At 52.6% G+C, this 139,020-nt stretch overlaps 6 protein-coding genes, 2 long non-coding RNA genes and 2 pseudogenes across 11 annotated transcripts; 5 read left to right on the top strand and 5 right to left on the bottom strand.

Moving 5' to 3' along the window:
* Positions 1-25,032: 25,032 nt before the first annotated feature.
* LOC128074164 (amphiphysin-like) lies at positions 25,033-38,925 on the bottom strand. 3 transcript variants are annotated; one of them, XR_008203011.1, is made up of 6 exons: positions 38,418-38,925; positions 35,784-35,938; positions 35,261-35,317; positions 30,450-31,828; positions 26,479-28,801; positions 25,033-26,150 (listed from the first exon to the last, which is right to left on the bottom strand). XR_008203011.1 is itself a non-coding variant. In XM_052669753.1 (3 exons), exons 1-3 carry the CDS (start codon positions 30,669-30,671, stop codon positions 26,139-26,141), a joined length of 336 nt encoding a protein of 111 aa, XP_052525713.1. In that variant the 5' UTR covers positions 30,672-30,705; the 3' UTR covers positions 25,033-26,138. The 3 variants fall into 3 exon arrangements, 1 of the variants encoding a protein (XP_052525713.1); XR_008203010.1 differs by lacking the exon at positions 38,418-38,925 and having other exon boundaries at positions 35,784-37,764; XM_052669753.1 differs by lacking the exons at positions 35,261-35,317; positions 35,784-35,938; positions 38,418-38,925 and having other exon boundaries at positions 28,700-28,801; positions 30,450-30,705.
* A 5,737-nt stretch (positions 38,926-44,662) lies between these two features.
* On the bottom strand, positions 44,663-54,696 carry LOC128074156 (uncharacterized). The gene is made up of 5 exons (XM_052669747.1): positions 54,602-54,696; positions 54,169-54,272; positions 49,575-49,606; positions 45,282-46,193; positions 44,663-45,104 (listed from the first exon to the last, which is right to left on the bottom strand). Exons 1-5 carry the CDS (start codon positions 54,694-54,696, stop codon positions 45,051-45,053), a joined length of 1,197 nt encoding a protein of 398 aa, XP_052525707.1. The 3' UTR covers positions 44,663-45,050.
* A 615-nt stretch (positions 54,697-55,311) lies between these two features.
* On the top strand, positions 55,312-57,621 carry LOC128074157 (protein enabled homolog). The gene is made up of 6 exons (XM_052669748.1): positions 55,312-55,502; positions 55,669-55,731; positions 55,980-56,054; positions 56,300-56,368; positions 56,465-57,132; positions 57,196-57,621. Exons 1-6 carry the CDS (start codon positions 55,391-55,393, stop codon positions 57,619-57,621), a joined length of 1,413 nt encoding a protein of 470 aa, XP_052525708.1. The 5' UTR covers positions 55,312-55,390.
* Positions 57,622-58,306: 685 nt separating this feature from the next.
* Positions 58,307-60,713, bottom strand: LOC128074165 (uncharacterized). Of its 2 annotated transcripts, XR_008203013.1 has the most exons (4): positions 60,539-60,713; positions 60,147-60,449; positions 59,802-59,911; positions 58,307-59,175 (listed from the first exon to the last, which is right to left on the bottom strand). It is a non-coding gene; the product is annotated as an uncharacterized LOC128074165 (long non-coding RNA). The 2 variants fall into 2 exon arrangements; XR_008203012.1 differs by having other exon boundaries at positions 60,147-60,713.
* A 12,751-nt stretch (positions 60,714-73,464) lies between these two features.
* Positions 73,465-113,959, bottom strand: LOC128074159 (uncharacterized). The gene is made up of 7 exons (XM_052669749.1): positions 113,865-113,959; positions 113,469-113,572; positions 106,161-106,332; positions 105,827-105,842; positions 104,569-105,480; positions 104,042-104,391; positions 73,465-73,638 (listed from the first exon to the last, which is right to left on the bottom strand). The coding sequence occupies exons 1-6, from the start codon at positions 113,957-113,959 to the stop codon at positions 104,338-104,340; spliced, it is 1,353 nt and encodes a 450-aa protein (XP_052525709.1). The 3' UTR covers positions 73,465-73,638; positions 104,042-104,337.
* LOC128074163 (uncharacterized) lies at positions 86,243-89,072 on the top strand. The gene is made up of 5 exons (XM_052669751.1): positions 86,243-86,428; positions 86,595-86,657; positions 86,906-86,980; positions 87,226-87,294; positions 87,391-89,072. The coding sequence occupies exons 1-5, from the start codon at positions 86,317-86,319 to the stop codon at positions 88,545-88,547; spliced, it is 1,476 nt and encodes a 491-aa protein (XP_052525711.1). The 5' UTR covers positions 86,243-86,316; the 3' UTR covers positions 88,548-89,072.
* Positions 99,621-100,943, top strand: LOC128074158 (AT-rich interactive domain-containing protein 5A-like; annotated as a pseudogene).
* Positions 113,960-114,574: 615 nt separating the features above from the next.
* LOC128074161 (protein enabled homolog) lies at positions 114,575-116,884 on the top strand. The gene is made up of 6 exons (XM_052669750.1): positions 114,575-114,765; positions 114,932-114,994; positions 115,243-115,317; positions 115,563-115,631; positions 115,728-116,395; positions 116,459-116,884. The coding sequence occupies exons 1-6, from the start codon at positions 114,654-114,656 to the stop codon at positions 116,882-116,884; spliced, it is 1,413 nt and encodes a 470-aa protein (XP_052525710.1). The 5' UTR covers positions 114,575-114,653.
* A 685-nt stretch (positions 116,885-117,569) lies between these two features.
* LOC128074166 (uncharacterized) lies at positions 117,570-121,497 on the bottom strand. The gene is made up of 2 exons (XR_008203014.1): positions 119,065-121,497; positions 117,570-118,438 (listed from the first exon to the last, which is right to left on the bottom strand). It is a non-coding gene; the product is annotated as an uncharacterized LOC128074166 (long non-coding RNA).
* An 8,230-nt stretch (positions 121,498-129,727) lies between these two features.
* Positions 129,728-131,050, top strand: LOC128074162 (AT-rich interactive domain-containing protein 5A-like; annotated as a pseudogene).
* The last annotated feature ends 7,970 nt before the right edge of the window (positions 131,051-139,020 follow it).

Raw genomic sequence — 139,020 nt, forward strand, 5'->3', positions numbered from 1 at the left:
ACCACCACCAAAAAAAAATGACCGGCCCTCAGCCCACCACCACCACCACCAAAAAAAAATGACCGGCCCTCAGCCCACCACCACCACCACCAAAAAAAAAACGATCCTCAGTCCACCACCACCACCACCAAAAACAATGTCCGGACCTCAGCCCACCACCACCACCACCAAAAAAAAATGACCGGCCCTCAGCCCACCACCACCTCCACCAAAAAAAAAAAAGGCCACGAGCCCACCTACCACCACCACCAAAAACAATGTCCGGACCTCAGCCCACCACCACCACCACCAAAAAAAAATGACCGGCCCTCAGCCCACCACCACCACCACCAAAAAAAAAAACGGCCTCAGCCCACCACCACCACCACCAAAAAAAAATGTCCGGCCCTCAGCCCACCACCACCACCACCAAAAAAAAATGACCGGCCCTCAGCCCACCACCACCACCACCAAAAAAATATGACCGGCCCTCAGCCCACCACCACCACCACCAAAAAAAAAAACGGCCATGAGCCCACCACCACCACCACAGAAAACAATGTCCGGCCCTCAGCCCACCACCACCACCACCAAAAAAAAATGGCCGGCCATCAGCCCACCACCACCACACCTCAAAAAAAAAAAAAGGCCGAATCAGCACCTCCACCACCTAAAAAAAAAAACGGCCCTAAGCCCACCACCACCACCACCGAAAAACAATGTCCGGACCTCAGCCCACCACCACTCCACCACCAAAAAAATGTCCGGCCCTGAGCCCACAACCACCACCACCAAAAAAAAATGACCGGCCCTCAGCCCACCACCACCACCACCAAAAAAAAATGACCGGCCCTCAGCCCACCACCACCTCCACCAAAAAAAAAAAAGGCCATCAGCCCACCACCACCACCACCAAAAACAATGTCCGGACCTCAGCCCACCACCACTCCACCACCAAAAAAAAATGTCCGGCCCTGAGCCCACCACCACCACCACCAAAAACAATGTCCGGCGATCAGCCCACCACCACCACCACCAAAAAAAAATGACCGGCCCTCAGCCCACCACCACCACCACCAAAAAAAAAACGATCCTCAGCCCACCACCACCACCACCAAAAACAATGTCCGGACCTCAGCCCACCACCACTCCACCACCAAAAAAATGTCCGGCCCTCAGCCCACCACCGCCACCTCCATAAAACAATGCCCGGCGCTCAGCCCACCACCACCACCACCACAAAAAAAAAAAAAGGCCGAATCAGCACCTCCACCACCAAAAAAAAAAAAACGGCCCTCAGCCCACCACCACCACCTCCAAAAAAAAAAATGACCGGCCCTGAGCCCACCACCACCTCCACCAAAAAAAAAACGGCCATGAGCCCACCACCACCACCACCAAAAAGAATGTCCGGCGCTCAGCCCACCACCACCACCACCAAAAAAAAATGACCGGCCCTCAGCCCACCACCACCAACACCAAAAAAAAATGACCGGCCCTGAGCCCACCACCACCTCCACAAAAAAAAAAATGGCCATGAGCCCACCACCACCACCACAAAAAACAATGTCCGGCCCTCAGCCCACCACCACCACCACCAAAAAAAAATGGCCGGCCAACAGCCCACCACCACCACAAAAAAAAAAAAAAAGGCCGAATCAGCACCTCCACCACCAAAAAAAAAAAACGGCCCTCAGCCCACCACCACCACCACCAAAAAAAAAACGATCCTCAGCCCACCACCACCACCACCAAAAACAATGTCCGGACCTCAGCCCACCACCACTCCACCACCAAAAAAATGTCCGGCCCTGAGCCCACCACCACCACCACCTAAAACAATGTCCGGCGATCAGCCCACCACCACCACCACCAAAAAAAAATGACCGGCCCTCAGCCCACCACCACCACCACCAAAAAAAAATGACCGGCCCTCAGCCCACCACCACCACCACCAAAAAAAAAACGATCCTCAGCCCACCACCACCACCACCAAAAACAATGTCCGGACCTCAGCCCACCACCACCACCACCAAAAAAAAATGACCGGCCCTCAGCCCACCACCACCTCCACCAAAAAAAAAAAAGGCCTCAGCCCACCACCACCACCACCAAAAACAATGTCCGGCCCTCAGCCCACCACCACCACCACCAAAAAAAAATGACCGGCCCTCAGCCCACCACCACCACCACCAAAAAAAAATACCGGCCAGCCCACCACCACCACCACCAAAAAAAAATGTCCGGCCCTCAGCCCACCACCACCACCACCAAAAAAAAATGTCCGGCCCTCAGCCCACCACCACCACCACCAAAAAAAAATGACCGGCCCTCAGCCCACCACCACCTCCACCAAAAAAAAAAACGGCCATGAGCCCACCACCACCACCACAGAAAAACAATGTCCGGCCCTCAGCCCACCACCACCACCACCAAAAAAAAATGGCCGGCCCTCAGCCCACCACCACCACCACCTCAAAAAAAAAAAAAGGCCGAATCAGAACCTCCACCACCTAAAAAAAAAAACGGCCCTAAGCCCACCACCACCACCACCGAAAAAAAAAAATGTCCGGACCTCAGCCCACCACCACTCCACCACCAAAAAAATGTCCGGCCCTGAGCCCACCACCACCACCACCAAAAAAAAATGACCGGCCCTCAGCCCACCACCACCACCACCAAAAAAAAATGACCGGCCCTCAGCCCACCACCACCTCCACCAAAAAAAAAAAAGGCCATCAGCCCACCACCACCTCCACCAAAAACAATGTCCGGACCTCAGCCCACCACCACTCCACCACCAAAAAAATGTCCGGCCCTGAGCCCACCACCACCACCACCTAAAACAATGTCCGGCGATCAGCCCACCACCACCACCACCAAAAAAAAATGACCGGCCCTCAGCCCACCACCACCACCACCAAAAAAAAATGACCGGCCCTCAGCCCACCACCACCACCACCAAAAAAAAAACGATCCTCAGCCCACCACCACCACCACCAAAAACAATGTCCGGACCTCAGCCCACCACCACTCCACCACCAAAAAAATGTCCGGCCCTCAGCCCACCACCGCCACCTCCATAAAACAATGCCCGGCGCTCAGCCCACCACCACCACCACCACAAAAAAAAAAAAAGGCCGAATCAGCACCTCCACCACCAAAAAAAAAAAACGGCCCTCAGCCCACCACCACCACCTCCAAAAAAAAAAATGACCGGCCCTGAGCCCACCACCACCTCCACCAAAAAAAAAAACGGACATGAGCCCACCACCACCACCACCAAAAAGAATGTCCGGCGCTCAGCCCACCACCACCACCACCAAAAAAAAAATGACCGGCCCTCAGCCCACCACCACCAACACCAAAAAAAAATGACCGGCCCTGAGCCCACCACCACCACCACCAAAAAAAAAATGGCCATGAGCCCACCACCACCACCACAAAAAACAATGTCCGGCCCTCAGCCCACCACCACCACCACCAAAAAAAAATGGCCGGCCAACAGCCCACCACCACCACCAAAAAAAAAAAAAAAGGCCGAATCAGCACCTCCACCACCAAAAAAAAAAAACGGCCCTCAGCCCACCACCACCACCACCAAAAAAAAAACGATCCTCAGCCCACCACCACCACCACCAAAAACAATGTCCGGACCTCAGCCCACCACCACTCCACCACCAAAAAAATGTCCGGCCCTGAGCCCACCACCACCACCACCTAAAACAATGTCCGGCGATCAGCCCACCACCACCACCAAAAAAAAAGTGACCGGCCCTCAGCCCACCACCACCACCACCAAAAAAAAATGACCGGCCCTCAGCCCACCACCACCACCACCAAAAAAAAAACGATCCTCAGCCCACCACCACCACCACCAAAAACAATGTCCGGACCTCAGCCCACCACCACCACCACCAAAAAAAAATGTCCGGCCCTCAGCCCACCACCACCTCCACCAAAAAAAAAAACGCCCTGAGCCCACCACCACCACCACCAAAAACAATGTCCGGACCTCAGCCCACCACCACCACCACCAAAAAAATGACCGGCCCTCAGCCCACCACCACCACCACCAAAAAAAAATACCGGCGGTCAGCCCACCACCACCACCACCAAAAAAAAATGTCCGGCCCTCAGCCCACCACCACCACCACCAAAAAAAAATGACCGGCCCTGAGCCCACCACCACCTCCACCAAAAAAAAAAATGGCCATGAGCCCACCACCACCACCACAAAAAACAATGTCCGGCCCTCAGCCCACCACCACCACCACCAAAAAAAAATGACCGGCCCTGAGCCCACCACCACCTCCACCAAAAAAAAAAAAGGCCATGAGCCCACCACCACCACCACCAAAAAGAATGTCCGGCCCTCAGCCCACCACCACCACCACCAAAAAAAAATGACCGGCCCTCAGCCCACCACCACCACCACCAAAAAAAAATGACCGGCCCTGAGCCCACCACCACCACCACCAAAAAAGAAAACGGCCCTGAGCCCACCACCACCACCACCAAAAACAATGTCCGGACCTCAGCCCACCACCACCACCACCAAAAAAAAATGACCGGCCCTCAGCCCACCACCACCACCACCAAAAAAAAATGACCGGCCCTCAGCCCACCACCACCACCACCAAAAAAAAAACGATCCTCAGCCCACCACCACCACCACCAAAAACAATGTCCGGACCTCAGCCCACCACCACTCCACCACCAAAAAAATGTCCGGCCCTGAGCCCACCACCACCACCACCTAAAACAATGTCCGGCGATCAGCCCACCACCACCACCACCAAAAAAAAATGACCGGCCCTCAGCCCACCACCACCACCACCAAAAAAAAAACGATCCTCAGTCCACCACCACCACCACCAAAAACAATGTCCGGACCTCAGCCCACCACCACCACCACCAAAAAAAAATGACCGGCCCTCAGCCCACCACCACCTCCACCAAAAAAAAAAAAGGCCATGAGCCCACCACCACCTCCACCAAAAACAATGTCCGGACCTCAGCCCACCACCACTCCACCACCAAAAAAATGTCCGGCCCTGAGCCCACCACCACCACCACCAAAAAAAAATGACCGGCCCTCAGCCCACCACCACCACCACCAAAAAAAAATGACCGGCCCTCAGCCCACCACCACCACCACCAAAAAAAAAACGGCCTCAGCCCACCACCACCACCACCAAAAACAATGTCCGGACCTCAGCCCACCACCACTCCACCACCAAAAAAATGTCCGGCCCTGAGCCCACCACCACCACCACCAAAAAAAAATGACCGGCCCTCAGCCCACCACCACCACCACCAAAAAAAAATGACCGGCCCTCAGCCCTCAGCCCACCACCACCACCACCAAAAAAAAAACGATCCTCAGCCCACCACCACCACCACCAAAAACAATGTCCGGACCTCAGCCCACCACCACCACCACCAAAAAAAAATGACCGGCCCTCAGCCCACCACCACCTCCACCAAAAAAAAAAAAGGCCATGAGCCCACCACCACCACCACCAAAAACAATGTCCGGACCTCAGCCCACCACCACCACCACCAAAAAAAAATGTCCGGCCCTCAGCCCACCACCACCACCACCAAAAAAAAATGACCGGCCCTCAGCCCACCACCACCTCCACCAAAAAAAAAAAAGGCCATGAGCCCACCACCACCACCACCAAAAACAATGTCCGGACCTCAGCCCACCACCACCACCACCAAAAAAAAATGTCCGGCCCTCAGCCCACCACCACCACCACCAAAAAAAATGACCGGCCCTGAGCCCACCACCACCTCCACCAAAAAAAAAAATGGCCATGAGCCCACCACCACCACCACAAAAAACAATGTCCGGCCCTGAGCCCACCACCACCACCACCAAAAAAAAATGGCCGGCCAACAGCCCACCACCACCACCACCACAAAAAAAAAAAAGGCCGAATCAGCACCTCCACCACCAAAAAAAAAAAACGGCCCTCAGCCCACCACCACCACCACCAAAAAAAAAACGATCCTCAGCCCACCACCACCACCACCAAAAACAATGTCCGGCTCAGCCCACCACCACCACCACCAAAAAAAAATGACCGGCCCTCAGCCCACCACCACCACCACCAAAAAAAAAACGATCCTCAGCCCACCACCACCACCACCAAAAACAATGTCCGGACCTCAGCCCACCACCACCACCACCAAAAAAAAATGACAGGCCCTCAGCCCACCACCACCTCCACCAAAAAAAAAAAAGGCCATCAGCCCACCACCACCACCACCAAAAACAATGTCCGGACCTCAGCCCACCACCACTCCACCACCAAAAAAATATCCGGCCCTGAGCCCACCACCACCACCACCTAAAACAATGTCCGGCGATCAGCCCACCACCACCACCACCAAAAAAAAATGACCGGCCCTCAGCCCACCACCACCACCACCAAAAAAAAATGACCGGCCCTCAGCCCACCACCACCACCACCAAAAAAAAAAAATGACCGGCCCTCAGCCCACCACCACCACCACCAAAAAAAAAACGATCCTCAGCCCACCACCACCACCACCAAAAACAATGTCCGGACCTCAGCCCACCACCACTCCACCACCAAAAAAATGTCCGGCCCTGAGCCCACCACCACCACCACCAAAAACAATGTCCGGCGCTCAGCCCACCACCACCACCACCAAAAAAAAATGACCGGCCCTCAGCCCACCACCACCACCACCAAAAAAAAATGACCGGCCCTCAGCCCACCACCACCACCACCAAAAAAAAAACGATCCTCAGCCCACCACCACCACCACCAAAAACAATGTCCGGACCTCAGCCCACCACCACTCCACCACCAAAAAAATGTCCGGCCCTCAGCCCACCACCACCACCACCAAAAACAATGTCCGGACCTCAGCCCACCACCACCACCACCAAAAAAATAAATGACCGGCCCTCAGCCCACCACCACCTCCACCAAAAAAAAAATGGCACTGAGCCCACCACCACCACCACCAAAAACAATGTCCGGACCTCAGCCCACCACCACCACCACCAAAAAAATAAATGACCGGCCCTGAGCCCACCACCACCTCCACCAAAAAAGAAAACGGCCCTGAGCCCACCACCACCACCACCAAAAACAATGTCCGGACCTCAGCCCACCACCACCACCACCAAAAAAAAATGACCGGCCCTCAGCCCACCACCACCACCACCAAAAAAAAAACGATCCTCAGCCCACCACCACCACCACCAAAAACAATGTCCGGACCTCAGCCCACCACCACCACCACCAAAAAAAAATGACCGGCCCTCAGCCCACCACCACCACCACCAAAAAAAAATGACCGGCCCTCAGCCCACCACCACCACCACCAAAAAAAAAACGATCCTCAGCCCACCACCACCACCACCAAAAACAATGTCCGGACCTCAGCCCACCACCACTCCACCACCAAAAAAATGTCCGGCCCTCAGCCCACCACCACCACCACCAAAAAAAAATGTCCGGCCCTCAGCCCACCACCACCACCACCAAAAAAAAATGACCGGCCCTGAGCCCACCACCACCTCCACCAAAAAAAAAACGGCCATGAGCCCACCACCACCACCACCAAAAACAATGTCCGGCGCTCAGCCCACCACCACCACCACCAAAAAAAAATGACCGGCCCTCAGCCCACCACCACCACCACCAAAAAAAATGACCGGCCCTCAGCCCACCACCACCACCACCAAAAAAAAAACGGCCTCAGCCCACCACCACCTCCACCAAAAAAAAAAAACAAGGCCGAATCAGCCCACCTCCACCACCACCAAAAAAAAAACGGCCATGAGCCCACCACCACCACCACCAAAAAAAAAATGGCCGGCCAACAGCCCACCACCACCACCACCACAAAAAAAAAAAAGGCCGAATCAGCACCTCCACCACCAAAAAAAAAAAAACGGCCCTCAGCCCACCACCACCACCACCAAAAAAAATGTCCGGACCTCAGCCCACCACCACTCCACCACCAAAAAAATGTCCGGCCCTGAGCCCACCACCACCACCACCAAAAACAATGTCCGGACCTCAGCCCACCACCACCACCACCAAAAAAAAATGACCGGCCCTCAGCCCACCACCACCACTAAATAAAAAAATGGCCGAATCACCACCAAAACCAACACCAAAAAAAAAAGTCCGAATCATCACCACCACCACCAAAAAAGAAATGTCCGTCCGTCAGCCCACCACCACCACCACCAAAAAGAAGCCCAGGCCACAGCCCACCACCACCACCACCAAACAAAAAAGGTCAGCTACAGCGCACCACCACCACCAAAGAAAAAGGCCGAATGACCACCACCTCCACCAAAAAAATAATGGACGGCCCTGAGCCCACCGCCACCTCCCCCCCAAAAAAATGCCGAATCAGCACCACCACCACCAAAAAAAAATGTCCGGACCTCATCCCACCACCACCACCACCAACAAAAAAATAGCGGCCCTGAGTCCTCCACCACCACCTCCACCAAAGAAAAATATCCGGCCCTCAGCCCACCACTGTCACCACCAAAACAATAAGCCCGGCCCTCAGTCCACCACCACCAAAAACAATCCGGCCCTAAACACACCACCACCTCCACCAAAAAAAAAAAAAGGCCAAATCACCACCGCCACCACCAAAAAAAAATGGACGGCCCACAGCCCACCACCACCACCACCAAAAAAAAAAACGGCCCACAGCCCACCACCACTCCACCAAAAAAAAAAGCCCGGCCCACAGCCCACCACCACCACAACTTGCAAAAGTGCGCCCGGCCCTCAGCCCACCACAAGCACCTACAAAAAAAAAAACTTGGTATACACACGAGAGAAACTTTGGGGGAGTCTCCTGCTTTCTGCGAAGAGGAAGACTCCGAGGAAGTCCAGGCTGAGCCGCATAGGGAGACGATGAACCTGTCGGCCAACACACCTTCGGCACCAGGAGCTGCTCCCGGACGTTGGCGGCCACTGCTTCCTAGACGTCGACTCGCTCTGGAGGGCAAAGGAAAAGCAGGTCACACTCTGATCTGCCTCTTCCTGGCACCGCCACTGCTGCCAGGTGGGAGCGAGGCAGCAGATGGAAAGGGTCGCCTCCATGCCAGGGGTGGCTTCAGCACCACTCCTGTGTCGGCCGTGGCCCCGTGTACCTTTGGTGTCGCTGCATGTCGGACTGCAGGCGCGCCCCGCTGCGGGGCCGACCTCGCTCCTCCCGTTCCACCTGGTGCCGGCAGGTTGCTCCTTGTTGGCGCCAGCCATGCCGGAGCTCATCCTTCAGATGTGTCTGCTCTCTCCCAGATGCTCCTTCAGGATGTGGGACCCACCGCGGGACACGGGACCTGTGTCACAAATGGCGCCATGGCGATGCGATGACTGCGTGGCTGGTGCTGGCTGCTGCCCATTGTGATGCTGGCACCGGCAGCTGCTGCCCAGCCCGGCTGGGAGTGCTGACCCCTCTCTGCTTTCTCTCTCTTCTCTCCTTTGCTCTCAGTGTGCTAGGACTCGTTCTCCTTCAGCGGCCGTTGCCTGTGTCGATCTTCAAGCAGGCGATACGGAAACAAGCACTGTTTCGAAGTGCTCTGCCCGGAACATTGATGACCTGTTGTCAGGAAGTAGCTCAGTTTTGCATGCTGTGGAAACATAATTGCTGAATTATGTGAATAAGTCTTTCCTGCAAACCTGCAATAGCTGTTAAATGTTCCAAGCAATGTGGGAATAGTGTTAGGGATTAGCATCATAGAATCATAGAATCATAGAATTGCAAAGTTGGAAACGACCTGCAAGAACATCCAGTCCAACCACCCTCCCATTCCCAGTACCACAAACATAGCAAACATCTCGTAGGGTTGTTCTGTTAGGATAAGCAACTGCCAGCTAAAGAAAACAGATTGAACAAGCGTCAAAGAAGCCATGGCCTCTACACAAGGCCGGACTGTCTGACTCCGTGAGAAGGTTGGGGTGTGACAGGCAGGCATTGAGGTGCTCCCCTCTGTCCTCCTTATGATTTTGTCTCTATGTAAGGGAGGCCAGGCAGATGTCCAGAAACAAGGACCAAGTGTGGAGGGAGGGTCAGAAGTTCATTAATTAATTGGAAGTTTACGCTTAGCCAGCAGAGATCTCTGTTTGCCCAGTGTTTGACCTCATGGTCTATTGCTGATGGGAAGAGAGCAGATGTTCAGGGGGCATGGAAAATCCTGTGGTGATCACCATCAAAGAAGAGATTTAAACAAAAGAGAGTTATCATAACCTAGTATGGATCATTCAGTGCAGAGATGGAGGGACATCATGGCTAATCTGTACAGGGACAGTCTGGGTTGTTACTGGCAGTGTGCAAGTCAAAATAGATGAGGGTTTTTGTTGTTTTGGTGGTTTGTTTGTTTTGAGGCTGTAGGTGTGAAAGATGTTATGTAATGTCCATAAGGAAGTTTGTCCACACCGTAGAAGAGCAAACCTCATTAGGAGACGCCTGGGATGAATGCTGACTGCAACGTGCTGCCTGAATTTGCCTTTAATAGCAGAGAAAACATCCATAAATAAATAGACTCGTTAAATGTACTTTGGGCTCTTCCTCTTTAAGCGCACTCCTGATAGCTCTCCAGTTATCTGTACAGGTTCTGAAGGCTTGAGGAAGATGTCAGGACGGCGCAAGGCACTTGAGGGCTCTCTGGGTTGTGCTGGTCTCCTTGGGGTATCTGGTGCTGAGTCCATACCCCAAAAGCACAATTAGCATCTGTCCACAGAGTGAAGGTTCTTGTCAAGGCAGTTATTTCAGCCGAGTGGAAGTCCCCACAGGTAATGGCTTTGTGTCATGTACCTTGTCAGCAGCAGTTACTGCATGTGTTGCCTCACAGTTTCCTTGTCTCACAAAACTGCTTCCGTCGATGGACCCAGGAATCCTCAGCGTCGCCAAACGGTTCCTCCTGTAGCTCTGAGCAGCTGGCACAGTAGGCCAGAGCTGGTGTGAAGTTCTGACACAAGTCAGAGACCGCGGCTGATGGTCAGCAGGGGATTTCCCATCTCAAGTATGTTGCCCATGCCACAGGAAGGAACTGGGAAGGTTAAACACGGGCCACCGCAGAGTCACGGTCCCATCCTCAGTCCGGACGTCTTTGCTTGATTTATCACCTGTGACTCCTTTGCATATCGTATTGCCTTACATTATCACAGAATCACAGAATCACAGAATTGTAGGGGTTGGAAGGGACTTCCAGAGATCATCGAGTCCAACCCCCTGCCAAAGCAGGTTCCCTACAGCAGGTCGCACAGGTCGGCATCCAGGCAGGTCTTGAACATCTCCAGAGAAGGAGACTCCCCCACCTCCCTGGGCAGCCTGTTCCAGTGCTCTGTCACCTCACTGTAAAGAAGTTCTTGTGCACATTGGTGCAGAACTTCCTGTGCTGCAGTTTCTGGCCGTTTCCCCTTATCCTGTCTCCATTCACCACTGAAAAGAGTCCGGCCTCGCCATTCTGCCCCCCGCACCTCAGATACTGATAGACCTGGATCAGGTCCCCTCTCAGCCTTCTTTTCTCAAGGCTGAACAGACCCAGTTCACTCAGCCGTTCTCCATAGCAGAGATGCTCCAGGCCCCTCATCATCTTTGTGGCCCTCCGCCGGACTCTTTCCAAGAGATCCCTGTCTGTTTTGTACTGGGGAGCCCAGAACTGGACGCAGAGCTCCAGATGAGGCCTCAGCAGGGCAGAGCAGAGGAGGAGGATCACCTCCCTCAACCTGCTGTCCACGCTCTGTGCAATGCACCCCACTTGGCCTTGGCCACAAGGGCACACTGCGGGCTCATGGCCGACCTGTCGTCCACCAGGACACCCAGGTCCCTCCGCAGAGCTCATCTCCAGCAGCTCATCCCCCAGCCTGTACCGGTATCTGGTACAGTAGTAGGTAGCAGCATCTTGTGCAGTGAGTCTGCCCACTGTCAGGGTGCACTGGGATTTGGCGAGGTCCTTCTCGATGCTGAATTTCCCCTCATCGGACTCATTCTCAAGGAGCAGCCTGGTTGCCATGTAGGCAGTGCTCTTGGGAGCTGCCCCAGGCCTCCTGCAGTACCAGTCAATGAACAAAACAATATCCAAGGGAGTCTCTAGAGCAAAGTCTAGATCCCAGGACAACAGCTGATCGTTTTCTGATGAAGTGCTCGCCATCCATAACCTTCAGATTTTTATTAACCTTGCTGTTGGTTTCCTGTCTTAATGGCAAAACAATCAGAAGTGAAAGCCTAGTTCTGTTGGAAAAAATGCACGTGGTTTGGTGGAGGGGGGAAATATGTAAGTTGAATTTGTAGCTGTCCAATGAGCTGGAAGATGAGCAGGAGTGCTGTGCTGGCCTCAGTCCTGCCCAGTGCTGCGTCAGGGCATCCAGGCACCAGGAGCTTGGAGGAAGTTGGACTGCTGCAGTGCGGGTTCAGGTTTTCCTGCTCTGTCTGCAAGCTGGGTGGCGAGCAACTGCTTGTGCATCACTTGTTATATGCATTTGTATGCATATAGTCATAACTATAATTCTTTGTATACATGTAGTCACAACTATAACTCTTTTCTCTATCTTAGTAAATAGTTTCATCTCAAGCCACAAGTTCTAGTTTGTGGTTGTGTTTTTTTTTCCAGTTCTCTCCCTCATCCCACTGGGAAGGGGTGGTGCTTAGCCACAGGCTGTGTTAAACCACTGTGCCGTGTTTGGAAAGTGACGGGGGAGAGAAGTGGTGAGGACACAGCAACTAGAGACCCTGTGCTTGGACATCAGTGCCCCGCTGGGTCTGGAAGCCTGATGTTCCTCTGCTGCTGCTGCTCCTCAGGAGACAGAAGCAGTGCTCCCAGCAATAAGTGCTCTGGGACTGAAAGAGCAAGAGGAGGCAGGTTCCCAAGGCCTCTGATACAACCATGAGATTTACCAGCTGCTGATGCTTCAGGCCTCTTTGAAGGTTTCAGGTTTTGACAGCGAGAGAAAGGGGACACACAGGCACACACAGGTGCTGAGAGGGGCACGACATGCCGTGTCATCATGGCACGAAACCTAAGGAGTCCATGAAACCTACATAAGCACATCCCTACACCCACCTTTACCTCCTTTTCTGTTTTGAGGACACTCACAGGGACTGGCTTGTTGGCTGCAGGCATTCAGCGTGAAAAGGCTGCTAACGCTCATTTAGTTCTGGTGTTCTAGCTGAAAGTCAAATACCACAGCACTGTGAATGCAGGGCAACAGCACTTATCCCAGTGAGGCCAGAGCTAAGCACAGGTAAGTGAACAGAGAGAGATGGAGGCAGAGGATCATAGAATCACAGAAAGGTTGAAAGGGACCTCGAGGATCATCAAGCTCCAGCCCCCCTGCCACAGGCATGGCCAGCAACCTCCATATCTCATACTAGACCAGGCTGCAAACAGGAGCAGATATGTAACAAAATTGTCAGGGATGTTGGCTTAATAGGATCAAAGTAGTGCCAAGGAGCTAGAGCATGAGACCACTTAAAGGTTTTTAAATCTTCTCATTTTTAGCAGTTTGTTTATTTAAACAAGATGAACTAGAAAGTTGTTTTAAACAGAGGTAGCATGGAGAATTACTTTCTTTCTTAACACTGTCTTTTTGAATTGAAGTAACCAAATATCTCATTACATGGTACAGATTTTCCAAGAGCAGCTGCTCGAGTTTGATCCATATTGTAAGTTTTAACACGCGTGAAACACAGAGATGTGTTGCAGCAGTGAGTTAGAGAACAGCTTGGTAATGAGCTGCTCTGTCTTCATTTGCCAGCATGCTGAAGTAGCCAGTTGCTGTGTACATAAGACTCATTTCATTTGCCCTGTGTGTCTGCAGCTGTGAGCCAGCTTTAGATACTGAGAGGTCATTGCAAAAAAAATCGTATCTGAAGAGTGAATCGGATGCTATCTCCAATCCCATGAACACAAATTCCAGTGTCTGCCACCCTCTGCTGGAGAAAAGGAGTAAACTTTTTGAGCAGCTGTGTAAGGAGTGCGGGCAGATGAGCCCTGGGCTATTAGGACCAGCAGTGCCCAGCAGTGTAGATGCGTGCCTTGCTTGAGCGCACGGCAGATGCTGGCCTTGCACAATGGTGCTTCAGCACACACCCACCAGGATGGAGCAGCTTGATGCTCTCTGGCACACATGAGCCTCTGCCTCCTGCAGGCCGTATTTCCGATGGCTGCACGCTGCTTTGCTCTGCTCTGTATTCATTGCCTGTGGCTGGGCAGAAGTCCTGTCTGTGCATGGAGTGGTACTTCCATTATTTTCTAAGCATTTCCTCTCAGCAAAATTTCTGTTAACTGCTTCTGAGCACACTGTGCTACGAAGCACAGTCCCCTTTGGACTAGCAGCTTTGCTAGAATAATGTTAATTATGAAGTCTTCCTGTCGATTGACAGGAGGAAAGTTTGGGAAGTGCTGTGGTTTTCCCCATGTGGTGCTGATGGGTCAGAGTGAAGACATCATGCAAGAGTAACACAGGTGTGTCTGAAATGTTGCTGGAGGCAGCTGCATGCAAAGACAGCATCAGAGCTGAAATCAGTGGGTGCAGATCTGAGAGAGGAATGCTTGAGAAGTGGCTATCTGATCATGTATCTGTGCATTTGGTTTGAAACCATTGCCCACTTTGTATTCTCTGATTCTAGACATGGACTGAGACCACATTACCTCCAATTCCTCCCCCTGAAAGACGAACAAGCTTTGCTCTCACAAAGCAGCTGGCTTCAGCCCCACGGGCTGCCTGCAATCTCCGATCTGCAGCAAACATTCTGCTGCCAGAGGACACAGCAGAGCCAGCTCTACTCATTGCAGCAGATAGAAAAACATCTCCGCGCTCTTTTGCACTGTTTTCAGAAATGTTAGCTAGCCTAACTACTTTTTGTAGACAGGAATTGGCTTATCCAATGGTGAGTCATCACCTGTGACTGTTTCAAATAAAGAAGATCTTTTAGATCTATTTTGCAAACTGACAATAAAATCCTATTTGAGCTTTTGTACAGTGGAATGGCTGCTTGTGCTCTGCCTGCCCAGTCCCGCAAACTGCACCTACACCCACCACCTCATCCACTTACCTTACCATCATAGCAACATTGTTCAGTGTTTCTTCCTCCAGTCAGAAAGGTACTTCAACACGTTCATTAAGCAGGAGCTTAACGAGACTGTGATTTACTTTGTGTTCTCCTGGTGCTAGGGCATCAGTAAGCAGAGCACCGTGCAAACAAATCCCCCACAGTTCGAGCAGGATGGCGCCCACAGCAGCTTTGTCTCCTGGAGGCAGGGACAGATGCATCCAGGTGTGAGGTAGGGGAGGGGTGGAACAAGGGGCGGGGGGAGGGAGAGGAGGAGGAGGACTGGGACAAACGTGCCATTCATCTTGCACACCTTCCATTATTCGTGAAAGGTTGTGAGCTGGAGAGACAAGCTGCAGGTACACAATTGATCAGTTTGCTCTCATGAAACGCTCCTCCATCTTCAGTTACTCTGTCTCACTTCCACGGTGTCTCGCTCCAATTTATAGGAGGGAGAGGAGGTTCTTTTATTATCTATATACCCGGTGTGAGATTAAGAAGCAACGGTTCAAATGTTGGTCCAACCAGTTTATTACAAATCTTAATCAGGAAAAATGGGGAAGGGAGAACGGACACTATTATGAATTAGGGTAATGGGGGAAGGGAAGGGGGGGCGATAGAAAAGATAGGAAAGAGGAAGCAAGGGGTCTTTATAGGCAGCAATAGGGAGATAGTCACCACCATGGATCCAGCGAGGTTCGTAGCTTAGTCTTTGATCTTCAGTAGCGGTGGGTCGTCAGGTATTGTTGTCCTGTTGCCAACGACGACGACGACCATAGTGATGATGGCTCTTTTTCAATACTTCAAAGTGTGAGTCAGCTGTTTTTGGAGTGACAGCTCAGATCCAAAGTGGTCGAATCAGCTCTCCTTTGAGTGACAGATCAAACCCAAGGTGGTTGAGTCAGTTCTCCTTGCGGTGACAGCTTCTGGCTCTGGGATCTCAGCAGGAACCTCCTTTGTTCTTATCTTTCTGGCCTTGCCAGCAGATAAGAGGAAGCAGGGAGGCACCAACTTGCATCTTGCCTTCGCAAGATACAATGGTATCATCCCCCAGCCTTCCATACTTAGCTGGAGCGGTTTGGCCACAGGCCAGATCTTCCGCCAGTGAACACTGCTGAGCACTCTCTTCCGCTCTTCTACAGAGCAAGCAGCTCTGGGGGAATGGGCTTGCAAATGTTCCCAAAGCGATATCGATTATCACACGGTTAGCACCCATCAGTTGCCTCCTTGGCAAGTCACTCAGAGTCTTATCACAAGGAAAACCTCAGGAAGCAAGCTTTGAGCCAAAAAAAAACTAAGAAGGATTCTCACACCACCCCGTGGCTCAAAGATTGCTTGAAATGAAGCATAAGTGACCCTCCACGGTGGTGAGGAAAAGGCAGAAAATAAAAAGACAGCAAAGAAGCAAGAGGGAAAGAGGAGGGGGAGAAGGGGAAGATAATTGCTACACAATTACTACAGTAGATTTCTTGGGCTTGGTTACAAATGTTGCCCTGATCTGTTGGACTTGTCCATCATCAGTTGAAGTAGTTACAAAATACATGGAAGATACAACACGTTGTATAAGTTGAATAAAACATGGAATCATACAAGGTACAAACATAAGAGTTGCAACAACACACAGCAGATAAAATAGGATACGTTTGACCCATGGCCCACCTGGAAGCCAGGAAAAGAGATCAACATCCAGGCTTTTCCAGGTTTGGACAGGAACATGGGCTCTCTTCCGTATACCCTGGGCAATTTGTTTAACAACTTTACCATTATCATCAATCTTTAGACAACAATTAGAATCATTCAGTTTTCCACAAACACCCCCCTCTTCAGCCAGTAAATAATCAAGAACCATGCGATGTTGGAGTATTGCCGCTCGCATTTGTGTAGCTTGATCTGCAAGGAGATCAAGGGCGTAAGCTGTTTCATTAGTAATGATTTCCAGGACTGCTTGTAGCCTGATAATACGATTCAGGTTATAGATGGGTTCTCGAGCACCACTAATTAATTCCCTGGGGTTCCAGGTAGCTGGCCCATAGTGTTTTATTATACGCTGGGGAGGCCAGTCATCTTTGCCCCAAGTCTGGCCACTACCACTAGTTATGGAAGTATCTATGGACCTTCGTTGTCGTTTGAGGTCATCATATACCTTGATACCTAATTCATTACCATTATCCCCTGGGAGCAGAAAGAACATTGGGCGGATTACTCCAACATAACATACCCCAGTCCAATTTGCTGGCAATAGTTTGTACGCGTAATTACCACAGATCCAGTAATGTCCCTTTAGTGCTACTGACCCATTCTCAAATGGTCCATCCCATTCATCAGCTAGTTTATTTACATGTTCCTTAGCTTGAAAGTATGTGGTATTGAGAGGTCCAAAAGGATGTCCTGCCACATTACAGTTCCAGCCATGGCCAGTATCACTTTCATTCCTGCACCACTTACACCTCCAAGCACCAGCATCAGCCCTCCAGGTACATTTCATCCCTCCTGCTTCAGTAAACAGGGTATTGTTGGTAGAGGACCAAAAGTGAGAAAACCCTTGTCCCAGTCCTGACTGATTGTACCACCCCCATTGATACACAACAGGGCTTCCCGGTTGGGGTCCTGTTTCATAAGCCATTTTACGATAAACCCAGGTACAACTGCTTGTACCAACATAAATGCCACCTGGCTGAGTGCGATTCAGACAATAAATCCCTGTGGCAGGATATTGGATTGGCCACGGAGATGTATCCTTAACTTCCCAGTGGGTACTGCGGTCAATTTGGCTATAGTTGCTTGCTAGCCATTTAGGGGAAATGGGAGTTGAAACCCAGGGCCAAGTTTCAAGACCCATAGGTCCTCCACAGACCCAACAGTTAGTCAGGTTATAGACATTTGCTACTTGTTCAGCCAGTTGGAAAAAGGAATTTTTTATACCACCTCCCCCATTTCCAGAGTCTCGGGGAGGATAACTGATTGTTATAGGAGTTACAACACATACTGTATACCAGAATAACAAAAATGACATCTTGCTTAAGTGATGCAAGACAATCACCAAAACACCGATGAATAAGAGTCAGTTGTTGGACAGTCTATATTCCATCAAGGTCCCTCGGGGGTCTTCTGTAAAAAAGAAAACAAGACATCGACTTGCCCCTTTGGGCTCTGTTAATATGGTCAAAATGAGGGAATAATCCAGCGAGTGTTGATTTTGTATTCCTTTTCTCGGGCATCCTTAGCCTTCCAAGTATATCTGTTAAGAGATTCCATTAAGGTTAGGGGAACTGGCCCAACATTAGGCAAGTCAACTAATACAGGTTGACCAGGGAAATAAGAGGGTTCTCCTAGCTTATTTGCATCTGGATCGAGTGTAATGGGTAAGAGAGGTGGAGCCTTGGGACAGAAGGCATTAAATCGAGGACAGCCATTAATTCCCCAGCGATCATTAACTCTTCTGACTGCATCAGAAGTGCGGGAGCTCCAATTGGGTTTTTCTGGTTTCAGAAATTTTTTAAGGAGGCCATTGGATCTTTCCACAATGCCATTAGCTTGGGGGTAATAGGGAGTATGAAAGATCCAGTGAATGCCTTCCTCTCTGGCCCATTCTTGTACTACCCCTGATGTGAAATGGGAACCATTGTCTGATTGGATGGAATTGGGTTTTGGAAGAATGCTAAACCATTTTTTTAGAGCCTTTATAGTGTTTTCCCCTGTTGCTCGAGGGAAAGATTCAGCTTGTAATAGGCCAGAGACTACCTCTACCCCTACCAACACATACTGTTTGCTTTCAGATCTGCGGAAAGGGCCAATATAGTCAATTTGCCATGTTTCCCACATGTGCTTTCCCTCCCTTAAGTGGAGAGGGGCGTCCTGTAAAGGGTGTCTATCCAAGCGTGTGCAGCATAGGTCACAAGCAGAAATGCAAGTGCGGCATTGTTCCCTAGTAACAGGCCAGCCACGAGCTTGGGCCTCACGGTAGAGATCAAGGGTACCAGTATGCCCTCTTTTTGAGTGTAACCATTCTAGAAGTCTCTCCCAGTTGTCACTGTCTGGTTCTCCCTGTCGTAATGGAGCAATCCTGGCTAGTTCATCTGCTTTATTGTTCCACTGACTTGCAGGAGTCCCATCTTCTTGGTGGGATGCAACCCATGCAACAGAAAATTGGCCTCGTTTGGCAATAGCAAGAATCTCCTGCCACTTGTCTTTTTGCCAGATTGGGATACGATTAACTTCCCAACCGTTTTGCTCCCAGAAAGGAAGCCATTCTGTACAACCTTTAAAGACTGCATATGAGTCAGTGTAGATATGCACACGAACAGTGGACTGTGATTCATGCTGGAATACACTCCATACTGCTACCAATTCCCCAACCTGGGCACTCCCTTCCCCCTCAGTAACAATAGTGAAATTGGTCCCAATCTGTAAGGCCACAGCCCGATATTTCCATACTTTTCCTTCACGTTTGGCTGAGGCATCTGTGAACCAAACATTCTGTACTTGGTTTGAGAATGGGGGAGCAACCTGGATGACAGGAGGAAGATCAGCATCAGTGGCAGAGGGAGTATTGTCCTGAATGGAAAGTGTTTTTGGAGCACCTTCTGAGACTGTAAAGGTATTACAATAATGTTCAATTTGGGCGTACCATTTTCGGACAGAAGCACGCTGTGCCACCCCGTCAGGAGGGGGAATGCCAGACATTACAGACTTGATAACCTTGAATGGGCCTCTCAGTATTATAGGCTGCTGTCGTATTGTCCGTTCAGCTTCCCTCAGGGCCAGGCTAACAACAAACAACCCCTTCTCTAGCTGAGAGTATCGTTTCTCTGCATCTTTGAAACTACGAGAGTAAAATCCAATAGGTCTAATAGGACCCTCTGGACCCTTCTGCCAGAGATGTATGGTCAATCCTGACTGAGCAAATCCCCATTCTATCTGCACAGGGTCAGAGGGATGAATAGGACCTAAGGCCTGGTGAGTGACAGCTTCAAAAATTAGAAGCTGCAGAGCTTCTTCATGAACTGGAGTCCATTCCCATGATACTCCCTTCCGCAATAAGTCATACAATGGACGGGCAATGATAGAAAAATCTGGGATGTGTTTTCTCCAAAATACCAAAAGTCCGAGAGCATGCTGCAATTCCTTTTTGTTTTCTGGCATCTTAAGTTTGTCCAAGGCTGAGAGGATGTCTTGTGGAATACAGGCCATACCGCCCTTCCACCAGATACCCAAAAATTTTACCTCAGCCGCTGGAGACTGAATTTTATCTGGTGGAATAGTCAAACCCAGTCCTTCTAAGTGCTTTATTATTCTATCATGGGTTGTCTTAACAGCTATCAGCTGATCACCTCCTATGAGGATATCATCAATGTATTGATAAATTTTAACTCCTTCTTCTAGGGGAATCTGCTCAAGTTCTTGTGCCAATGCATGGTGAGCCAAAGTTGGAGAGTGTTTATACCCCTGAGGGAGGCGGGTAAATGTATATTGCTGGCCCTCCCATGTAAAAGCAAAACGCAGCTGATCATCTGGATGCAGGGGAACCATAAAAAACATGTCCTTAACGTCAATAGAGGCCATGATAGGGTGAGCTTGCTCCTGGATGGCTGCTATCAATTCAGAGAGATTAGGTACAGCTGCAGTTAGTGGCGCTGTGTTAGCATTGAGCCTGCGATAGTCAATAGTTAACCTCCATTTGCCATTTGGTTTTCTGACAGGCCACACAGGAGAGTTAAAAGGGGAGTGAGTGGGTATTACAATTCCCTGTTCCTTTAATTCTGCCAACACGGGGCTAATACCACTACGTGCCCCCAGGGGTAAAGGATAAGGTTTAACTGTAGTCAAGTGGGAGGGGGGAAGCGGGGGCGCGACCTGCAACAGGCGAATGTCTAGAGTGGGGGCGCCGAACACCCAGCTCCCTCCCTGGTCGTCTATCCAGCTTCTACCTTTCAAGACGTCTAGTCCTAATAAGTTAAGGGGATATTTTCCCACAACCATGGAGATTTCTTGCGCTATTTCCTCTCCAGGTATTCGCAGCCTCACTGTTGCTATGGTTTGAGAGTGCACGCCGCCCATCGCATCTGCTACAAATATTTTCTTGCGGGATAGGGTCACACCAGCACTATCAGCATCCTCTGTTTTAATGGCAGAAATTTGTGCCCCGGTATCTACCAGGAAAGTTACTGGGATCAATTTAGGTTCAACAATGCATGTGATTAACAGATCGTTACCTTTTGTTGTGAGCTTTCTAATGTGCATCCAACCTCCGCCCCCCCGCTCACTTGAGAGGAGCGAAGGCACTAGTTTTCCTGAGGTCCTACCGCCTGTGCTGATTCCAAAGGGGGGGCACTAGGGGATGGAGTGTCACTCTTTTCGAACTTTTGTTTTGGCCACCAATTTACTAATTTCTCTAGCCTGTCTGTAGATAATCCATCCATAAGCTCTCGCGGAATGCCCTTCTGCCAGCCCAGCGTCCAGAAACCATTACGTTTATGATCTATATTTCTCCCACTTGGCTTTACTGAAAATGAAGCCCCTTTAAATCCGTTGTGAACTAGGTTGGATGGGAGAGGGGTCGGATTAACCACTGCACGCCTCACTCCCTTAGCCTCTGGTCTAACGGTGAGGGTAGTCACAGGACCGTACCTTCGGCCGTAGTTTATTAACTCTTGAGCGACCTCCCCCCATGTCCACACTTTGTATGCCGTCTGGAGATTGTTGGGGGTTATAGTTCCTTCTAACGCTGCCCGGGCCCTCTCTCCTTGAGGCATTGCCTGTATTTTTCCTTGCAGTTGAATACCTATAGGTTTTAATGACTCTGGAAGCCCCCTAATTAGAGGGGTCATTCTTTCAGGATCGACAGGCATCATCATAGGTGATTCATGGTGCGGCTGCAGCTTTCTATCATACATCATTTGGAGACAAGCAGCCTTTTGAACACTCTCTACTAACTGATCAACTGTTCCAGTAATGGCAAGAGGGTCTCCCCTTTCTAAAGGGTTGAGACCACCTGCCCAATAGGCAGCTCTTTGTGTTAAGGACCAGGGAGCACGACTGTTGCCAGTAGTTAAAAATACTCCTGGTCCCCAGTAACCTTCCGCCTCCTTTTCTGTTAGCAGAATCTGGTCGCCACCAGTGAGACTAACCCTCCATACATATTCTGTTTCTGATTCCTTTGGAGAGCGGCTGAAATCTTTCTTCAATTTCGCCAGTTCAGTGGCTGAGAAGGGAATTTCCTTAACATTCATTTGAGGATCTAGATCCTCACTGTTATCAAATGTATATTCAGTTTTTATCAAAGGACGCATCTGGGCTGGAGAGGCCTCCAATTTGTCTAACCTTGCCTTCATTTCTTTCAATCCTTCTAGAGGATAGATTTTTTCTTGAGGCAAACTATGAGCGATAATATCGCTATTATCTTTGTACCTTAACTGCTCCTTCAGAGCCTCTAGTAAGAGAGCTGAATCATGCTTTTCATTTTCTAATTGCCTTTTTAGTTCCTCTGTTTGTTTCTGCAGAGTCTTGACCAGTTCCTGCAGCGACTCTATAGTTTGGGTTTCTGCCTTAAGTTGCTGGTCTCGGAATTCTGTAGCTGCAACCAGAGCAGAACCTAGTACTGCACAGATAAACGACTTTCCTTTTCCAGCTCGAGTACGAGCATTCTTTTGCAGGATACTAATACGGTCCGAAACACTCTGCAAGTTATACCAGTTCTGTCGTGCCCAATCCATACCTGATAAAGAGGGTCGAGCACCATGTTTTTCTAAAAGATCAAATAATACATCTTCACTTTTCATGTTGGCAATGCTGTCGCTCATTTTTTCAATACAATGAAAGGCCTACACTAAGGGAGGTGTACGTATTCAAGAGCTCAAGTGACTCGTTATCTCTCCTCCCAGGGAGATACAGCACACCTAAACAAATGCAAATGCTCCAATCACTCCCCCCTTTCTTTGGGGGAGCACAAAAAAAATGAGACGCTAAAGCAAAACTTTCTAGGTTTCAATGGAGTAAATAAAATTTCTTGGAGAGGCACACACGTTTAAGTAACAAAATATCACTTCCTTTCTTCCCCAAGAGGTGCGTGCATGCAGACACACACACACGCAAAAAGGTTCAAGTTTCGCACTTCAGTTACCAAATAACCAGAGAGGTCTTCCCGAGGAGGCACACACGTATTAAACAAAATGCAAGTATTCAAAATACGTCCCCGAGAGGTACACACATAAAAGGTAAAGTTTCAGAATATGGAGCGGTCTTCCTGGAGAAGGACTCACGTCTAAATTTTCAAAACTATCGCTCCTTGCAACTCCAGGAGGTGCACACAGAGAAAAAAGTTTCAAACAGTATCTGGAAGGACAACACTCTCACAGCGGGTATCCTGCAACGACTACGCCATTAAATAAATGTCTCGCTCCAATTTATAGGAGGGAGAGGAGGTTCTTTTATTATCTATATACCCGGTGTGAGATTAAGAAGCAACGGTTCAAATGTTGGTCCAACCAGTTTATTACAAATCTTAATCAGGAAAAATGGGGAAGGGAGAACGGACACTATTATGAATTAGGGTAATGGGGGAAGGGAAGGGGGGGCGATAGAAAAGATAGGAAAGAGGAAGCAAGGGGTCTTTATAGGCAGCAATAGGGAGATAGTCACCACCATGGATCCAGCGAGGTTCGTAGCTTAGTCTTTGATCTTCAGTAGCGGTGGGTCGTCAGGTATTGTTGTCCTGTTGCCAACGACGACGACGACCATGGTGATGATGGCTCTTTTTCAATACTTCAAAGTGTGAGTCAGCTGTTTTTGGAGTGACAGCTCAGATCCAAAGTGGTCGAATCAGCTCTCCTTTGAGTGACAGATCAAACCCAAGGTGGTTGAGTCAGTTCTCCTTGCGGTGACAGCTTCTGGCTCTGGGATCTCAGCAGGAACCTCCTTTGTTCTTATCTTTCTGGCCTTGCCAGCAGATAAGAGGAAGCAGGGAGGCACCAACTTGCATCTTGCCTTCGCAAGATACAATGGTATCATCCCCCAGCCTTCCATACTTAGCTGGAGCGGTTTGGCCACAGGCCAGATCTTCCGCCAGTGAACACTGCTGAGCACTCTCTTCCGCTCTTCTACAGAGCAAGCAGCTCTGGGGGAATGGGCTTGCAAATGTTCCCAAAGCGATATCGATTATCACACGGTTAGCACCCATCAGTTGCCTCCTTGGCAAGTCACTCAGAGTCTTATCACAAGGAAAACCTCAGGAAGCAAGCTTTGAGCCAAAAAAAAACTAAGAAGGATTCTCACACACGGCCACAGCATCCATAGCCCAGAGGATCGGGACATCGGGGCCCTAAATACTCTGAGTGTTCATTCAGTGCAGAAATAGAAATGATAGCTGCTGTAGGTTAGCAGTGTGTGCTGCCCTAGGCAGAAATAAGTCTCTAGAGAAATCAAGACACAACGGCTATTGCTTCACAATCAACTGGAAAGCATAAAATCTGGTAATTCACCAAGTGCAGTATAGTGTGTTAAACAGAGAAGTGCAGGAGTGGGAAACAGTTCTGGGCTGATCCAGCTCTGGGGAGGAGGGCATCACTTGAACGTAACAGCAACAAACCAACAAACAAAAGAATAAAATACAAAAATTTGCCTTGCTTGCAAACAGAACGGAGCAGAGCGATGGAGAATTTTCTTTTCACACAAGATCAATGGACGAGCAAGAGACAAATAAGAGGCAGCAGCCTGAGTGACAGCTGGGCACAGACAAGTTCCCCTGCTGCTGCTGGTGGCCAGAGCCCATTTCCAGGAGGCGCAGCCAGGAGATGTGCTGAGCTGGGAGTCAGACCTGCTGGAACCTGGGGGTTGAAAGCAAGAGTTGAGATGGTGCCCCAGCTGTGCTGTGCTTCTCTGGGAAAAGAGGCATGAAATTAAAGTTAGGTTCCCCAGTAGAACACAGGAAGCACGTGAAATTCATTGCAACACAACTTCAAAAGCATCACAGATGAAACGTCTGTGGATCACAGGTTTATTTTTAATGACACAGCACTGGAAAACAGAAGTTACAGGTGACTTTTTGATACAGCATACATTATGTACCTTAATTTAAAAGGATCTGTAAGGTGCGCTGCATAAATATTATTGTGAAAAGATGTTTATTTCTCAGAGATTAACTTTGTCGTGTTTTTTTTTATTCAGCCAACTAAATAAAAAAGTATAGATGAGCATCATAACAGTTCCCCTTCCAGATTACCTCACTGTAACTACTGCAGCCGGAAGAGGAAACCGAGCCATGCCTTCTCAAAGGTTCAGCAGCTTTGAAAACGATGCCATTCATCATCTCAGAATGAAAACCTCACCTCACTCACACGGACGCTGTGCAGTGCTTTGGCAATGGAGCAGCTGGTTCTGCTTTGGAACAAAACTGTTGTCTGGAATGCCAGACAGTGGGAGAGCAATGCATGCCCTGATGGCACTGCACAGCCACAGCACTGCATGACATTGCTGAGATGCACACATACCCACATGCACCTGCAGACACACATCCAAGTAACACTGGAAAACATTGCAGCAGTTAATGATATTTTTTAAACAAGTGAAACTTGTAATAGTTTGACCTCATTACTACAGGATTACTAATTAAGTTTTCTGCAGTGCAACTCAATACGATGCACTGAGTGCAGACAAGTTCAGGTTTTGCTACCAAGGAGGCTAATTTTGGATTTCATGGGAAAGGACCAAACACAGGATCACCACAGCTCTGGCAAAGCACAAACAAACCTGTTGCCACGTGCATGTGAACAAATGAGGACATTTCTGTTTGTATTTGATTTTTTTTCACACACTGCTTCAGAAATGGCTAGCTTAACTGCTTGCACTCATGCTCATTTTGATACGCTTCAACAAGCAACCAATCTGTAAACCATTAACAGCCTGAACTACAAAAAAAGGGGGCTCCTGTGTTTCAAGGAGGTGAAGAACCCACTGACTGAGCTTCAAACCACATTCGTGTGCCTGTGAGAAGAACTGTTCCAGATGGCGTGTGAAGTTCTCTGGGAAAAGTCCTTTATAACCATTTGCATCTCTGTGCTGAAGCCACTCAGATTCCTTAATGCCTGTCAAGCAGCCTCCTGAAAGAGAAAAGACAGAGCATCTTCAGGGTCAGCTCTCTCCCATTCCTTTCTGCTGACTCCAGGCCCAGAGAAGTTTTAAAGGCTAAAAGCAGTGGTGATTTGTTACACAGCATACTCTGATTTTGCACAGACTGTTTTCTCTGTTCTGCCATGGTTTGGTGAGACTGTGAGCACATTAGATGGCCTTTATCCCACCTAACCTCCAACTGAACTGAACATTGGATGATCAGCCGCTGGAGTCATCCAGTGTCACAGCAAACCTGCATTTGTGCAAATGCACATGGAGATGTTTTCAAAGTTCTCACAGCAATATTGGGATACTGACGCAGGAAGAGCACAGCAGTGTGCTAGAATCATTATAGAATGCCACAGATGAGGGGGAAAAATCCATGTTTTCATCTGATTATTTTTTTCTGAGAGTTCTTTTCTCTCATCCCTGTATTGACAGTCAGAAGAAATAACAGTTCTTGTTTTCTCTGCCATCACAATCGCTAGAAACTAAAAGTCAGTTGATACTCAACAACCTTTTCCAGAAATTCCTGGAAGCTTCAGCCTAAGCCAGATCTTGGCATGCAATGCTGCAATCCAAATCCATCAATCCAAAGGAAGATTTCTTACTGGAAAGTGCTGGTTCTCCTAGGTGCTATCCATTTCACCTGGAATAAAACCCATGCAGTATTTTTGCAGTGATCAGCCTATTTTCATCTCACCACATGGCTAACTCTGTGCTTTGTTCCTTTTAAGAACAGGAGTCAGAGTAAAGTGATGATTAGCAGGCAATTTCTAATGCTGATTCATTATTATTCTACAGAAAGTATGAAGAGAGATGGAGTAACTGGCAGCACGTTTTTGAAGTCACCTTTTGGAAAACCTGAGGTGGGGGAACTGAAGTTTTCTACCATGGACAGAGTAGATTCTGCTCAGGACTGAAGCTGTAATGGATGATGACTTCAACTCAATAATTACGGATAAAAGTTGGAGTCACTGGCTGGGATGAGTTGACTTTGCACAGGGAGCACAGGCTGACAGCACCAGCTATCTCAGAATGATGGTCTTAGATCAATTTTGCAGGAGAAGAAAGAACCAAGATCAAATACTCTCTGAAATCAACAAATTATCTGGTAAGAGAGAAAAATTGAGTTCTAGGTGATGTGAAACACAAAGGGCAAATATGCACTGAGTAATAAAGATATGAGCAGAACGATCTCAGCAACACGAATACATGGGGCTTCATTTTCTCCATCACTGCACACGATTCACTCCAATGAACGCTAATGGGATTTGGATGCACACCACAAGAGAAAAACAATCAATGGATTCACCAAGGGAAGGTTATATAGATTTAATACAAAACATGATAAGAAAAAATAACTGAGGACAGCCTATTTTTATATCCTTAGAGTAGATCCTGCAAATACTGACAATGAACTCAGCTGAACAGCCCAAGAGGTGAGACGCAGCACAGTTTGAGTAAGCATAAGAGGATCTGTCCCTACAAAATAACAAAGTGTCCCAGTGAAAAGGAAAATAAAATAATCTTTTATTCAGAAACAACAATAAAAAAGAATCAAAAACCAAAGCAATTACTCGTCTCTTGTATTAAGAGAGAGTTCAGCTTAGATAACAAACAGTCTCTGGCTCTCCAAACACGCGCTGACAGCATTTGGGCATGTTTGAAGAACTGCTCTTCATTCGGAGCAGAGACCTGGCTGTCTCACTGTGCAGGTCCAGAGCCCAACCTCCCAGCTCCCAGTTCAATGGGATGCTTTTCATCAACGCTTTCTGCCACTGCAGCCACAAAGTGGCTCGTACGAATTGTACAAGATGGGCTGCTCTTAAAGAGGAGGTAAAAAATTCATTCACTTGACTGCAAATCAACATAACGTGTGGAATCAAATCGTTTAAAAATTAACCTGAAACACACTGTTAAAACAAAATAAAGCATCTTAAATGACACTGAACTGTTGAGTTCTTGCACCAAAGACAAAGCGATTGCTGGTGCAGCTCAGGAGCACAGCTGTGAGGCTCAGGTCCCAAGAGGCACACAGGACATGCAGGAACACCTCTGTGCCATTGGGCTGCAGGACAGAACTGTTGGTGTGCAGTCTCAGTGCTCTCTCCGGGCAAACGCATATTTCTCCTGATCTCCATGTAAAACTCTGAACGTGTGGGGAAATACAGTCAGTTCTGACCCAGTGTTACAACAACATGATAGCAGGATGCACAATTTGTAAGCCGTCTTCTGTATTCAGCCTGTGCCTGTATGTAAGCCTGTATAAAATTCACTACAAAGCAACATAAAAGTGCCCTAGAAAAATGGACTGAAGTTGGATCCTGCTGGCAGTACATACCTGGGACTTCAGCTTAGTTAGCTGTGCTGCTTGGTCACAAATCAAACCAAGTAGAAGGGCAAAATAAGAATGCTGGTGTTTTCTAACAGTAAAGATGTTTTGAACCAACATTTCAAATTAACTCTAAAGAGTGAGAAGGAAACTGAGACAAAAGGAAACATTAGCAAAAGAAATAAGTAATCATGTTGTTGTTACCTGATCAGCTGTGGTCTCAGAAGGAATTACTAGTGCAATATCCCCTCCATTCAAATTAAGCTGGTCACCGTTAGCTGCCTCAAAATCATGCAGAACTTCAACCTAAAGGAAATACCAAATGTACAGAAATGATCAAAACAGAGACACTGTGAAAAAAGAAAAATGTACTCTTTCACTTCTTTCTTTATGGAAATATATGGCCATAGACACGTACATTCAAGCTGTTCATGTCCACATCAAAGTTTCTAATCACAGTTTATATAACAGGTACAGCTTCAGTAAATCTTCCTGAAACTACTGAAAGAAACCAAACCTCCTTTCCCAAGGTTGCAGAATCCCACAGGTGCTGCCTCTTGGACAAGTCCTGTTACATTATTCCTACCGTGCAAGGAACTTGCCTTCATTTCCCACTATCATGCCTAGACCTGAGGAGAGGGATGGCAGGATTTTGCCAATAAGCTTGGAGAAGAATCTCCAAGGTAAGGGTCTCCAAAGTAAGGGTCACTTCAGACCCTTCCTTATGCTGTCTGCTGGATACTGTGATTGATGGAAACATCCCTGGAAATTAGAGGGAGAGGTACAGCACCAGTTTCAGTACAAGACAAAAGAAGTGAGTAATGGGAACCACAGCTCCTGTTTGTCCTGGAAAGAACTCCCATTCACTGGCAGATAGGAATGCCAAAAACATCTCTCTGTCAAAGAGGTGATCATTAAAACATTTGTGGGGTTAGCACACTGTCCTGAACAGACCATTGTAACTAAATAGCTCTTCCTCCTGAAGAGAGGCACTATCCTAGTTTTCTCAAAGCACAGACAGTTCCGTGGTCACTGCAATAATGAAACAATACAGCATCGAGAACCAGATGGCAGTCATGTATTCTGCTGCTCCTTACTTACGTTTGACTCAAGGAAGCGTGACAAAAAACAAAAGATGAACAACAGATGAGCAGGTCTGCACCAAAACTGCACAATACCGGTCACTCTAACCTTAATGCCATTCTCACTGTTTGCTGAAAATCTTGACCAGTGACCTTGGATCAGAAGGAATGGCATATTTATGGAGTGCTATGGGACTAACTAGTCTGAAGTATGCAAACGATAGCAGGAAGCACATAAAGTTCATCTAGCCTCAAGGAGCGTTTCTCCTGCTCACTGATTCTGAAGTGAAGGAACCTTGTGAACCAGGAATCTCTGTGGCTCTTACCAGCCAAGGAGAGGATTTCCCTGCAGCTTCATTAAGCTCTTCTGTCTGAATACCCTAACAGTTCGTAGGGACAGCAATACTAAGGACATGAAAGGACACTTCAACTTCATTACAGTGAATTGTTCAAGTCCCACAGATTTCAATAGGGCTGGAACTTCCTCTACAAATTCTCAGGCCAGAAAAACGCCTTTTTGGTACTGTTAGCAAACGATCCTATGGTACTGCTGACTAAATCCCTGGCAGTGGAATTTTACTTAAAAGATTCACTGTCTGTACTGATTTGGCAAGATGAAAGGAGACCTCTAATGATTCTTACAGCTACAGAGGGATATAACCAACAAAATCCAAGTGCAGAAAATGTTTCTCAAAATTCACGTATGGAGATGAAACAACCAAAGGCTGGGTGAGTGCATGTGCATGCAAGCATGTGGCTGTGAAACCAGGCATCCTTTGGCCTCAGTAAACCATCGTAATGACTCAATTTTCAGACACATCCACAGAAGCTAGATGTGAAAAGATGTCTAAAAGAACAACAAACCGGCAGACCTTAAAGAGAAAGCCCAGTGGCATGTCAGAAGCTGTGCCTCCTGCTGACGCAGGCTGATCTTGAGAAGGTCTGCATTTCTTCAGTTGGTTCCTGCTCACTTCCAACTTGGCAAGTTTCACCATCAGTGCCTGAGTGCCCATCTCTGCTGCAGCATCTTCGGACTCATTCATCATGACATCATGTTCTTCTCCTTCCCCTGCGTTGTTCGATGCTGGCTCCATTACTACCGAAGGGTAGTAATTTCATTTCTTTCCTAGAAAAGAAATAAAATACAACAAAAGCACCACAAGAGTATCTCCCGCTTTATTTCAAGTTGAAAAACATGTTTCTTTACTTCTGCTGCAGGTGGGATTCTTACCTCAAGATAGAGAACAATAATTGTGCAGAAAAGTAAAAGTTCTAAGAGCTTAGAGGAACACAAGGTGAAAAGCAGAAGTGACCTGGACCTCTTTCAGGGCTGTCCCAGTGTCTGTGTGAAATCCATCACACAGCAGAGCACCTTCAGGACTGAGGGAGGTTGTTGCCAAGAGCCATGGGACATATTACTGTACAAGACTTACTATGGGATGCTTAAGGGAGAAACCAAAAGCAGTGGGTGGGTTGAGGCGATCTGGGGAGGAACAAGTGTGGGACAACAAAGGCACAGGTAACAGCAGAAATGGACTGCTTGCACGTAAGCATGGACAGTTCAGATGTTATCTGGCCACGTCCTGCACCTGATGAGTGTGGTCTGTCCTATCTTCTCATCAAGTTGCTGGCTAACTCCTCTCCAGGGTGAGGGCTGTCTGTTGTTCTTGCTCGTGTGTGCATTAGGCTCAGACCGTGGATTGGAAGGCCTGTGTGCCCATCTGCCAGCTGCAGGAGAGATCCAGGTGCCAGCCACTGGAGACACTCAGGTGAGTGGACTTGAGTGACAACAGCATGTACATACGAATACATGTATTCTCACTAGTAGAGCTCTACCTACTCAGCCAGAGGTGAACGCGATGAGGCCTCCGGTAATGCTTGTGTTTGTGTGAGTACCCCGTGTGCCTGCCTTTGATTCCCATGGCTGTCTGTGTGTGTACAAATATGTCTGTGTGCTCTGTGTGTGCACTGACTGAGAATACATGCTCATCCTCACTGCTTGTTGGACCCTGGGGCATGGAGCTGCATCAGCCTCGCCTGTGCTGAAGCTGCTGGATCTGGCTGGATTCCTCTAATGCTCCCCACACAACAACATGAGGTACCTGGGAAACATCTATCTCCTTTTCTTCTCCCTGAGGTTTGTCACCTCCAGCAGCAGCCTCCTGTTCTGTGGGAGCAGCACCCTCACCAGCTCCTGATCCCACCACCACACTGTCTTCCACTCCAGTGGCCCATCTGCAGCACTCACCACCTGCAAGATAAAAGGAGAAACCTTTCAGGACACGAGCTGTGCATATCAGCTGGAGATATCCTGCACTCTGCCATCTCCTTAGGTGCTGCCGGCCCCTGGCTTTGGTTTCACTGGGGTTTCTCCTGACCCAAGGGAGAAAGCAGCACTGGAGGCTGCCATCCTATACCTGAAGCACCATGTAGGGAGCACAGGGGTAGGCTTACATGACAAAGCTGATTTACAGGCAGGAGAGGGACATTTACAAAACCTTCCTGTCAACATGCAGTAGAGTTTCAGATGGGTATTGCTAGTGTAGGAAACATTTCTCAAGGCTCATGTGTTCTCACTGCCTCTTCTTCCTCACACCTATACAACAACCTCCTTCCACTGCTCTCTGAAACACTCATGGGACTGCATTCTCAGGGCTGATTTGCCTCCAAGCTGTGTGGTGTGAGAAATGCCCTGCAGGTTCAAGGTGAGTTGAAGCTTGGCAAACTGCCCGGAGGTCCCCTGTGCTACTGAAAGTCTGCTCTAGGGAACAGGCTGCAAGCCTGCTCCAGCTGCTGTCTGCCATCTCTAGACCTGGACTGACTTCAAGAGCATTAGTTAGACTCCTTTTGAACAGAGATGTGCAACTTGGGCTATGTTAGCTGAAGCAAATATATTCTACAGCTAGATGAAGGTTAGAAATATTCAGATATCATCAGGTATCAGAAAATGTTAGCCTATAGCTAGGCTGATTTTAAAAAAGAAAGAAACATAAATAAAGACCCAAGTAGATTTTATATGACTGAATCATTCGTCATTAGTCTGTGTTGAAAAGTCAGCATGCATTTCATTTCAGTTATTGAAAGGTGGATAGAAAAGTACCTTCCTGAAGGCCATTGTTAAATCCTTCCTCCAGCATAGGTAATTTATGTATCACCCCAACATTTGTGTTGGTACACACTGGTATTTGTTTACAGTAATACACTTGAATTAAGTTTATTGGAGATTCATCTTGATGGTGAAGGTAAATAAAAAAACACATTCTGTCAATTCAATTGGCTTCAGGAAGTTGTTAACACTAAAGAAAAGCTGTTTTCTAGGTACCAGCGTCAAGCTAAGTTCAGCAGAAATTCAGTTCACAGCCTGATGCTCTGCTTCCTCAGTTTGATTTTCCACCCATGAATGAGACCAATGCAGCTCTCTGAGCTCAACCTGAACTGCCTGCATTTGTTCACAATCATTCTTCAGTCACTGTTGTTCAGCTCTATCTACCCCTACTGGCTGACATTAACTGATGTGGTAAATAAATTCTTCTGCAGTCCTTGAAAGCAGGAAATACTCCAGTGCTTTGCAGAAACCACTGGAGAAGTTTTAGCTTCAACTGAAAATTCTGCTAGGGAAGGATGCTCTGCCACAAACAGAAGTATTATCAAAAGATATGGACAGATGTTGACATCTTCTCCTGTGACTTGTAAGGCACGCAAACCTGTCTCACAGAGTATTACCAATTTAGCAGTCTTGACCCAGGCTAGTATTCAAATAAATGGTGGTTGTAAAAGCCTTGGAAGAGACCAGTATGAAAGGAGGGGAACAGAATGCCTATCAGATTGATTTCACCACATGTGCTTCTAACAGCATGCTGCACACACTGATCCTGCTGCCTGCTGTGATTAGGATCAACGTTTATTTTCTATTTACTGCATTTGTACAGCCAATTTTCTTCTACAGTGGAGGAGAATTTTAATTGACATGAGTCAGCTCGCAAACAGTCAGCACTGAAAGGGTGATGCTCTCAACAGCTGTAGTTGTAACTCACTGAATGCACAGCACGTTCACATATGCAGAACTGGGTATTTCCCGTGCCTTAGAATACAGAACCAAAGCAAGATAGATAATTAAAAAATGGCTTTTACAAAAGCATGTGTGCTAGTGCTGAATGAACCTCACTATTAGTATCAAATGCCTTTGATAAAGAAAAAAACAAAACTAAACTAAAAAGAGGGAGACTCAATTCCACTGAAATCAGAACAAGAATCCCACACCCAGCTGCAATGGGCCACGTACTTCGTTTTGAGAACCAACTCTACAAACCTGTTTTCCATAACAATACACAGACTAAGAGTATCCTAAACCAGCTATCTGCAGAAGGGTTACTGAAATCTGCACAGCCACACAGGAGAAAAAACAAGGGCCATCCAATGTAATGAAGGCTGTGATAACAGAGCCACGTGGCTTTGAGTTGCAGAAACAGTGAATGCTTCTTTACCCAGGCTGCAGCTGGCTGCATTATCCTCTCATAGAACTGTCAGCTCAGTGCAGTGCTCAGATTCAGCAGCAGCAAGAATGAGGCCATGAAGAGGAGGAGAGCAGCCGAGTCTGCAGCTGGGGGCCTGGGAGGAGCTCACTGTCCGTGCTCTCCCCATTTTCCAGAGCTGAAGATCTGGCTCCACGGCTTGATTTAGAAAAGGACTGGGTAATTTTTAGGACAGTTAGTCATAATTACAGCTCAGCCGTCTCATATAAGATCAAGAACTAATTATCATGCTTTAGTGAGCACACCAACTGCTTGCAAAGTCTTGGAAGGCTTTTGGAGTAATACTGCAGAACTGGTTATGAAAGTTGCCTCAGAAGGACAGTCCTCCACTGGAGCCAGGATATCAGCTTAGCAAACAGCCTGATCCCTGACAGCATCTCTTCTGCATTCAGTAATACTGCTCCTCTAAGCAGGTTTAGCTGACCAGATAGAAGTTACTTTACAAGGGCACCTAGTTTGGAACAGAGGAAAGATGCATTTCAAAGGCTTAGCCTTTGTGCTCAGGGCAGAGCAAGGCATTTCTTGGCCCAGACTTGGCAGTGATAAGACAATGCTAGACAAGCAGTGCAACTCTCATTTGCAGCGCATCAGCACCTGTAGCTATAGAAACTGGGTTTGATCTACCTCAACATGCCCACCTAAAGAGAAATTATGTCCCCGAATTTTTCAGTTGCTTTGTAAGTTACCTAATTCAGTGCCACATTTGTATTTTAGAAAATGAACTTTTGGCATGATTATTTTCAGCTGTGCAAGGAAAAACAAATGATGAATCAAAATTCCATTTCCTTTTTAAAGCTGTTTAGAGGAAGGCTAGACAAACAAATTCAAGGGAAATGTAAAAGCTACTGTGAATCTATGCAGCATATTCTCTCTTCACCACAAATGTCAATAGAAACAGCATTACGCCACTTTCTGTTCATGGATCTGATTGTTTTCTGCCCCAAAATATTTATCAGTCTGTACTGCTGCAACAGGCAGTTTCTAAGGTAGGTCTTGCATTGAATGAGAAATGTTCTGGTACCACAGCTGGGTCACAGTCATATTGTATTCTCTGCACACTGATTACATGCAGATGACATACATATATTTTTGCCACACTCCTCTTGAAGATATTAAAGCACAACCACATTCCTGAGGCTGCTCATACGTACCTCGCTCTCTTTCTCAGCAATTCCAGTTGTCTCCTTATCCCCTGCCCCGATACTCTCCTGTATAAAGAGGAAATATGGTCACCATCTTACTCATGCTGAGGGAATGACTGCAGAGAAACTGGCATTAATCAAGCTCAGTGGAAGAATGGCACGTATGGGATGCGATGAAATGAATGGTGGGAACTAAACGGGACAGCATACAGGGAGTGGAAAGATTCTTGCTGCTATATATCTGAAATAAAGGTGGCTATAAGATAAAAACAGAACAAAACAAGAACACAGCAAAAAACCACGAGAAATAAAGCCTGTTAATTACATAATGATCACCACACTAGAAGTGCTAATGTCAATTTTATGTACTTTTGCTATCAGTATTTCCATAGTAGCACCATACTGGATGAATGTTTTATTAAGCAACAGCCCAGAACATTGCTGACCTTACAGTTTTCCAGCTACCTCCAATTTCTCCCACCCAAGACTCAGAATGTTCCCATCATAACCTGCTGCTGCCCCTGTAACTCACCAGTTTGCAGGAAAACTTCCTGGAACACTTCTTCCACACGCGTTGGGCTGAAACACACGGCAGGGGATTGTTCAAAGAGGTGGGTCACAAAGCTCATCAGTGCTGCAGAATCACTTTCCTCCAGGTCCACACTCAGCTGTACATGCAGTGGGTGCCTGACATTTCAAACAGCAGACGTGTGTCAGTGGCTCTAAATGTGGCACCCATGAAGATGTCCAAGGAATCAATTGCTCTCAACAGTGATGCTCTCCACCCCAAACAATACTTCTCACAGCACAGATGGGATCTAACACAAGGTCCTTTACTACAGAAGCTGTAAAACTGCACAAGTTCCAGGTTTGGAAGAGGAAAAAACGTACAATTTCCTAAACTCTGTGGGACAGTTGTGCTCCTGCTGGCTTCCAATTCCACTGTAGCATTTTGGGATTCAGTCAGCAACATCCCTTCTGCTTGAGTTTAGATTCAGTTCTGGCTATTGCTCAGCCTGGATCAAGAGGTTCAGGTCCAGATTAGGTCAACAAACAGTCAAGATGGCTGTAGTTCATGTCTCATTTGGAACACTTGGAAGTGCTTTTCTCTTCTGCTCAGTCTTGGCTTCCTGCAGATTGCAGGATATTTCTAAAGATGCTTTTCAGAGGAAAAGTAAATCTAAGCCCCCTTATAGAAATCTCTTTCACTAATAAATGTTGAGGTTGCTCAGCAAACATACATATGTCAGATTTTTCAAAAGCCCTGTAAGGGTGAAGACAAGTCGTGCAGATCTGTGTGAGTGCAGGCAGAGCAGATCACCATCTTTAGCACTTGTGATCAGACCTCAGTGCTCAGCCTCCAGCTCACTGCCTCCACACACCTGCCACACCAAAACTCCTGCACGTTTCATCTGAAATGCTTGCATGTTATCTTGTTTAATAAAAGGATGCTGCGTTATATCCAAACTTCACTTCACTCATGTGTTTTCTAAGCTCATCTTCCTGCAGTCACCTCATAAGACCCAGACCTGTCCAGACGCCAGGGCAAGGCAGCTGCTGACAGCAGCGTTACCATGCAAACCCCTCACAGCTTTATCCTGCTAAAACTGCAGTGTGACATCACCTTTTCTATTATACATACAGGATTAATTCTTCTTTCAAGCTGCCAAACCATGCTGCGAAGACCTGATTTTTACATTAATTTTAAAACAGACTGTATAGGGTTTTAAAAAGAAAAAAAATCCCACAAGCTTCAACTGCAAAATATAATTATTTCTTACTCCAGCAAAGCATGCATGCTTGCTACAGCATGTCGCTTAATTTTTATTTATTTATTTTTTTAAACAGGAGAGGTAAACAAATATTTCCATTGCCTCATAAAAGCCATGCGTCTGATGGCAATGGCAAGTTGGTACAGAAACACTTTTCTGACTCGTACTATTAAAAAGTGCTGAATTTCTTAATAAGCTGTACTTAAAAGCCAATTTGCCTTCAGAAATGAGCACTGCTCTATGTCAGGAATGTGTTTGTCCCTACCCTTCTCCTATCAGTAACCTGGAAACTCTTTCCCATAAGAATTCCATCAACCAAGCTTACAGCTTGGGCCTCATTCAAAATTTGATGCATTCATACATATACTTTTAAATGAGGGCTCGTTTCAAGCATAACTGGAAGCAGATTTTTTGGGAAAGAGAAAGGTAAGGAGAGTTGCCCTTACTTCTTAAGGACTATTTTGTACTGGTAAAGTTAGCAGCACTGATCTTTTGATTAGTTAGGAGTCGGGATGGTAAGGATGACTGAGTTTTAGCAGGGAAGCACGGCAGTGCAATGTTTATTTTTATGCCACGCCAGGCGTAAACGTCTAGTAAATAGGATTACTGAAACAGTGCCTAAGTAATGCTGCAGTTCCATAAACAGAGTGCAATCTGCCTCTGCTGACTTAGAACAGAAGAACACTGTTCTACATCAGTTCTCCCCCATTTTTGAAAGAAATGTTTTACCTTTAAATGGCCTCATACATGGCTCTATCTGTACTTGGCTCCACGCTCAGCTTTCAGACACAGTTGACCACTCTTCTTTGCACTGCTCTCCCAGATCATACAGTCTGCAGTTTGGGTGCCACGAGTTGTACCTACAGTGGGATTCAGCCATCATTAGACATCTCTAAGCTGAAGGCTCTTTCTTGGCCTCTGTCACTGCTCAGTGTCTGAGAGAGCTTCCAGCTGGCAGTTTCATATGTGACCACACAAAGCTTTGAAAATCACTGTGTTTAGCTGAGTGTCTGACTGATGGAATGAGAGAATATTAAAGGCCAGGCAAGCATCAGACCCAAAGCACAAAAAGGCTCTTTCCGAACCAAGGAGCATCTGGAAGTCAAAATAGCTGATCTCTGAGTAGTGCTGTGAACTCTGTGTGCAGCATTTCACAGATAGGACAACAAAATAACAAGACTTGCTACGATTTCTCTTTGTCCTGTACATTTGTCATCTTTGCCTGACTTTGAAAAATTGATGTGGTGAGAGGGATATTATTATTTGAAACTGAAATCAATCAGTGGTTAATAAACTATATATTTTAGACTGTATCCTTTGGATTTTACACACTACGGAAAGAAGAAACAAAACAGTTTCTGTGGGCAAAAGTCCACGCAAGAAGGACTTCTTACCATTCGCTTCAGCTCTTCTGCAGCACGTGGTGATTCTGTCCCTGTAACTGTGAAAAATTTTGTTCCCTGCAACCAAAATAAGAATTCAAAGGTCGCCAGCACCTAACAGAAATTTATTTGTTCTGTGGCACCGATGGATCACAACAAGGACATGTAGTAAGATCCCATGCAGCAATTAAGATGAGCTCTGGGAATGAAGTGTTTGGCAATGCACTTCAGGCTGATTATGAAACTGTAAGTAACAGAACCCAAAACTCCTGAGCAGGGAATTGTACCCTGTTCTCTGCACTACCCCTCCTAGTTTAAATGAGAGCCCTACCAGAAAATTTACTCAAAGCTCTTGCAACAACTAATGACTGCCATACATTCTACCAATTAACGTGGCTTGGCAGTAAATTCATCACAGAGAAATTGTGCTGATGAGGGGCTGTCACCGCAAACTTGCAATTACTAAAATCAATAAAAGATTCCTATCAGAAAGATATTATTAATATTTTATCACTCCACTTTTAAATAACTCATCACTCAAAGTGAATGAACGCTGAGCTGCTACTGAGAAATGACATGCTTTCATATTCTGCATCTCAGTGAAATGTCCTCAGCTTTGATCACGGTTGCTATTAATCCTGATGTTCAAGACTCTCCTTCGCAAGTCCTGGAAAGCAATTCCTGGAATCATTGCCCCTCAGAGCCAAATGAATAATTCTACTTCTGAATTTTTAAGACATCAACACGGAGCTCATTTTCCTAGACATCTCTTCCAAATTGGTAAAGACAACTTTGCATTCTAAAGGTAACAGAAAATGAAAATAAATCCAGTCAGGACTGTCTGACTTCTATTTAATACCTATGACATCCTCCTGGATTGCCACTCACTTGCCCCTCTCTCACTGTCTTCCTCTCCAACAGCTCTGCAGCCATTTGGAGCATGAAAGAACACGGACTGAGAATGCCTCAGTGATGGTGAGGCAGCAAAACAGGTCACAGGACAGGGCCAGTGAACGGATGAGTGGTGCTGCACCCCAGCCTGCCATCTAATTAGCACTCAGGTAATGAAGGTTTTGGAGCTTTGTCTTCTACCGTTACGATGCTGCTCTCACAGGTAGGAATCCAGAGCAAATAGGAAGGATTAGACAGGGATCATCCTCCCTCTCTCTCAAAGTTCTCCAGAACAGCACGCAGAAAACTGTCCCCATTTCCATCTACAACAAATTCTTTTTACCCTGCTAGGAAGATAGGAGCAAGGGAGAGATGATAACCAGGCACGTGCTGCAACTAAAGCTCAGCCTGCCTTTTCATTTCATGCACATTTGATACCAGTTTTTAATCCAGTGACGCAGTTGCAACTATCCAGGCAAAATCATCTCTCTGTCCTTGAGAAGTCCTTTAAACTACAGCTGTACTCCAGAGCCTTCTGCTGCACACAGTTTGCGTGGTATCATGAGTGGCTTCTGCAGTGGTCCAACACCACCAGCACACAACCAACCTGACACTGGTTGAGTAGAGCTTCAGACTATTTCCAAGCCACTCTTCACTTCTGTTTGTACGCTTTCCTAACGCTGTTCCCCTATGTTAATAAATGTCACAATCAGGCTTGCAGTGCCTGAGCCATTGCCCCCAGTAGGAATGTGAAACACAATCAGCTCCACAGAAAGATCCATGCAAGGCTAGAGTATCTGCATACCTGAAAACCTTTTGTTGATGCTCTGCACTGACCTCTGACTGCCTGTAAGACCATGCAGGTGAACTTCCAGCTAAAATGCCAGTCTTAAAAGGAATGACATTTTGGGACCAACAGGAGCAAACGTTGCTGGAGAGGCATGCTGTGACACAGCTGGACGCTGACAAAACCAGCCATGATGAGGAACGGAGGGGATGGCTGAAATACAGCAGGCACACTCACTGTGATGAGAGATGGCCCAGATGAGGCTGGGAGATGGGGGACAGATCACTCAGCGCAGCCTGCTCTGTTGGCTCATCTGGCTCAGCAGGGATGGCCTCCTTTCCCACAGCAGCAGCAGCAGGGGTTTCATCCACCTTGACTTCCCCAGGTGGAGCTTCTTCAGCCTCAGTCTTTTCTTTTACGGATTTCTAAGTAAACAGTGGAAAATTTGTTGAGGAGCACATGATGGTGGGGAAGGAAGAAGGGAATGGGAGCTCTGCCTGGCACTGCAGTGCTGCTTCACTCCTAGCAGACTCAGTGCCAATGGCTTTGCCAGGAAGAGGACAGCCTTACATTACTAATGATCATCTACGGAGCATCTTCATTCTCAGCATCCTGCACAGAAACTGAGTCAGTCCTACATCCCTCCCTTGCCAGGAAAGAGAGTGCTAGCTTCCTGAGCTATTGAAAGCAGCAGCAGAAATGGGGGAGAAGTACTCAGTTTGCTCAGAAATGCTCTAGAAAGTGAGGGCAAAGTGAGGAGTGTCCCAAAGTATGATTTCAAACAGGATTTTTTTTTTAAAATTATCCCCTATCCCCCTAATCCCACTGGTTCTCAGACAAAAAGATCCCTTCTCTGTTGAAAGCAAGAAACATGCTGCAGACATGTTTTCACATAGGCAAGTACTAACTGCATGAATTCTGACACTGAACATCGTAGAATGGCTTGAATTAGAAGGGACCTAAAGACCATTCAGTTCCAATCCCCCTGCTACAGGCCACCCATTCGATCAGGATGATCAGGACCAGAGGCACCCAGAGCTTCTCCGGGCAGCCTGTTCCAGTACCTCACCACCTTCTGAGTAAAAAAAAGTCATCCCTAGTTTCTTTTAATGCTTATTGCATCCTGAGACCTCAATCACCTACAAAGCTTCCGTTTATGGGCCATGCTTCTTCTGCAATTCTTACCCTCTAAAATTCTGGCCTATCCTTATTCTTTAGGAAGCGTATCTGGTAAACATCACCAGTCCTGCAAGATGTTTGGTCCTGCAGCAAAACAGCTCCCAGCAAAAGTGCTGTTTCTGCTGGGGACAAAGCCTTGCAAACACACACAGCTAAAGGAGGGAGCTGCAAGCTGTGCTCAGCATATTCCAGCTATAAAGATGGCTGACTCAGCCAGATTAAATAACCCCAGTAGATCAATTTGCCATGAACACATTGCTCAGCATAATATGAACCTCAAAAGCTATCCAGCTGCTTTGCTGTTGATAAGATGCAGCTGCTCAGAAGGCCTTCTGTCATGAAGAGACATCTCTGAAATTCTTCAAAATACGAAAATCTGCTCCCTGACGTTTTTCAGAAAACAACAACAAAACAAAACCAAACAGAAAAAACCACCACCACAACAAAACATGTCCTTTCAATTCCTTCCTCATCTATTCCTTTAGCAGGCTTATTTTTAATGAGGTATAGAGAAATCTGCCTAAGCAACACCTTCAGGATTTGGCAAAGAAGAAAGAAACATTCATTCTATTACACCACACTGTGCAGAAGTCTGTCCTGTGTGATAATACCAGATCCAAGGAGTTTCACAAAGAAAAAACAAGACTGTAATGAGAAACAAAAGGCAGATTTGTCCCAGGTCAGATGGCTAATGAGTTTCCTGGGCCTTAATACTGGAAGGAACTTTCAGGCTTACAATCAGAGGTAATGTGTTCCAATGCAGATGGCACTGATGTGCTCTCAGTCACTTGTGCACAAGCAGTCTTTAGGCTACTTGCCACCTGAACTACACACACAAATACTCAGAATGCTCTCACGGTGCTCAGTGACCAAAGGCACATCAACAGACAGAATCACTCTTCTGCTCTCAGTAACGGCAGCGTTCACCCAGCAATGCTGCCACTCCATATCCTTCATTCAGGCTAACTGGAGGCAGCAAGAGGAACCCAGAAACCACCAAAGTATGATCGCTTTCAACAATATTCCCCCCCTTAAAAGATGCTACATACTAAAATGAGGAAGACAGATAAAGCTGCAGTAATATTAGAGGTATGAGTACCGACAGCACACCTGAGCACTTCCTTGCTGTACATTGGACCAAAGCACTCATTCTTGCTTTTCTTACATGCAATAAATAAGTGAACTGACTGTACCTTCAAAAATTAAAAGTATCTAGGCATCCTGCTTTTCTTTTTGTCATTTATAAATGACAAAAAAAATGAGGTCAGGGAGGGCTGGAACCAGGCTCCACCCCTTTGCCAGACAAGTGAATTGCTCCCACCTGCTCTCCACAGCAGAACAAGGTCTAATGGAGATAAAAGACCAGTTGGCCCAGGGGGGTCCTGCCAGGACCTCAATAGGCCCGTTGGCTGGGGGGGGGGGTGATCCCCAACTCTGTTCCTTTGTGTGGTTTCCTGCCTGTAAGAAGGCTTGAAAACAAACCTGCCTGTCGTAAGGCACAACAATGATTTGCAGAGCACTTCAGATAAATATAAGAGCAAGGCCACCCAGGGCTCCTCATTGCTTCTGGGAAGAAAAGCACATTCAGGATATGAGAACCCAGATGTTGTGAGCTTGGACAGCAGAGCATGCCAAAGAAATTGCATTTAACACCAGATACATCATGGAGCTGAGACAGCACAGGTCTGCAGCAAGCCCACCACCAAGGTCTGCAGCACACTTGAATCTCACTGCCATTTTAAACAAAAGGTATCGCGTGCCAATCTCCTGCTCACCACCCCCACTTAGCACACAGCTAAACCAATGACCTCATTTTGTCATTTATGCATTGTTTTGTACGTTTCACTATTAAACGTTCTGCGTTCCCTTTGCTACACCTCTGCCTGCAGTCGTTCATGCAGCACCAAAGCCCCCCAGGCCCCCGTGCCCATCTCTGGGGATGCTGGGGTGGCTGCAGGCTGCCAAGAGCTGCCGCTCCTCCAGCTCCTCCAGGCTGAACATCTCCATCGGGGGCACCGACTTTGCACAAGGAGAGTTGAGGCAACGCCGAGAGGCAATGGGAGCTGACTGGGGAACGGCAATGAGCACCAGGTTCTCCAACATCTCACCCAAGGAATTCAATAGGCCCTTTACTCCAATGGAGGCAGACTCTCTCCTTGCGGATGACCTTCCCCCCCCACCTCCCCAGGCTGTCTCCGTCTCCCCCCTGGGCGCTGTGTTCCACACATTCCCAGCCTGATGCTGGCAGTTTAAGTCCTTAGACACGGGCAAAGCACGGTTTTGGATGGTGACGACTGGCAATTGCTTGCACAGGATATCCTGAGTGGGAGGGGAAACCATCCGTGGGGTGAGAAGGCAATGCAGGGATGGCAAATCCCTACTGGGATGGGCAGACCCTTGGGAAGGAAGGGCACTGGGCTGCAAAAAGCCCATCCATACAGTCACTGATCCTGGGGATGGGAAACGACGGGGATGGGAAGGATGTCTGGGTACGAAAAGGCAAAGCACGGCAAGCCGGGGGGAAAGGGGCTGAGCCCAACGGTCACAGAGCCCCCGTGGGGGGAGGGGCTCCCCCAACTGCCACTCTCCAGCTGTCATGGCAGGTAAGGCAGCAGCTCCCCCTGCTCTGACGCTCCAGCTGACCCCAGCGCCCCACATCTCACCCCTGTGAGCCCACATCTCAGCCCAGAGCTGCAGAAAACACCCCTGTGACCCAGATCACACCCCAGCACCCAGATCCCACTCCTGTGACCCGGATCCCATCCCAATGCCCCGGGTCTCAGCCCAGCGCCCCGTCTGGCATTTCCCCACAGAGAGATTCCCTCGAGCGCTGACGGTGCCTCTGACACCCGACGCCACTTTCTTTGACGCGACTGTGCCGCCACCGGACCCCGCCTGGATGCAGCCCACCGTCCGCGGACCGATGCCGGTACCCCCCCAACCCTTCCCTGTCCCCACTGCCACCCACCTGGCACCTCAGGCCTCTGTCTGGCCCGGGCTACCAGGTGCCTGGGGACAGGCAGCGCAGCTCCCACCCGGGGGGCCGACCCCAGTCCTGGCTCAGCTGCCACCTGTGGGCCTGACCTCAACTGCAGGGCTGCACTCACCGGTGCTGCTGCTCCTACCTGGGGGGCTGCACCCAGCTACGGCTCCCCCCCCCGCCCCTGCTCCCTGCTCAGGACGTCCCCTGTCTGCAGGGACGCTGCCAGCCCAGCGGCCGATGGGGCTGTGGCCTGGGGCCGTGCCCCTCCACGCGGAGCCCCCGCAGCCCACAGGCACCTACCTGCCACAGGCCCCCGGGCGCCCCGGCCCCTCCCCAGCTCTTTTGCAGGTACCCTCCCTGCAGGAGCAGGTGCTCCCCGGGCCCTGCACCCTGCCCGCCACCTGGGAGCCACCGATGGAGACCTTCCAAGATGCCGTGCTGCTCTCGGAGGAACAGGGGCACCCAGCGCCCACCGACGTGTGCCCCCACCCTGCCACGGCTCCGCTCACCTGCAGCACTGCCTCGCTGCAATCAGGCCGTGAGTTCAGGGGCTGCAGGGCAGGCGGCAGGCTGTCTACTCCACGGGGCTGTGGGAAAGCTGGCACCGCCCCACTGGGGATGCTCTTGCTTTTCCAGCAGCCACAACGAGCGCAGACACCCCGGAGGAAATCGCCGAGGACATCGCTGAGCTCCTGACGTGGATCAACCAGGGTGAGTCTGGGGGCAGCAGAGCTGGCGGGGGGGTGCTCGCACCCAGTGGGCGCGGGAAAGCCGGCAGTGCCCCACGGGGGATTTTCTTGCTTCTTCAGAAGTGACAGCCAACCCAGGCATCCTGCACGACACCGCAGACATGGACGATCTGCTCACGTGGATCAACAGCGGTGAGTTTGGGAGCAGCACAGCTGCTGGGGGCTGTCTGCTCTGAGTGGCTGGGGGAAAGCTGGCATTGCCCCACTGGGCATTTCTTCCATTGCCCAGAAGACAGACCCAGCACCAACAGTCTTGCCGGCCATGTGGAAATCGACCGTTTGCTCACCTGGCTTGATGGTGAGTTTGTGGTCTGCACAGATGACCGGTGGGTGTCTGCACCAAGCGGGGGTGGGAAGGCTGCCATCATCGTTCCGGGGGATGTTCTGCTATTCCAGAAGCTGTGAGTGCTCTGGACAGCTGCAAAAGGGAAGAGCTGACGCAGCGCACCACTGCCACAGAACCACCGAGCGCACGTGCCTCCAGCAGCCTCAACTCCTCTTCCATCACAGAGCTGCCTCACTCCCCCAGGGCCAGCCGGGAGCTCAGCAGCGACACAGATGCTGAACCTGGGCTCCTCAACAACCCACTTGGGCACCAGGCAGCATCCCCTCAGCTGCCCGTGCCAAGCGCCCTGGCTGCTCCCACACCGCCATCGCCAAACCATGCACACCTGATGGAAGAGGTGCTGCGAAGGCAGCCCCGGGTGATTCTCACCCGCCTGGCACTGCCCAGCCCACTGCCTTCCCCCACACCTCCATCGCCCAGCACTGCACACCCGATGGGAGAGGTGCAGCAGAGGCAGCCCCGGGTGGTTCTCCCCCGACTGGCACTGCCACGCGGCTGCATCTCCTGCCGGCTGGCAGACCAGCACCACGGGGACAGCACCGAGCCAGCCAAGCGCCCCGTGCCTCCTCTGCTGCGCACTGGGCGGCTCGTGGAAGAGGCGCCGCACAAACAGCCCCACGTGCTGCTCAGGCACCTCGCACTGCCAGCCGGATGCATCTCCTGCCGGCTGGCAGACCAGCACCACGGGGACAGCACCGCGCCGCCCACCAGCCCAACGCCCGCCTGCTCCACCACCAGAGGCCAGAGCACCGCGCACAGGCAGCACGCTGGCAGCATCCCAGCCACAGACAGGAAGCTGCCACGCTGCCACCGTGCGCCACGCCACAAACGCCGGCGCTAGGCCAAGCTGCCGCTGTCAGCACGGCAGCCAGCACGAGGACTCGGGACGCTTTCTGGGCACAGTGCAAACCAGCAACAACCCTGCCAGCAGCAGCAGCAACACCAACAAACCAAGGAAAAGAATGAACCGCCAGGGCAAAGCACAGATGCCCACCCAGTCTGGAGCAGGCCAGAATCTTAGCATCCGTGCCTGGGAGGAGGAAAGGGTAGCTACTGGGTGTGCTGCTTCCTCCAGCACAGATGCAATTGCAGGGTCGCCAGCCCAGAAGGAGCCTGAGGCTGCCAGTCAGAGCAAAGCATCTCTCTGGAGGAAGCCAAAGCACTTGCAGTCATGCCAAGGAGGAGGGAAGGGTAGCTACCGGGCACGGATCTCGCCTGCCACCAGAGGGGGAAGGAATTTTGTGGGGTGGCAATTCTGGGTCAGAAATTGAACTCTGATAATATTGTACTCCAAAATTGCTGGAATTGGGAGGAAGGAATTGCTGGTGTGGGATTTTAGGGAGGCTGGGAAGTTTTTTGGAGGGGGAAGAAAATATTGGTGGGAGGGAGCAGGGGGGGCTGTTAGGGGCCCCTGTTGTTAGGGGTGGGAAATGGTCGGGAATATTGTCATTTATGCACTGTTTTGTACATTCCACTATTAAATGTTCTGCGTTCCCTTTGCTACACCTCTGCCTGCAGTCGTTCATGCAGCACCAAAGCCCCCCCAGGTCCCCGTGCCCATCTCTGGGGATGCTGGGGTGGCTGCAGGCAGCCAAGAGCTGCCGCTCCTCCAGCTCCTCCAGGCTGAACATCTCCATCGGGGGCACCGACTTTGCACAAGGAGAGTCGAGGCAACGCCAAGAGGCAACGGGAGCTGACTGGGGAACTGCAAAGAGCACCAGGGGGCGTGGAGAGCTTTGCTCAGCACTTGTGGGGTTGGGGGGCTCAAACGGTACCCAGGTGGCACATTTTCACCTCACTGACTTCCTGTTCTCCAACATCTCACCCAAGGCATTCAACAGGCCCTTTTTTCCAATGGGGGCAGACTTTCTCCTTGCGGCTGACCTTCCCCCCCACCTCCCCAGGCTGCCCATCTCCCCCCTGGGCGCTGTGTTCCCCGCATTCCCACCCTGAAGCTGTCGCTCAGTGACACCTTTGTCACCCACACACTCTCCGTGGGTCCTGAGGAGGGCTGGGTGGTGTCCCGTGAAAGCAACCCCAGGGACAGCTCTGCTCCCAAGCCCTGGAAGTCACAGCTCCTGGAAAAACACCTTCAATGCTGCTTCATCTCATCACCTTGCCACTCCACCGGGGCGCTGGGTGGAAGCCAGCTGCTTCCCCTGCTGTCTCCACACTGGGCTCGCCTCTCTCCCTGCTCCTCACCCAACATCCAGGACTGCTTTTTACCATGCCCTTGCTCAAGAGCACACAAGCTACGCAAGCACACCGCTCGCCCTAGGAAAAACATGGCTCCTAGGCACCTGCACTGCAAACCGATAAACAGGCGTTCAAGTCTCACAGGAATCACAAAAACTTAAAACATACCCCAGGCCCCTGTTTAGCAGTAATGCTTTGCTGAATTTGGGCCCACACTATGATTCCAACTCGTCACCTTCCTGCCTTCCAACTGCCTGCACTGTGCTCTGAAGCCACGATCCAATGCCTTAATGCCCTTATGTAACAGCATCCACTTCATCAAACACAGAGGAAGGAACGTCTCAGGAATGTACATCACACACCAGCCAGGCTGCTAAGGACCGGCAACTCTTCTGGGACAGCTTCATCAAACCTTTCTGGATCAGCCTTGCTATCACACACAACTCGTCCCATTCCTGCTTTGAGGGCTCAGAGCCTGAACTCCACTAAAAGGCCACCTGTCATCACAAAATCAGGCACACCTGATACAACCACACCACTAAGGCTGCTCTGCTCAACTCCACTGGTTCCCAGTGCTCGCTTAAAAAATAAAATCCACCCAGAGCATCAAACACCAACACGGTTCAGTGGCACAGCCCAGCACAGAGCTGCGATCCCAAAGCCATTATAAGGTTTTATAACAGTGCTGTGGGGGACATTCAACTGCTTCAAGCTCAAACATGATGCAAGTGGTTGATTAATCCGTACATCTCAGTGACCTCCAAACCTGATGTCTTGGAAAAAATGAACAGAACAGACCATCTCAAAGAGCAGATATTCAATCTACACAACTTAATCCAGCAGGCAGTCCTGTGGACAAATTCTGTGCTGGCAGCAGAGTCTTTTTACGACCATTGGGAACATTCCCAGTAACAGAGCTACCACAACTTGGGCACTAAATACACAGACCCACCTGGGACAACAGCAAGTAAAGAAGCAACTTACCCTCCTCCCCTTATCCAACTTCACTCTCACATTTACAAGTGAAACTGCAACGTTAACTGCCATGAAAACATGAGGGGATAAAAAGTCATCTGGTATTTTCCAGGTAAGCCACCAAGATCACAGAAACCCAAGTTGTAAGCGTCCACAAGGATCACCAAGTCCAACCTGATGCTCCAGGAAGGACAACCCAAACGCAGATGGTCTTTCAGCTGCAGCAGCTCAGGACCAGGCCCACAGCCCTGGGGAGCCTGGCCACAACCACTGGTACCAGATGCAGCAAGCAAAGAGCAGGCAGGTAGGCACAGCAAGCAGCAAAGACCAACCTGAGAGGGGGCCTGCTTACAGAAATCAACCCGGGGCCTGCCTACACAAAGCACACACCTTGCACTCCAGTAAAGCTCCACCATTTGGACAGCCAAAGCACAAACTGCCATTTCACTTCTCATGGCTCTTCCCTGAACTCCCAAACAAACAGTTACTTCACGTCCCCTATCGCACTGCAACTGCTCATAATCAATCATCAAGATCATATCTTTCACCAACCACATAAGCAGCTCACTTCTGCTTGGTGGCACTCACACTCCATTCCCACTGCATCCCTTCATGGGAGGAAAATCACAGCCGGCTTTCTGACAGCCTCCTGCGTGATTCCCCCAAAAGCACCCAGCACTTCTTCGGAAGAGGGAAAGAAAGGAAGGTTCATGGAAACAGGCACACAAGGATTGCAAGAGATGCACTGCTCCAGATCACAGACAGGACCACCAAAGCGCCAAAACACAGTTTATCACTAAAGGAAACATTTCAGAGCGTAGTCACAATTTCCGCACAAGCTGTCATGATTCAGCATGTGCAGTTTTCTGATCGTTCAGTAGCAGAAGGCAGATGCTCGCACACATCAATCAGCAAGCACTTGGATGAGCCAGCCCTCCGGTTTTCACAAGGACACACATGGTTACTGCCGGCTCTGACAGCTTACCAGGAGAGGCTGCAGTTCATCAACGTGGACCTCATTCCTCCTATCAGCAGCTACTCCTGAACTGACCTTCATTCATACAGTGACACCACCAACTTCCAGCACCAGCTCACCTGCAAAACACAGAAAAGAAAGTGGGACAACAGCCAAAACAGACAAAATATGTTTTAACATTCACTAACAAAAAAAGCAACGACAATACAGATGGGCAGCTGCAGCAACACTGCAGTATGTAAAGAAACAGAAACCTGGCTTGGAGGCGACAGGCCCCCCCCCTTTGGAACAGAGCTGACAGCACCCCCCCTCACCCCCCTCTTGGCCCAGAGCCGACAGCTCCACCCCCTTCGCACCCCTCCCCCCCCCCCCCTTGGGCCCAGAATGGCCCAGAGCCGACAGCCCATCCCCCTCTTAGGCCCAGAGCAGACAGCAACCCCCCCCCCCCCACCCCCTCCTTTGGAACAGAGCCGACAGCACACCCCTCCCCCCCATCTTGGCCCAGAGCAGCCCAGAGCCGACGGCTCCCCCCCTCCACCTCACCCCCCCCCCCCCAACCCGTTTGGCCCAGAATGGCCCAGAGCTGACAGTTTCCCCTACCTCCCACTCGGCCCCCCCCCCCGGACCTCCTCCCCCCCCCTTCGGCCCAGAGCCAACAGCTCCACCCACTCCACCCCTCCACCTCGGCCCCCTCATCGAGCACCCCCCCCCCCCCCCCCCCCCCCTTTGGCCCACAGCCGACGGCCCACCCCCCCCCGCCCGTGTGTGACAGAAGGCACAACACAAAAAGCAAATTAGAAAGAAAGCCATCACACACGTAGCAGCAGAAGCACCAGAGCAACAGCAATACATTACAGAGGCACACAAAGCACTGCTCACCATCTCCAAGGATTCACCCACACAACAAACTCCACAGCACAGAACCTTCCAGAAACAAACCCTTCCCCCTGGCCACTCAGCCCCTAAAGGAGCTCCAGGAGGGGCAGCCAGGCTCCGCCCCTTCCAGCCACGGAGCTCCATTGCCTTCAGCTGTGCTCCCAGGGCTCACCGGCTCCTTTCCTCAGCTGCTCCCTCGGTGCTTCAGGCTGGGATTCAACACTTCTTCGACAGCAGAGCAAAGGAAAAAATCGCAAAGCAAAGCTAGAGACAAAATCCAAACAACAAAGAAAGCTTGCAGGATGCTAGGAAATAACAGAAAAGCACAGGCAGAAGGCAGAAGGCAGGGTTATGTCTGCGTGTCTGTCTGCAGGAAACAGCTGCAGATGTTCAGTGCTGCTCCATGCACCCATCGCAGACAGCTGCACACAACAGGGCTCCAGCAGCACTCACAGCTCCTGTCAGCTGCACTATTAAAGCCATCTGACAAACTTCCAATTCCGTGTTGCAAGTGCTTTAAAGAGAGAAGCACTGAAGCTGGCAAACGCACGATGGCTCCAGATAACAAACACCAAGTCCAATGGCACTTCAGGCAATCAGCATCCTTACATTACGCCACCTCTTTTAGTTTACCCAGAGAGGCTTCTAGCTCCTTTACAGCTTCTTCTCATTTTTGGGGTTGGAAAAACCAAGGGAAAAATGTTGAAATGGTGCCCAAACCCGTTCAATTTTCACTTCATCCCGACTTTGCCCTGCAGGTGGGGTTTTGTTTTCCTTTTTGGTGTTGCACAACAGGTGACTGAAGTGACTGATGCAGCTTTGAAGTTGAATCGTTCCATCAAACATGCTGCTTTTCTTGGAAATCTCTCCCTGAAATCCATTAATTTGTACCTACACTGTAGGAGGGATTTTACGAGCCCAAGCCGACTCGAGGTTTGGATTCAGCTGTCACTCCTTTCTCCCCCTGAGGAGCACAAGATCTGCGCCTCGCTGCCAGTGTCAGAACAGACCTGGGGCACAGGGAAAGGAGCCAGAGAGTGTTTCCTCTGCTGCACGTTGTTTGAATCATGCTGTTTTTCATGGGAGATGTGCCAGAATGTCTCTGATGGACTATTTGCTGTGCCTTTCTACCACCAGAAATGCTACTCATGTGATAGTAGTTCAGAAAGACTGTGCTGTGGATTTGTCTCCTGGACTCACGTGAGAAGGATGGCTGTGGTCTTGGGGCAGGAGCTGTTAGAAGCTTTTGAGAGTGGCCTACGTGTGTTAGGAGTGATTGTGGTACCACTGCTCGGTCAGTTGGAGTGCATGAAACAAGTCTGAAGTCTTCTTGTAATGGAGCAATGGGAAAGGAGTCTATGCATTGGAGAGCTGACTTTCAGTCTGCGGGCATTTTCGGGGAGCTGGGGCGAGGGGTGAGGCAAGGAAAGCTGTGGTAGGAGGATGAGGTGTGGGAATAGGAACATCTTCCATTGAGAGCAACTCCTGCTGTTTGCTTTTTGACTTGGAATGCATGCTTTTTTAAATCGAGAACAAACTCTTTGTGCAGCTTGTGAATGAATTCATTCACTCCTGTTACTGTTTGGCGTTCTTCTCCACACGGAGCTGCAATTGAAATGGACGCCTCTGGTCTGGTTGCCAGCCCCCTCCTGCATGCTCAGATCAGCCAAGTTTGCAAGGCCCGGCTCTTGGTGAGTTGTGCCCAAGGTCAGAGGTGGCTCTTCTCAGCTTTGAGCTGTGTTTTCCAGTTGCATGCTGTGCTATTCCTGTTGTGTTGAGCTCTTGAGCTGCAGCCCTAACTGGGGATCCAAGTAGACTGACACAGAAGGAATGGTTGAGATCTATGTGAGCTTGGATTGGAAATGCGGTGCCAAGGGCTGCACAAATGTGAGACAGTTGTGAGCGTAAGGAAAGGCATCTGCTGGGTGAGGGCTTTGCAGGGTGAGCGTCACCCTGCTGAAGAGCAGGCAGCTGTTGTCCTAGCAGGCAGCCACATCCATGGGGATTGGAAGCTTCCTCTGCCTTCCAGCTCTTGGCTGCTGCTCTGAGAGTGCAGGTTCTTGCCCGGAGAGAAGCAGCAGCAGAAAGGATCCCATGCGTGGCCTCTGAGCCCTTTCAGACCAACCAGCTGGATTAGCGTGGCTGGGACCTTGGTTTGGAGTTCACCCAGCAGGCTTTGCCCAAAGCAGAATGAGCTGTGGGCACAGCGTCCAGCAGTGGAAGTGACCGACAGCTGGAGACAGCAGCAGCCTGAGCGGCGCTCTTGGGGGAAATCCTCACTGAGCAAAGGCCCAGAAGAAGAGAGAAGCTTGTCCCTGCCTTCACATAGTCAGGTTTTCCTTTCTGATCTGTTACCCCTCAGGCGCTGCCTACAGCTGTGTGATGTGCTCTGCAGGAAGTGCCGATGGTTCGCATTCAACCTTGTCTTTCACCTTGTTTTGAAGCTTAGAGGCACCCTTAATTTCTGCAGCCCTGAGCTTTGTGCCATGAGAGCTCTCCAGCTTCTACCCGTGATGTGAGACTGTATTGTGTCTACTCTGTCAGGCTCTTCTTCTCTTTTCTCTTTTAAGGTCCCTCTTTTAGTACCTCTTTTAAGGTAGGAAAATTCCTGTTTGGGCCAGGAGAAGAAGAAATGCAGCAATCTTCCCTGCACTGTTCACTTTGTCTGAGTTGCCAAGTGCTCCTCGTTTTTCTTGTACCCTGCAATTCCAAGTCCATATTTTCCCCAAAGCAAAAGAATTCAGAGGGAACCACCTACAGTTCAGTAAGCGATTTCAGTGTTTATTTCTGACTGTGGCAATTCCTTCCGTTCAGAAGTCACACTTAATTGACGGTGCCTGCTTTAATTCTGACCAAGCTTGCAGTGGCAGCTGGCTTCCCAAGGCTGCAGTACGTGGTGGTGGCACAGCCTCGGGCGTCTGCATTTGTGCCAATGCCACATTTCCTTTCTCTGTCTCGCAGGTCAGCTGGCGCTAGAAGTGGACGGCATCCAGTGTGAATGAAGGGCAGTGCAGGAGCAGCTGCTGCTGGGAGGAAGGAAGTGCAGGCTGATGGACGCTGACGCATCTCCCGGCACGGCACCAGAGGAGGCAGCGGTGATGCTGGGGGGCAGCTGCAGAAGAACACGAGGAGCTCCTCAGCAGGAAGCCACAAACCTGCAGAAAGCTGCAGCGGACTCAGAGCACGCGGGGATGCCCAGGAGGAAATGCAGGCCCAGCGTTTGAGCAGCGCCTGGCCACGGAGTGCTGCGGCCCAAGAACCAAGCTGTTGTGCCTTTGCCCAGATGGCTTTCCAAGGTGGACTCGTCTGTCCTCACAAAAACCAGAGGGCTGACTCATTCAAATGCTTGCTGATTGCTTGGAAGCCCAAATCCTTCTGGCCTCCAATCTGGGGGAGCCTGGGGGCAACATCTCCTGGGTCTGATCATGCAGTGCGTGAGCGAGAGGATGACCCAGGCTGGTTACACAAAAGTCATCTTAATTTCTCTGTTTTGTTCCTTCAGATAACCCCATTGGGCGGCCCTCATGTTTTCTTACAATTGGGTACCAGCCCTGGTGGCTTTGGGCCAGAGCCCAAAAGGCTGCATGCAGCCCAGGGGCTCACAGCCACAGCCTCAGTCAGAGAGGCTGGCACACGCCCTGGGCCTAAAGATGCTGCCAGAGAAGCCGGGAGTGGCCCTGGGGCCTAAACACACAGCCAGAGAGACTGGCACCGGCCAAGGGACCTGAAGGCACAGCCTGAGCGGCCAGCACCGACCCTGGGTTGAGGCACAGCCAGAGAGGCTGCACTGGCCCTGGGCCTAAACTTGGAGCCACAGCACGAGAAGCCGGCACCAGCTTCAGGCCTGAAGCCACAGCCTGAGAGCCGGCCCTGAAGTCTGAATCTCCAGCCAGAGAGCCAGCACCAGCCCTGGGCCATAATGCCGCGGTTACAGCCACAGGGGCAGCGCCAGAGCCAGGGCTGACAGCCACACCTACAGCCGGGTGGGCTGGCACCAGCCGTGGAGCCTAAAGCCAGTCCTGAAAGGCCAGCACCAGGCCTAGGCCTGAGGCACAGCCCGAGAGGCCGGCACCGGCCTGGGGCCCGAAGCCAGAGGCAGCGGCTGGCACCGGCCCTGGGCACAGCTGTGCCTTCCTGTTGCTTTCTGCTGATTCCTACAGGGCTCCACTGACCGCTCTGAGGCCGTGCTGCTCCTTACTGGTTTTCACTTGGCCATGCTGCACTTTGCTGCTCCGTACTGCTGGGCACTCCTCCCAGCTCCTACTTGTTCCTCTGGGACCCCGCTGACCACTACGAGGCCATACTGCGTTTTTACTGGGCTGCCCAAGGTCATCTTCACTTCTCTGTTGCTTTACTTCAATTAACCCCCATTCAATGAACCCCATTCACCCCATTGGTCAGTCTCATGTTTCCTACAATTTGGATCTGGGAGGTGATCACTCCTTTGCCTATGATGCAAGCACAGCGGTGATGCAGGCACTTGCTGAGGTCACAGTGGTTGCCATGATGGGGGCGTTTGTGCCCCAGCTGGAGCAGAGCTGGTGCTCTAGTGAGCGTGGTGCACACCGAGACTGAGCTCTGTGCTTTTCGAGAGAGAGATCCTCCTTTAGAGCCCACTGGGAGCAGCGCTGCGGCGTGTGCGTCAGCTGGGCACCGCTCCGGCTGAGCAGGCTGACCAGGTGAGCTGGGGTTGGCGCTGGCTGGGTGCTGGGAGGTATCAGCAGAAAAGCTGGGCTGGGGAGGAGTTCCCAGGTCAAACGGTGCCCTTCTGAATGGCTGTACCCAGGGGATGCCCAGCAGGTGTTTCAGCAAACTGCGCTGAAGTCTCGGCAGAGAGCCAGGTGGGGGCATGGACGGTCAGCACACGTGTGGGGGAAAAGCGGAGCTGGGGGCACTTGCTGACAGAAGCCGTGGCAGTCAGGCACCAGCTGCAGCTAGGGATGGGCAGGCAGTTCTTGCAGCCAGCTGATTTCCAAGCATTGCCTTCCTCAAGAGACGACATTGCATAGCAGAAGAAAGCTGGGAAAATGCTTCTTCCTCATGATTTTTCCCTTGTTGATGCTTTCTGTAGGTTCCTCTCCAAAAGGAGAACTCAGGAATCCAGGCAGCTGAAGATTGCGGCGCTGCAGGCGATGTCAAGTAAGGAGTTTGGAGTGCAGGAAGGGGCAGTGAGAAGTGAACTATCAGTTGTGTTTGGGCTGTCAAAGTAGCATCTTTCTGTTTTCTGGGGGGACATGGGCTTACTAGGCAATACTTGTGCTGCCTGCTGGTGTCTGTGAAATCAACACACCATCTGTTGTTGTAGGGACAAAACCTGTGCATCTGTGGAACGGTGCGGGGCAAGGAGGGAAACGGAAAGCCTCCGCAGGTAAGAAGCTCCTGTGAGCTGTGGTGTGGGCACTGCCTCTAAACAGGGCTGCATGAAGGGCTGCGTGTGATGGAGGGGAGAGGAAGGGACTGCAGTTCTGTGCTGACTGCAGAAGTGGCACAGGGCTGCAGCAGCAGAAAGGCAAATTGCCAAAACTGCTGCTGAAGACCAGAAGTTTGTGGTTGGCAGTGCTCAAATCTTCCTCCCAAGAGATGCTCTTCATGTCTTTCTTGTCTCCTTTGTGTCAGAAGCTGATGCCAGTGGCCTTCCTCTGAAGCGCAGCCACGTGGAAAGCCAGGAGTGTGGCACAGCACCCAAGAGAGGTACAGACACACAGCAGGCATCTGGGTTTGGTGCACTGTCTTTCTAGTTAGGCTTTCTGCCTGTTCTTTCCTGGGACTGTTCTCATTGCGTGGGGTTGCTTGGGGTTTTAATCCCTGGGATTGACAGTTACCTCTCCTGTCCTGATTTATAATGGGATCCCAGCGTTCACCCAAGATCCCTTGCTGTGAACATGGTACAGGAGAGCAGGCATTGACTCTTTAGGATTTTTTCTTGCTGTTCCCAGCAGTGGCGAGCAGCTCGGATGTGCCGGAGGACATCACGGACATCCAGGGTTTGCTCTCTTGGATCAATGGTGAGTTTGGGGCTGCAGAGCTGCAGGTGCGTGTTTGCACAGAGTGGGTGTGAGAGGGCTCTCATGGCCATTTGGGGGATGTTTTTGCATTTTCAGACGTGGCAAGAGCTGCTGAGGTCCCCCAGGAGAACCCCAGCAGCCCTGCCCCCGGATGTCTCATCGCTGAGCTCCCTGACAACCCTGGGGACAGCAGAGAGCTCAGCACACAGGCTGCTACCGGGACGTCCACCGACCCCTTCTGGGGGCTTCCTCCATCCCCCGGGCTCCTGTCTGAGCTGCAGTGCGGGCTGTCGGAGCTGCGCCCCGTCGTGCCACCAGCGAGCGCCCGGCTCAGCCCACGGCCGACCACCCTGGCCGTCAGCGCACCTCCCTCAGCGCAAAGCGCACAGCCCACCGAGGAGGTGCAGCAAAGGCAGCCCCAGGAGGCTCAGGCTCACTCGCCCCCATCGCCAGGCTCTGTCCCCAGCCAGGTGACAGAAAAGAAGAACAGGGGCAGCACCAAGCGGGGGGCCAAGCGCCCTGCGCCTGCCGGCACCCTGCAGAAAGGGGAGAGATCCCAGCAGGAGCAGCCCACCAGCAGCGCTCCTGCCAAGAAAAGGAAGCTGCCGCCCCGCGGGGAAAGAGCAGAGAGGAAAGGCCGCAAACAGCCGTGCCAAGCAAAGCTGTCTGGGGCCGGTGCAGGAGCCAGCGAGCTGCGCAAGCACCTGCAGCAATGCATCCAGGCCGTGCACCCGCTGGGGCAGAGGGCGACTGCGGTGGGCCCGGTGCGCCAGCCACCCTCTGTGCAGCCCCAGCCCTCAGCCACCGCTGGCCCTGCTGCCCTCCAGCCCCAAGACAGCCATGCGCACAAGGCAGAACCAACGGCTCCAGGCAGCACGGTGCAGGAGGAGGGTGCTGCCAAGGAGGCGACGCCGAGCTGCCCGCGCCCGTCCCCGCAGAGGAGCTCGGCGCTGCAGAGGGACCCACCGCCACCACCACCACCACCAGCGCTGCACCAGCAGCAGCCTCGGCCCCGGCGCCCCGTGGACTTTGTGCCCTGCGTGGGGCCGCAGGCGGGTGGCGGTGTAATACCGCTGGTGATGGAGGAGTCGCTGCCCATCACAGCCGAGCAGCGGCCCGAGCGGGAGCGCATGAAGAACCTGGCCCAGGAAGAGCGGCAGCGGGCGGCCCAGCAGATGAAGATCGGCCCCGTGCAGTTCCTGGTGCAGCGGGAGATAGACATGGCCATCGCCGACCAGTACGGCTACCCGTAACCCTGCGCTCCTCGCCGGCCCGCAGCACCAGGCAGCAGCGGCAGCGTTCCAGGGGCCCTGCCAGCGGCCCCATCTCTCCCCTCCACAACCAAGCCGTCCTCCGAGTCAGCACAGCAGTGGGATGGGACGTCTGGGAGCACAGCTGTGGTGGGACTGGAATTTTAGCATTACTGTTGTTTCTGTTTCTCCTTGTAATCTAGGATAGGTTATTACAAGCTTTGCATTCCATTTGCTACGTCCCTCTGCCTGCAGTCATTTGTGCCGTGTCACAGCCCCCAGCTCCCCATGCCTGCCTCCGGAGCAGGACAGGCACCACGGATGGCCCATGGTGTCCCTCAGCTGCCACCAGCAGCCCCAGCCCTCCTCTCTCCCTGCAGTCCTTTGTGCAGCTGGATGCAGAGGGTGTTTCACAGAGCTCCCTGCGCTGCCCAGTGCCGTGAATTCCTTGCGGATGGGCAGCAGGCAGGGCGGATGGAGGGGAATGGCCCTGGCTCACTATGGCCAGAAGAGACTCCAGCAGGGGCAGTTCCTGTGGAGAGATGAAGCAGGGGCAGCCGGGCCTGCTGTGCAGACAGACATAAAGATACCACCCATGCCATGGCTCTTCCGCGCCCACCTTGTTTGCAGCACCATTTAGCAATCCCCCCCCACTAATATTTATAATAGTTAGCTCAAAAAATCCAGATTGTTTTTAAATATAGTTTTTAATTAAAAGACAACCCTGCAGCCAGTGCTGTCAATCTTTCTCACTGGACTGGGAGCTCCTCCTAGCAGTGAATTCTCTCTCTGTACCATTGGTTCTGTAGCAGTTACTGTTTGCCTCCACAGCCCTCTGGGGTCCCTGCATGTGTCCCTTTCTGGAATCTTACTTCTCATTGGGAAACACCCTCACACCTTTCCTCTTTGCTTTTGTGTATGGAACACCTGTAATTTGTCCTCCTTTGCATGAACTTTATTACAACCTTTGGGCTGTAATACCCATGACAACGAAAACTCAACTTGCGTTTCAATGTGACGCTGCTGTGTTTTGTACCAATTTCCAGATCAGTGCTCCTTTGGTCTCTGAGGTAGGACATAATAACCTATCCTGAGGTAGGGTGAAGGGGAGCGGCGTGAAGCTGTGTGCGTTCCCTGCTGGGGGGCCATGCTGGCGGGGGGGGGATGGTTTGCTTTTTCTTGGCAGGGTGGGCAGGAGCTCTGGGTTAGAGGAGCATCCCGACGGCACGCCTGGGATCAGCAGCTCTGCCACAGGAGGAGGTGAGGCTGCACACCGAGCTGCAGGAGAGGAAGGGGAGGAGGTCTCGGCCCAGCTCTGGACGGTGCTCTGCGGCACTGGGCAGCTCGATCCTGGCTCAGCAGTGGGATCACGCAAGGAGCGGGGGAGGCAGGGAGGGCACTGCCAAACACAGCTGGGGCGTCTCTGTGCAGTTTTGCCTCCCCGGGAGGAACCCAGAGCTTCCCGGTTTGTTTCTGCTCCTGTAGCATTTGTATGCAGTGGGAGCATAAGGTTCTGCTGCCTTATTCTTCTTCCGGCCTTTGGTATCTTCAGGGGGGCTGCAAGAAAGAAGGGGAAAGAGTTAGAGAGTTTAGATTGGACGTATGGAAGAAGTCTGTTACAATAAGGGTGGCACTGCAGCACAGACACTGAGGGACCCTAGGGATCTCTCGAGCCCTGAGCACTGTGTGTCAGGGCCTGGGGATAGATGGGATGGAGGGCGCCATCCCTGCCCCGTACCAGGGGGACCATTGCCACCCGCAGAGCTTCCCTCATGCTTTGGACAGCTGTGCAGAGGAGGAGGGTCTCGAGGTATCCTAGGGATGTGATCAGCTCTGACATCCTCCAGTGATCAATAAAGCCCTCAGCAGAGCCACACTCTGTGTCTGCGTCCCCATGCTCAGCAGGGGCTGTTCGTGTCTGCTCCTGCCTGGCAGAGGCCACCTCTACGTGGTGGGAGGGGTCCCCAGCTCCATACCCCACACCCCATGTGCTGCACCCATGGGCCTCTCCATCCCTTCTGTGCTGCCTGCTCCAAAAAGGACACAGCTCCCCATGCTGCCAAGTAGCCCCAGTACCCTCCCTCTGCTCTCTCCCAGTCCCTCCTTCCAGTTCCTCCCAAACCCTTCAAATCTCCTCCCTGATGACCAATGACGCCCTCTGCTGATTAGCAAAGCCCTCTGACCTCACTGAAGATCCCTGATCATCAGTGGAGCCCTCTGACAGCCAACAAAGCCTTCAGTGACCGCTGACGCTCCCTGGTGGCAAATTGAGCCCCCGATGATCAGCGGGCTGCTGTATCACATGCAGGAAAGGGAAGTGAAGGGCGAGAAAGAATATTTTGACATCATTAGGTAGACAGCATGGTTTGCTCATCACAGAATAAAGATTTGTGTGGATTCAATTAAGCACCGAATTTGGAGAGAAGTGTGACTGCACCACACCTGTGTGCGCTGCCCGCTGCCTGGGACCGGCTGCCTGATTCTAAGCCCTCCTCCAAGAGGCTCAGCTGCTCCTCAGCGATGCCGACCCGCTCCTCGTGGAGCTGCTGCTGGCCGGGCACTCGGACTCCGCTTGGCTGGGCTGCACTGCAAAGACACTGGGTCACAATCCAGGCTGGGGACTGCGATGGCTGCTGGGCTCAGGTCAGCATCTTCAGCAGAGCCAGGAGAAACGAGGGCGGGAGGGTGGATGAGCTCCTTATCCCCATCACTGTTGTGCTGTGGAAGGCAGCCATCAGACCTGCAGCGATTCGTGCTTCCTGAGAGCTCGGCACTGAAGGAAGCACTCAGTGCACCACCACTGGGCCTGGGTCAAAACCACTGAGATTCACCTAGGAATGAGCAGATACACGGGGTGAGTGTCAAGTGTGCAAGTAGGCCACGCCACTGGGCTGATAACCAGAAGCTCGGTAGCACTTACAGTCCTGTGTCTGACTGCATTCCGTATCTCCAACCACGTCCTTGCCCCAGATCGGGGGGGTGGACAGTCCATTCCTGGGTGGCCCACTGCGCAATGCAAAGAGTGAGCCCCCGGCACACAGCCCAACTATCTGTGCAGATGTTCAGGATGCCATCACCGGGTCCCTCGCTCACAACCATCCGCACGGCTCGCAGTTCTGCCCGTTGCCTGCTCTGACCATCCCCCTCGTCCAACCAGATCGTCTCGCTGCAAGGATCGTACGCTATTGCTCTCCACTCGCTCGGGTTGCCCTTGCTGGACCCATCTGTGCACCAGGCATCTTCAGGGATCGGATATTTTCCCTCCTGAACGGGACTCTGCTCTGCTGGAGCGACCAGTCTTTCTTTTGCTGCATCACTCCCTGAAGCTTTGGAGACAAAAGTCAGTTGAAAGACTAGAACAACACAGAGCAGGAGGGGGAAGTGCAAGTGCTCGCCCAGAGACAGAAAAAAGGTTGATTCAAGTATTACAGTATGACAATCATGCACTGCAAATACCCCAGTCAAGTGAAAATCTGCAGTCAGTACAGGAAGCCTGAGGTTTCAGCATTCGCAACAGAAGCCAGCTAACAGAAGCACTGCGGGAGCTGCATCTGCCTGTGCCCCTTCTCTCATGAAGCCCAACACCAAACATTTGTGCTCAGCTGCTACTTTAAAACACCACAGTCACTGTTCCAACAGCCCTCCTGCTACCTCTTCCATCAGAGCTGTGCCTGCAGACCCCAGGCAAGGCCGGGGTGCTCTGCCTTATCCAGAATAACAAAAACATGCAACGGCAGGAAGAGAAGAAGTTTGCACCTGCAACGCCCTGCCCATTTCTCTCTTCTGCTATTTGGTGCACTGCCAATACATGACCAGCCCCACCACTCCAATTTTTCTTTCTGAATTAGCAATAAGGCAAGCAAGTGGGAAGCAAAGGCATCTGGCAGCGATGCCAGTCAGCTCCTGCAAAAAGCAGCTCACCTCATACTTGGGGCCAAGTGAGAAACAGAAACACCCCGACCTGTTCCTGATCACAGTGCAAATGTGAGCCCTTTTCACACTGGAACCCTTTGGGCATTCCCTCTTTAGAAACAACAGCAACAACAGCATCACTGGAAGCTCGTTGAAGTCCACAGACCAAATCACCAGAACAGAAACAATGGGAGATGGCAGAGGTCTCAAGTAGCTGCAAAAGGAGCGTTAGGGCTTCAGGGCGGTTGGTTAGTTTGGTTTGTCACAGCAGTTAAGAAAGCAGGGAAGTGAGAGAGCTTTGTATTAACCGAGTTCAAAACAGACCTCAGAGCTCTGATTCCGGCTGGGAGCTCTGTGCACCGTACCCAGCACCAGCCATCTGCTGATCCATCTTGGGTTCTACTGGTGAAACAGCAACAGTGGCAACTACAGGAGACGTGACAGGATTTAAAGTTTAGAAAATAATGACAAAGAAAACCACAACACAACAGTCAGGTAACGGTGACCTAATCTCCTAAACTGTCTTTCTGCCAACCACAACTTCAGGGTTTCAGAGACCTTGGTGCATTATCAGCTTGCTCTAAAAATGCCTTATCTGCAAACCAGAAATGAGCATATCGCAGCTTTCAGACAAGCACCATCCAAAACAAAATGGAAGAAAGCCACAAACTTGCATCCCCCCCCCCCCCCCCACCCGAGTAAAAAGCCAGAAACTTTATTATTCATACCAAACTCTTATACACAAAAGCTCCTATGTCTTTTAAAATATCTTAGCTCTTAGTCCATCACAACAACAACGCGTCACACAAATGGGCCCACGCTCAGACCCCTACAATACAGACTTAATCTTCAGTGCATTGTGCTAGAAAAGCGTTCATTTCACTGTCACTTTGAATCAGGTCACGAGAAGAGTGGTAACACGACAGCCAGAATGCTGAGAATCAGCTGTGGAGAGGAAGTTTTGGAAACAACACGCCATAAGAATGACATGCTGTGAAAACGCAGAAAGCTGCTTGCTTGAGACTGCGCTGCTGCACTGAGGCAGAAGAGGCCACACTGAGCAAAGCCTCTGGAATTCCCTGAGGACGGCACTGCAGCGGTGAGAAGGAACTTGGGAATGTTGTACACTCAGAGCTAAGCAGCACTCGAGGGATTCTGCAGCAGACAACAGTTCAGGCACAGGGCCTTGGAAGAAGATCTGAAGTGGAGCCTGTATAACAGAGTTAAGAGCCAGAGCCAAAGGGCACCGAAAGGGAAAACACTGCAGGGCAGCGGGAAATGAGATGAGCAGCAATCCAGAGACCACTTCAAATCTCTTCAAAATATACAGAGCTACTCATTTAATTACACACTGGACACAGCCAAGAGCAGTTTGGGTTTGCTCTTCTCTTCCCTGTTTCAGCTCGTTACATTTGCACATCGTGTTACTGTTACAAAACAACAACAAAACCCACCCAAAAAATGCAACTAAGCTGAACAAGGAGTGGATCAGTGAAGGAACAGAGCCATGGCAGCTGTGTGCTGCACCAGCCCACCCTGCACAGCCACGGTGTCAGCACTCAGCCACAACCCACCGTGCTGCTCAGCGGAGGGCTGAAGCCCTCGGTTACGCTGCTCACAAGGGGGTTTCTACTGAAAGCACGGGAAGCAGCAGATGTGCAGGGAGGAAAAGCTCCTCCGTCCTTAACTATGGCTCACGACCAGATACGTGACTGAGAAATTGCACTGTGATCCCCCAGAATCAGTAACAAGCAAAGCACGTGGTCATTCTTACAGGAGGTCCAGAAATGAAAGAGCAGCGTAAAAAGAAAAACAGAGGTGAACAGATTTGCTTCAGTGCTTGCTTAACTCAGGCAAACCTAATGTGGAGAAGAAAACTGAAGTTTGTAACTGAGCTTGGAGGGACTTACTAAACAGCAGGTCAGCCTGGATCCAGCTGAGCTCCTGGATCAGCTGTTTTCTGTTGGCTCAGTCTCCTGTGAAAAGCCAAGAGCAGAAATCCAGCTCCAAGGGCTCAGAAGGAATGAACGACAGAGAGCCCAGGCCACCTGAATTGTTTGTTTTTGTTTTTTTTTTTTTTTTTTTTTAACCAGGAAAGATGTGAAGAACAAGTTGTTCCAAAAACTGTCCTCAGTTTTCCTTGTTCCACTACCAAGACGACAAAAAGCATCAGCTTCTCTCATGTGCGCTGAGTTCAGTACCTCAAATGCTGTGGACCACTGCCATCGTTTGACAGAAAACACGTGCTTAACACAGAACATTCCTTTCCTCCAGCCAAGCATGAGCAAAGCCTCTCGCCTCCCTCACAATCCTCCTCCTGAATTGCAGCCCTGAGCTCCCTACCATGCTGCTGCACTCTGCCAGGTGATCATTATTCAGCAGAACTGCCATGGGAACAGAGGAAGACACTTCTCATCACTTCCCAGCTTCCAAGCACACATGTTTTAAGTCAACTGTTTGGCTTTTCTCCAGCTTTACTCCAAGCCTCGGGCACAGACGACCCTGCATCCGTCTGGTCTTACTAACGCTGCTAATGCAATATTTAAAGGCTGCTGCATGAACAGGAAACTGGGATCTATTTGTGCCCACAGGCCCCAGGCACCATTCCTCAGCTTGCTCCAGCAAGCAAATCCTTTGACAACAACAAGACATCTTAGGTTCACTTTTCCACTTACAGGAAATGGGCAGAACTCAGCGCTAATTTTCCAGCAAAATGTGCACTTCATTCCTTTTATAAGCAGCTCTTGCAGAGACAGTTACCCAGCAGAGGAAATAAAGCCAGGCAAGGAAACAAACCTGCAGGAACCAAGTCCTACTTGTCACACTGTCAGTGAGACACTGAATCACCGCATTCCAAGAGCCAACTTCAGAGCAAGCAGGCACCAATCTGTGAACCTCATGAAAACCAAACACCAGCAGCATATTCTATGCACAGCCCTGTCTTGTCTGGATTTGAGAAACAAGGTCCTGAGGTAAGGTTGATTAGAACAGCTTTTCTTCTGAATAACACCACAGGGACATGCTCCTGCTCAAGTACAATGAGCAGAGTTCTCTCCAGAATAGCCCAGGCTCTTCCACTGTCACACCAGGCAGACCAGAACCGTGACAGCTCTGCGCTGAACAACTCCAGCATTTACTTCAGCCACCAGCAGCAATTCCTCCCAATACGTACATTCCATAAGATCAACACTTACAGCATCAGGAAAATCCCATTTCAGTCTTTAGAGAACGCAGCAAGTCTTCAAGTTGCATCCATCCAAACTTCTGATGCTTCACGTCTGTTTCCACGTGAGCCCACGGGGGTACGTGCACAAACCCCACTGTTTGTTAGCAGGACTGGGAACCCTGCTTTGAAAACACACCCAGCGTGTTCTGGCGCTAACAGAAACACCGACAGATCTCAAATGCATTATAATCAATTCCTTCTCCGAAAATACTGGCCTGCTAACTGTTGCCCAGGATTCTAATCAGTCAGAAGCAGTGAATCCCTTGTCTCATTCACCATCTGGGCAGCACTCTCGGTTCGTCAGAAGAACAGGACGTTACACCATCCCACCTCATGGCAGAAGAGTGAATTACAGAGATACTGCAAGACTCAACTACACAAAACGCACATAACATGCAAAGAGACAGCCCGTATTCCAACAAGCTTTAGTCCCCCTGACAATTAACATCCAGACGAGCTCGTGGGTTTCAAATGTCACTGTTCGGCCAAAGAATCAGCCAGTGAGATATTCCAGCCTGCGCTTCTGATCCACCTGGTGAGGCAGCACAACAGCTTTAAGTGCCAAGGATCTGTCAGGGGCTTTAGTCTAGAAATACCGATAATCCCACCACGCAATCCCATCCTCACCGTTCTGCCAACCTGTAGAAAAAAATGGTCATGGGTAAAAGCCAAAGGGACGTGAAAAAGCCTTCTGATTTTGCTCAACAGCCACACACCATCTGCATGAGCACTGCAGAAAAATCAGCTGCCAGTCAGCTTCTGCTTCTGTATCACATCCTGACCAGAAGGGGGAAAACGCAATTCCCAGTGTTAAGAACAGCACTGACACAACAGGGGCATGGACTGGTATGCAGGCCAACAGGACAGGGACGGGTGACAAAGTGAAGGAGAGGTAAAACTCGCAGCAAAGTGCCAGCTCCTGCGGGAGGGGGAGTTCTGAAGGAAAGAGGGTAATTTGACTGGTGGGAAAACAGCACAGTGCGGAGCTCAGGGCTTAAAGAACTTAGGACTAATTAAGCAGGCAAAAAGCCATCGCTGAATGGAGACCCATCAAACACAGCTGACGTCCAAGCATTTTTGCTGGCACAGCAGCACAAAAACTTGCATTTTCCTCTGAAAACCAGCCAAAGCCAAGCTTGTCCTGCCATCGAGCCAGGCACAGCACTTCTCCCATACACAACTGCAGTGAGGAGTTGGCCGGGCAGGGCTGCTTCTGCCACCAGCTCTTCCATGCACCTTTCCTGAGACACAAGCCTGTGAATGCTGACACACATGAGTAATTCTGCTCAGCTGGGTAATCCTGGGGCTTGCTCTGGCAGCCAAAGTACACGATTTGAACCAAAGGCAAAAACCTCTCATTCCATCCTTGCCAGACCTCTGGACGTAACCTGAGACTCTTGCACCTGAGAAGGGAAGACGTAATAAACGTTTTTGTCTCGCTCTCCCCATCTCAGAACTGGAAACACTGCTGAACAGCCACGCATTACAAGTTCTCAGGACAGTAAAAAGCAGCACTCAAGTTGCCACATCCTGCCCAAGACGAGTGTGCTTTTATTGGGGTAGATGAGAAAACAGAACGTGAAATAAGACCTGGACAACAAATACAGCAGATATAAGATACGAAGGTATCATCAAGGAATGTCTCACTTTTCAGTCAGCAGCTGAGCTGCCTAAACGGAGGACATGGTTGAATGGACATGGTGGTGATGGCTGCACTAGATGACTTCAGAGGGCTTCTCAGCCTTCATAGTTCTACGATTCTAAATTACACTTGAAAAAATGTTTCAGCCCATTCTAACAAAACCTAGAGGAAGAATGAACACAAACAAGAAGGAAATAGTGTCAGCACTCTTAGTCAGGCGTTTTGCAGCTCCTAGCCAAGGCCCACCAAAGTCGGTAGATAAGCACATTCTTACTGCTGTAACAGCATTTCCTTTTCCAATCCTCTATTTCCCATGTGAGAGCAAAACTGGACCAGCTCAGAACCTCGTGCTGTACAGCTGAGCCTTCCACAGAGAAGCTGAAGTAGTTTCCCAGACTCCATCATACAGTCTATTATTTGCCAGCTGTGAACAGCTGTGCTCTGAGATAAAGAGCTTTCCAGCTCTCCACATCACTTACATCACTTACAACAGCATCTCAAAAACAGGCCCGACTGGGGAGAACTCAGAGCGAAAGAAGGAAGAAGTCCTGCAGGACACGGCGGCACCTGATGGCCAAACTCGTGATGTTCCACGAGGGCTGAATGAGGAGGGAGAGGGAGGAAAGGGAAATGGGCACGAACCACAGCTCTGCACACAGCTAACATGGCCCTTCCAGAGCCCTTCATGGAGAAACAGCGCGCGAACCTTCATCACCCTCATCCAGCAGGGACGAAACTGCGGAAGAGAAGAGCGGGACTTTCCCAAGATCAAAACCGCACTGTGGGAAAAGGAAAGCTCACACAGCAAGTTCAACGGCCTCTCCAATGGTGCTGGTATCACCATCCCTGTTTTTCCATCAGGAAAGAAATGGGCCACCACACAGTCCCTTTTCTGACACAGCGAAGGATGCTGAACTTGGGAGTTCAGAGGAGAGGAAGGGATGGAGAGCAATGACGAGCCTAGAATCAAACCTTTGATGCGCATTTGTAGTGTTGTACAGAAACTGCACTTCAAGATGCAATGATTACTGATTTCTTAATGCTGCCCATCTTTACAGTCCCCTCAGATACATCAATCTTAGGATAATAATTATAAACCTGTCAGATCACAGAGCATTGTGACTGAGTAGAAACTTATCGCTGTCTGCTGGGAAACGACCAGTGCTCTGTTTCTCCCTCTCCAACCACAGCACAGCGTGGCAAGCAGCTACTGAAAAGTACAGGCTATTATAAAGCTAAGTTTGCCATAGCCACAGGACACACCTCCAGCCAACTTTTATTAGATGGACTCCAACTGCCGCCCTTAAGACAACGCTTAATCCGTTAACGAACAAGTTCATTAGTTATTAGAATCCTTTCTATTATTTTTATCATGGTATTGCAGCAGTCACAGCACAGAGAGAGGCTCCTTCATGGGCAAGGTACTTTCACAAACCCCTCTGCACACACCACTTCTGCCTGCTGGCCTACAGTCCAATGCTTCCACAGCTAAATACTTTCATTTAGGGAAGGTTCTCGTGGAGCACTTGAATAACCAAACTACCAGGAAGGCTCCCACTGACTTCAAGAGCAGACAGACCGAACCACTGCAGACTGGACACTGCAGAAGTTTGCAACTCACTCTAAAACAAACTCCAGTTCCCACAGCCTGTACAAGGCACAGGAATGTGGAAGATTGTCGCTTTGGTGGTTCCCACCCAGTAACATCACCTGCCTCCAGCCCCCTGCTTGACCCGAGGCATCATGCAAGGCTGCAGCCCAACACAAGTCATGGTGATCTGCAGGAGGGCTGGCTGTGAAGCCGTCGTCTCCCAGCTGCTGGCCCCAGCTCTCTGCAGGGCCTGACCCCTCAGCACAGCCATTTACACACCTGCTGGCTCCAGCCAGGAGCACAGCTCAGCTCCTTGCCCTCTTAAGGAGCACCAGCAGCCCCCAGCCTTGCTCAGCCATCACCTTCCCAGTGTGAGACCACGCGCTGCACCAGATTAGGGAACTGACCCAAGCTAAGAATGCCCTATTTCATTTTTGTCTCTTTGCTTAAAAAACAAACCTGACAGTATGACTCTGCTTATATGTGTGCCTTGAGAACAGTCATCGCTGACAGAAGGGCACGAGGACACTTGGCAGTCCTAACGTCTTCCTACAGCCTTACAGAAATTTCCCAAGGGAACGAGTGGCAGCCCACAAGTCCAGTGCCATTAAAGCACGTACAGTTTAAAACCCAGCACACACCAGGTGTTCCAGCTCCTGTGATACTGCTGGGCTGCAGTTTGCTTCAGGGCAGAGCTGCAGTTACACCTCGCTAAGCACCAGGCCCCCTCAGACCCAGGGCTGAGTCTCACTGCAAGCAGTGGGTAACAGTGCTCACAGAAACCAGGGGCAAGAATTTAAGAGGAAAGGCAAACTAGTCCTCAGCTGTAAACTGGCTGTTCTCTTCCATGCCTCAACATTCCATATACTAACGTGGGCAGTCCACATCCCTCAAGACTAAGCTTTTCACTGCCCAGATCTGGCCTCCAAGGTACAGGTCTGCTCCAATATGGGTAGAAACAGGTGGAGAAGCTCCAATTGGGAACTGGGGATAAAGACCCAGGTTATTCCTGAGGAAGTCCTCCAGCTACACAGCGCAGTATCAGCACCTTAACTTCCGTTTGTCTAAAAGGCTACAATTCAATTAGTGCAGCAAATTCTTCTCTTTTCTGATAACCTCCCCTGGTCCAGCACCAACACATACCCACCACAGGAGAGCAAGAACATCCCTAATAAATGTTATCTACCAAAAAGGTGGCTAGCAAACAAAAAAAATGTGAAAGAAAGCACCCTCCAGGGTACACAGGCCACAGAAACTAAAAGCAAAGGGCCCAAAGCACAGCACTTGCCATCAGCCTCCATTAGCAGCAAAGCAGGGTTTGGGAAAACAAGGGCCTCTTCAGAGCTGCTGCAGGGCAAGGATGAAATCGCAGAATTAAAAACAAAATCCCCCCACACACATGGATATTCAGAGGCAATCACGCTTCAGCTTACAGTCAGCCCACACGCATCTCACTGCAGCAGCTCTTAGAGCAATCCTGTTCACAACTGGAAATGGATTACATCATCACAGCTCCACCATCCACATCATGCAGAGCAAACTGCCAAACACCGAATCACAAAATGGTTCTTGTAAGGTACCCAGCTTCAGCGTAAGGATCTGACCTATTTTATTACTGAATTATTGCTCTCACACAAGTTTCCATCACAGCTATCCATCAGTGCTGACATTTTTACACCAGTGAGGCATTCTCAGATACGTATACTCTTCTTCCCCATCTTAAAGACGCATTGAGCAGATTTGCCCCTCCGGGTACCTCCTGATGGCTGCATTCCCCACCCAGGAAGACCCAACAGAGGCCCACAAGCAAGGCTGGCCAGTGGAGCAATGTGCCAGCCCCACGGCCCCGGCACATTCTCACCCTCTGGGGGGTGTCCCGGCACTCGCTGCGCCCACAATGAAGCCTGCAAGTGCCTCTTTCCCAGCTTTCACTCCAAAGGCAACCATCCCATCACGTCTCTGCTGGCCAAGAAGAAGCTGCTGGCCCAGGTGAGTGAGGCAGAGTCCTGCCACTGCCACTAACACCACTGCCTGGAGGGCAATGGGGCGGCGAGCAGAACTCACCCCAACCCAGAGCCCAGCCGGCTGGCAGCCAACCCCCACTTCAAGGAGCACAGGAGCATGGAGACACAAGGATTGAAGGATGCATCCAGGGGAGGCTGGAGTGAGGCAGGACCCATCGCAGTGCTCCCCTGGCAGGACAGACAGCCTTACCCAAGAGCTGAGGATGGGGGCCCTGCACCTGCTGTCTTCACCGGCTTCTTTCACGCATACTGCAATCAGCTGCTGAAACACATCAGCTGCCACCCCTTTGGGGGATACTTCTCCAACTTGAAGGATTTCCTGGAACCACAACCCGAGGACATGGAGGACGACTGGGAGCAGCCCAAAACCTGTGAACCAAAGCGTGGAGCAGAGAGAGCCCGCAGCCAGCCACCTCTGCTGCTGTCAAAGCCTGCTGGGTGCCCCCTGGGGCCGGCTTCAGCCCACTGACACACAGCCCCACACCACCCCCAGCCAAGTGGAACAGGACGAGGCAGCCTTGGGCCTGCAGGCTGTTTCCCCCTTGGTCCGTGAAACTGAAGGCAGGGGCAAGGGCACTGGCTCACCCAGGGGATACCAAGAATTGGCCCAACCCAAAGCCATCACTCCCACACCCAGCTATGCCATTCCACTCACCCCAGTGCCTCAGCCCAAAACATTTATAAGGGAGAGATGCTGCATTTCCTGATCAACTTCAGCAACCCTCTGGAGCACCTGAAAAATCAGGCAGCCCCACCAAAGCCACCTCTCTCCATTATCTCCATTATTCCTGCTTTCCCCAGCCCTGCGATAACCAGCTTGCACAGCCCTCCAACCCCACACACCACCAACATCCCACAAGGGCTCACTGCAGCACCAGCTCTACCCCACAGCAACGTGGCACAGCCAGCACACCTACAGCACTCCACACACCTCTGCTTCCCACTGCAACGCCAAGCTGCTGTCTTGCTCTGGATCAGCCCTGGCCCCTCGGAGAGGCGGGCAGCGGGATGCCACAGCACTGGAATGCTGTCAGAGCTGCTGTGCCCCATGGCCAAAATGAGCTGGACCGTGTCAATTTTTTAAAAAGATAAGGGAACAGAATGAGCTGCAGAGGTTTTCTTGCTAGAGATGCTGTGCCCCTGGGCAATTTTGTAGAGCCAGTGCAGACACACAGTGGATGTTCCCACCTGGCCATGCTGTGCCCAGGATGTCCTGCAGCTCCCTGCCACAAAGCCCCTGCTCCCTCCTACAAACCATGCCATTTTAGTTCTCAAGTATGCTGCCTTATAGCAGGGGCTACTGAGGTTATAAAGGGCTCAGGGCAGCAGCAAGCATCCATGGGAAGCACACTGGCTGCTCCGAAAGGGGTGCTGGAGAGCAGCATCCAAAACATCCTCCAGTGTGCACCGCAGAAAGGCATTACACGTGTGGCAGTGTCCAGGCACGTTTTGCCCCAAGAGCCCTGACACCAAAATGCACAAAAGTGACTCCAGCACACGAGCAAGGACGTGGTCACAGGGCTCAAGCCGTTCCTCAGAGACTGTGAGCAAGGGCAGGAGAGCAAAATGAGAGACGCCATGATCCTCAGGGTATCTCAGCCTCGCAGAGAAATTGTGACTACAAGCCTTGGAGATACAGCTGGGCTGCTTAAGAACACTGAGCATCCACAGCTCACCCACACCTCGATGAGTCGTGTCCACAGCTGATGTCCACAGCTCCCTCAGATGCTAGAGTCAAGCTCAGGCTCACCCAGGCTGTGTCTATCCCTGAACTGCTCCCTTTTGCAGTGAAAGCTGGCAGAGCTGGGCCCATGGCCACCTCGTGAGCTGGTCGCAGGGTCCCTCAGTCAAGCACAGGGCAGGAAGGAAGCTGAGACCCTTATAGGACCTCTATAGCTGAGACTCTTACAGGTCATTTCCAACCTTGTGATTCCATGATTCTGTGATTCAGTCGGTTCCTTGCTGCTCGCTCCCATCAGAAAGGTCCACGCACTCCTTGGGAAGCACAATGTCACCTGGGGAAAAGAGAAAGCAGGAACAGGCCATGCAGGTGGCTATCACCCAGCAGAAGGCCAGATCCTTCCGCCTGATATCTACTCCTCTTTCCAGTCCTGATGTGGCCCAGAGGATGCACAAGTATCGGTGCTTAGCAGCAGGACTCAGGGAAGGATCTGCAGAATCGGAGCTGATTCAGCTCTCCAGCCTGGCAAAGGAGCAGAGCCGTAGGGCTGCCATGAGCTGCAGGACTGCCCTGCTGTCATTGGGGTGGTGAACCTGAAACCAGGTGGCTGGCAAAGTCCCGTCTTGCTGACTTATCCACAGAACCCCAGGGAAAGAGAGACAGGCCCTGGGCTGAGAAGGGCTTGGGATACTGGTCCAGGAAAAGGGCGCAGCTCACAATCGTTGCTCAGCATCTCCACAGGACCACTACTCACCATCAAGATGCTGTGAAGTCCAGAGCACAAGGCAGTGCTGAGACAGGGAGCTCACAGCAAGCCCCCAAAAGCTGGGCAACACCTGCAGGTGGCACATGGACAGTGCAGGACGGGTGGTGCAGTGGAATTGCCAGGTCACAGCCTGAACCACTGCGTGAGCACACGAGTACCTCGAGCGGGGGAGCCTTCCTCTCTCTCCATCTCAGCAGTGCTCCCAGCAGCACACACACAGTCAGTCTGCACAGCTCTCCCCCCCCCACCCCTCAGCCCCCTCTCACCTTTCAGCACACCGCAGTTCAAACGCAGAAGGCTGCATTCCTCAGCTCACCACTTTCTGCCAAATTGTAGCTGGGAGGGATGAGTCGATTCCTCTTTCTTTGATATCCTGTTCTATAGCTCCTCTATCTCAAATCAAGGCTCTGTCATCGCCTTGTTTGCTTTACAGGAGGGAAGGGGCAGAGGACGTCTGTAACAATCAGAACGATCGGTGCAGTGGAAGGAGGTGTAACCACAAAGGGACTGGCACAACAGATGGTGTTACAAAGAAAAAGGAAAAGTGCTCACCTGTCCCTGAAGATCCAGGCTCACAGGGAAAACTCCACAAGGGAGGGATCTCCAACCAGAGATCCTTGCCCAGTGCAGGGTCAGCCCTTCAGTGAGGTCTAAGAGAGGGGCAGCCAGGCTCCACTCATTCCATCATACAACTGAACTGCCCTCACCTGGGCTCCCAGGGCTGACTGGGTCCTTTCCCCAGATGCTCCATCAGTGCTTCAGGCCCTGACTCAACACTCACCAGACAGCATTTCTCAACAAATAACAGCCAAAGCGGGAAATGGTTATTCCCCTGCTCTCTTCCAACTGCCCGTAACAATCCCACCTCTGCTGTGCTGGTTGGCAGAGCTGACAACAGGATCTTCTCACGAGCCAGCAGGATGAGGAAGTGAGCAGAGTTTTTGGAAACGGGCCTGCTGTCAGGGTGGGAGTCTGGGCCTGCCCCAGCACCATGCATTGTGGTGGCAAAGGCGTTGCAGTCAGTGGAGAGCTGGTGGAGGAGAAGCTTGGATGCCTGGCAGTTTGAAGGGACATGAGGTAGCTGCACCCATCACAGCCATGGGCAGTGCAGACAGATGGCCATCAGACATGACGTACAGGGTCTTCATGACTGGAGCTTCAGGGGATGGCCGTGGTCACTGTGGAGAAGGGAAGAGTGTGGTCAGCAATTGTGGAGACAGGGCACCTACCCTGGGCAGCAGCCCCTACTTCTGTAGGGGTTCCAGGCTGCACAAAACACCCTTTGTCTCATTTGCTCTTCAGAGTGACTCAAAATCGAACCCCAGCACTGTCAAAGCCTGTGCAGAGCACAGCAAAGGAACCCAAAACCTGTCAGCTCCCTTCCCAGACCCCTCACATCACTCAAAGACCTCTCTCTCCCTTCAGCAATCCCACCCTCTCCCCAGGGGGCTGGGACCAAAGGGCTCTTCCTTGGTCAAGAACTCTCCATCCAACTCCCAGAGCTCTCCCACAGCTCCGGCATCTTCAGCTTTGTCATACCAGCAGTGAAGTGCACGCACCCACCTGCCACAGCTTTGCAAGAACGCACAACTCCCTGCTGAATTACCTGATGGGCCAAGTATGTCAGACCAACAGAAAGAAAAGAAGAACAAACAACCGAGAGATGGAGAAAAAGGCCCTTAATAAACCAAGGACCTTGGGGCTCTCTCATCTTATTCACTGGGACGGGCAGACCCTTGGGAAGGAAGGGCACTGGGCTGCAAAAAGCCCATCCATACAGTCACTGATCCTGGGGATGGGAAACAACGGGGATGGGAAGGATGTCTGGGTACGAAAAGGCAAAGCACGGCAAGCCGGGGGGAAAGGGGCTGAGCCCAACGGTCACAGAGCCCCCGTGGGGGGAGGGGCTCCCCCAACTGCCACTCTCCAGCTGTCATGGCAGGTAAGGCAGCAGCTCCCCCTGCTCTGACGCTCCAGCTGACCCCAGCGCCCCACATCTCACCCCTGGGACCCCACATCTCAGCCCAGAGCTGCAGAAAACACCCCTGTGACCCAGATCGCACCCCAGCACCCAGATCCCACTCCTGTGACCTGGATCCCATCCCAATGCCCCGGCTCTCAGCCCAGCGCCCCGTCTGGCATTTCCCCACAGAGAGATTCCCTCGAGCGCTGACGGTGCCTCTGACACCCGACGCCACTTTCTTTGACGCGACTGTGCCGCCACCGGACCCCGCCTGGATGCAGCCCACCGTCCGCGGACCGATGCCGGTACCCCCCCAACCCTTCCCTGTCCCCACTGCCACCCACCTGGCACCTCAGCCCTCTGTCTGGCCCGGGCTACCAGGTGCCTGGGGACAGGCAGCGCAGCTCCCACCCGGGGGGCCGACCCCAGTCCTGGCTCAGCTGCCACCTGTGGGCCTGACCTCAACTGCAGGGCTGCACTCACCGGTGCTGCTGCTCCTACCTGGGGGGCTGCACCCAGCTACGGCTCCCCCCCCCGCCCCTGCTCCCTGCTCAGGACGTCCCCTGTCTGCAGGGACGCTGCCAGCCCAGCGGCCGATGGGGCTGTGGCCTGGGGCCGTGCCCCTCCACGCGGAGCCCCCGCAGCCCACAGGCACCTACCTGCCACAGGCCCCCGGGCGCCCCGGCCCCTCCCCAGCTCTTTTGCAGGTACCCTCCCTGCAGGAGCAGGTGCTCCCCGGGCCCTGCACCCTGCCCACCACCTGGGAGCCACCGATGGAGACCTTCCAAGATGCCGTGCTGCTCTCGGAGGAACAGGGGCACCCAGCGCCCACCGACGTGTGCCCCCACCCTGCCACGGCTCCGCTCACCTGCAGCACTGCCTCGCTGCAATCAGGCCGTGAGTTCAGGGGCTGCAGGGCAGGCGGCAGGCTGTCTACTCCACGGGGCTGTGGGAAAGCTGGCACCGCCCCACTGGGGATGCTCTTGCTTTTCCAGCAGCCACAACGAGCGCAGACACCCCGGAGGAAATCGCCGAGGACATCGCTGAGCTCCTGACGTGGATCAACCAGGGTGAGTCTGGGGGCAGCAGAGCTGGCGGGGGGGTGCTCGCACCCAGTGGGCGCGGGAAAGCTGGCAGTGCCCCACGGGGGATTTTCTTGCTTCTTCAGAAGTGACAGCCAACCCAGGCATCCTGCACGACACCGCAGACATGGACGATCTGCTCACGTGGATCAACAGCGGTGAGTTTGGGAGCAGCACAGCTGCTGGGGGCTGTCTGCTCTGAGTGGCTGGGGGAAAGCTGGCATTGCCCCACTGGGCATTTCTTCCATTGCCCAGAAGACAGACCCAGCACCAACAGTCTTGCCGGCCATGTGGAAATCGACCGTTTGCTCACCTGGATTGAAGGTGAGTTTGTGGTCTGCACAGATGACCGGTGGGTGTCTGCACCAAGCGGGGGTGGGAAGGCTGCCATCATCGTTCCGGGGGATGTTCTGCTATTCCAGAAGCTGTGAGTGCTCTGGACAGCTGCAAAAGGGAAGAGCTGACGCAGCGCACCACTGCCACAGAACCACCGAGCGCACGTGCCTCCAGCAGCCTCAACTCCTCTTCCATCACAGAGCTGCCTCACTCCCCCAGGGCCAGCCGGGAGCTCAGCAGCGACACAGATGCTGAACCTGGGCTCCTCAACAACTCACTTGGGCACCAGGCAGCATCCCCTCAGCTGCCCGTGCCAAGCGCCCTGGCTGCTCCCACACCGCCATCGCCAAACCATGCACACCTGATGGAAGAGGTGCTGCGAAGGCAGCCCCGGGTGATTCTCACCCGCCTGGCACTGCCCAGCCCACTGCCTTCCCCCACACCTCCATCGCCCAGCACTGCACACCCGATGGCAGAGGTGCAGCAGAGGCAGCCCCGGGTGGTTCTCCCCCGACTGGCACTGCCACGCGGCTGCATCTCCTGCCGGCTGGCAGACCAGCACCACGGGGACAGCACCGAGCCAGCCAAGCGCCCCGTGCCTCCTCTGCTGCGCACTGGGCGGCTCGTGGAAGAGGCGCCGCACAAACAGCCCCACGTGCTGCTCAGGCACCTCGCACTGCCAGCCGGATGCATCTCCTGCCGGCTGGCAGACCAGCACCACGGGGACAGCACCGCGCCGCCCACCAGCCCAACGCCCGCCTGCTCCACCACCAGAGGCCAGAGCACCGCGCACAGGCAGCACGCTGGCAGCATCCCAGCCACAGACAGGAAGCTGCCACGCTGCCACCGTGCGCCACGCCACAAACGCCGGCGCTAGGCCAAGCTGCCGCTGTCAGCACGGCGGCCAGCACGAGGACTCGGGACGCTTTCTGGGCACAGTGCAAACCAGCAACAACCCTGCCAGCAGCAGCAGCAACACCAACAAACCAAGGAAAAGAATGCACCGCCAGGGCAAAGCACAGATGCCCACCCAGTCTGGAGCAGGCCAGAATCTTAGCATCCGTGCCTGGGAGGAGGAAAGGGTAGCTACTGGGTGTGCTGCTTCCTCCAGCACAGATGCAATTGCAGGGTCGCCAGCCCAGAAGGAGCCTGAGGCTGCCAGTCAGAGCAAAGCATCTCTCTGGAGGAAGCCAAAGCACTTGCAGTCATGCCAAGGAGGAGGGAAGGGTAGCTACCGGGCACGGATCTCGCCTGCCAGCAGAGGGGGAAGGAATTTTGTGGGGTGGCAATTCTGGGTCAGAAATTGAACTCTGATAATATTGTACTCCAAAATTGCTGGAATTGGGAGGAAGGAATTGCTGGTGTGGGATTTTAGGGAGGCTGGGAAGTTTTTTGGAGGGGGAAGAAAATATTGGTGGGAGGGAGCAGGGGGGGCTGTTAGGGGCCCCTGTTGTTAGGGGTGGGAAATGGTCGGGAATATTGTCATTTATGCACTGTTTTGTACATTGCACTATTAAATGTTCTGCGTTCCCTTTGCTACACCTCTGCCTGCAGTCGTTCATGCAGCACCAAAGCCCCCCCAGGTCCCCGTGCCCATCTCTGGGGATGCTGGGGTGGCTGCAGGCAGCCAAGAGCTGCCGCTCCTCCAGCTCCTCCAGGCTGAACATCTCCATCGGGGGCACCGACTTTGCACAAGGAGAGTCGAGGCAACGCCGAGAGGCAACGGGAGCTGACTGGGGAACTGCAAAGAGCACCAGGGGGCGTGGAGAGCTTTGCTCAGCACTTGTGGGGTTGGGGGGCTCAAACGGTACCCAGGTGGCACATTTTCACCTCACTGACTTCCTGTTCTCCAACATCTCACCCAAGGCATTCAACAGGCCCTTTTTTCCAATGGGGGCAGACTCTCTCCTTGCGGCTGACCTTCCCCCCCACCTCCCCAGGCTGCCCATCTCCCCCCTGGGCGCTGTGTTCCCCGCATTCCCACCCTGAAGCTGTCGCTCAGTGACACCTTTGTCACCCACACACTCTCCGTGGGTCCTGAGGAGGGCTGGGTGGTGTCCCGTGAAAGCAACCCCAGGGACAGCTCTGCTCCCGAGCCCTGGAAGTCACAGCTCCTGGAAAAACACCTTCAACGCTGCTTCATCTCATCACCTTGCCACTCCACCGGGGCGCTGGGTGGAAGCCAGCTGCTTCCCCTGCTGTCTCCACACTGGGCTCGCCTCTCTCCCTGCTCCTCACCCAACATCCAGGACTGCTTTTTACCATGCCCTTGCTCAAGAGCACACAAGCTACGCAAGCACACCGCTCTCCCTACAAAAAACATGGCTCCTAGGCACCTGCACTGCAAACCGATAAACAGGCGTTCAAGTCTCACAGGAATCACAAAAACTGAAAACATACCCCAGGCCCCCGTTTAGCAGTAATGCTTTGCTGAATTTGGGCCCACACTATGATTCCAACTCGTCACCTTCCTGCCTTCCAACTGCCTGCACTGTGCTCTGAAGCCACGATCCAATGCCTTAATGCCCTTATGTAACAGCATCCACTTCATCAAACACAGAGGAAGGAACGTCTCAGGAATGTACATCACACACCAGCCAGGCTGCTAAGGACCGGCAACTCTTCTGGGACAGCTTCATCAAACCTTTCTGGATCAGCCTTGCTATCACACACAACTCGTCCCATTACTGCTTTGAGGGCTCAGAGCCTGAACTCCACTAAAAGGCCACCTGTCATCACAAAATCAGGCACACCTGATACAACCACACCACTAAGGCTGCTCTGCTCAACTCCACTGCTTCCCAGTGCTCGCTTAAAAAATAAAATCCACCCAGAGCATCAAACACCAACACGGTTCAGTGGCACAGCCCAGCACAGAGCTGCGATCCCAAAGCCATTATAAGGTTTTATAACAGTGCTGTGTGGGACGATTCAACTGCTTCAAGCTCAAACATGATGCAAGGGATTGATTAATCCGTACATCTCAGTGACCTCCAAACCTGATGTCTTGGAAAAAATGAACAGAACAGACCATCTCAAAGAGCAGATATTCAATCTACACAACTTAATCCAGCAGGCAGTCCTGTGGACAAATTCTGTGCTGGCAGCAGAGTCTTTTTACGACCATTGGGAACATTCCCAGTAACAGAGCTACCACAACTTGGGCACTAAATACACAGACCCACCTGGGACAACAGCAAGTAAAGAAGCAACTTACCCTCCTCCCCTTATCCAACTTCACTCTCACATTTACAAGTGAAACTGCAACGTTAACTGCCATGAAAACATGAGGGGATAAAAAGTCATCTGGTATTTTCCAGGTAAGCCACCAAGATCACAGAAACCCAAGTTGTAAGCGTCCACAAGGATCACCAAGTCCAACCTGATGCTCCAGGAAGGACAACCCAAACGCAGATGGTCTTTCAGCTGCAGCAGCTCAGGACCAGGCCCACAGCCCTGGGGAGCCTGGCCACAACCACTGGTACCAGATGCAGCAAGCACAGGGAGCAGGCAGGTAGGCACAGCAAGCAGCAAAGACCAACCTGAGAGGGGGCCTGCTTACAGAAATCAACCCGGGGCCTGCCTACACAAAGCACACACCTTGCACTCCAGTAAAGCTCCACCATTTGGACAGCCAAAGCACAAACTGCCATTTCACTTCTCATGGCTCTTCCCTGAACTCCCAAACAAACAGTTACTTCACGTCCCCTATCGCACTGCAACTGCTCATAATCAATCATCAAGATCATATCTTGCACCAACCACATAAGCAGCTCACTTCTGCTTGGTGCCAATGACATCCATTCCCACTGCGTCCCTTCATGTTATGAAAATCACAGCCGGCTTTCTGACAGCCTCCTGCGTGATTCCCCCAAAAGCACCCAGCACTTCTTCTGAAGAGGGAAAGAAAGGAAGGTTCATGGAAACAGGCACACAAGGCTTGCAAGAGATGCACTGCTCCAGATCACAGACAGGACCACCAAAGCGCCGAAACACAGCTTATCACTAAAGGAAACATTTCAGAGCGTAGTCACAATTTCCGCACAAGCTGTCATGATTCAGCATGTGCAGTTTTCTGATCGTTCAGTAGCAGAAGGCAGATGCTCGCACACATCAATCAGCAAGCACTTGGATGAGCCAGCCCTCCGGTTTTCACAAGGACACACATGGTTACTGCCGGCTCTGACAGCTTACCAGGAGAGGCTGCAGTTCATCAACGTGGACCTCATTCCTCCTATCAGCAGCTACTCCTGAACTGACCTTCATTCATACAGTGACACCACCAACTTCCAGCACCAGCTCACCTGCAAAACACAGAAAAGAAAGTGGGACAACAGCCAAAACAGACAAAATATGTTTTAACATTCACTAACAAAAAAAGCAACGACAATACAGATGGGCAGCAGCAGCAACACTGCAGTATGTAAAGAAACAGAAACCTGGCTTGGAGGCGACAGGCCCCCCCCCCCTTTGGAACAGAGCTGACAGCACCCCCCCTCACCCCCCTCTTGGCCCAGAGTCGACAGCTCCCCCCCCTTCGCCCCCCTTCGCCCCCCCTCCCCCCCCCTTGGGCCCAGAATGGCCCAGAGCCGACAGCCCATCCCCCCCTTATGCCCAGAGTTGACAGCAACCCCCCACCCCCCCATCCCACCCCCTCCTTTGGAACAGAGCCGACAGCACACCCCTCCCCCCCATCTTGGCCCAGAGCAGCCCAGAGCCAACGGCTCCACCCCCTTTAACCCCCCTCTCCCCCCGCCCCTGTTTGGCCCAGAGTCGACGACTCCCCCCCTCCACCTCGCCAACCCCCCTCGACCCCACCCCCACCCGTTTTGCCCAGAATGGCCCAGAGCTGACAGTTTCCCCTACCTCCCCCCCCCCGCCCTCCTCCCCCCCCTTCGGCCCAGAGCCAACAGCTCCACCCACTCCACCCCTCCACCTCGGCCCCCTCATCGACCCCCCCCCCCCCCCCCCCTTCCAAACAGAGCCCACAGCACCCACGGCACCACCCCCCCCCCCCCCCCCCCTTGGCCCACAGCCGACAGCCCACCCCCCCCTTGCCCGTGTGTGACAGAAGGCACAACACAAAAAGCAAATTAGAAAGAAAGCCATCACACACCTAGCAGCAGAAGCACCAGAGCAACAGCAATACATTACAGAGGCACAAAAAGCACTGCTCACCATCTCCAAGGATTCACCCACACAACAAACTCCACAGCACAGAAGCTGCCAGAAGCAAACCCTTCCCCCTGGCCACTCAGCCCCTACAGGAGCTCCAGGAGGGGCAGCCAGGCTCCGCCCCTTCCAGCCACCGAGCTCCATTGCCTTCAGCTGTGCTCCCAGGGCTCACCGGCTCCTTTCCTCAGCTGCTCCCTCGCTGCTTCAGGCTGGGATTCAACACTTCTTCGACAGCAGAGCAAAGGAAGAAATCGCAAAGCAAAGCTAGAGACAAAATCCAAACAACAAAGAAAGCTTGCAGGATGCTAGGAAATAACAGAAAAGCACAGGCAGAAGGCACAAGGCAGGGTTATGTCTGCGTGTCTGTCTGCAGGAAACAGCTGCAGATGTTCAGTGCTGCTCCATGCACCCATCGCAGACAGCTGCACACAACAGGGCTCCAGCAGCACTCACAGCTCCTGTCAGCTGCACTATTAAAGCCATATGACAAACTTCCAATTCCGTGTTGCAAGTGCTTTAAAGAGAGAAGCACTGAAGCTGGCAAACGCACCATGGCTCCAGATAACAAACACCAAGTCCAATGGCACTTCAGGCAATCAGCATCCTTACATTACGCCACCTCTTTTAGTTTACCCAGAGAGGCTTCTAGCTCCTTTACAGCTTCTTCTCATTCTTGGGGTTGGAAAAACCAAGGGAAAAATGTTGAAATGGTGCCCAAACCCGTTCAATTTTCACTTCATCCCGACTTTGCCCTGCAGGTGGGGTTTTGTTTTCCTTTTTGGTGTTGCTCAACAGGTGACTAAAGTGACTGATGCAGCTTTGAAGTTGAATCGTTCCATCAAACATGCTGGTTTTCTTTGAAATCTCTCCCTGAAATCCATTAATTTGTACCTACACTGTAGGAGGGATTTTACCAGCCCAAGCTGACTCTAGGTTTGGATTCAGCTGTAACTCCTTTCTCCCCCTGAGAAACACAAGATCTGCGCCTCGCTGCCAGTGTCAGAACAGACCTGGGCACAGGGAAAGGAGCCAGAGAGTGTTTCCTCTGCTGCACGTTTGATTCCTCGCCAAGTGAAAACAGTCATGTCTTTGAGGTTTGAGAACAGCTCTCTGAATTCAGTGACACAAACTTCTGTAAAGACTTCATTCTTACTTTCACGGCTTGGATTTTCACTTCTGTCTGACTGCCTGCTGGGCTCTCGTCTTCAGCTCTGCTGCCACTGCCCCAGGCGGATGGGGAAGGAACCTGCAGAGGGTGTCCTGGCGTTTTCTCCCCAGCAGTGGGTTGATTTTCCAAGTAGTCACACGTTCACTTTCCAGTTCAGTCTCACCTATGATGCCTACTGCAAAGAACAAAAATTAGTGGAAAGCAGATGATGATGTAGCTTAATGTGGACACAGTTTCCAGCACGTACATTAGAATGTAACCTAATGTATAATCAATGAATACACAAATGTTATAATTGAAAAATACCCAGGAAAGTTAGGCTAAGTCAGATTATTGCAACAAAAGGATAATAAATGGAAAATGTCCTGTCCTCTGGCTGCCGCCTCTTGCCTTCTGCAGGCCTTCTTTGATACCTATGAAGCTTTAGTGAGGCTGCATCAGTGTGAAGCACCGGTAAGCTGTGGAGCTGTGAAGGGGAGCCGTGGCTCCAGGACCTCAGGAGGGGCTGTGCGTGCTCTTCAATGTGCGTGCAGTCTGCTTGTGCTATGGCAGAAGGGCTCTGACAGCTGGGGCCATGTTTGTGTGGTCAGGAAAAGTGGACATGAACACTTCTCCCTTCGGAAAGATTGAAAAACAGAGCCTCTCGTTGCTGCTTACTGGATGTTTTTCATCTTTAGAAACACAGGTGTTTGAATCATGCTGTTTTTCAGGGGAGATGTGCCAGAATGTCTCTGATGGACTATTTGCTGTGCCTTTCTACCACCAGAAATGCTACTCATGTGATAGTAGCTCAGAAAGACTGTGCTGTGGATTTGTCTCCTGGACTCACGTGAGAAGGATGGCTGTGGAGATGTTGGTCTTGGGGCAGGAGTTGTTACAAGCTTTTGAGAGTGGCCTCCGTGTGTTAGGAGTGATTGTGGTACCACTGCTCGGTCAGTTGGAGTGCGTGAAACAAGTCTGAAGTCTCCTTTTAATGGAGCAATGGGAAAGGAGTCTATGGATTTGAGAGCTGACTTTCAGTCTTGGGGCATTTTCCAGGAGCTGGGGCGAGGGGTGAGGCAAGGAAAGCTGTGGTAGGAGGATGAGGTGTGGGAATAGGAACGTCTTCCATTGAGAGCAACTCCTGCTGTTTGCTTTTTGACTTGGAATGCATGCTTTTTTTAATCGAGAACAAACTCTTTGTGCAGCTTGTGAATGAATTCATTCACTCCTGTTACTGTTTGGCGTTCTTCTCTACACGGAGCTGCAATTGAAATGGACGCCTCTGGTCTGGTTGCCAGCCCCCTCCCGCATGCTCAGATCAGCCAAGTTTGCAAGGCCTGGCTCTTGGTGAGTTGTGCCCAAGGTCAGACGGTTGGCTCTTCTCAGCCTTGAGATGTGTTTCCCAGTTGCATGCTGTGCTATTCCTGTTGTGTTGAGCTCTTGAGCTGCAGCCCTAACTGGGGATCCAAGTAGACTGACACAGAAGGAATGGTTGAGACCTATGTGAGCTTGGATTGGAAATGCGGTGCCAAGGGCTGCACAAATGTGAGACAGTTGTGAGCGTAAGGAAAGGCATCTGCTGGGTGAGGGCTTTGCTGGGTGAGCGTCACCGTGCTGAAGAGCAGGCAGCTGTTGTCCTAGCAGGCAGCCACATGCATGGGGATTGGAAGCTTCCTCTGCCTTCCAGCTCTTGGCTGCTGCTCTGAGAGTGCAGGTTCTTGCCCGGAGAGAACCAGCAGCAGAAAGGATCCCATGCGTGGCCTCTGAGCCCTTTCAGACCAACCAGCTGGATTAGCGTGGCTGGGACCTTGGTTTGGAGTTCACCCAGCAGGCTTTGCCCAAAGCAGAATGAGCTGTGGGCACAGCGTCCAGCAGTGGAAGTGACCGACAGCTGGAGACAGCAGCAGCCTGAGCGGCGCTCTTGGGGGAAATCCTCACTGAGCAAAGGCCCAGAAGAAGAGAGCAGCTTGTCCCTGCCTTCACATAGTCAGGTTTTCCTTTCTGATCTGTTACCCCTCAGGCACTGCCTACAGCTGTGTGATGTGCTCTGCAGGAAGTGCCGATGTTTCGCATTCAACCTTGTCTTTCACCTTGTTTTGAAGCTTAGAGGCACCCTTAATTTCTGCAGCCCTGAGCTTTGTGCCACGAGAGCTCTCCAGCTTCTACCCGTGATGTGAGACTGTAATGTGTCTACTCTGTCAGGCTCTTCTTCTCTTTTCTCTTTTAAGGTCTCTCTTTTCAGCACCTCTTTTAAGGTAGGAAAATTCCTGTCTGGGCCAGGAGAAAAAGAAATGCAGCAATCTTCCCTGCACTGTTCACTTTGCCTGAGTTGCCAAGTGCTCCTCGTTTTTCTTGTACCCTGCAATTCCAAGTCCATATTTTCCCCAAAGCAAAAGAATTCAGAGGGAACCACCTACAGTTCAGTAAGCCATTTCAGTATTTATTTCTGACTGTGGCAATTCCTTCAGTTCAGAAGTCACACTTAATTGACGGTGCCTGCTTTAATTCTGACCAAGCTTGCAGTGGCAGCTGGCTTCCCAAGGCTGCAGTACGTGGTGGTGGCACAGCCGTGGGCTTCTGCATTTGTGCCAATGCCACATTTCCTTTCTCTGTCTCGCAGGTCAGCTGGCGCTAGAAGTGGACGGCATCCAGTGTGAGTGAAGGTCAGTGCAGGAGCAGCTGCTGCTGGGAGGAAGGAAGTGCAGGCTGATGGACGCTGACGCATCTCCCGGCACGGCACCAGAGGAGGCAGCAGTGATGCTGGGGGGCAGTTGCAGAAGAACACGAGGAGCTCCTCAGCAGGAAGCCACAAACCTGCAGAAAGCTGCAGCGGACTCAGAGCACGCGGGGATGCCCAGGAGGAAATGCAGGCCCAGCGTTTGAGCAGCGCCTGGCCACGGAGTGCTGCGGCCCAAGAACCAAGCTGTTGTGCCTTTGCCCAGATGGCTTTCCAAGGTGGACTCGTCTGTCCTCACAAAAACCAGAGGGCTGACTCGTTCAAATGCTGGCTGATTGCTTGGGAGCCCAAATCCTTCTGGCCTCCAATCTGGGGGAGCCTGGGGGCAACATCTCCTGGGTCTGATCATGCAGTGCGTGAGCGAGAGGATGACCCAGGCTGGTTACACAAGAGTCATCTTAATTTCTCTGTTTTGTTCCTTCAGATAACCCCATTGGGCGGCCCTCATGTTTTCTTACAATTCAGTACCAGCCCTGGTGGCTTTGGGCCAGAGCCCAAAAGGCTGCATGCAGCCCAGGGGCTCACAGCCACAGCCCCAGTCAGAGAGGCTGGCACACGCCCTGGGCCTAAAGATGCTGCCAGAGAAGCCGGGAGTGGCCCTGGGGCCTAAACACACAGCCAGAGAGACTGGCACCGGCCAAGGGACCTGAAGGCACAGCCTGAGAGCTGTGAGACCACTACGAGGCCATACTGCGTTTTTACTGGGCTGCCCAAGGTCATCTTCACTTCTCTGTTGCTTTACTTCAATTAACCCCCATTCAATGAACCCCATTCACCCCATTGGTGAGTCTCATGTTTCCTAAAACTTGGATCTGGGAGGTGACCACTCCTTTGCCTGTGATGCAAGCGCAGCGGTGATGCAGGCACTTGCTGAGGTCACAGTGGTTGCCAGGCTGGGAGCGTTTGTGCCCCAGCTGGAGCAGAGCTGGTGCTCTAGTGAGCGTGCTGCACACGGAGACTGAGCTCTGTGCTTTTCGAGAGAGAGATCCTCCTTTAGAGCCCACTGGGAGCAGCGCTGCGGCGTGTGCGTCAGCTGGGCACCGCTCCGGCTGAGCAGGCTGACCAGGTGAGCTGGGTTGGCGCTGGCTGGGTGCTGGGAGGTATCAGCAGAAAAGCTGGGCTGGGGAGGAGTTCCCAGGTCAAACGGTGCCCTTCTGAATGGCTGTACCCAGGGGATGCCCAGCAGGTGTTTCAGCAAACTGCGCTGAAGTCTCAGCAGAGAGCCAGGTGGGGGCATGGACGGTCAGCACACGTGTGGGGGAAAAGCGGACCTGGGGGCACTTGCTGACAGAAGCCGTGGCAGTCAGGCACCAGCTGCAGCTAGGGATGGGCAGGCAGTTCTTGCAGCCAGCTGATTTCCAAGCATTGCCTTCCTCAAGAGACGACATTGCATAGCAGAAGAAAGCTGGGAAAATGCTTCTTCCTCATGATTTTTCCCTTGTTGATGCTTTCTGTAGGTTCCTCTCCAAAAGGAGAACTCAGGAATCCAGGCAGCTGAAGATTGCGGCGCTGCAGGCGATGTCAAGTAAGGAGTTTGGAGTGCAGGAAGGGGCAGTGAGAAGTGAACTATCAGTTGTGTTTGGGCTGTCAAAGTAGCATCTTTCTGTTTTCTGGGGGGACATGGGCTTACTAGGCAATACTTGTGCTGCCTGCTGGTGTCTGTGAAATCAACACACCATCTGTTGTTGTAGGGACAAAACCTGTGCATCTGTGGAACGGTGCGGGGCAAGGAGGGAAACGTAAAGCCTCCGCAGGTAAGAAGCTCCTGTGAGCTGTGGTGTGGGCACTGCCTCTAAACAGGGCTGCATGAAGGGCTGCGTGTGATGGAGGGGAGAGCAAGGGACTGCAGTTCTGTGCTGACTGCAGAAGTGGCACAGGGCTGCAGCAGCAGAAAGGCAAATTGCCAAAACTGCTGCTGAAGACCAGAAGTTTGTGGTTGGCAGTGCTCAAATCTTCCTCCCAAGAGATGCTCTTCATGTCTTTCTTGTCTCCTTTGTGTCAGAAGCTGATGCCAGTGGCCTTCCTCTGAAGCGCAGCCACGTGGAAAGCCAGGAGTGTGGCACAGCACCCAAGAGAGGTACAGACACACAGCAGGCATCTGGGTTTGGGGCACTGTCTTTCTAGTTAGGCTTTCTGCCTGTTCTTTCCTGGGACTGTTCTCATTGCGTGGGGTTGCTTGGGGTTTTAATCCCTGGGATTGACAGTTACCTCTCCTGTCCTGATTTATAATGGGATCCCAGCGTTCACCCAAGATCCCTTGCTGTGAACATGGTACAGGAGAGCAGGCATTGACTCTTTGGGATTTTTTCTTGCTGTTCCCAGCAGTGGCGAGCAGCTCGGATGTGCCGGAGGACATCACGGACATCCAGGGTTTGCTCTCTTGGATCAATGGTGAGTTTGGGGCTGCAGAGCTGCAGGTGCGTGTTTGCACAGAGTGGGTGTGAGAAGGCTCTCATGGCCATTTGGGGGATGTTTTTGCATTTTCAGACGTGGCAAGAGCTGCTGAGGTCCCCCAGGAGAACCCCAGCAGCCCTGCCCCCGGATGTCTCATCGCTGAGCTCCCTGACAACCCTGGGGACAGCAGAGAGCTCAGCACACAGGCTGCTACCGGGACGCCCACCGACCCCTTCTGGGGGCTTCCTCCATCCCCCGGGCTCCTGTCTGAGCTGCAGTGCGGGCTGTCGGAGCTGCGCCCCGTCGTGCCACCAGCGAGCGCCCGGCTCAGCCCACGGCCGACCACCCTGGCCGTCAGCGCACCTCCCTCAGCGCAAAGCGCACAGCCCACCGAGGAGGTGCAGCAAAGGCAGCCCCAGGAGGCTCAGGCTCACTCGCCCCCGTCGCCAGGCTCTGTCCCCAGCCAGGTGGCAGAAAAGAAGAACAGGGGCAGCACCAAGCGGGGGGCCAAGCGCCCTGCGCCTGCCGGCACCCTGCAGAAAGGGGAGAGATCCCAGCAGGAGCAGCCCACCAGCAGCGCTCCTGCCAAGAAAAGGAAGCTGCCGCCCCGCGGGGAAAGAGCAGAGAGGAAAGGCCGCAAACAGCCGTGCCAAGCAAAGCTGTCTGGGGCCGGTGCAGGAGCCAGCGAGCTGCGCAATCACCTGCAGCAATGCATCCAGGCCGTGCACCCGCTGGGGCAGAGGGTGACTGCGGTGGGCCCGGTGCGCCAGCCACCCTCTGTGCAGCCCCAGCCCTCAGCCAGCGCTGGCCCTGCTGCCCTCCAGCCCCAAGACAGCCATGCGCACAAGGCAGAACCAACAGCTCCAGGCAGCACGGTGCAGGAGGAGGGTGCTGCCAAGGAGGCGACGCCGAGCTGCCCGCGCCCGTCCCCGCAGAGGAGCTCGGCGCTGCAGAGGGACCCACCGCCACCACCACCACCACCAGCGCTGCACCAGCAGCAGCCTCAGCCCCGGCGCCCCGTGGACTTTGTGCCCTGCGTGGGGCCGCAGGCGGGTGGCGGTGTAATACCGCTGGTGATGGAGGAGTCGCTGCCCATCACAGCGGAGCAGCGGCCCGAGCGGGAGCGCATGAAGAACCTGGCCCAGGAAGAGCGGCAGCGGGCGGCCCAGCAGATGAAGATCGGCCCCGTGCAGTTCCTGGTGCAGCGGGAGATAGACATGGCCATCGCCGACCAGTACGGCTACCCGTAACCCTGCGCTCCTCGCCGGCCCGCAGCACCAGGCAGCAGCGGCAGCGTTCCAGGGGCCCTGCCAGCGGCCCCATCTCTCCCCTCCACAACCAAGCCGTCCTCCGAGTCAGCACAGCAGTGGGATGGGACGTCTGGGAGCACAGCTGTGGTGGGACTGGAATTTTAGCATTACTGTTGTTTCTGTTTCTCCTTGTAATCTAGGATAGGTTATTACAAGCTTTGCATTCCATTTGCTACGTCCCTCTGCCTGCAGTCATTTGCGCCGTGTCACAGCCCCCAGCTCCCCATGCCTGCCTCCGGAGCAGGACGGGCACCACGGATGGCCCATGGTGTCCCTCAGCTGCCACCAGCAGCCCCAGCCCTCCTCTCTCCCTGCAGTCCTTTGTGCAGCTGGATGCAGAGGGTGTTTCACAGAGCTCCCTGCGCTGCCCAGTGCCGTGAATTGCCGTGCGGATGGGCAGCAGGCAGGGCAGATGGAGGGGAATGGCCCTGGCTCACTATGGCCAGAAGAGACTCCAGCAGGGGCAGTTCCTGTGGAGAGATGAAGCAGGGGCAGCAGGGCCTGCTGTGCAGACAGACATAAAGATACCACCCATGCCATGGCTCTTCCGCGCCCACCTTGTTTACAGCACCATTTAGCATTCCCCCCCCCCACTAATATTTATAATAGTTAGCTCAAAAAATCCAGATTGTTTTTAAATATTGTTTTTAATTAAAAGACAACCCTGCAGCCAGTGCTGTCAATCTTTTTCACTGGACTGGGAGCTCCTCCTAGCAGTGAATTCTCTCTCTGTACCATTGCTTCTGCAGCAGTTACTGTTTGCCTCCACATCCCTCTGGGGTCCCTGCATGTGTCCCTTTCTGGAATCTTACTTCTCATTGGGAAACACCCTCACACCTTTCCTCTTTGCTTTTGTGTATGGAACACCTGTAATTTGTTCTCCTTTGCATGAACTTTATTACAACCTTTGGGCTGTAATACCCATGACAACGAAAACACAACTTGCGTTTTAAAGTGACGCTGCTGTGTTTTGTACCAATGTCCAGATCAGTGCTCCTTTGGTCTCTGAGGTAGGACATAATAACCGGTCCTGAGGTAGGGTGAAGGGGAGCGGCGTGAAGCTGTGTGCGTTCCCTGCTGGGGGGCCATGCTGGCGGCGGGGGGTTGGTTTGCTTTTTCTTGGCAGGGTGGGCAGGAGCTCTGGGTTAGAGGAGCATCCCGACGGCACGCCTGGGATCAGCAGCTCTGCCACAGGAGGAGGTGAGGCTGCACGCCGAGCTGCAGGAGAGGAAGGGGAGGAGGTCTCGGCCCAGCTCTGGACGGTGCTCTGCGGCACTGGGCAGCTCGATCCTGGCTCAGCAGTGGGATCACGCGAGGAGCGGGGGAGGCAGGGAGGGCACTGCCAAACACAGCTGGGGTGTCTCTGTGCAGTTTTGCCTCCCCGGGAGGAACCCAGAGCTTCCCGGTTTGTTTCTGCTCCTGTAGCATTTGTATGCAGTGGGAGCATAAGGTTCTGCTGCCTTCTTCTTCTTCCGGCCTTTGGTATCTTCAGGGGGGCTGCAAGAAAGAAGGGGAAAGAGTTAGAGAGTTTAGATTGGACGTATGGAAGAAGTCTGTTACAATAAGGGTGGCACTGCAGCACAGACACTGAGGGACCCTAGGGATCTCTCGAGCCCTGAGCACTGTGTGTCAGGGCCTGGGGATAGATGGGATGGAGGGCGCCATCCCTGCCCCGTACCAGGGGGACCATTGCCACCCGCAGAGCTTCCCTCATGCTTTGGACAGCTGTGCAGAGGAGGAGGGTCTCGAGGTATCCTAGGGATGTGATCAGCTCTGACATCCTCCAGTGATCAATAAAGCCCTCAGCAGAGCCACACTCTGTGTCTGCGTCCCCATGCTCAGCAGGGGCTGTTCGTGTCTGCTCCTGCCTGGCAGAGGCCACCTCTACGTGGTGGGAGGGGTCCCCAGCTCCATACCCCACACCCCATGTGCTGCACCCATGGGCCTCTCCATCCCTTCTGTGCTGCCTGCTCCAAAAAGGACACAGCTCCCCATGCTGCCAAGCAGCCCCAGTACCCTCCCTCTGCTCTCTCCCAGTCCCTCCTTCCAGTTCCTCCCAAACCCTTCAAATCTCCTCTCTGATGACCAATGACGCCCTCTGCTGATTAGCAAAGCCCTCTGACCTCACTGAAGATCCCTGATCATCAGTGGAGCCCTCTGACAGCCAACAAAGCCTTCAGTGACCGCTGACGCTCCCTGGTGGCAAATTGAGCCCCCGATGATCAGCGGGCTGCTGTATCACATGCAGGAAAGGGAAGTGAAGGGCGAGAAAGAATATTTTGACATCATTTGGTAGACAGCATGGTTTGCTCATCACAGAATAAAGATTTGTGTGGATTCAATTAAGCACCGAATTTGGAGAGAAGTGTGACTGCACCACACCTGTGTGCGCTGCCCGCTGCCTGGGACCGGCTGCCTGATTCTAAGCCCTCCTCCAAGAGGCTCAGCTGCTCCTCAGCGATGCCGACCCGCTCCTCGTGGAGCTGCTGCTGGCCGGGCACTTGGACTCCGCTTGGCTGGGCTGCACTGCAAAGACACTGGGTCACAATCCAGGCTGGGGACTGCGATGGCTGCTGGGCTCAGGTCAGCATCTTCAGCAGAGCCAGGAGAAACGAGGGCGGGACGGTGGATGAGCTCCTTATCCCCATCACTGTTGTGCTGTGGAAGGCAGCCATCAGACCTGCAGCGATTCGTGCTTCCTGAGAGCTCGGCACTGAAGGAAGCACTCAGTGCACCACCACTGGGCCTGGGTCAAAACCACTGAGATTCACCTAGGAATGAGCAGATACACGGGGTGAGTGTCAAGTGTGCAAGTAGGCCACGCCACTGGGCTGATAACCAGAAGCTCGGTAGCACTTACAGTCCTGTGTCTGACTGCATTCCGTATCTCCAACCACGTCCTTGCCCCAGATCGGGGGGGTGGACAGTCCATTCCTGGGTGGCCCACTGCGCAATGCAAAGAGTGAGCCCCCGGCACACAGCCCAACTATCTGTGCAGATGTTCAGGATGCCATCACCGGGTCCCTCGCTCACAACCATCCACACGGCTCGCAGTTCTGCCCGTTGCCTGCTCTGACCATCCCCCTCGTCCAACCAGATCGTCTCGCTGCAAGGATCGTACGCTGCTGCTCTCCACTCGCTCGGGTTGCCCTTGCTGGACCCATCTGTGCACCAGGCATCTTCAGGGATCGGATATTTTCCCTCCTGAACGGGACTCTGCTCTGGTGGAGCGACCAGTCTTTCTTTTGCTGCATCACTCCCTGAAGCTTTGGAGACAAAAGTCAGTTGAAAGACTAGAACAACACAGAGCAGGAGGGGGAAGTGCAAGTGCTCGCCCAGAGACAGAAAAAAGGTTGATTCAAGTATTACAGTATGACAATCATGCACTGCAAATACCCCAGTCAAGTGAAAATCTGCAGTCAGTACAGGAAGCCTGAGGTTTCAGCATTCGCAACAGAAGCCAGCTAACAGAAGCACTGCCGGAGCTGCATCTGCCTGTGCCCCTTCTCTCATGAAGCCCAACACCAAACATTTGTGCTCAGCTGCTACTTTAAAACACCACAGTCACTGTTCCAACAGCCCTCCTGCTACCTCTTCCATCAGAGCTGTGCCTGCAGACCCCAGGCAAGGCCGGGGTGCTCTGCCTTATCCAGAATAACAAAAACATGCAATGGCAGGAAGAGAAGAAGTTTGCACCTGCAACGCCCTGCTCATTTCTCTCTTCTGCTATTTGGTGCACTGCCAATACATGACCAGCCCCACCACTCCAATTTTTCTTTCTGAATTAGCAATAAGGCAAGTAAGTGGGAAGCAAAGGCATCTGGCAGTGATGCCAGTCAGCTCCTGCAAAAAGCAGCTCACCTCATACTTGGGGCCAAGTGAGAAACAGAAACACCCCGACCTGTTCCTGATCACAGTGCAAATGTGAGCCCTTTTCACACTGGAACCCTTTGGGCATTCCCTCTTTAGAAACAACAGCAACAACAGCATCACTGGAAGCTCGTTGAAGTCCACAGACCAAATCACCAGAACAGAAACAATGGGAGATGGCAGAGGTCTCAAGTAGCTGCAAAAGGAGCGTTAGGGCTTCAGGGCGGTTGGTTAGTTTGGTTTGTCACAGCAGTTAAGAAAGCAGGGAAGTGAGACAGCTTTGTATTAACCGAGTTCAAAACAGACCTCAGAGCTCTGATTCCGGCTGGGAGCTCTGTGCACCGTACCCAGCACCAGCCATCTGCCTGTGCCTTGCAGCACTTTGCTCCAGCAAGCAGGCCGTGCACTTACTGCATTGTCTCTGCTATCTCAGACAACACACAACAGCATCATTTTAACCCCAACTCCATCCTGGATGCAACCCCTGGGTGTGTGCATGGAGTCCAACTCCTCATATTGTGCAGAGCACGCAGTGCCCTGCATGATGCCACAGAGATCATCACTGGGACAAACCAACAGTAAACCAAAGCAACCGCTGCGTTTAGAGTTACCAACACTAAAGACAGAGGTGCTCACCACACTCAAATCCCAGGCTGGTTTTGGGCATGCGTTCCCATCTTTGTCTTTCCCCATCGTTGTTTAACTCTCACCTCACTACTTACAGCTGTGAGGGCAAATTTATGCCACCTACTTTTACACATCCAACAGTCAGCTAGCCAAGACCCAGCTAGCACTGTCTAGGCTCCCTGTGAAGTTAATCCAAATAAATATGCATCTCCAGAAGGAAAATAACTACAGAGCTGTGGCTCCAGAGAGCAACTCCTACCAGGAGCTCTGCAAAACACTCGGATCCCACATCCAACCTATTGCTGCCGTGTCAGAGATGAGTCTGCACTCAGACGCTCCCTTCCCAAATCACACTGCACAGCTGTTTCTCTCCTGGTGCTGCCTTCATGCAGTGAAGTCACCTCTCCAAAGCTTCAGGCCTTCACGCTCAAGCTTCCTCAAGCTGCCAGCTTGGCATTCCGTCCATCTTGGGTTCTACTGGTGAAACAGCAACAGTGGCAACTACAGGAGACGTGACAGGATTTAAAGTTTAGAAAATAATGACAAAGAAAACCACAACACAACAGTCAGGTAACGGTGACCTAATCTCCTAAACTGTCTTTCTGCCAACCACAACTTCAGGGTTTCAGAGACCTTGGTGCATTATCAGCTTGCTCTAAAAATGCCTTATCTGCAAACCAGAAATGAGCATATCGCAGCTTTCAGACAAGCACCATCCAAAACAAAAGGGAAGAATGCCACAAACTTGCATCCCCTCCCCTCGCCCCCCCACCCGAGTAAAAAGCCAGAAACTTTATTATTCATACCAAACTCTTATACACAAAAGCTCCTATGTCTTTTAAAATATCTTAGCTCTTAGTCCATCACAACAACAACGCGTCACACAAATGGGCCCACGCTCAGACCCCTGCAATACAGACTTAATCTTCAGTGCATTGTGCTAGAAAAGCGTTCATTTCACTGTCACTTTGAATCAGGTCACGAGAAGAGTGGTAACACGACAGCCAGAATGCTGAGAATCAGCTGTGGAGAGGAAGTTTTGGAAACAACACGCCATAAGAATGACAGGCTGTGAAAACGCAGAAAGCTGCTTGCTTGAGACTGCGCTGCTGCACTGAGGCAGAAGAGGCCACACTGAGCAAAGCCTCTGGAATTCCCTGAGGACGGCACTGCAGCGGTGAGAAGGAACTTGGGAATGTTGTACACTCAGAGCTAAGCAGCACTCGAGGGATTCTGCAGCAGACAACAGTTCAGGCACAGGGCCTTGGAAGAAGATCTGAAGTGGAGCCTGTATAACAGAGTTAAGAGCCAGAGCCAAAGGGCACCGAAAGGGAAAACACTGCAGGGCAGCGGGAAATGAGATGAGCAGCAATCCAGAGACCACTTCAAATCTCTTCAAAATATACAGAGCTACTCATGTAATTACACACTGGACACAGCCAAGAGCAGTTTGGGTTTGCTCTTCTCTTCCCTGTTTCAGCTCGTTACATTTGCACATCGTGTTACTGTTACAAAACAACAACAAAACCCACCCAAAAAATGCAACTAAGCTGAACAAGGAGTGGATCAGTGAAGGAACAGAGCCATGGCAGCTGTGTGCTGCACCAGCCCACCCTGCACAGCCACGGCGTCAGCACTCAGCCACAAGCCACCGTGCTGCTCAGCGGAGGGCTGAAGCCCTCGGTTACGCTGCTCACAAGGGGGTTTCTACTGAAAGCACGGGAAGCAGCAGATGTGCAGGGAGGAAAAGCTCCTCCGTCCTTAACTATGGCTCACGACCAGATACGTGACTGAGAAATTGCACTGTGATCCCCCAGAATCAGTAACAAGCAAAGCACGTGGTCATTCTTACAGGAGGTCCAGAAATGAAAGAGCAGCGTAAAAAGAAAAACAGAGGTGAACAGATTTGCTTCAGTGCTTGTTTAACTCAGGCAAACCTAATGTGGAGAAGAAAACTGAAGTTTGTAACTGAGCTTGGAGGGACTTACTAAACAGCAGGTCAGCCTGGATCCAGCTGAGCTCCTGGATCAGCTGTTTTCTGTTGGCTCAGTCTCCTGTGAAAAGCCAAGAGCAGAAATCCAGCTCCAAGGGCTCAGAAAGAATGAACGATAGAGAGCCCAGGCCACCTGAATTGTTTGTTTTTGTTTTGTTTTTTTTTTAACCAGGAAAGATGTGAAGAACAAGTTGTTCCAAAAACTGTCCTCAGTTTTCCTTGTTCCACTACCAAGACGACAAAAAGCATCAGCTTCTCTCATGTGCGCTGAGTTCAGTACCTCAAATGCTGTGGACCACTGCCATCGTTTGACAGAAAACACGTGCTTAACACAGAACATTCCTTTCCTCCAGCCAAGCATGAGCAAAGCCTCTCGCCTCCCTCACAATCCTCCTCCTGAATTGCAGCCCTGAGCTCCCTACCATGCTGCTGCACTCTGCCAGGTGATCATTATTCAGCAGAACTGCCATGGGAACAGAGGAAGACACTTCTCATCACTTCCCAGCTTCCAAGCACACATGTTTTAAGTCAACTGTTTGGCTTTTCTCCAGCTTTACTCCAAGCCTCAGGCACAGACGACCCTGCATCCGTCTGGTCTTACTAACGCTGCTAATGCAATATTTAAAGGCTGCTGCATGAACAGGAAACTGGGATCTATTTGTGCCCACAGGCCCCAGGCACCATTCCTCAGCTTGCTCCAGCAAGCAAATCCTTTGAGGAGTTGGCCGGGCAGGGCTGCTTCTGCCACCAGCTCTTCCATGCACCTTTCCTGAGACACAAGCCTGTGAATGCTGACACACATGAGTAATTCTGCTCAGCTGGGTAATCCTGGGGCTTGCTCTGGCAGCCAAAGTACACGATTTGAACCAAAGGCAAAAACCTCTCATTCCATCCTTGCCAGACCTCTGGACGTAACCTGAGACTCTTGCACCTGAGAAGGGAAGACGTAATAAGCGTTTTTGTCTCGCTCTCCCCATCTCAGAACTGGAAACACTGCTGAACAGCCACGCATTACAAGTTCTCAGGACAGTAAAAAGCAGCACTCAAGTTGCCACATCCTGCCCAAGACGAGTGTGCTTTTATTGGGGTAGATGAGAAAACAGAACGTGAAATAAGACCTGGACAACAAATACAGCAGATATAAGATACGAAGGTATCATCAAGGAATGTCTCACTTTTCAGTCAGCAGCTGAGCTGCCTAAACGGAGGACATGGTTGAATGGACATGGTGGTGATGGCTGCACTAGATGACTTCAGAGGGCTTCTCAGCCTTCATAGTTCTACGATTCTAAATTACACTTGAAAAAATGTTTCAGCCCATTCTAACAAAACCTAGAGGAAGAATGAACACAAACAAGAAGGAAATAGTGTCAGCACTCTTAGTCAGGCGTTTTGCAGCTCCTAGCCAAGGCCCACCAAAGTCGGTAGATAAGCACATTCTTACTGCTGTAACAGCATTTCCTTTTCCAATCCTCTATTTCCCATGTGAGAGCAAAACTGGACCAGCTCAGAACCTCGTGCTGTACAGCTGAGCCTTCCACAGAGAAGCTGAAGTAGTTTCCCAGACTCCATCATACAGTCTATTATTTGCCAGCTGTGAACAGCTGTGCTCTGAGATAAAGAGCTTTCCAGCTCTCCACATCACTTACATCACTTACAACAGCATCTCAAAAACAGGCCCGACTGGGGAGAACTCAGAGCGAAAGAAGGAAGAAGTCCTGCAGGACACGGCGGCACCTGATGGCCAAACTCGTGATGTTCCACGAGGGCTGAATGAGGAGGGAGAGGGAGGAAAGGGAAATGGGCACGAACCACAGCTCTGCACACAGCTAACATGGCCCTTCCAGAGCCCTTCATGGAGAAACAGCGCGCGAACCTTCATCACCCTCATCCAGCAGGGACGAAACTGCGGAAGAGAAGAGCGGGACTTTCCCAAGATCAAAACCGCACTGTGGGAAAAGGAAAGCTCACACAGCAAGTTCAACGGCCTCTCCAATGGTGCTGGTATCACCATCCCTGTTTTTCCATCAGGAAAGAAATGGGCCACCACACAGTCCCTTTTCTGACACAGCGAAGGATGCTGAACTTGGGAGTTCAGAGGAGAGGAAGGGATGGAGAGCAATGACGAGCCTAGAATCAAACCTTTGATGCGCATTTGTAGTGTTGTACAGAAACTGCACTTCAAGATGCAATGATTACTGATTTCTTAATGCTGCCCATCTTTACAGTCCCCTCAGATACATCAATCTTAGGATAATAATTATAAACCTGTCAGATCACAGAGCATTGTGACTGAGTAGAAACTTATCGCTGTCTGCTGGGAAACGACCAGTGCTCTGTTTCTCCCTCTCCAACCACAGCACAGCGTGGCAAGCAGCTACTGAAAAGTACAGGCTATTATAAAGCTAAGTTTGCCATAGCCACAGGACACACCTCCAGCCAACTTTTATTAGATGGACTCCAACTGCCGCCCTTAAGACAACGCTTAATCCGTTAACGAACAAGTTCATTAGTTATTAGAATCCTTTCTATTATTTTTATCATGGTATTGCAGCAGTCACAGCACAGAGAGAGGCTCCTTCATGGGCAAGGTACTTTCACAAACCCCTCTGCACACACCACTTCTGCCTGCTGGCCTACAGTCCAATGCTTCCACAGCTAAATACTTTCATTTAGGGAAGGTTCTCGTGGAGCACTTGAATAACCAAACTACCAGGAAGGCTCCCACTGACTTCAAGAGCAGACAGACCGAACCACTGCAGACTGGACACTGCAGAAGTTTGCAACTCACTCTAAAACAAACTCCAGTTCCCACAGCCTGTACAAGGCACAGGAATGTGGAAGATTGTCGCTTTGGTGGTTCCCACCCAGTAACATCACCTGCCTCCAGCCCCCTGCTTGACCCGAGGCATCATGCAAGGCTGCAGCCCAACACAAGTCATGGTGATCTGCAGGAGGGCTGGCTGTGAAGCCGTCGTCTCCCAGCTGCTGGCCCCAGCTCTCTGCAGGGCCTGACCCCTCAGCACAGCCATTTACACACCTGCTGGCTCCAGCCAGGAGCACAGCTCAGCTCCTTGCCCTCTTAAGGAGCACCAGCAGCCCCCAGCCTTGCTCAGCCATCACCTTCCCAGTGTGAGACCACGCGCTGCACCAGATTAGGGAACTGACCCAAGCTAAGAATGCCCTATTTCATTTTTGTCTCTTTGCTTAAAAAACAAACCTGACAGTATGACTCTGCTTATATGCGTGCCTTGAGAACAGTCATCGCTGACAGAAGGGCACGAGGACACTTGGCAGTCCTAACGTCTTCCTACAGCCTTACAGAAATTTCCCAAGGGAACGAGTGGCAGCCCACAAGTCCAGTGCCATTAAAGCACGTACAGTTTAAAACCCAGCACACACCAGGTGTTCCAGCTCCTGTGATACTGCTGGGCTGCAGTTTGCTTCAGGGCAGAGCTGCAGTTACACCTCGCTAAGCACCAGGCCCCCTCAGACCCAGGGCTGAGTCTCACTGCAAGCAGTGGGTAACAGTGCTCACAGAAACCAGGGGCAAGAATTTAAGAGGAAAGGCAAACTAGTCCTCAGCTGTAAACTGGCTGTTCTCTTCCATGCCTCAACATTCCATATACTAACGTGGGCAGTCCACATCCCTCAAGACTAAGCTTTTCACTGCCCAGATCTGGCCTCCAAGGTACAGGTCTGCTCCAATATGGGTAGAAACAGGTGGAGAAGCTCCAATTGGGAACTGGGGATAAAGACCCAGGTTATTCCTGAGGAAGTCCTCCAGCTACACAGCGCAGTATCAGCACCTTAACTTCCGTTTGTCTAAAAGGCTACAATTCAATTAGTGCAGCAAATTCTTCTCTTTTCTGATAACCTCCCCTGGTCCAGCACCAACACATACCCACCACAGGAGAGCAAGAACATCCCTAATAAATATTATCGACCAAAAAGGTGGCTAGCAAACAAAAAAAATGTGAAAGAAAGCACCCTCCAGGGTACACAGGCCACAGAAACTAAAAGCAAAGGGCCCAAAGCACAGCACTTGCCATCAGCCTCCATTAGCAGCAAAGCAGGGTTTGGGAAAACAAGGGCCTCTTCAGAGCTGCTGCAGGGCAAGGATGAAATCGCAGAATTAAAAACAAAATCCCCCCACACACATGGATATTCAGAGGCAATCACGCTTCAGCTTACAGTCAGCCCACACGCATCTCACTGCAGCAGCTCTTAGAGCAATCCTGTTCACAACTGGAAATGGATTACATCATCACAGCTCCACCATCCACATCATGCAGAGCAAACTGCCAAACACCGAATCACAAAATGGTTCTTGTAAGGTACCCAGCTTCAGCGTAAGGATCTGACCTATTTTATTACTGAATTATTGCTCTCACACAAGTTTCCATCACAGCTATCCATCAGTGCTGACATTTTTACACCAGTGAGGCATTCTCAGATACGTATACTCTTCTTCCCCATCTTAAAGACGCATTGAGCAGATTTGCCCCTCCGGGTACCTCCTGATGGCTGCATTCCCCACCCAGGAAGACCCAACAGAGGCCCACAAGCAAGGCTGGCCAGTGGAGCAATGTGCCAGCCCCACGGCCCCGGCACATTCTCACCCTCTGGGGGGTGTCCCGGCACTCGCTGTGCCCACAATGAAGCCTGCAAGTGCCTCTTTCCCAGCTTTCACTCCAAAGGCAACCATCCCATCACGTCTCTGCTGGCCAAGAAGAAGCTGCTGGCCCAGGTGAGTGAGGCAGAGTCCTGCCACTGCCACTAACACCACTGCCTGGAGGGCAATGGGGCAGCGAGCAGAACTCACCCCAACCCAGAGCCCAGCCGGCTGGCAGCCAACCCCAACTTCAAGGAGCACAGGAGCATGGAGACACAAGGATTGAAAGATGCATCCAGGGGAGGCTGGAGTGAGGCAGGACCCATCGCAGTGCTCCCCTGGCAGGACAGACAGCCTTACCCAAGAGCTGAGGATGGGGGCCCTGCACCTGCTGTCTTCACCGGCTTCTTTCACGCATACTGCAATCAGCTGCTGAAACACATCAGCTGCCACCCCTTTGGGGGATACTTCTCCAACTTGAAGGATTTCCTGGAACCACAACCCGAGGACATGGAGGACGACTGGGAGCAGCCCAAAACCTGTGAACCAAAGCGTGGAGCAGAGAGAGCCCGCAGCCAGCCACCTCTGCTGCTGTCAAAGCCTGCTGGGTGCCCCCTGGGGCCGGCTTCAGCCCACTGACACACAGCCCCACACCACCCCCAGCCAAGTGGAACAGAACGAGGCAGCCTTGGGCCTGCAGGCTGTTTCCCCCTTGGTCCGTGAAACTGAAGGCAGGGGCAAGGGCACTGGCTCACCCAGGGGATACCAAGAATTGGCCCAACCCAAAGCCATCACTCCCACACCCAGCTATGCCATTCCACTCACCCCAGTGCCTCAGCCCAAAACATTTATAAGGGAGAGATGCTGCATTTCCTGATCAACTTCAGCAACCCTCTGGAGCACCTGAAAAATCAGGCAGCCCCACCAAAGCCACCTCTCTCCATTATCTCCATTATTCCTGCTTTCCCCAGCCCTGCGATAACCAGCTTGCACAACCCTCCAACCCCACACACCACCAACATCCCACAAGGGCTCACTGCAGCACCAGCTCTACCCCACAGCAACGTGGCACAGCCAGCACACCTACAGCACTCCACACACCTCTGCTTCCCACTGCAACGCCAAGCTGCTGTCTTGCTCTGGATCAGCCCTGGCCCCTCGGAGAGGCGGGCAGCGGGATGCCACAGCACTGGAATGCTGTCAGAGCTGCTGTGCCCCATGGCCAAAATGAGCTGGACCGTGTCAATTTTTTAAAAAGATAAGGGAACAGAATGAGCTGCAGAGGTTTTCTTGCTAGAGATGCTGTGCCCCTGGGCAATTTTGTAGAGCCAGTGCAGACACACAGTGGATGTTCCCACCTGGCCATGCTGTGCCCAGGATGTCCTGCAGCTCCCTGCCACAAAGCCCCTGCTCCCTCCTACAAACCATGCCATTTTAGTTCTCAAGTATGCTGCCTTATAGCAGGGGCTACTGAGGTTATAAAGGGCTCAGGGCAGCAGCAAGCATCCATGGGAAGCACACTGGCTGCTCCGAAAGGGGTGCTGGAGAGCAGCATCCAAAACATCCTCCAGTGTGCACCGCAGAAAGGCATTACACGTGTGGCAGTGTCCAGGCACGTTTTGCCCCAAGAGCCCTGACACCAAAATGCACAAAAGTGACTCCAGCACACGAGCAAGGACGTGGTCACAGGGCTCAAGCCGTTCCTCAGAGACTGTGAGCAAGGGCAGGAGAGCAAAATGAGAGACGCCATGATCCTCAGGGTATCTCAGCCTCGCAGAGAAATTGTGACTACAAGCCTTGGAGATACAGCTGGGCTGCTTAAGAACACTGAGCATCCACAGCTCACCCACACCTCGATGAGTCGTGTCCACAGCTGATGTCCACAGCTCCCTCAGATGCTAGAGTCAAGCTCAGGCTCACCCAGGCTGTGTCTATCCCTGAACTGCTCCCTTTTGCAGTGAAAGCTGGCAGAGCTGGGCCCATGGCCACCTCGTGAGCTGGTCGCAGGGTCCCTCAGTCAAGCACAGGGCAGGAAGGAAGCTGAGACCCTTATAGGACCTCTATAGCTGAGACTCTTACAGGTCATTTCCAACCTTGTGATTCCATAATTCAGTCGGTTCCTTGCTGCTCGCTCCCATCAGAAAGGTCCACGCACTCCTTGGGAAGCACAATGTCACCTGGGGAAAAGAGAAAGCAGGAACAGGCCATGCAGGTGGCTATCACCCAGCAGAAGGCCAGATCCTTCCACCCGATATCTACTCCTCTTTCCAGTCCTGATGTGGCCCAGAGGATGCACAAGTATCGGTGCTTAGCAGCAGGACTCAGGGAAGGATCTGCAGAATCGGAGCTGATTCAGCTCTCCAGCCTGGCAAAGGAGCAGAGCCGTAGGGCTGCCATGAGCTGCATGAGCCAGCAGGATGAGGAAGTGAGCAGAGTTTTTGGAAACGGGCCTGCTGTCAGGGTGGGAGTCTGGGCCTGCCCCAGCACCATGCATTGTGGTGGCAAAGGCGTTGGAGTCAGTGGAGAGCTGGTGGAGGAGAAGCTTGGATGCCTGGCAGTTTGAAGGGACATGAGGTAGCTGCACCTATCACAGCCACGGGCAGCGCAGACAGATGGCCATCAGACATGACGTACAGGGTCTTCATGGCTGTAGCTTCAGGGGATGGCCGTGGTCACTGTGGAGAAGGGAAGAGTGTGGTCAGCAATTGTGGAGACAGGGCACCTACCCTGGGCAGCAGCCCCTGCTTCTGTAGGGGTTCCAGGCTGCACAAAACACCCTTTGTCTCATTTGCTCTTCAGAGTGACTCAAAATCGAACCCCAGCACTGTCAAAGCCTGTGCAGAGCACAGCAAAGGAACCCAAAACCTGTCAGCTCCCTTCCCAGACCCCTCACATCACTCAAAGACCTCTCTCTCCCTTCAGCAATCCCACCCTCTCCCCAGGGGGCTGGGACCAAAGGGCTCTTCCTTGGTCAAGAACTCTCCATCCAACTCCCAGAGCTCTCCCACAGCTCCGGCATCTTCAGCTTTGTCATACCAACAGTGAAGTGCACGCACCCACCTGCCACAGCTTTGCAAGAACGCACAAATCCCTGCTGAATTACCTGATGGGCCAAGTATGTCAGACCAACAGAAAGAAAAGAAGAACAAATAACTGAGAGATGGAGAAAAAGACCCTTAATAAACCAAGGACCTTGGGGCTCTCTCATCTTATTCACTGGGACGGGCAGACCCTTGGGAAGGAAGGGCACTGGGCTGCAAAAAGCCCATCCATACAGTCACTGATCCTGGGGATGGGAAACAACGGGGATGGGAAGGATGTCTGGGTACGAAAAGGCAAAGCACGGCAAGCCGGGGGGAAAGGGGCTGAGCCCAACGGTCACAGAGCCCCCGTGGGGGGAGGGGCTCCCCCAACTGCCACTCTCCAGCTGTCATGGCAGGTAAGGCAGCAGCTCCCCCTGCTCTGACGCTCCAGCTGACCCCAGCGCCCCACATCTCACCCCTGTGAGCCCACATCTCAGCCCAGAGCTGCAGAAAACACCCCTGTGACCCAGATCACACCCCAGCACCCAGATCCCACTCCTGTGACCTGGATCCCATCCCAATGCCCCGGGTCTCAGCCCAGCGCCCCGTCTGGCATTTCCCCACAGAGAGATTCCCTCGAGCGCTGACGGTGCCTCTGACACCCGACGCCACTTTCTTTGACGCGACTGTGCCGCCACCGGACCCCGCCTGGATGCAGCCCACCGTCCGCGGACCGATGCCGGTACCCCCCCCAACCCTTCCCTGTCCCCACTGCCACCCACCTGGCACCTCAGGCCTCTGTCTGGCCCGGGCTACCAGGTGCCTGGGGACAGGCAGCGCAGCTCCCACCCGGGGGGCCGACCCCAGTCCTGGCTCAGCTGCCACCTGTGGGCCTGACCTCAACTGCAGGGCTGCACTCACCGGTGCTGCTGCTCCTACCCGGGGGGCTGCACCCAGCTACGGCTCCCCCCCCCGCCCCTGCTCCCTGCTCAGGACGTCCCCTGTCTGCAGGGACGCTGCCAGCCCAGCGGCCGATGGGGCTGTGGCCTGGGGCCGTGCCCCTCCACACGGAGCCCCCGCAGCCCACAGGCACCTACCTGCCACAGGCCCCCGGGCGCCCCGGCCCCTCCCCAGCTCTTTTGCAGGTACCCTCCCTGCAGGAGCAGGTGCTCCCCGGGCCCTGCACCCTGCCCGCCACCTGGGAGCCACCGATGGAGACCTTCCAAGATGCCGTGCTGCTCTCGGACGACCAGGGGCACCCAGCGCCCACCGACGTGTGCCCCCACCCTGCCACGGCTCCGCTCACCTGCAGCACTGCCTCGCTGCAATCAGGCCGTGAGTTCAGGGGCTGCAGGGCAGGCGGCAGGCTGGCTACTCCACGGGGCTGTGGGAAAGCTGGCACCGCCCCACTGGGGATGCTCTTGCTTTTCCAGCAGCCACAACGAGCGCAGACACCCCGGAGGAAATCGCCGAGGACATCGCTGAGCTCCTGACGTGGATCAACCAGGGTGAGTCTGGGGGCAGCAGAGCTGGCGGGGGGGTGCTCGCACCCAGTGGGCGCGGGAAAGCCGGCAGTGCCCCACGGGGGATTTTCTTGCTTCTTCAGAAGTGACAGCCAACCCAGGCATCCTGCACGACACCGCAGACATGGACGATCTGCTCACGTGGATCAACAGCGGTGAGTTTGGGAGCAGCACAGCTGCTGGGGGCTGTCTGCTCTGAGTGGCTGGGGGAAAGCTGGCATTGCCCCACTGGGCATTTCTTCCATTGCCCAGAAGACAGACCCAGCACCAACAGTCTTGCCGGCCATGTGGAAATCGACCGTTTGCTCACCTGGCTTGATGGTGAGTTTGTGGTCTGCACAGATGACCGGTGGGTGTCTGCACCAAGCGGGGGTGGGAAGGCTGCCATCATCGTTCCGGGGGATGTTCTGCTATTCCAGAAGCTGTGAGTGCTCTGGACAGCTGCAAAAGGGAAGAGCTGACGCAGCGCACCACTGCCACAGAACCACCGAGCGCACGTGCCTCCAGCAGCCTCAACTCCTCTTCCATCACAGAGCTGCCTCACTCCCCCAGGGCCAGCCGGGAGCTCAGCAGCGACACAGATGCTGAACCTGGGCTCCTCAACAACCCACTTGGGCACCAGGCAGCATCCCCTCAGCTGCCCGTGCCAAGCGCCCTGGCTGCTCCCACACCGCCATCGCCAAACCATGCACACCTGATGGAAGAGGTGCTGCGAAGGCAGCCCCGGGTGATTCTCACCCGCCTGGCACTGCCCAGCCCACTGCCTTCCCCCACACCTCCATCGCCCAGCACTGCACACCCGATGGGAGAGGTGCAGCAGAGGCAGCCCCGGGTGGTTCTCCCCCGACTGGCACTGCCACGCGGCTGCATCTCCTGCCGGCTGGCAGACCAGCACCACGGGGACAGCACCGAGCCAGCCAAGCGCCCCGTGCCTCCTCTGCTGCGCACTGGGCGGCTCGTGGAAGAGGCGCCGCACAAACAGCCCCACGTGCTGCTCAGGCACCTCGCACTGCCAGCCGGATGCATCTCCTGCCGGCTGGCAGACCAGCACCACGGGGACAGCACCGCGCCGCCCACCAGCCCAACGCCCGCCTGCTCCACCACCAGAGGCCAGAGCACCGCGCACAGGCAGCACGCTGGCAGCATCCCAGCCACAGACAGGAAGCTGCCACGCTGCCACCGTGCGCCACGCCACAAACGCCGGCGCTAGGCCAAGCTGCCGCTGTCAGCACGGCAGCCAGCACGAGGACTCGGGACGCTTTCTGGGCACAGTGCAAACCAGCAACAACCCTGCCAGCAGCAGCAGCAACACCAACAAACCAAGGAAAAGAATGAACCGCCAGGGCAAAGCACAGATGCCCACCCAGTCTGGAGCAGGCCAGAATCTTAGCATCCGTGCCTGGGAGGAGGAAAGGGTAGCTACTGGGTGTGCTGCTTCCTCCAGCACAGATGCAATTGCAGGGTCGCCAGCCCAGAAGGAGCCTGAGGCTGCCAGTCAGAGCAAAGCATCTCTCTGGAGGAAGCCAAAGCACTTGCAGTCATGCCAAGGAGGAGGGAAGGGTAGCTACCGGGCACGGATCTCGCCTGCCAGCAGAGGGGGAAGGAATTTTGTGGGGTGGCAATTCTGGGTCAGAAATTGAACTCTGATAATATTGTACTCCAAAATTGCTGCAATTGGGAGGAAGGAATTGCTGGTGTGGGATTTTAGGGAGGCTGGGAAGTTTTTTGGAGGGGGAAGAAAATATTGGTGGGAGGGAGCAGGGGGGGCTGTTAGGGGCCCCTGTTGTTAGGGGTGGGAAATGGTCGGGAATATTGTCATTTATGCACTGTTTTGTACATTCCACTATTAAATGTTCTGCGTTCCCTTTGCTACACCTCTGCCTGCAGTCGTTCATGCAGCACCAAAGCCCCCCCAGGTCCCCGTGCCCATCTCTGGGGATGCTGGGGTGGCTGCAGGCAGCCAAGAGCTGCCGCTCCTCCAGCTCCTCCAGGCTGAACATCTCCATCGGGGGCACCGACTTTGCACAAGGAGAGTCGAGGCAACGCCGAGAGGCAACGGGAGCTGACTGGGGAACTGCAAAGAGCACCAGGGGGCGTGGAGAGCTTTGCTCAGCACTTGTGGGGTTGGGGGGCTCAAACGGTACCCAGGTGGCACATTTTCACCTCACTGACTTCCTGTTCTCCAACATCTCACCCAAGGCATTCAACAGGCCCTTTTTTCCAATGGGGGCAGACTTTCTCCTTGCGGCTGACCTTCCCCCCCCACCTCCCCAGGCTGCCCATCTCCCCCCTGGGCGCTGTGTTCCCCGCATTCCCACCCTGAAGCTGTCGCTCAGTGACACCTTTGTCACCCACACACTCTCCGTGGGTCCTGAGGAGGGCTGGGTGGTGTCCCGTGAAAGCAACCCCAGGGACAGCTCTGCTCCCAAGCCCTGGAAGTCACAGCTCCTGGAAAAACACCTTCAATGCTGCTTCATCTCATCACCTTGCCACTCCACCGGGGCGCTGGGTGGAAGCCAGCTGCTTCCCCTGCTGTCTCCACACTGGGCTCGCCTCTCTCCCTGCTCCTCACCCAACATCCAGGACTGCTTTTTACCATGCCCTTGCTCAAGAGCACACAAGCTACGCAAGCACACCGCTCTCCCTAGGAAAAACATGGCTCCTAGGCACCTGCACTGCAAACCGATAAACAGGCGTTCAAGTCTCACAGGAATCACAAAAACTTAAAACATACCCCAGGCCCCTGTTTAGCAGTAATGCTTTGCTGAATTTGGGCCCACACTATGATTCCAACTCGTCACCTTCCTGCCTTCCAACTGCCTGCACTGTGCTCTGAAGCCACGATCCAATGCCTTAATGCCCTTATGTAACAGCATCCACTTCATCAAACACAGAGGAAGGAACGTCTCAGGAATGTACATCACACACCAGCCAGGCTGCTAAGGACCGGCAACTCTTCTGGGACAGCTTCATCAAACCTTTCTGGATCAGCCTTGCTATCACACACAACTCGTCCCATTCCTGCTTTGAGGGCTCAGAGCCTGAACTCCACTAAAAGGCCACCTGTCATCACAAAATCAGGCACACCTGATACAACCACACCACTAAGGCTGCTCTGCTCAACTCCACTGGTTCCCAGTGCTCGCTTAAAAAATAAAATCCACCCAGAGCATCAAACACCAACACGGTTCAGTGGCACAGCCCAGCACAGAGCTGCGATCCCAAAGCCATTATAAGGTTTTATAACAGTGCTGTGGGGGACATTCAACTGCTTCAAGCTCAAACATGATGCAAGTGGTTGATTAATCCGTACATCTCAGTGACCTCCAAACCTGATGTCTTGGAAAAAATGAACAGAACAGACCATCTCAAAGAGCAGATATTCAATCTACACAACTTAATCCAGCAGGCAGTCCTGTGGACAAATTCTGTGCTGGCAGCAGAGCCTTTTTACGACCATTGGGAACATTCCCAGTAACAGAGCTACCACAACTTGGGCACTAAATACACAGACCCACCTGGGACAACAGCAAGTAAAGAAGCAACTTACCCTCCTCCCCTTATCCAACTTCACTCTCACATTTACAAGTGAAACTGCAACGTTAACTGCCATGAAAACATGAGGGGATAAAAAGTCATCTGGTATTTTCCAGGTAAGCCACCAAGATCACAGAAACCCAAGTTGTAAGCGTCCACAAGGATCACCAAGTCCAACCTGATGCTCCAGGAAGGACAACCCAAACGCAGATGGTCTTTCAGCTGCAGCAGCTCAGGACCAGGCCCACAGCCCTGGGGAGCCTGGCCACAACCACTGGTACCAGATGCAGCAAGCAAAGAGCAGGCAGGTAGGCACAGCAAGCAGCAAAGACCAACCTGAGAGGGGGCCTGCTTACAGAAATCAACCCGGGGCCTGCCTACACAAAGCACACACCTTTCACTCCAGTAAAGCTCCACCATTTGGACAGCCAAAGCACAAACTGCCATTTCACTTCTCATGGCTCTTCCCTGAACTCCCAAACAAACAGTTACTTCACGTCCCCTATCGCACTGCAACTGCTCATAATCAATCATCAAGATCATATCTTTCACCAACCACATAAGCAGCTCACTTCTGCTTGGTGGCACTCACACTCCATTCCCACTGCGTCCCTTCATGGGAGGAAAATCACAGCCGGCTTTCTGACAGCCTCCTGCGTGATTCCCCCAAAAGCACCCAGCACTTCTTCGGAAGAGGGAAAGAAAGGAAGGTTCATGGAAACAGGCACACAAGGATTGCAAGAGATGCACTGCTCCAGATCACAGACAGGACCACCAAAGCGCCAAAACACAGTTTATCACTAAAGGAAACATTTCAGAGCGTAGTCACAATTTCCGCACAAGCTGTCATGATTCAGCATGTGCAGTTTTCTGATCGTTCAGTAGCAGAAGGCAGATGCTCGCACACATCAATCAGCAAGCACTTGGATGAGCCAGCCCTCCGGTTTTCACAAGGACACACATGGTTACTGCCGGCTCTGACAGCTTACCAGGAGAGGCTGCAGTTCATCAACGTGGACCTCATTCCTCCTATCAGCAGCTACTCCTGAACTGACCTTCATTCATACAGTGACACCACCAACTTCCAGCACCAGCTCACCTGCAAAACACAGAAAAGAAAGTGGGACAACAGCCAAAACAGACAAAATATGTTTTAACATTCACTAACAAAAAAAGCAACGACAATACAGATGGGCAGCTGCAGCAACACTGCAGTATGTAAAGAAACAGAAACCTGGCTTGGAGGCGACAGGCCTCCCCCCCTCTTGGCCCAGAGCCGACAGCTCCACCCCCTTCGCACCCCTCCCCCCCCCCCTTGGGCCCAGAATGGCCCAGAGCCGACAGCCCATCCCCCCCTTAGGCCCAGAGCAGACAGCAACCCCCCCCCCCCACCCCCTCCTTTGGAACGGAGCCGACAGCACACCCCTCCCCCCCATCTTGGCCCAGAGCAGCCCAGAGCCGACGGCTCCCCCCCTCCACCTCACCCCCCCCCCCCCCCCCCCCCCCCAACCCGTTTGGCCCAGAATGGCCCAGAGCTGACAGTTTCCCCTACCTCCCACTCGCCCCCCCCCCCCCCGGACCTCCTCCCCCCCCCTTCGGCCCAGAGCCAACAGCTCCACCCACTCCACCCTTCATCGACCCCCCCCCCCCCCCCCCCCAAACACAGCCCACAGCACCCACGGCACCACCCCGCCCCCCCCCCACTTGGGCCCACAGCCGACGGCCCACCCCCCCCCGCCCGTGTGTGACAGAAGGCACAACACAAAAAGCAAATTAGAAAGAAAGCCATCACACACGTAGCAGCAGAAGCACCAGAGCAACAGCAATACATTACAGAGGCACAAAAAGCACTGCTCACCATCTCCAAGGATTCACCCACACAACAAACTCCACAGCACAGAACCTTCCAGAAACAAACCCTTCCCCCTGGCCACTCAGCCCCTAAAGGAGCTCCAGGAGGGGCAGCCAGGCTCCGCCCCTTCCAGCCACGGAGCTCCATTGCCTTCAGCTGTGCTCCCAGGGCTCACCGGCTCCTTTCCTCAGCTGCTCCCTCGGTGCTTCAGGCTGGGATTCAACACTTCTTCGACAGCAGAGCAAAGGGAAAAATCGCAAAGCAAAGCTAGAGACAAAATCCAAACAACAAAGAAAGCTTGCAGGATGCTAGGAAATAACAGAAAAGCACAGGCAGAAGGCAGAAGGCAGGGTTATGTCTGCGTGTCTGTCTGCAGGAAACAGCTGCAGCTGTTCAGTGCTGCTCCATGCACCCATCGCAGACAGCTGCACACAACAGGGCTCCAGCAGCACTCACAGCTCCTGTCAGCTGCACTATTAAAGCCATCTGACAAACTTCCAATTCCGTGTTGCAAGTGCTTTAAAGAGAGAAGCACTGAAGCTGGCAAACGCACGATGGCTCCAGATAACAAACACCAAGTCCAATGGCACTTCAGGCAATCAGCATCCTTACATTACGCCACCTCTTTTAGTTTACCCAGAGAGGCTTCTAGCTCCTTTACAGCTTCTTCTCATTCTGGGGGTTGGAAAAACCAAGGGAAAAATGTTGAAATGGTGCCCAAACCCGTTCAATTTTCACTTCATCCCGACTTTGCCCTGCAGGTGGGGTTTTGTTTTCCTTTTTGGTGTTGCACAACAGGTGACTGAAGTGACTGATGCAGCTTTGAAGTTGAATCGTTCCATCAAACATGCTGGTTTTCTTGGAAATCTCTCCCTGAAATCCATTAATTTGTACCTACACTGTAGGAGGGATTTTACGAGCCCAAGCCGACTCGAGGTTTGGATTCAGCTGTCACTCCTTTCTCCCCCTGAGGAGCACAAGATCTGCGCCTCGCTGCCAGTGTCAGAACAGACCTGGGGCACAGGGAAAGGAGCCAGAGAGTGTTTCCTCTGCTGCACGTTGTTTGAATCATGCTGTTTTTCATGGGAGATGTGCCAGAATGTCTCTGATGGACTATTTGCTGTGCCTTTCTACCACCAGAAATGCTACTCATGTGATAGTAGTTCAGAAAGACTGTGCTGTGGATTTGTCTCCTGGACTCACGTGAGAAGGATGGCTGTGGAGATGTTGGTCTTGGGGCAGGAGCTGTTAGAAGCTTTTGAGAGTGGCCTCTGTGTGTTAGGAGTGATTGTGGTACCACTGCTCGGTCAGTTGGAGTGCATGAAACAAGTCTGAAGTCTTCTTGTAATGGAGCAATGGGAAAGGAGTCTATGCATTGGAGAGCTGACTTTCAGTCTGCGGGCATTTTCGGGGAGCTGGGGCGAGGGGTGAGGCAAGGAAAGCTGTGGTAGGAGGATGAGGTGTGGGAATAGGAACGTCTTCCATTGAGAGCAACTCCTGCTGTTTGCTTTTTGACTTGGAATGCATGCTTTTTTTAATCGAGAACAAACTCTTTGTGCAGCTTGTGAATGAATTCATTCACTCCTGTTACTGTTTGGCGTTCTTCTCCACACGGAGCTGCAATTGAAATGGACGCCTCTGGTCTGGTTGCCAGCCCCCTCCCGCATGCTCAGATCAGCCAAGTTTGCAAGGCCCGGCTCTTGGTGAGTTGTGCCCAAGGTCAGACGGTTGGCTCTTCTCAGCCTTGAGCTGTGTTTTCCAGTTGCGTGTTGTGCTATTCCTGTTGTGTTGAGCTCTTGAGCTGCAGCCCTAACTGGGGATCCAAGTAGACTGACACAGAAGGAATGGTTGAGATCTATGTGAGCTTGGATTGGAAATGCGGTGCCAAGGGCTGCACAAACGTGAGGCAGCCCTGAGTATAAGGAAAGGCATCTGCTGGGTGAGGGCTTTGCAGGGTGAGCATCACCCTGCTGAAGAGCAGGCAGCTGTTGTCTTTGCAGACAGCCACATCCATGGGGATTGGAAGCTTCCTCTGCCTTCCAGCTCTTGGCTGCTGCTCTGAGAGTGCAGGTTCTTGCCCGGAGAGAAGCAGCAGCAGAAAGGATCCCATGCGTGGCCTCTGAGCCCTTTCAGACCAACCAGCTGGATTAGCGTGGCTGGGACCTTGGTTTGGAGTTCACCCAGCAGGCTTTGCCCAAAGCAGAATGAGCTGTGGGCACAGCGTCCAGCAGTGGAAGTGACCGACAGCTGGAGACAGCAGCAGCCTGAGCGGCGCTCTTGGGGGAAATCCTCACTGAGCAAAGGCCCAGAAGAAGAGAGCAGCTTGTCCCTGTGTTCACATAGTCAGGTTTTCCTTTCTGACCTGACTGTTAGCTCAGGCGCTGCCTACAGCTGTGTGATGTGCTCTGCAGGAAGTGCCGATGGTTCGCATTCAACCTTGTCTTTCACCTTGTTCTAAAGCTTAGAGGCACCCTTAATTTCTGCAGCCCTGAGCTTTGTGCCATGAGAGCTCTCCAGCTTCTACCCGTGATGTGAGACTGTATTGTGTCTACTCTGTCAGGCTCTTCTTCTCTTTTCTCTTTTAAGGTCCCTCTTTTAGTACCTCTTTTAAGGTAGGAAAATTCCTGTCTGGGCCAGGAGAAAAAGAAATGCAGCAATCTTCCCTGCACTGTTCACTTTGTCTGAGTTGCCAAGTGCTCCTCGTTTTTCTTGTACCCTGCAATTCCAAGTCCATATTTTCCCCAAAGCAAAAGAATTCAGAGGGAACCACCTACAGTTCAGTAAGAGATTTCAGTATTTATTTCTGACTGTGGCAATTCCTTCCGTTCAGAAGTCACACTTAATTGACGGTGCCTGCTTTAATTCTGACCAAGCTTGCAGTGGCAGCTGGCTTCCCAAGGCTGCAGTACGTGGTGGTGGCACAGCCTCGGGCGTCTGCATTTGTGCCAATGCCACATTTCCTTTCTCTGTCTCGCAGGTCAGCTGGCGCTAGAAGTGGACGGCATCCAGTGTGAATGAAGGGCAGTGCAGGAGCAGCTGCTGCTGGGAGGAAGGAAGTGCAGGCTGATGGACGCTGACGCATCTCCCAGCACGGCACCAGAGGAGGCAGCAGTGATGCTGGGGGGCAGCTGCAGAAGAACACGAGGAGCTCCTCAGCAGGAAGCCACAAACCTGCAGAAAGCTGCAGCGGACTCAGAGCACGCGGGGATGCCCAGGAGGAAATGCAGGCCCAGCGTTTGAGCAGCGCCTGGCCACGGAGTGCTGCGGCCCAAGAACCAAGCTGTTGTGCCTTTGCCCAGATGGCTTTCCAAGGTGGACTCGTCTGTCCTCACAAAAACCAGAGGGCTGACTCATTCAAATGCTTGCTGATTGCTTGGAAGCCCAAATCCTTCTGGCCTCCAATCTGGGGGAGCCTGGGGGCAACATCTCCTGGGTCTGATCATGCAGTGCGTGAGCGAGAGGATGACCCAGGCTGGTTACACAAAAGTCATCTTAATTTCTCTGTTTTGTTCCTTCAGATAACCCCATTGGGCGGCCCTCATGTTTTCTTACAATTGGGTACCAGCCCTGGTGGCTTTGGGCCAGAGCCCAAAAGGCTGCATGCAGCCCAGGGGCTCACAGCCACAGCCTCAGTCAGAGAGGCTGGCACACGCCCTGGGCCTAAAGATGCTGCCAGAGAAGCCGGGAGTGGCCCTGGGGCCTAAACACACAGCCAGAGAGACTGGCACCGGCCAAGGGACCTGAAGGCACAGCCTGAGCGGCCAGCACCGACCCTGGGTTGAGGCACAGCCAGAGAGGCTGCACTGGCCCTGGGCCTAAACCTGGAGCCACAGCACGAGAAGCCGGCACCAGCTTCAGGCCTGAAGCCACAGCCTGAGAGCCGGCCCTGAAGTCTGAATCTCCAGCCAGAGAGCCAGCACCAGCCCTGGGCCATAATGCCGCGGTTACAGCCACAGGGGCAGCGCCAGAGCCAGGGCTGAAAGCCACACCTACAGCCGGGTGGGCTGGCACCAGCCGTGGAGCCTAAAGCCAGTCCTGAAAGGCCGGCACCAGGCCTAGGCCTGACGCACAGCCCGAGAGGCCGGCACCGGCCCTGGGCACAGCTGTGCCTTCCTGTTGCTTTCTGCTGATTCCTACAGGGCTCCACTGACCGCTCTGAGGCCGTGCTGCTCCTTACTGGTTTTCACTTGGCCATGCTGCACTTTGCTGCTCCGTACTGCTCTGCACTCCTCCCAGCTCCTACTTGTTCCTCTGGGACCCCGCTGACCACTACGAGGCCATACTGCGTTTTTACTGGGCTGCCCAAGGTCATCTTCACTTCTCTGTTGCTTTACTTCAATTAACCCCCATTCAATGAACCCCATTCACCCCATTGGTCAGTCTCATGTTTCCTACAATTTGGATCTGGGAGGTGATCACTCCTTTGCCTATGATGCAAGCACAGCGGTGATGCAGGCACTTGCTGAGGTCACAGTGGTTGCCATGATGGGGGCGTTTGTGCCCCAGCTGGAGCAGAGCTGGTGCTCTAGTGAGCGTGGTGCACACGGAGACTGAGCTCTGTGCTTTTCGAGAGAGAGATCCTCCTTTAGAGCCCACTGGGAGCAGCGCTGCGGCGTGTGCGTCAGCTGGGCACCGCTCCGGCTGAGCAGGCTGACCAGGTGAGCTGGGGTTGGCGCTGGCTGGGTGCTGGGAGGTATCAGCAGAAAAGCTGGGCTGGGGAGGAGTTCCCAGGTCAAACGGTGCCCTTCTGAATGGCTGTACCCAGGGGATGCCCAGCAGGTGTTTCAGCAAACTGCGCTGAAGTCTCGGCAGAGAGCCAGGTGGGGGCATGGACGGTCAGCACACGTGTGGGGGAAAAGCGGAGCTGGGGGCACTTGCTGACAGAAGCCGTGGCAGTCAGGCACCAGCTGCAGCTAGGGATGGGCAGGCAGTTCTTGCAGCCAGCTGATTTCCAAGCATTGCCTTCCTCAAGAGACGACATTGCATAGCAGAAGAAAGCTGGGAAAATGCTTCTTCCTCATGATTTTTCCCTTGTTGATGCTTTCTGTAGGTTCCTCTCCAAAAGGAGAACTCAGGAATCCAGGCAGCTGAAGATTGCGGCGCTGCAGGCGATGTCAAGTAAGGAGTTTGGAGTGCAGGAAGGGGCAGTGAGAAGTGAACTATCAGTTGTGTTTGGGCTGTCAAAGTAGCATCTTTCTGTTTTCTGGGGGGACATGGGCTTACTAGGCAATACTTGTGCTGCCTGCTGGTGTCTGTGAAATCAACACACCATCTGTTGTTGTAGGGACAAAACCTGTGCATCTGTGGAACGGTGCGGGGCAAGGAGGGAAACGGAAAGCCTCCGCAGGTAAGAAGCTCCTGTGAGCTGTGGTGTGGGCACTGCCTCTAAACAGGGCTGCATGAAGGGCTGCGTGTGATGGAGGGGAGAGGAAGGGACTGCAGTTCTGTGCTGACTGCAGAAGTGGCACAGGGCTGCAGCAGCAGAAAGGCAAATTGCCAAAACTGCTGCTGAAGACCAGAAGTTTGTGGTTGGCAGTGCTCAAATCTTCCTCCCAAGAGATGCTCTTCATGTCTTTCTTGTCTCCTTTGTGTCAGAAGCTGATGCCAGTGGCCTTCCTCTGAAGCGCAGCCACGTGGAAAGCCAGGAGTGTGGCACAGCACCCAAGAGAGGTACAGACACACAGCAGGCATCTGGGTTTGGTGCACTGTCTTTCTAGTTAGGCTTTCTGCCTGTTCTTTCCTGGGACTGTTCTCATTGCGTGGGGTTGCTTGGGGTTTTAATCCCTGGGATTGACAGTTACCTCTCCTGTCCTGATTTATAATGGGATCCCAGCGTTCACCCAAGATCCCTTGCTGTGAACATGGTACAGGAGAGCAGGCATTGACTCTTTGGGATTTTTTCTTGCTGTTCCCAGCAGTGGCGAGCAGCTCGGATGTGCCGGAGGACATCACGGACATCCAGGGTTTGCTCTCTTGGATCAATGGTGAGTTTGGGGCTGCAGAGCTGCAGGTGCGTGTTTGCACAGAGTGGGTGTGAGAAGGCTCTCATGGCCATTTGGGGGATGTTTTTGCATTTTCAGACGTGGCAAGAGCTGCTGAGGTCCCCCAGGAGAACCCCAGCAGCCCTGCCCCCGGATGTCTCATCGCTGAGCTCCCTGACAACCCTGGGGACAGCAGAGAGCTCAGCACACAGGCTGCTACCGGGACGTCCACCGACCCCTTCTGGGGGCTTCCTCCATCCCCCGGGCTCCTGTCTGAGCTGCAGTGCGGGCTGTCGGAGCTGCGCCCCGTCGTGCCACCAGCGAGCGCCCGGCTCAGCCCACGGCCGACCACCCTGGCCGTCAGCGCACCTCCCTCAGCGCAAAGCGCACAGCCCACCGAGGAGGTGCAGCAAAGGCAGCCCCAGGAGGCTCAGGCTCACTCGCCCCCATCGCCAGGCTCTGTCCCCAGCCAGGTGACAGAAAAGAAGAACAGGGGCAGCACCAAGCGGGGGGCCAAGCGCCCTGCGCCTGCCGGCACCCTGCAGAAAGGGGAGAGATCCCAGCAGGAGCAGCCCACCAGCAGCGCTCCTGCCAAGAAAAGGAAGCTGCCGCCCCGCGGGGAAAGAGCAGAGAGGAAAGGCCGCAAACAGCCGTGCCAAGCAAAGCTGTCTGGGGCCGGTGCAGGAGCCAGCGAGCTGCGCAAGCACCTGCAGCAATGCATCCAGGCCGTGCACCCGCTGGGGCAGAGGGCGACTGCGCTGGGCCCGGTGCGCCAGCCACCCTCTGTGCAGCCCCAGCCCTCAGCCACCGCTGGCCCTGCTGCCCTCCAGCCCCAAGACAGCCATGCGCACAAGGCAGAACCAACGGCTCCAGGCAGCACGGTGCAGGAGGAGGGTGCTGCCAAGGAGGCGACGCCGAGCTGCCCGCGCCCGTCCCCGCAGAGGAGCTCGGCGCTGCAGAGGGACCCACCGCCACCACCACCACCACCAGCGCTGCACCAGCAGCAGCCTCGGCCCCGGCGCCCCGTGGACTTTGTGCCCTGCGTGGGGCCGCAGGCGGGTGGCGGTGTGATACCGCTGGTGATGGAGGAGTCGCTGCCCATCACAGCCGAGCAGCGGCCCGAGCGGGAGCGCATGAAGAACCTGGCCCAGGAAGAGCGGCAGCGGGCGGCCCAGCAGATGAAGATCGGCCCCGTGCAGTTCCTGGTGCAGCGGGAGATAGACATGGCCATCGCCGACCAGTACGGCTACCCGTAACCCTGCGCTCCTCGCCGGCCCGCAGCACCAGGCAGCAGCGGCAGCGTTCCAGGGGCCCTGCCAGCGGCCCCATCTCTCCCCTCCACAACCAAGCCGTCCTCCGAGTCAGCACAGCAGTGGGATGGGACGTCTGGGAGCACAGCTGTGGTGGGACTGGAATTTTAGCATTACTGTTGTTTCTGTTTCTCCTTGTAATCTAGGATAGGTTATTACAAGCTTTGCATTCCATTTGCTACGTCCCTCTGCCTGCAGTCATTTGTGCCGTGTCACAGCCCCCAGCTCCCCATGCCTGCCTCCGGAGCAGGACGGGCACCACGGATGGCCCATGGTGTCCCTCAGCTGCCACCAGCAGCCCCAGCCCTCCTCTCTCCCTGCAGTCCTTTGTGCAGCTGGATGCAGAGGGTGTTTCACAGAGCTCCCTGCGCTGCCCAGTGCCGTGAATTCCTTGCGGATGGGCAGCAGGCAGGGCGGATGGAGGGGAATGGCCCTGGCTCACTATGGCCAGAAGAGACTCCAGCAGGGGCAGTTCCTGTGGAGAGATGAAGCAGGGGCAGCAGGGCCTGCTGTGCAGACAGACATAAAGATACCACCCATGCCATGGCTCTTCCGCGCCCACCTTGTTTGCAGCACCATTTAGCAATCCCCCCCCACTAATATTTATAATAGTTAGCTCAAAAAATCCAGATTGTTTTTAAATATAGTTTTTAATTAAAAGACAACCCTGCAGCCAGTGCTGTCAATCTTTCTCACTGGACTGGGAGCTCCTCCTAGCAGTGAATTCTCTCTCTGTACCATTGGTTCTGTAGCAGTTACTGTTTGCCTCCACAGCCCTCTGGGGTCCCTGCATGTGTCCCTTTCTGGAATCTTACTTCTCATTGGGAAACACCCTCACACCTTTCCTCTTTGCTTTTGTGTATGGAACACCTGTAATTTGTCCTCCTTTGCATGAACTTTATTACAACCTTTGGGCTGTAATACCCATGACAACGAAAACTCAACTTGCGTTTCAATGTGACGCTGCTGTGTTTTGTACCAATTTCCAGATCAGTGCTCCTTTGGTCTCTGAGGTAGGACATAATAACCAATCTTGAGGTAGGGTGAAGGGGAGCGGCGTGAAGCTGTGTGCGTTCCCTGCTGGGGGGCCATGCTGGCGGGGGGGGGTTGGTTTGCTTTTTCTTGGCAGGGTGGGCAGGAGCTCTGGGTTAGAGGAGCATCCCGACGGCACGCCTGGGATCAGCAGCTCTGCCACAGGAGGAGGTGAGGCTGCACACCGAGCTGCAGGAGAGGAAGGGGAGGAGGTCTCGGCCCAGCTCTGGACGGTGCTCTGCGGCACTGGGCAGCTCGATCCTGGCTCAGCAGTGGGATCACGCAAGGAGCGGGGGAGGCAGGGAGGGCACTGCCAAACACAGCTGGGGCGTCTCTGTGCAGTTTTGCCTCCCCGGGAGGAACCCAGAGCTTCCCGGTTTGTTTCTGCTCCTGTAGCATTTGTATGCAGTGGGAGCATAAGGTTCTGCTGCCTTATTCTTCTTCCGGCCTTTGGTATCTTCAGGGGGGCTGCAAGAAAGAAGGGGAAAGAGTTAGAGAGTTTAGATTGGACGTATGGAAGAAGTCTGTTACAATAAGGGTGGCACTGCAGCACAGACACTGAGGGACCCTAGGGATCTCTCGAGCCCTGAGCACTGTGTGTCAGGGCCTGGGGATAGATGGGATGGAGGGCGCCATCCCTGCCCCGTACCAGGGGGACCATTGCCACCCGCAGAGCTTCCCTCATGCTTTGGACAGCTGTGCAGAGGAGGAGGGTCTCGAGGTATCCTAGGGATGTGATCAGCTCTGACATCCTCCAGTGATCAATAAAGCCCTCAGCAGAGCCACACTCTGTGTCTGCGTCCCCATGCTCAGCAGGGGCTGTTCGTGTCTGCTCCTGCCTGGCAGAGGCCACCTCTACGTGGTGGGAGGGGTCCCCAGCTCCATACCCCACACCCCATGTGCTGCACCCATGGGCCTCTCCATCCCTTCTGTGCTGCCTGCTCCAAAAAGGACACAGCTCCCCATGCTGCCAAGTAGCCCCAGTACCCTCCCTCTGCTCTCTCCCAGTCCCTCCTTCCAGTTCCTCCCAAACCCTTCAAATCTCCTCCCTGATGACCAATGACGCCCTCTGCTGATTAGCAAAGCCCTCTGACCTCACTGAAGATCCCTGATCATCAGTGGAGCCCTCTGACAGCCAACAAAGCCTTCAGTGACCGCTGACGCTCCCTGGTGGCAAATTGAGCCCCCGATGATCAGCGGGCTGCTGTATCACATGCAGGAAAGGGAAGTGAAGGGCGAGAAAGAATATTTTGACATCATTAGGTAGACAGCATGGTTTGCTCATCACAGAATAAAGATTTGTGTGGATTCAATTAAGCACCGAATTTGGAGAGAAGTGTGACTGCACCACACCTGTGTGCGCTGCCCGCTGCCTGGGACCGGCTGCCTGATTCTAAGCCCTCCTCCAAGAGGCTCAGCTGCTCCTCAGCGATGCCGACCCGCTCCTCGTGGAGCTGCTGCTGGCCGGGCACTTGGACTCCGCTTGGCTGGGCTGCACTGCAAAGACACTGGGTCACAATCCAGGCTGGGGACTGCGATGGCTGCTGGGCTCAGGTCAGCATCTTCAGCAGAGCCAGGAGAAACGAGGGCGGGAGGGTGGATGAGCTCCTTATCCCCATCACTGTTGTGCTGTGGAAGGCAGCCATCAGACCTGCAGCGATTCGTGCTTCCTGAGAGCTCGGCACTGAAGGAAGCACTCAGTGCACCACCACTGGGCCTGGGTCAAAACCACTGAGATTCACCTAGGAATGAGCAGATACACGGGGTGAGTGTCAAGTGTGCAAGTAGGCCACGCCACTGGGCTGATAACCAGAAGCTCGGTAGCACTTACAGTCCTGTGTCTGACTGCATTCCGTATCTCCAACCACGTCCTTGCCCCAGATCGGGGGGGTGGACAGTCCATTCCTGGGTGGCCCACTGCGCAATGCAAAGAGTGAGCCCCCGGCACACAGCCCAACTATCTGTGCAGATGTTCAGGATGCCATCACCGGGTCCCTCGCTCACAACCATCCACACGGCTCGCAGTTCTGCCCGTTGCCTGCTCTGACCATCCCCCTCGTCCAACCAGATCGTCTCGCTGGAAGGATCGTACGCTATTGCTCTCCACTCGCTCGGGTTGCCCTTGCTGGACCCATCTGTGCACCAGGCATCTTCAGGGATCGGATATTTTCCCTCCTGAACGGGACTCTGCTCTGGTGGAGCGACCAGTCTTTCTTTTGCTGCATCACTCCCTGAAGCTTTGGAGACAAAAGTCAGTTGAAAGACTAGAACAACACAGAGCAGGAGGGGGAAGTGCAAGTGCTCGCCCAGAGACAGAAAAAAGGTTGATTCAAGTATTACAGTATGACAATCATGCACTGCAAATACCCCAGTCAAGTGAAAATCTGCAGTCAGTACAGGAAGCCTGAGGTTTCAGCATTCGCAACAGAAGCCAGCTAACAGAAGCACTGCGGGAGCTGCATCTGCCTGTGCCCCTTCTCTCATGAAGCCCAACACCAAACATTTGTGCTCAGCTGCTACTTTAAAACACCACAGTCACTGTTCCAACAGCCCTCCTGCTACCTCTTCCATCAGAGCTGTGCCTGCAGACCCCAGGCAAGGCCGGGGTGCTCTGCCTTATCCAGAATAACAAAAACATGCAACGGCAGGAAGAGAAGAAGTTTGCACCTGCAACGCCCTGCCCATTTCTCTCTTCTGCTATTTGGTGCACTGCCAATACATGACCAGCCCCACCACTCCAATTTTTCTTTCTGAATTAGCAATAAGGCAAGTAAGTGGGAAGCAAAGGCATCTGGCAGCGATGCCAGTCAGCTCCTGCAAAAAGCAGCTCACCTCATACTTGGGGCCAAGTGAGAAACAGCAACACCCCGACCTGTTCCTGATCACAGTGCAAATGTGAGCCCTTTTCACACTGGAACCCTTTGGGCATTCCCTCTTTAGAAACAACAGCAACAACAGCATCACTGGAAGCTCGTTGAAGTCCACAGACCAAATCACCAGAACAGAAACAATGGGAGATGGCAGAGGTCTCAAGTAGCTGCAAAAGGAGCGTTAGGGCTTCAGGGCGGTTGGTTAGTTTGGTTTGTCACAGCAGTTAAGAAAGCAGGGAAGTGAGAGAGCTTTGTATTAACGGAGTTCAAAACAGACCTCAGAGCTCTGATTCCGGCTGGGAGCTCTGTGCACCGTACCCAGCACCAGCCATCTGCCTGTGCCTTGCAGCACTTTGCTCCAGCAAGCAGGCCGTGCACTTACTGCATTGTCTCTGCTATCTCAGACAACACACAACAGCATCATTTTAACCCCAACTCCATCCTGGATGCAACCCCTGGGTGTGTGCATGGAGTCCAACTCCTCATATTGTGCAGAGCACGCAGTGCCCTGCATGATGCCACAGAGATCATCACTGGGACAAACCAACAGTAAACCAAAGCAACCGCTGCGTTTAGAGTTACCAACACTAAAGACAGAGGTGCTCACCACACTCAAATCCCAGGCTGGTTTTGGGCATGCGTTCCCATCTTTGTCTTTCCCCATCGTTGTTTAACTCTCACCTCACTACTTACAGCTGTGAGGGCAAATTTATGCCACCTACTTTTACACATCCAACAGTCAGCTAGCCAAGACCCAGCTAGCACTGTCTAGGCTCCCTGTGAAGTTAATCCAAATAAATATGCATCTCCAGAAGGAAAATAACTGCAGAGCTGTGGCTCCAGAGAGCAACTCCTACCAGGAGCTCTGCAAAACACTCGGATCCCACATCCAACCTATTGCTGCCGTGTCAGAGATGAGTCTGCACTCAGACGTTCCCTTCCCAAATCACACTGCACAGCTGTTTCTCTCCTGGTGCTGCCTTCATGCAGTGAAGTCACCTCTCCAAAGCTTCAGGCCTTCACGCTCAAGCTTCCTCAAGCTGCCAGCTTGGCATTCCGTCCATCTTGGGTTCTACTGGTGAAACAGCAACAGTGGCAACTACAGGAGACGTGACAGGATTTAAAGTTTAGAAAATAATGACAAAGAAAACCACAACACAACAGTCAGGTAACGGTGACCTAATCTCCTAAACTGTCTTTCTGCCAACCACAACTTCAGGGTTTCAGAGACCTTGGTGCATTATCAGCTTGCTCTAAAAATGCCTTATCTGCAAACCAGAAATGAGCATATCGCAGCTTTCAGACAAGCACCATCCAAAACAAAAGGGAAGAATGCCACAAACTTGCATCCCCCCCCCCCCCCCCACCCGAGTAAAAAGCCAGAAACTTTATTATTCATACCAAACTCTTATACACAAAAGCTCCTATGTCTTTTAAAATATCTTAGCTCTTAGTCCATCACAACAACAACGCGTCACACAAATGGGCCCACGCTCAGACCCCTACAATACAGACTTAATCTTCAGTGCATTGTGCTAGAAAAGCGTTCATTTCACTGTCACTTTGAATCAGGTCACGAGAAGAGTGGTAACACGACAGCCAGAATGCTGAGAATCAGCTGTGGAGAGGAAGTTTTGGAAACAACACGCCATAAGAATGACATGCTGTGAAAACGCAGAAAGCTGCTTGCTTGAGACTGCGCTGCTGCACTGAGGCAGAAGAGGCCACACTGAGCAAAGCCTCTGGAATTCCCTGAGGACGGCACTGCAGCGGTGAGAAGGAACTTGGGAATGTTGTACACTCAGAGCTAAGCAGCACTCGAGGGATTCTGCAGCAGACAACAGTTCAGGCACAGGGCCTTGGAAGAAGATCTGAAGTGGAGCCTGTATAACAGAGTTAAGAGCCAGAGCCAAAGGGCACCGAAAGGGAAAACACTGCAGGGCAGCGGGAAATGAGATGAGCAGCAATCCAGAGACCACTTCAAATCTCTTCAAAATATACAGAGCTACTCATTTAATTACACACTGGACACAGCCAAGAGCAGTTTGGGTTTGCTCTTCTCTTCCCTGTTTCAGCTCGTTACATTTGCACATCGTGTTACTGTTACAAAACAACAACAAAACCCACCCAAAAAATGCAACTAAGCTGAACAAGGAGTGGATCAGTGAAGGAACAGAGCCATGGCAGCTGTGTGCTGCACCAGCCCACCCTGCACAGCCACGGTGTCAGCACTCAGCCACAACCCACCGTGCTGCTCAGCGGAGGGCTGAAGCCCTCGGTTACGCTGCTCACAAGGGGGTTTCTACTGAAAGCACGGGAAGCAGCAGATGTGCAGGGAGGAAAAGCTCCTCCGTCCTTAACTATGGCTCACGACCAGATACGTGACTGAGAAATTGCACTGTGATCCCCCAGAATCAGTAACAAGCAAAGCACGTGGTCATTCTTACAGGAGGTCCAGAAATGAAAGAGCAGCGTAAAAAGAAAAACAGAGGTGAACAGATTTGCTTCAGTGCTTGCTTAACTCAGGCAAACCTAATGTGGAGAAGAAAACTGAAGTTTGTAACTGAGCTTGGAGGGACTTACTAAACAGCAGGTCAGCCTGGATCCAGCTGAGCTCCTGGATCAGCTGTTTTCTGTTGGCTCAGTCTCCTGTGAAAAGCCAAGAGCAGAAATCCAGCTCCAAGGGCTCAGAAAGAATAAACGACAGAGAGCCCAGGCCACCTGAATTGTTTGTTTTTGTTTTTTTTTTTTTTAACCAGGAAAGATGTGAAGAACAAGTTGTTCCAAAAACTGTCCTCAGTTTTCCTTGTTCCACTACCAAGACGACAAAAAGCATCAGCTTCTCTCATGTGCGCTGAGTTCAGTACCTCAAATGCTGTGGACCACTGCCATCGTTTGACAGAAAACACGTGCTTAACACAGAACATTCCTTCCCTCCAGCCAAGCATGAGCAAAGCCTCTCGCCTCCCTCACAATCCTCCTCCTGAATTGCAGCCCTGAGCTCCCTACCATGCTGCTGCACTCTGCCAGGTGATCATTATTCAGCAGAACTGCCATGGGAACAGAGGAAGACACTTCTCATCACTTCCCAGCTTCCAAGCACACATGTTTTAAGTCAACTGTTTGGCTTTTCTCCAGCTTTACTCCAAGCCTCGGGCACAGACGACCCTGCATCCGTCTGGTCTTACTAACGCTGCTAATGCAATATTTAAAGGCTGCTGCATGAACAGGAAACTGGGATCTATTTGTGCCCACAGGCCCCAGGCACCATTCCTCAGCTTGCTCCAGCAAGCAAATCCTTTGACAACAACAAGACATCTTAGGTTCACTTTTCCACTTACAGGAAATGGGCAGAACTCAGTGCTAATTTTCCAGCAAAATGTGCACTTCATTCCTTTTATAAGCAGCTCTTGCAGAGACAGTTACCCAGCAGAGGAAATAAAGCCAGGCAAGGAAACAAACCTGCAGGAACCAAGTCCTACTTGTCACACTGTCAGTGAGACACTGAATCACCGCATTCCAAGAGCCAACTTCAGAGCAAGCAGGCACCAATCTGTGAACCTCATGAAAACCAAACACCAGCAGCATATTCTATGCACAGCCCTGTCTTGTCTGGATTTGAGAAACAAGGTCCTGAGGTAAGGTTGATTAGAACAGCTTTTCTTCTGAATAACACCACAGGGACATGCTCCTGCTCAAGTACAATGAGCAGAGTTCTCTCCAGAATAGCCCAGGCTCTTCCACTGTCACACCAGGCAGACCAGAACCGTGACAGCTCTGCGCTGAACAACTCCAGCATTTACTTCAGCCACCAGCAGCAATTCCTCCCAATACGTACATTCCATAAGATCAACACTTACAGCATCAGGAAAATCCCATTTCAGTCTTTAGAGAACGCAGCAAGTCTTCAAGTTGCATCCATCCAAACTTCTGATGCTTCACGTCTGTTTCCACGTGAGCCCACGGGGGTACGTGCACAAACCCCACTGTTTGTTAGCAGGACTGGGAACCCTGCTTTGAAAACACACCCAGCGTGTTCTGGCGCTAACAGAAACACCGACAGATCTCAAATGCATTATAATCAATTCCTTCTCCGAAAATACTGGCCTGCTAACTGTTGCCCAGGATTCTAATCAGTCAGAAGCAGTGAATCCCTTGTCTCATTCACCATCTGGGCAGCACTCTCGGTTCGTCAGAAGAACAGGACGTTACACCATCCCACCTCATGGCAGAAGAGTGAATTACAGAGATACTGCAAGACTCAACTACACAAAACGCACATAACATGCAAAGAGACAGCCCGTATTCCAACAAGCTTTAGTCCCCCTGACAATTAACATCCAGACGAGCTCGTGGGTTTCAAATGTCACTGTTCGGCCAAAGAATCAGCCAGTGAGATATTCCAGCCTGCGCTTCTGATCCACCTGGTGAGGCAGCACAACAGCTTTAAGTGCCAAGGATCTGTCAGGGGCTTTAGTCTAGAAATACCGATAATCCCACCACGCAATCCCATCCTCACCGTTCTGCCAACCTGTAGAAAAAAATGGTCATGGGTAAAAGCCAAAGGGACGTGAAAAAGCCTTCTGATTTTGCTCAACAGCCACACACCATCTGCATGAGCACTGCAGAAAAATCAGCTGCCAGTCAGCTTCTGCTTCTGTATCACATCCTGACCAGAAGGGGGAAAACGCAATTCCCAGTGTTAAGAACAGCACTGACACAACAGGGGCATGGACTGGTATGCAGGCCAACAGGACAGGGACGGGTGACAAAGTGAAGGAGAGGTAAAACTCGCAGCAAAGTGCCAGCTCCTGCGGGAGGGGGAGTTCTGAAGGAAAGAGGGTAATTTGACTGGTGGGAAAACAGCACAGTGCGGAGCTCAGGGCTTAAAGAACTTAGGACTAATTAAGCAGGCAAAAAGCCATCGCTGAATGGAGACCCATCAAACACAGCTGACGTCCAAGCATTTTTGCTGGCACAGCAGCACAAAAACTTGCATTTTCCTCTGAAAACCAGCCAAAGCCAAGCTTGTCCTGCCATCGAGCCAGGCACAGCACTTCTCCCATACACAACTGCAGTGAGGAGTTGGCCGGGCAGGGCTGCTTCTGCCACCAGCTCTTCCATGCACCTTTCCTGAGACACAAGCCTGTGAATGCTGACACACATGAGTAATTCTGCTCAGCTGGGTAATCCTGGGGCTTGCTCTGGCAGCCAAAGTACACGATTTGAACCAAAGGCAAAAACCTCTCATTCCATCCTTGCCAGACCTCTGGACGTAACCTGAGACTCTTGCACCTGAGAAGGGAAGACGTAATAAACGTTTTTGTCTCGCTCTCCCCATCTCAGAACTGGAAACACTGCTGAACAGCCACGCATTACAAGTTCTCAGGACAGTAAAAAGCAGCACTCAAGTTGCCACATCCTGCCCAAGACGAGTGTGCTTTTATTGGGGTAGATGAGAAAACAGAACGTGAAATAAGACCTGGACAACAAATACAGCAGATATAAGATACGAAGGTATCATCAAGGAATGTCTCACTTTTCAGTCAGCAGCTGAGCTGCCTAAACGGAGGACATGGTTGAATGGACATGGTGGTGATGGCTGCACTAGATGACTTCAGAGGGCTTCTCAGCCTTCATAGTTCTACGATTCTAAATTACACTTGAAAAAATGTTTCAGCCCATTCTAACAAAACCTAGAGGAAGAATGAACACAAACAAGAAGGAAATAGTGTCAGCACTCTTAGTCAGGCGTTTTGCAGCTCCTAGCCAAGGCCCACCAAAGTCGGTAGATAAGCACATTCTTACTGCTGTAACAGCATTTCCTTTTCCAATCCTCTATTTCCCATGTGAGAGCAAAACTGGACCAGCTCAGAACCTCGTGCTGTACAGCTGAGCCTTCCACAGAGAAGCTGAAGTAGTTTCCCAGACTCCATCATACAGTCTATTATTTGCCAGCTGTGAACAGCTGTGCTCTGAGATAAAGAGCTTTCCAGCTCTCCACATCACTTACATCACTTACAACAGCATCTCAAAAACAGGCCCGACTGGGGAGAACTCAGAGCGAAAGAAGGAAGAAGTCCTGCAGGACACGGCGGCACCTGATGGCCAAACTCGTGATGTTCCACGAGGGCTGAATGAGGAGGGAGAGGGAGGAAAGGGAAATGGGCACGAACCACAGCTCTGCACACAGCTAACATGGCCCTTCCAGAGCCCTTCATGGAGAAACAGCGCGCGAACCTTCATCACCCTCATCCAGCAGGGACGAAACTGCGGAAGAGAAGAGCGGGACTTTCCCAAGATCAAAACCGCACTGTGGGAAAAGGAAAGCTCACACAGCAAGTTCAACGGCCTCTCCAATGGTGCTGGTATCACCATCCCTGTTTTTCCATCAGGAAAGAAATGGGCCACCACACAGTCCCTTTTCTGACACAGCGAAGGATGCTGAACTTGGGAGTTCAGAGGAGAGGAAGGGATGGAGAGCAATGACGAGCCTAGAATCAAACCTTTGATGCGCATTTGTAGTGTTGTACAGAAACTGCACTTCAAGATGCAATGATTACTGATTTCTTAATGCTGCCCATCTTTACAGTCCCCTCAGATACATCAATCTTAGGATAATAATTATAAACCTGTCAGATCACAGAGCATTGTGACTGAGTAGAAACTTATCGCTGTCTGCTGGGAAACGACCAGTGCTCTGTTTCTCCCTCTCCAACCACAGCACAGCGTGGCAAGCAGCTACTGAAAAGTACAGGCTATTATAAAGCTAAGTTTGCCATAGCCACAGGACACACCTCCAGCCAACTTTTATTAGATGGACTCCAACTGCCGCCCTTAAGACAACGCTTAATCCGTTAACGAACAAGTTCATTAGTTATTAGAATCCTTTCTATTATTTTTATCATGGTATTGCAGCAGTCACAGCACAGAGAGAGGCTCCTTCACGGGCAAGGTACTTTCACAAACCCCTCTGCACACACCACTTCTGCCTGCTGGCCTACAGTCCAATGCTTCCACAGCTAAATACTTTCATTTAGGGAAGGTTCTCGTGGAGCACTTGAATAACCAAACTACCAGGAAGGCTCCCACTGACTTCAAGAGCAGACAGACCGAACCACTGCAGACTGGACACTGCAGAAGTTTGCAACTCACTCTAAAACAAACTCCAGTTCCCACAGCCTGTACAAGGCACAGGAATGTGGAAGATTGTCGCTTTGGTGGTTCCCACCCAGTAACATCACCTGCCTCCAGCCCCCTGCTTGACCCGAGGCATCATGCAAGGCTGCAGCCCAACACAAGTCATGGTGATCTGCAGGAGGGCTGGCTGTGAAGCCGTCGTCTCCCAGCTGCTGGCCCCAGCTCTCTGCAGGGCCTGACCCCTCAGCACAGCCATTTACACACCTGCTGGCTCCAGCCAGGAGCACAGCTCAGCTCCTTGCCCTCTTAAGGAGCACCAGCAGCCCCCAGCCTTGCTCAGCCATCACCTTCCCAGTGTGAGACCACGCGCTGCACCAGATTAGGGAACTGACCCAAGCTAAGAATGCCCTATTTCATTTTTGTCTCTTTGCTTAAAAAACAAACCTGACAGTATGACTCTGCTTATATGCGTGCCTTGAGAACAGTCATCGCTGACAGAAGGGCACGAGGACACTTGGCAGTCCTAACGTCTTCCTACAGCCTTACAGAAATTTCCCAAGGGAACGAGTGGCAGCCCACAAGTCCAGTGCCATTAAAGCACGTACAGTTTAAAACCCAGCACACACCAGGTGTTCCAGCTCCTGTGATACTGCTGGGCTGCAGTTTGCTTCAGGGCAGAGCTGCAGTTACACCTCGCTAAGCACCAGGCCCCCTCAGACCCAGGGCTGAGTCTCACTGCAAGCAGTGGGTAACAGTGCTCACAGAAACCAGGGGCAAGAATTTAAGAGGAAAGGCAAACTAGTCCTCAGCTGTAAACTGGCTGTTCTCTTCCATGCCTCAACATTCCATATACTAACGTGGGCAGTCCACATCCCTCAAGACTAAGCTTTTCACTGCCCAGATCTGGCCTCCAAGGTACAGGTCTGCTCCAATATGGGTAGAAACAGGTGGAGAAGCTCCAATTGGGAACTGGGGATAAAGACCCAGGTTATTCCTGAGGAAGTCCTCCAGCTACACAGCGCAGTATCAGCACCTTAACTTCCGTTTGTCTAAAAGGCTACAATTCAATTAGTGCAGCAAATTCTTCTCTTTTCTGATAACCTCCCCTGGTCCAGCACCAACACATACCCACCACAGGAGAGCAAGAACATCCCTAATAAATATTATCGACCAAAAAGGTGGCTAGCAAACAAAAAAAATGTGAAAGAAAGCACCCTCCAGGGTACACAGGCCACAGAAACTAAAAGCAAAGGGCCCAAAGCACAGCACTTGCCATCAGCCTCCATTAGCAGCAAAGCAGGGTTTGGGAAAACAAGGGCCTCTTCAGAGCTGCTGTAGGACAAGGATGAAATCGCAGAATTAAAAACAAAATCCCCACACACACATGGATATTCAGAGGCAATCACGCTTCAGCTTACAGTCAGCCCACACGCATCTCACTGCAGCAGCTCTTAGAGCAATCCTGTTCACAACTGGAAATGGATTACATCATCACAGCTCCACCATCCACATCATGCAGAGCAAACTGCCAAACACCGAATCACAAAATGGTTCTTGTAAGGTACCCAGCTTCAGCGTAAGGATCTGACCTATTTTATTACTGAATTATTGCTCTCACACAAGTTTCCATCACAGCTATCCATCAGTGCTGACATTTTTACACCAGTGAGGCATTCTCAGATACGTATACTCTTCTTCCCCATCTTAAAGACGCATTGAGCAGATTTGCCCCTCCGGGTACCTCCTGATGGCTGCATTCCCCACCCAGGAAGACCCAACAGAGGCCCACAAGCAAGGCTGGCCAGTGGAGCAATGTGCCAGCCCCACGGCCCCGGCACATTCTCACCCTCTGGGGGGTGTCCCGGCACTCGCTGTGCCCACAATGAAGCCTGCAAGTGCCTCTTTCCCAGCTTTCACTCCAAAGGCAACCATCCCATCACGTCTCTGCTGGCCAAGAAGAAGCTGCTGGCCCAGGTGAGTGAGGCAGAGTCCTGCCACTGCCACTAACACCACTGCCTGGAGGGCAATGGGGCAGCGAGCAGAACTCACCCCAACCCAGAGCCCAGCCGGCTGGCAGCCAACCCCAACTTCAAGGAGCACAGGAGCATGGAGACACAAGGATTGAAAGATGCATCCAGGGGAGGCTGGAGTGAGGCAGGACCCATCGCAGTGCTCCCCTGGCAGGACAGACAGCCTTACCCAAGAGCTGAGGATGGGGGCCCTGCACCTGCTGTCTTCACCGGCTTCTTTCACGCATACTGCAATCAGCTGCTGAAACACATCAGCTGCCACCCCTTTGGGGGATACTTCTCCAACTTGAAGGATTTCCTGGAACCACAACCCGAGGACATGGAGGACGACTGGGAGCAGCCCAAAACCTGTGAACCAAAGCGTGGAGCAGAGAGAGCCCGCAGCCAGCCACCTCTGCTGCTGTCAAAGCCTGCTGGGTGCCCCCTGGGGCCGGCTTCAGCCCACTGACACACAGCCCCACACCACCCCCAGCCAAGTGGAACAGAACGAGGCAGCCTTGGGCCTGCAGGCTGTTTCCCCCTTGGTCCGTGAAACTGAAGGCAGGGGCAAGGGCACTGGCTCACCCAGGGGATACCAAGAATTGGCCCAACCCAAAGCCATCACTCCCACACCCAGCTATGCCATTCCACTCACCCCAGTGCCTCAGCCCAAAACATTTATAAGGGAGAGATGCTGCATTTCCTGATCAACTTCAGCAACCCTCTGGAGCACCTGAAAAATCAGGCAGCCCCACCAAAGCCACCTCTCTCCATTATCTCCATTATTCCTGCTTTCCCCAGCCCTGCGATAACCAGCTTGCACAACCCTCCAACCCCACACACCACCAACATCCCACAAGGGCTCACTGCAGCACCAGCTCTACCCCACAGCAACGTGGCACAGCCAGCACACCTACAGCACTCCACACACCTCTGCTTCCCACTGCAACGCCAAGCTGCTGTCTTGCTCTGGATCAGCCCTGGCCCCTCGGAGAGGCGGGCAGCGGGATGCCACAGCACTGGAATGCTGTCAGAGCTGCTGTGCCCCATGGCCAAAATGAGCTGGACCGTGTCAATTTTTTAAAAAGATAAGGGAACAGAATGAGCTGCAGAGGTTTTCTTGCTAGAGATGCTGTGCCCCTGGGCAATTTTGTAGAGCCAGTGCAGACACACAGTGGATGTTCCCACCTGGCCATGCTGTGCCCAGGATGTCCTGCAGCTCCCTGCCACAAAGCCCCTGCTCCCTCCTACAAACCATGCCATTTTAGTTCTCAAGTATGCTGCCTTATAGCAGGGGCTACTGAGGTTATAAAGGGCTCAGGGCAGCAGCAAGCATCCATGGGAAGCACACTGGCTGCTCCGAAAGGGGTGCTGGAGAGCAGCATCCAAAACATCCTCCAGTGTGCACCGCAGAAAGGCATTACACGTGTGGCAGTGTCCAGGCACGTTTTGCCCCAAGAGCCCTGACACCAAAATGCACAAAAGTGACTCCAGCACACGAGCAAGGACGTGGTCACAGGGCTCAAGCCGTTCCTCAGAGACTGTGAGCAAGGGCAGGAGAGCAAAATGAGAGACGCCATGATCCTCAGGGTATCTCAGCCTCGCAGAGAAATTGTGACTACAAGCCTTGGAGATACAGCTGGGCTGCTTAAGAACACTGAGCATCCACAGCTCACCCACACCTCGATGAGTCGTGTCCACAGCTGATGTCCACAGCTCCCTCAGATGCTAGAGTCAAGCTCAGGCTCACCCAGGCTGTGTCTATCCCTGAACTGCTCCCTTTTGCAGTGAAAGCTGGCAGAGCTGGGCCCATGGCCACCTCGTGACCTTGCAGGGTCCCTCAGTCAAGCACAGGGCAGGAAGGAAGCTGAGACCCTTATAGGACCTCTATAGCTGAGACTCTTACAGGTCATTTCCAACCTTGTGATTCCATAATTCAGTCGGTTCCTTGCTGCTCGCTCCCATCAGAAAGGTCCACGCACTCCTTGGGAAGCACAATGTCACCTGGGGAAAAGAGAAAGCAGGAACAGGCCATGCAGGTGGCTATCACCCAGCAGAAGGCCAGATCCTTCCACCCGATATCTACTCCTCTTTCCAGTCCTGATGTGGCCCAGAGGATGCACAAGTATCGGTGCTTAGCAGCAGGACTCAGGGAAGGATCTGCAGAATCGGAGCTGATTCAGCTCTCCAGCCTGGCAAAGGAGCAGAGCCGTAGGGCTGCCATGAGCTGCAGGACTGCCCTGCTGTCATTGGGGTGGTGAAGCTGAAACCAGGTGGCTGGCAAAGTCCCGTCTTGCTGACTTATCCACAGAACCCCAGGGAAAGAGAGACAGGCCCTGGGCTGAGAAGGGCTTGGGATACTGGTCCAGGAAAAGGGCGCAGCTCACAATCGTTGCTCAGCATCTCCACAGGACCACTACTCACCATCAAGATGCTGTGAAGTCCAGAGCACAAGGCAGTGCTGAGACAGGGAGGTCACAGCAAGTCCCCCAAAAGCTGGGCAACACCTGCAGGTGGCACATGGACAGTGCAGGACGGGTGGTGCAGTGGAATTGCCAGGTCACAGCCTGAACCACTGCGTGAGCACACGAGTACCTCGAGCGGGGGAGCCTTCCTCTCTCTCCATCTCAGCAGTGCTCCCAGCAGCACACATACAGTCAGTCTGCACAGCTCTCTCCCCCCTCACCCCTCAGCCCCCTCTCACCTTTCAGCACACCGCACTTCAAACGCAGAAGGCTGCATTCCTCAGCTCACCACTTTCTGCCAAATTGTAGCTGGGAGGGATGAGTCGATTCCTCTTTCTTTGATATCCTGTTCTATAGCTCCTCTATCTCAAATCAAGGCTCTGTCATCGCCTTGTTTGCTTTACAGGTGGGAAGGGGCAGAGGACGTCTGTAACAATCAGAATGATCGGTGCAGTGGAAGGAGGTGTAACCACAAAGGGACTGGCACAACAGATGGTGTTACAAAGAAAAAGGAAAAGTGCTCACCTGTCCCTGAAGATCCAGGCTCACAGGGAAAACTCCACAAGGGAGGGATCTCCAACCAGAGATCCTGGCCCAGTGCAGGGTCAGCCCTTCAGTGAGGTCTAAGAGAGGGGCAGCCAGGCTCCACTCATTCCATCATACAACTGAACTGCCCTCACCTGGGCTCCCAGGGCTGACTGGGTCCTTTCCCCAGATGCTCCATCAGTGCTTCAGGCCCTGACTCAACACTCACCAGACAGCATTTCTCAACAAATAACAGCCAAAGCGGGAAATGGTTATTCCCCTGCTCTCTTCCAACTGCCCGCAACAATCCCACCTCTGCTGTGCTGGTTGGCAGAGCTGACAACAGGATCTTCTCACGAGCCAGCAGGATGAGGAAGTGAGCAGAGTTCTTGGAAACGGGCCTGCTGTCAGGGTGGGAGTCTGGGCCTGCCCCAGCACCATGCATTGTGGTGGCAAAGGCGTTGCAGTCAGTGGAGAGCTGGTGGAGGAGAAGCTTGGATGCCTGGCAGTTTGAAGGGACATGAGGTAGCTGCACCCATCACAGCCACGGGCAGCGCAGACAGATGGCCATCAGACATGACGTACAGGGTCTTCATGACTGGAGCTTCAGGGGATGGCCGTGGTCACTGTGGAGAAGGGAAGAGTGTGGTCAGCAATTGTGGAGACAGGGCACCTACCCTGGGCAGCAGCCCCTGCTTCTGTAGGGGTTCCAGGCTGCACAAAACACCCTTTGTCTCATTTGCTCTTCAGAGTGACTCAAAATCGAACCCCAGCACTGTCAAAGCCTGTGCAGAGCACAGCAAAGGAACCCAAAACCTGTCAGCTCCCTTCCCAGACCCCTCACATCACTCAAAGACCTCTCTCTCCCTTCAGCAATCCCACCCTCTCCCCAGGGGGCTGGGACCAAAGGGCTCTTCCTTGGTCAAGAACTCTCCATCCAACTCCCAGAGCTCTCCCACAGCTCCGGCATCTTCAGCTTTGTCATACCAGCAGTGAAGTGCACGCACCCACCTGCCACAGCTTCGCAAGAACGCACAACTCCCTGCTGAATTACCTGATGGGCCAAGTATGTCAGACCAACAGAAAGAAAAGAAGAACAAACAACCGAGAGATGGAGAAAAAGGCCCTTAATAAACCAAGGACCTTGGGGCTCTCTCATCTTATTCACTGGGACGGGCAGACCCTTGGGAAGGAAGGGCACTGGGCTGCAAAAAGCCCATCCATAGTCACTGATCCTGGGGATGGGAAACAATGGGGATGGGAAGGATGTCTGGGTACGAAAAGGCAAAGCACGGCAAGCCGGGGGGAAAGGGGCTGAGCCCAACGGTCACAGAGCCCCCGTGGGGGGAGGGGCTCCCCCAACTGCCACTCTCCAGCTGTCATGGCAGGTAAGGCAGCAGCTCCCCCTGCTCTGACGCTCCAGCTGACCCCAGCGCCCCACATCTCACCCCTGGGACCCCACATCTCAGCCCAGAGCCGCAGAAAACACCCCTGTGACCCAGATCGCACCCCAGCACCCCAGATCCCACTCCTGTGACCCGGATCCCAACCCAATGCCCCGGCTCTCAGCCCAGCGCCCCGTCTGGCATTTCCCCACAGAGAGATTCCCTCGAGCGCTGACGGTGCCTCTGACACCCGACGCCGGTACCCCCCCCAACCCTTCCCTGTCCCCACTGCCACCCACCTGGCACCGCAGGCCTCTGTCTGGCCCGGGCTACCAGGTGCCTGGGGACAGGCAGCGCAGCTCCCACCCGGGGGGCCGACCCCAGTCCTGGCTCAGCTGCCACCTGTGGGCCTGACCTCAACTGCAGGGCTGCACTTACCGGTGCTGCTGCTCCTACCTGGGGGGCAGCACCCAGCTACGGCTCCCCCCCCCACCCCTGCACCCTGCTCAGGACGTCCCCTGCCTGCAGGGACGCTGCCACCCCAGCGGCCGATGGGGCTGTGGCCTGGGGCCGTGCCCCTCCACGCGGAGCCCCTGCAGCCCACAGGCACCTACCTGCCACAGGCCCCCGGGCGCCCCGGCCCCTCCCCAGCTCTTTTGCAGGTACCCTCCCTGCAGGAGCAGGTGCTCCCCGGGCCCTGCACCCTGCCCACCACCTGGGAGCCACCGATGGAGACCTTCCAAGACGCCGTGCTGCTCTCGGAGGAACAGGGGCACCCAGCGCCCACCGACGTGTGCCCCCACCCTGCCACGGCTCCGCTCACCTGCAGCACTGCCTCGCTGCAATCAGGCCGTGAGTTCAGGGGCTGCAGGGCAGGCGGCAGGCTGTCTACTCCACGGGGCTGTGGGAAAGCTGGCACCGCCCCACTGGGGATGCTCTTGCTTTTCCAGCAGCCACAACGAGCGCAGACACCCCGGAGGAAATCGCCGAGGACATCGCTGAGCTCCTGACGTGGATCAACCAGGGTGAGTCTGGGGGCAGCAGAGCTGGCGGGGGGGTGCTCGCACCCAGTGGGCGCGGGAAAGCTGGCAGTGCCCCACGGGGGATTTTCTTGCTTCTTCAGAAGTGACATCCAACCCAGGCATCCTGCACGACACCGCAGACATGGACGATCTGCTCATGTGGATCAACAGCGGTGAGTTTGGGAGCAGCACAGCTGCTGGGGGCTGTCTGCTCTGAGTGGCTGGGGGAAAGCTGGCATTGCCCCACTGGGCATTTCTTCCATTGCCCAGAAGACAGACCCAGCACCAACAGTCTTGCCGGCCACGTGGAAATCGACCGTTTGCTCACCTGGATTGAAGGTGAGTTTGTGGTCTGCACAGATGACCGCTGGGCGTCTGCACCAAGCGGGGGTGGGAAGGCTGCCATCATCGTTCCGGGGGATGTTCTGCTATTCCAGAAGCTGTGAGTGCTCTGGACAGCTGCAAAAGGGAAGAGCTGACGCAGCGCACCACTGCCACAGAACCACCTAGCACACGTGCCTCCAGCAGCCTCAACTCCTCTTCCATCACAGAGCTGCCTCACTCCCCCAGGGCCAGCCGGGAGCTCAGCAGCGACACAGATGCTGAACCTGGGCTCCTCAACAACTCACTTGGGCACCAGGCAGCATCCCTTCAGCTGCCCGTGCCAAGCGCCCTGGCTGCTCCCACACCGCCATCGCCAAACCATGCACACCTGATGGAAGAGGTGCTGCGAAGGCAGCCCCGGGTGATTCTCACCCGCCTGGCACTGCCCAGCCCACTGCCTTCCCCCACACCTCCATCGCCCAGCACTGCACACCCGATGGCAGAGGTGCAGCAGAGGCAGCCCCGGGTGGTTCTCCCCCCGACTGGCACTGCCACCCGGCTGCATCTCCTGCCGGCTGGCAGACCAGCACCACGGGGACAGCACCGAGCCAGCCAAGCGCCCTGTGCCTCCTCTGCTGCGCACTGGGCGGCTCGTGGAAGAGGCGCCGCACAAACAGCCCCACGTGCTGCTCAGGCACCTCGCACTGCCAGCCGGATGCATCTCCTGCCGGCTGGCAGACCAGCACCACGGGGACAGCACCGCGCCGCCCACCAGCCCAACGCCCGCCTGCTCCACCACCAGAGGCCAGAGCACCGCGCACAGGCAGCACGCTGGCAGCATCCCAGCCACAGACAGGAAGCTGCCACGCTGCCACCGTGCGCCAGGCCACAAACGCCGGCGCTAGGCCAAGCTGCCGCTGTCAGCACGGCGGCCAGCACGAGGACTCGGGACGCTTTCTGGGCACAGTGCAAACCAGCAACAACCCTGCCAGCAGCAGCAGCAACACCAACAAACCAAGGAAAAGAATGCACCGCCAGGGCAAAGCACAGATGCCCACCCAGTCTGGAGCAGGCCAGAATGTTAGCATCCGTGCCTGGGAGGAGGAAAGGGTAGCTACTGGGCGTGCTGCTTCCTCCAGCACTGATGCAACTGCCTGGTCGACAGCCCAGAAGGAGCCTGAGGCTGCCAGTCAGAGCAAAGCATCTCTCTGGAGGAAGCCAAAGCACTTGCAGTCATGCCAAGGAGGAGGGAAGGGTAGCTACCGGGCACGGATCTAGCCTGCCAGCAGAGGGGGAAGGAATTTTGTGGGGTGGCAATTCTGGTTGAGAAAATGAACTCTGATAATATTGTACTCCAAAATTGCTGGAATTGGGAGGAAGGAATTGCTGGTGTGGGATTTTAGGGAGGCTGGGAAGTTTTTTGGAGGGGGAAGAAAATATTGGTGGGAGGGAGCAGGGGGGGCTGTTAGGGGCCCCTGTTGTTAGGGGTGGGAAATGGTCGGGAATATTGTCATTTATGCACTGTTTTGTACATTGCACTATTAAATGTTCTGCGTTCCCTTTGCTACACCTCTGCCTGCAGTCGTTCATGCAGCACCAAAGCCCCCCCAGGTCCCCGTGCCCATCTCTGGGGATGCTGGGGTGGCTGCAGGCAGCCAAGAGCTGCCGCTCCTCCAGCTCCTCCAGGCTGAACATCTCCATCGGGGGCACCGACTTTGCACAAGGAGAGTCGAGGCAACGCCGAGAGGCAACGGGAGCTGACTGGGGAACTGCAAAGAGCACCAGGGGGCGTGGAGAGCTTTGCTCAGCACTTGTGGGGTTGGGGGGCTCAAACGGTACCCAGGTGGCACATTTTCACCTCACAGACTTCCTGTTCTCCAACATCTCACCCAAGGCATTCAACAGGCCCTTTTTTCCAATGGGGCAGACTTTCTCCTTGCAGCTGACCTTCCCCCCCCACCTCCCCAGGCTGCCCATCTCCCCCCTGGGCGCTGTGTTCCCCGCATTCCCACCCTGAAGCTGTCGCTCAGTGACACCTTTGTCACCCACACACTCTCCGTGGGTCCTGAGGAGGGCTGGGTGATGTCCCGTGAAAGCAACCCCGGGGACAGCTCTGCTCCCAAGCCCTGGAAGTCACAGCTCCTGGAAAAACACCTTCAACGCTGCTTCATCTCATCACCTTGCCACTCCACCGGGGCGCTGGGTGGAAGCCAGCTGCTTCCCCTGCTGTCTCCACACTGGGCTCGCCTCTCTCCCTGCTCCTCACCCAACATCCAGGACTGCTTTTTACCATGCCCTTGCTGAAGAGCACACAAGCTACGCAAGCACACCGCTCTCCCTACGAAAAACATGGCTCCTAGGCACCTGCACTGCAAACCGATAAACAGGCGTTCAAGTCTCACAGGAATCACAAAAACTGAAAACATACCCCAGGCCCCTGTTTAGCAGTAATGCTTTGCTGAATTTGGGCCCACACTATGATTCCAACTCGTCACCTTCCTGCCTTCCAACTGCCTGCACTGTGCTCTGAAGCCACGATCCAATGCCTTAATGCCCTTATGTAACAGCATCCACTTCATCAAACACAGAGGAAGGAACGTCTCAGGAATGTACATCACACACCAGCCAGGCTGCTAAGGACCGCAACTCTTCTGGGACAGCTTCATCAAACCTTTCTGGATCAGCCTTGCTATCACACACAACTCGTCCCATTCCTGCTTTGAGGGCTCAGAGGCCTGAACTCCACTAAAAGGCCACCTGTCATCACAAAATCAGGCACACCTGATACAACCACACCACTAAGGCTGCTCTGCTCAACTCCACTGCTTCCCAGTGCTCGCTTAAAAAATAAAATCCACCCAGAGCATCAAACACCAACACGGTTCAGTGGCACAGCCCAGCACAGAGCTGCGATCCCAAAGCCATTAAAAGGTGGCATTATAATAACAGTGCTGTGTGGGACGATTCAACTGCTTCAAGCTCAAACATGATGCAAGTGGTTGATTAATCCGTACATCTCAGTGACCTCCAAACCTGATGTCTTGGAAAAAATGAACAGAACAGACCATCTCAAAGAGCAGATATTCAATCTACACAACTTAATCCAGCAGGCAGTCCTGTGGACAAATTCTGTGCTGGCAGCAGAGTCTTTTTACGACCATTGGGAACATTCCCAGTTACAGAGCTACCACAACTTGGGCACTAAATACACAGACCCACCTGGGACAACAGCAAGTAAAGAAGCAACTTACCCTCCTCCCCTTATCCAACTTCACTCTCACATTTACAAGTGAAACTGCAACGTTAACTG

This window comes from Tympanuchus pallidicinctus, unplaced genomic scaffold, assembly GCF_026119805.1.
Source record: "Tympanuchus pallidicinctus isolate F22 unplaced genomic scaffold, pur_lepc_1.0 scaffold81, whole genome shotgun sequence".
Taxonomy (NCBI): Eukaryota; Metazoa; Chordata; class Aves; order Galliformes; family Phasianidae; genus Tympanuchus; species Tympanuchus pallidicinctus.

Bases quoted from the DNA above. Each gene is read 5' to 3' on its own strand.
- LOC128074164 (XM_052669753.1), bottom strand. From the start codon at position 30,671: ATGGAGCCAGCATCGAACAACGCAGGGGAAGGAGAAGAACATGATGTC. The intron at 28,802-30,449 runs GTCTGCCGGTTT...TATTTCCTTTAG, and splicing joins CACTGGGCTTTCTCTTTAAG to GTTGAAGTTCTGCATGATTT.
- LOC128074156 (XM_052669747.1), bottom strand. From the start codon at position 54,696: ATGACCTTGGGCAGCCCAGTAAAAACGCAGTATGGCCTCGTAGTGGTC. The intron at 54,273-54,601 runs GTACGGAGCAGC...ATTATGGCCCAG, and splicing joins GCTGGGAGGAGTGCCCAGCA to GGCTGGTGCTGGCTCTCTGG. The intron at 46,194-49,574 runs GTATGAATGAAG...CCGTGCTGACAG, and splicing joins TGGAAGTTGGTGGTGTCACT to CGGCAGCTTGGCCTAGCGCC.
- LOC128074157 (XM_052669748.1), top strand. From the start codon at position 55,391: ATGCTTCTTCCTCATGATTTTTCCCTTGTTGATGCTTTCTGTAGGTTC. The intron at 55,732-55,979 runs GTAAGAAGCTCC...CCTTTGTGTCAG, and splicing joins GAAACGGAAAGCCTCCGCAG to AAGCTGATGCCAGTGGCCTT. The intron at 56,055-56,299 runs GTACAGACACAC...TGCTGTTCCCAG, and splicing joins TGGCACAGCACCCAAGAGAG to CAGTGGCGAGCAGCTCGGAT.
- LOC128074163 (XM_052669751.1), top strand. From the start codon at position 86,317: ATGCTTCTTCCTCATGATTTTTCCCTTGTTGATGCTTTCTGTAGGTTC. The intron at 86,981-87,225 runs GTACAGACACAC...TGCTGTTCCCAG, and splicing joins TGGCACAGCACCCAAGAGAG to CAGTGGCGAGCAGCTCGGAT. The intron at 87,295-87,390 runs GTGAGTTTGGGG...TTGCATTTTCAG, and splicing joins TTTGCTCTCTTGGATCAATG to ACGTGGCAAGAGCTGCTGAG.
- LOC128074159 (XM_052669749.1), bottom strand. From the start codon at position 113,959: ATGACCTTGGGCAGCCCAGTAAAAACGCAGTATGGCCTCGTAGTGGTC. The intron at 106,333-113,468 runs GTTTAGGCCCAG...TGCTCTTTGCAG, and splicing joins TTCTCGTGCTGTGGCTCCAG to TTCCCCAGTCAGCTCCCGTT. The intron at 104,392-104,568 runs GTGAGCAAACGG...CCACGTGAGCAG, and splicing joins CAAACTCACCATCAAGCCAG to ATCGTCCATGTCTGCGGTGT.
- LOC128074161 (XM_052669750.1), top strand. From the start codon at position 114,654: ATGCTTCTTCCTCATGATTTTTCCCTTGTTGATGCTTTCTGTAGGTTC. The intron at 114,995-115,242 runs GTAAGAAGCTCC...CCTTTGTGTCAG, and splicing joins GAAACGGAAAGCCTCCGCAG to AAGCTGATGCCAGTGGCCTT. The intron at 116,396-116,458 runs GTGCGCCAGCCA...GCTGCCCTCCAG, and splicing joins GGGCGACTGCGCTGGGCCCG to CCCCAAGACAGCCATGCGCA.